Here is a 144179-nt window from a genome sequence, read left to right on the forward strand (position 1 = left end):
CATAACGTCATACTGTCAGAGAAAATGACGTAAATTTCCCTAACAATGTAATGACATTACAATGGATACCTACCCACAAGGGGGTTTGCAGTCCATCTTCAAGTACATGGTTTGTATTCTGTGTGAAGAGGGTTTTTTCATAACAAAGGCAAGAATTTATAAGGATATCAAAGGAAAATCAGTCGTCGCTCAACGTTTTAATTAATGACTATTAATGAGAATGTTCTGACTGTTCAATTTTTTTATTGAGTGTTTGGTAAAATTTGATTAGTGTTTATAATCCCCGTGTCATTAAAACCTTAATTCTTTTACGCTCCATTTGAAGTCTGACGACTGGTGTATATGAGCATGATGAAGTAACAATGCTTATTAATTACAAATTTAATAAATTTTCGAATATGAAATCTGTGTCAGAGAAGTTATGTTCGCTATTGTAGTAGAATAAATTGAATATACAGCATATCATATAGTATTTGGTTTGCATTTTAACCTTGCTCTTCTCTGGCGAAAATGTGAAGTGGCTAAAATTAAATAAAACTCAAAATGTATCATTTTTTCAGGTACAAATGCCAAATTTATGAATAGTGGGAAAAAACCCTAAAACGGTATTTAAAATTAGCCTTAGATTTAGACAATACTATTAAGTTGTTTTTGTTTAATTTCATAAAAAATATTTCAGATTATTTCATGATCCTAGAGTCATATGCTCCAGAGGAACGGTCTTCATCGACAACACCCGGCATATGGGGTAAGAATCATTGTGTAAACATATCCAACAGACTTGATGCTGTGTGTAAAATACTGTGGTAAAAAACGTGGTAAAAAATTAATACTAAAAATAATATGAAATAACTTATTTTTGTTTTCGGTGCATGAGCAATCAATACTTCATTCCACATAGGACATATTGCAACGGATTTTTTTCGGGATGCAATTAATTATTTTTAATATTTTTGTCTCTTTTGTAAAATTAGAAGCTGGCACTTTTCAATGGTGTAAAGTAAGTGACTTTTGTAATTGAAGAAAATAATAATTTTTCTGCTCCTGCTTTTGAGATCGAAAAAATGCCATTTGTCAGCGGTGGAGCATCTTTAAATGAAAACTGTTAGTGATACGGTAGTTATTAATGAAGTAGTCACGAAACTGATACCTTTTGTCAATATAAGTGACCTTATAGAAATTTAGAAATGAATGCTCGCTTCCATGGGCCCAGTTTCATGAACGTTCCATAAATTTAAGGAATCCCTTAATTTAAAATTCTCCATAGGAAAGCATAACATATTTTAAGGAAACGCTCTTTAACTTAAGATTTTTCCTTAAATTATATAATGCTTTTCTATTGGGAAATTTAAGTTAGGGAATTCCTTAAAGTTAAGGAATGTTCATGAAATTGGGCCCTGGGTTGCTCTTTTAACTTACCTGAATCCCTACGCCAAATTTCCTGAGATAAAATAATGAATGACATTTGTACATTTTGGTATAATTTACGTTTGATTTATTTCTTTTAGACAATGAAAGGGAAAAAAAGTTGTTGGCACGTCAACTTCACATTATGATATGATATTTTATTTAGAACTTGGTAAAAAAGAACCTCAATCGCAAATAATCTATTTTTGAAGTAACAGAGATATAAATCATTAAAGAGACAATTCACTCAGGCTAATTTCTTTTACATAACCAGAAGCAAAATATGGCATGTTTTAAAAAGTATTGTTCTAAACATTTCTTATGGGAACATATAACATAAAAATATGACAAAATCCACGTCAGTTGTTTAAGTATTGTTATATATTAATAGCGTTTGAAAATATCAAATTTTATTAATACGAATTAAGCAGGTACAACATGTACCGTGTGTACCTAAACCCGAGTCCAAAGGTCACCGCGTGTTACAAAATAAACTTCATAACCACTGAAAAGGTTATAAAATGAAATTTTAGGCAAGGACACAGATACACTAATAAAGTAAACACACTACCTCTTCAGTGAAGCGAATTTGAGGCAGTTTCAAGACAAAAGTGTGTGCATTACTCTACCGAGCAAGGGACAAGGGTTTTCGGCATACAAGATAGTTTCGACCACAATGTGTAATGGCGGACAGCGAGCGAGTTTGAACATCTACACACATGTCACAACTTATGTGCTTTTTCCAGGCATATTACAGTAAAACCGACTGATCTAATTTCCATTAGAACTGGATTTTTCCCGATATATATACAAATTTTAATGTTCTCTTAGACTGAATAGTCCCTTTAATTATTAGTTGGAGTGCATAATAGTGATTCTCTCTACTCTATATACCAAATGATGAGTTGATGGGCGAGAGAGATTGTGTTTGCTTTTGGTTTGCACAAGTATTACATGTTTATGTTTAATAAGCCAAATGACAAACCCTTATGCAATGAATATGAAACGAGGGATACTTAAAGAACATATAATATAACGAGTACTTAACTTAAGTAGATAGAACATGGAAAACATCATGAAGATTTGTACGAAGACCATTAAAAAGGTACGAGGTAGGAGTGGTGGATGAAAAGTCATTTGTACTTCTAATATGTAAGTTTACATCTCAACAAATCCCCTTTTATGACCATTCCAATTTACATATGTCAATAGGAACTTTGTTTGATGTATCATCAAATGACATTTACATAAAAACGACGATGTTCTAAACATCTGCTTTGTTAAAGCTATTCATATGCTTATCAGAACACATTTATGGTAAATTAAACATTATGTATTCTCATAGGCAAAATTAGTCCATGTTTTTCATTTGAAATGTACTTTTGGTATAAGTTAATTTAAATGTACTGCAGATTTAATGCCAACTAACATAAAACCGGAAAACCACAGCCTCCCAAAACTGACATTAACACACCACAACATATGCACATATGGAAAGCCATCTTTAAATGACTATAGCTGCTAAAGGGAGGTTAAATTTTGTAAATACGTTTAATTAATAATTAATAGATGGGGATAGACTGACATCAAACAAGAGCAAGTTAATAACATATGTTTCTAAAAAAAAAGTAATATACGTTAAAATAGAAAATATTAATTGCCATGACTAGAGGTAAAAACCGTTACAGAAAAATACAGGGATGTTGCCATCCATAAATGGAAAATAAACAATTTTGGAAATTTTGATCATACCATTTTTCATTCAGATCAGTGACATGCTGTCAGTATCTACTAGATTCATTGTAAATAAATGTTCGGGATAAACAGATTATTTTGTTCTACGTTCTTGCATTTCATGCGATACGTAATGTTTTTTATACGCCATTTTCATGGATATTATGCATTCGGTCTCTTTGCAAGGTTTCTTCATTTGATATAACATAATATCATGTGCTCATTTTACAAATTGTATAAGTTATTTTATATCCAAGATGTATAAAATGTATAACCTGATAAATTTCTTCGTTGAACTTCGTTTATCTGTTCCAATATATACCATTACACTCTATTAAATATCTTATATAAGTATATCAAGAAAGAGCAACATCCACAAATTATAAGTGAATTTTAGAAAGCATTTGAGCATAAAGAAAAATTCTAATCCGTTTAAATGTGAAAAAAATGCTGCCATTAATCTATTGTATATATTCAGGTGTCTCGGGTTTTTTAAACCGGACCTGATTATTTATATAATAATTCTGCATCTGTCGTGATGGGCGATGTGCTCTTAGGTCAATAGTTGAAGTTAGCGTGTGTGATCTGCATTTTAAGAAAAGTAAATTTACGCGATAAGTGTTCGCTAAATGTCTGTTAAAGATCATTGTACTGACAAACATGTATCACATTAAGATATTTCATTGTCAATATATCGGTATAAAAACGACCATATCACAATTTTTTGATTAGCTTTGTGAGTTAATATTCCTCTTAGTGTTCGATATTCTGCCTTCGTGTATGATGTCATATTTCCGCCGTTGTGTTATTTGAGGTAGCGTTATGGATGTCCCGACATACTTTCACAAGCCTTCCACCTCTGGGTCGCGAGTTCGAATCCCATGTGGCGCAGTTACCAGCTACTGAACTCTGGTTTTTCTCCGAGCACTCCGGCTTTCCTTCACTAACAAATCTGGCACGTTTTTAAATGACACTGGCTGTTAAAAGGACGTTTAACTAATAAAACCAAACTCGACAAAATTGCGATACCGTAACGCGACCTAAAATAACACGATGGCACAAATGTGCCACCAACTATACTAAAAACCGTATTATCAAGGATACACTCTCCTTAAATGTCAAAATTTTCTGTGATAAACTTTCCTCCTCTGTCTAGTCTTGGATGATCACACATTGATGGATTTTTTCTTTCTTATTTCACAAAAGACAACAGTCATGTTTTGTAGTTTTTGGGGTGAAATCAACAAACCCCTCAGTATCGTTTTCGTTCGAGAGTCTGAACTAGATATGCGATCTCCCAACCTGATGCACAAAGACGTGCGAGTTGTCCTTTGTTTTGTCTGTGTCTTTTTGTAGAATGTTCCTCATGCCTAAGTATTTATTTCTGCATCGTTGATTTTTAAAGAATATATTATCATTTTATTGTCGTTATTGTTCACATGTACCTAAGTGTTGAACAATATCAAACACATAATAGGGAAAAGGCGTTTGTACTATCATATTGCAAAAGGTGAAGAACTCCAAGGTGACACCATTGAGCCTTATTTCGTATGACATAACGTAGTGCAACAAATTGACATGTGTATTAACTAAAAGGGACCAGGTACAATATTGCGCGCGCACATTGGGTGGCCAGGAACAGACGAGGACCCAACTTATAGTACAATATACATGTAAATATTGATACAGCGTTAGATGATTGTCTCATTATGCACAACCAGCTCTCTTGGGCAATTAACATATATAGCATGTCTTAATCTACGTAAAGGGAGCACTAAGTACAGTTATTGGGCCATTTATTTACAAAATAATGTAACAAAGTAAAGATCACATCATCATTTACATATAATTGTGTATATCTACCAATATATTTGTATTTGGTTATAGTGTATAGTACTTAAATTATCGGATAATTTATTTATCAGAAAAAATAACGGATTTTTTTATCCGTCTGTGTATCGATACAAACAAAATTTTCTAATCCCCTTTAACTTGAGTCATTTTATAAGGATTCGATACATTTATTACTTTTGTGTTTCTATGTTAGAAATTTGTTTATATAGCATTTTTAACCCTCGTCCTTGTCCGTATTTGACGCCATTCGACGTCGCGCTAACGCATAACGTTTAAAAGTATCAACAGTACACTTGCTACATACATGTGCATAGATTCCTCTCTGAAAACTCACCACCTTTTAATCATCTGGTTTTACTCAGATTGTACCCTTTATTCAACTTTAATTAAAAAACAAACAGTTTAATTAGCGAGATTTTTCTTTTTTCTCTGTTTGAGCGCGACTTTTGTGTCATTGCCTAGAAAGAACAGTTTTATACGAGATATCAGTCAGTTTATTATAGTCCATCCTCGAAACTCCAGGGCTTCCGATCACTTACGATCTCTACACCCCTGGACTATCTCATAGTGAAATTGAAGGCAGCTCAGCGGAAAACATTTGACCAATCACAGGCTAGCAAAGATTTCCTTTGAAGACTACAGAGAGAGCGACGCCTAACATCTAAGCCACACATTCAACCACAGTGTACCGTTATACGGCTCTTTTGATGTACATCAAATGACTAAATTACCTGTTCTATTCTGTTGCCTCCAGTTTTACTATGAGATAGTCCAGGGGTGTAGAGATCGTAAGTGATCGTAAGCCCTGGAGTATCGAGGATGATTATAGTCTATACGACGAACATAGAAGGGTGCGTGTAGGGAAATGAAGCTACCGATAGTAAATATCAATGAAAGGGAAGACAAACAATGGTTTAAAATATCAAGAATTTTGTATTTGAACGGAATTAGGTTTTCGAAACATAGATAATCTATCTGTAATATTTATTTCATACAACTAATATTTTTGTATCAAAAGTGGGATTTCCCTGATAAAGAAGATAAGAAATATATATCACTTATGTCATCGATATTCCAGGGATTACTATCGCTGTCTTGATATCCACCCCTGGACTATATCATAGTAAAACTGGAGGCAGTTCAAGAAAAATACCTCATAATTCACAGGCCTACAAAGGCTTCCTTTGAGGATTACACAGAAAGTGACGCCCAACTTCAAATCCACACAGTCAATCAGTTTACCGTCATTCCATTATTTTATGTGCATCAAATGATCAAATTACCCGTGTCGACTCTTTTGCCTCCATGTTTACTATGAGATAGTCCAGGGATGGATAAAACGTCAGTGCTAGTAACCCCTGGAGTATCGAGGCTATCACTTGATACGATAACTAAGACATAATTATCTAATAATATCGAATACTTATTTGGAAAAGTAGAATAATATGGAACCAGACCTTCAGGAAAAATAAACGTTTTCAGTTTCGTAATTGATACATGGAATAATGGACGTAGGAAACGTTCATCGACTCTTTCGCATGTTGGTAAGTTTATCCATCTATTTTGGCATCCATTTGTGAAACTTCAATCGGTCAGATGTCAGCACATCCCGTTACTTCTCGTATATTGGATGAACTATCTAAAAACACAGAATTGTGAAATCGCTTTAATTATCACACATATAAAATGCATGCTGTCAAAGCACTAAGTATTATTAAAGTTAGGCGTCGGTTTTAAAAATAAGTCGAGAAACACAATTGCCGTATAATTTATGTGTATATTCGTGTGTATCGCCCCGTGTCAATTCTGCATCAATACTCCAGGGATAACTACCTGTCGGTATATAACTTATATCCATCCCAAGACTATGTCACATTAAAACTGAAGGCATTTCAGACGAATTGACCAGTAAAAGGGCTAAACAGAAATCTTAACAAAGTTTCAATGTCCAACTGCAAAGCCAATTCAACCGATTTCGCTTTATAAAACTATCCTAAAAGTTGTATTATATATTAGAAGGGAAATAACTCAGATAGAAAATAATGAAGATCAAAAACGACATCAAGGAATTGAAATTATATGAGAAACAAACACTATCAACGCATAGAAATACGTTCCAAACAATATCCAACATATCTACAATGCATATGTGGAATTGGATTGTCTTTTTTTCATTCTTATCATAACATGGATCTTATCTTCTGCTCATGTGTCTTCCTTTATCCATAGCAATCATACAGAAAATTGTATATTTCTCGAAATTTCCAATACTTACGTCTCTGTAGCGATAGAAAGTGTTTGGTGTTTCAATGGGAGACAACCTCAACGGAACATCTGGGCGAGTACCATACTAGTGCAAGGGATCTATGTATTTTGTTCTTTTTCACTGGATCTTTCTGAAGTAATTTTCGGTTTACATTGGGTTTGATTTAACAACGTCACAGTTCTATGCTTTTGTCTCGTGTTTTAATATCATTCTTTCAGTACAGGCATATATATATATATTATATATATCCATTCATATTTATGATAACGACGTCTGGTTTTCATGAATATCTTTTTTTTCCGATCAACTAAGACGTGATGAAATTGTAGTAGAATTGTTGTCATAGGCAACCATGTTTTCCTGTAGACTTAACACCCATTGCGGTTGAAGTAACGCAGAGTTTGCGGTTTATCACCGGAAGGTGATGGAAAATTGAGAGGGTAGGTCCACGAAATTGTCAAATAACGAAATTCTAGAGAATCTATCAAAAAACTGAGTCGCTCACGGATTGTAGCACACATTGAAGAATTCAAGGCATGTTTCGCATATTGTCGATGTTTTTTGTGGAGTTCAAACACTCCACGACAAAAATCGAAATCGGATTTTTTTGTAAACAAATCAAAATTTCATAATGTTTTAAGCCATATTATTTTATATAAACACTTTCCATTTGTGTGTTGATGTTCTAAAAACACCCCGACTGAATGACATTTGTTTTTGTCAAGAAATTTCCATGAAATACTGAATTGAATTTTTGAAGGATGAGGTTGCGGTTGCATAAAGTAAAAAAATGGGGGTTGCGGTTTTTGGTCATTCAATAGCTATAATGGGCGGATGATATTTGCCATTTTCCATGACCTCAGAGTGTTTCAGAGATGTTTGCGTTGAATGTTATTATCACTAAGACAATCAATTAAGTTTCCGTTCCGTATTGATCAGTTTTAATATTAGCAATGGTATGTATATGTAAGAATGGTATGTCAGCTTTAACTTTTCATTTGTTATTATAAAACTGTGTAGCAACAAACAGGAAAATTATACAAAATTATCATGAAGATCATGAAGCATTTTTCACCCCACGAAAACACACCCGTACCCGTTATAAAAATACATGATGTGTATTGTGTTACTCTGTAGTCTTCGTCACAGGGGGCCAACTCAATGAAAATGGATGTTGTCATACATTTTTTGTATTTGGAGGATGGACTGATGAGTATAAATGACAGTCATGTGATTTTTTCCCGAAAAATACGAGATTTGAAAAATTATTAAAAAATCGGGATATTTACTATAAAACAGTTTTATAGTAAATATCCCGATTTTTTTAATAATTTTTCAAATCTCGTATTTTCAGGAAAAAAATCACATGACTGTCATTTATATTCATCAGTCCATCCTCCCAAATACAAAAAATGTATGACAACATCCATTTTCATTAAGTTGGCCCCCTGTGGTCTTCGTAATAAGAGTAGGCCCTAGTAGCCGCTACAGAGACGCCTACTGCTACAGGCGCTTGATAACACAGTAAATAAATAAAAGTAAATAAAAAAAAATAAATAAAGATTGAATTGACCTTTGATAATTGAATGATTCTTATAGAGATTCATGTACCGTTCCCTTCCAACAACCTGATTTTATTTTTGAGTTGTGAATGGTCACTTTCATTGAACTCTCAACCATGCTACTTTTCAATTAGCAAAGAACAACAAAAAATCCTTCTCGAATCTCAAACTACCTAATTAGAGAAACAGGAGAGTTTATAAATGGGAAACAGAATGATCTATAACCTATGAACATGTGTCAAGCTTGTTACTGTTTGTCCCATTTAACTCAGAACATCTGTTTTCGGCAATATTTCGAAAAATAATCAACCGATTTTAATGCTCGATACATCGTTTTTTTTAGAATTCTGTTTGTCGTAACAGAATCAAGGTAATCAGACAAGAAACAAAAATGTTTCCTTCTTCGGCACTAGTAAAATTTTGTCCCACGACGACGTCCCTATTACGCTTTAAAAAATCTACGCGTTTTATATGCTAAATTCAGATTATGTGAACATGACTAAGAAATAGCAACTGGGCGAATGAAAAAAATCCCTATGAAATCATAGACTATGTAAAAAATATTTGGTGGTGGAAAATGAAGAGCACTTCTTTTTTCATTGTTCTTTAAATCAGCAAGCAAGAGTAAGATGTCTTGCCAACTATAATATAAATCAAAATCTCTCCGATAAAGAAAAATTAATTGATATTCTAAAATCCATATATTCATAGACTATGTAAAAAACACTTGAATCATTGCTAAAAAAACGATATAAAAAGATACACAGTTTACTGGCACCTAATTATAAATAATTTAGTAATCGATGCAGTAAGTCGAAAAGGGGGATAAGCTGCACCAGATGGTATCATTTCGTCCATTTAGGACTCATCTGACAATCCGCACTCATAAAACCTACTTTATCCCAACCGCAACAATCAATGACGTTACTTTTTTACTTTACATTTTCCGCAACCACGAAAAACTACTTTATGTCAACCGCAATAATGACGTTACTTTTACCGACACATTTTCAAAATCGTATCTCTCAATCATCCGGTATTAGATTTAGAAAATCTTTTGAGAGGCTGTTTACAAGGGTTCGAAATTATAATATAATCAGTTGATATTGGTCTAGACTAGATTTGTAAAGCAGCATGAGATCATGAACTTGACAATTGGCGAAAAGTGGCAAAAATTATGCACTGTACGTAGGTGTTTGAAATACTGGGGCCATACAGAAACAGGTTACCGCTTCCCGATTTTGGATATATCAACTCTGTTCTCCGTGCACACTTCAGATTTCTGAAAAAAGCTTCCTGATGAGAAATATGACATTTTCTCTTCCGACTTACCTCCGTTTTCCGGCTCATAACCGCAAACTCTGCGTTACTTCAACCGCAATCTCCAAAGTACGGTTGAAATTGTAGTAGAATTGTTGTCATAGGCAACCATGTTTTCCTGTAGACTTAACACCCATTGTCACTGTCCGTTGTTATAATAATTACACCACACAGTTATACGAGTCAAATAAGACTGAAGTCTTCTACCAAGTCTTCTACCATATCCCAGGTGATACACCTAACTGTCCTTCAGACAGAGGTTACTTTTGTATCTCAAAATGTGGTTTACTGTAGTCATGGTAACGCCGGCATTTCTAATTTGGCTATAAAGAACGCATCAACTAAAAGTAATTCATGCTTTGTTACCAAACTGTCCTATACGTAGTTGCTTGAATTTAAAGGCTGTATCGAAAATACGTTTCAAATACTGTACAGTAAAGCACAGGTATAACGAACGTATGGGGACCAGCTTAATCAATTCCTTATCAACAAAGTTAATTAAATATTACAGACATCTTATGGGAACCTTGACGGGAACAATGAATTAGCAGTAAGCATGCTCGTTATAAACGTGTTTTACTATATGCTATTAATGCTATGATGGCACGATGCTCTTTGCGTTCCATAAACATGTATTCTGTCAAAAAGTTCAACTATATCACTTTGTATCAAAATATCTTTTAATACCGAAATTGCTAAAGAATAATTTTGAAATATGTCACGAGTGAAATATATCATAAGTTACTTTTAAAATGAAGTTTAAGAAAGTCACAACAAAATCATCACACCTCAAAGGGGAATACGGGGGATCTCGAGATATCAAAGTGGCGTTAACTGGTACAATATTAGGTTCACATTCGGGCGATAGTGACGTCAATACTCACTTCAAAATATGACGTCACAATCATCGGAAGGTGAGACTAATCCAACGGTAATCGCCTTTCACAAACGTGGTTGTGATCTCTCGAAACCGACGTATTATAACAATTTATAAAATAAGATACTTCAAGTAATTGTTTTAAAATGTATTTTATTCATGATCAACAAAGTATAAAAACTTAAAGTTAGATTTTTTTATTTTTAAAAGTTTGTAAAAGAATAACATAAAAATTACATTGTAAAAGATACAATTTTATATCGTTTCCAAAAATAGATAGTGAAAACATTTCATAATGGTATATTTGTCATTTGAATTTAAAACTAAATAATATTGAAACCAATAATTTAGGACGAACAATAACATGATTACAATAATAGATACAGACAATGAGTTGTGAAGATATCTACCAGAAATAGTCCAAACTAAGGTAGACTTCTGCATAACAGCAATCATCTCCAAGTTAGATATAATTATCACATTCTAATTAACTGGCGAATGTAATTGTTCTATGTTCTGTGATTTCACTTACTGCAAAACAAGCATTTAACTGCAGTAAAAGAACTTTCTCTGCTTTCGAGATGTATGTGCGAGGTTTGCAAATATTTGGCATTAAAGTGATTGTCATTGAACCCTTTTTATTTTCAAAAACGCTCGCAACAATGGCGGTTTGTCTATTGTCCAACATTCGTTTTATTAATGCTTAAAAATTAATGCTATCTAGTATTCCTGATCCTTTTGAATTACATGAACTTTATATTATTGATGTTCCATTCAATTTCCAATTAAAATATATACTTTTGATTGATACATACCAGCGGGTGTATCACAGAAAACAACAAACGTCATAATCATCTCTACCTACGTCGTCAAGAGTAACCTTTTGATATTAGTTCTTTGGAAATACATATAAATAGCTTCCACATTTCTTGGTGGCTCGTCGCCATTGTTATGCCATGTCCGTAGTCTTTACCAGGTCCAGCCACCTCCAGATCCTCCCTCAAGGAATCCAGTCCGGCGTTGAGTGCCCTGTACAGCGTGACCCTGGGACGCGGCTATCTGGGCCTGGTTAGGAAGGTAACCCGGAGGGGCGGGCTGAAAAAGAAATGTTGAAAATAACATCATGTCTTACAAAAATCATACCGGTAAACAGATGTTAAATCTGACAGCAAAACCACCTTATACTCCAAGTGGAATCAAATAAATGTTCATATATGTAGCAATCGTAATAATCGTGATCAGTTCTCGGGTATTAATTTCTTAATTGTCAGTATTCTTTGATTGATCATCATAATCATAATGCTGTTCTGAACGTTCCACTCTGTTCCAGATGACAGAAAAAATATATATAATCCGCATTCCTTAAAAGTCTACTATATTTGATAAACATTTTGATTTTAACAGTACACACCTGTCACATTAACTTTCAACCACTAATATCATTAACTCCTACAAACCAACAAATTTTCGTGTAGATGTTCGCGGACTAGATATAGTATACATGTATATTCATTTTTCAATCACAGGTAAAGTAGACTCATATGACTCTGGATCGCCAAATTAAAACGCTGTGAAAAAGTATTTAGGTTTTAACACGTCTTGCGCAATAAATTAATGTCGTCTGAGGCTGTATTACATGCTATTCATGCAATAAACCTTGTTACGTCAAAGGTCACAATCAATGAGATTTCAGTTAAAATCATCCTAACAATTATTATTTTTGGAGAATTGGGTTGCAGTCGGGTTTCTAAGAATTTCTTATAACTAAAGGAAAAAATCAAAACGACGAGATATCTGTAATAATAGTATTGAGGTATAAGAGAAAATTCCGCTTTCATTCTACATTCAGGGTCACAAAAGTTGTAAAACCCTCTGCAAGCCTTGGGTATTAGTGCATTTTGTGACTATCGGGTAGAATAAACCGGACGAGAAATACATCACCCCATCTGTGAGAAATACATCCTAAGGTACGACAATCATATCACCCCATATGTGAGAAATAATAGAAAGACAATCATATCACCCAAGGATTCCCCATATGTGAGGAACGACACATATAACAATCATATCACCCCATATGTGAGGAACGACACATATAACAATCATATCACCCCATATGTGAGGAACGACAGTTATAACAATCATATCACCCCATATGTGAGGAACAACACATATAACAATCATATCACCCCATATGTGAGGAACGACACATATAACAATCATATCACCCCATATGTGAGGAACGACACATATAACAATCATATCACCCCATATGTGAGGAACGACACATATAACAATCATATCACCCCATATGTGAGGAACGACAGATATAACAATCATATCACCCCATATGTGAGGAACGACACATATAACAATCATATCACCCCATATGTGAGGAACGACACATATAACAATCATATCACCCCATATGTGAGGAACGACACATATAACAATCATATCACCCCATATGTGAGGAACGACAGTTATAACAATCATATCACCCCATATGTGAGGAACGACAGATATAACAATCATATCACCCCATATGTGAGGAACGACACATATAACAATCATATCACCCCATATGTGAGGAACGACACACATGACAATCATATGACCCCATATGTGAGGAACGACACACATACAATCATATCACCCCATATGTGAGGAACGACAGATATAACAATCATATCACCCCATATGTGAGGAACGACACATATAACAATCATATCACCCCATATGTGAGGAACGACACATATAACAATCATATCACCCCATATGTGAGGAACGACACATATAACAATCATATCACCCCATATGTGAGGAACGACACATATAACAATCATATCACCCCATATGTGAGGAACGACAGATATAACAATCATATCACCCCATATGTGAGGAACGACACACATACAATCATATCACCCCATATGTGAGGAACGACACATATAACAATCATATCACCCCATATGTGAGGAACGACAGATATAACAATCATATCACCCCATATGTGAGGAACGACACATATAACAATCATATCACCCCATATGTGAGGAACGACACATATAACAATCATATCACCCCATATGTGAGGAACGACACATATAACAATCATATCACCCCATATGTGAGGAACGACACACATGACAATCATATGACCCCATATTTGAAAGATACAGCCTGATTATATTATTAACTTACAGCAATTTAATCTTCAAGGAAAATAACAACAGCGACATAAGTTTATGGCTTTAGAAAACACATTTATTAATGATAAACAAAAATAATTAAATTTAACAATGACTCTAAAACAATGTCTGTATTACCTCATAAAGTTTAACAACTTAAAATGCCAAACATTGCTCCAAATAACATAAATATTAAGGACAAAATAACAGAAATTAACAAAGATTGGAAAAAATACAGAATTAATGAACTTCTATTGACTCCTTATGACATCAAATTGTTCAATGAATTTACATAATTTCAGTATAATTAATTTTTAATGGTTTTCATAGTAAATCAGACTTTCTGATCAGCAGATACTTTTTCTTCATACACTATGAAGCAATAATTTCGAATATGGCATGAAAACCCGACGTTATGACGTCACAATAGAGACATCGATGTTGCGTATTGATTAACAAAAAATAAACCATTGGAAAGTCAATGGAATCGTACATTTAAATGTACTTTATGTTATTAAGCAGTCTGAAAAATTAATTATAAGCATTGATGTCACTATTTTTGACTTCATCCAATTATGAAATAAATTTTGTTTGCAAACTTTTGGGAGAATCTGCTACGCGGATTCACAGAGTTTGCAAACAAAATTTCTTTCATACCCAGATGAAGTTAAAAAATAGTGACATCAATGCATAAGTAAACGTATATTCCCAAACAAACAGAATAGCAAAACAACAGTGAAATTTCACAAGCACTAATAGCGCTTAATATTCTGTTTCTCTTAAAGTCCATAAAAGTATCATATAAATGTACATAGTATGTTTATGATGCTTTAAACAATTAAAATGTAAGCATTAACTCAATATGATCATGATTATTTTGATATATAAAATAATGACAAATTTTAAGATCAATATGTCAATTACGATTTATCACAGTTTTATACGCTTGTAACAAGCATGATCGCATCTTCATTCACCAAACACGTCAAAATTATGTCTTCATATATTTAAGCAAAAGAACCCATTTCTTTATTTTTGTTTCAAATAATTACCTTTTAGTTTAAATTACATTTAAAAGTATATTATGAATCAATATTCACAAGACACAAACAACAAAAGTATGAATTTGCAACAATTTCCAAATAAATGACTCAACTTGACTGTTCTTATCTTTTACGAGTAAAATAGGAACATATGGCCTACATGTATTTAGTATTGAGGTGACCTTCAGATAAATATATAATAATGAGAAGTAACAAGAAAGTTGTAAAAATGATATTCTTTGGGTGAAAGAAACCGTTGATACACTTCATAACTTTTATTTGGTGTTTCATAAGGTTAAATTCTGAGATAAACATATTTTAAGTTATGTTTTTTGTCAATCTGATTGCTACATTATTATTATTACACGCATTTAGCATAACATATTTGAAAGAAAAATTTGTAGGAAGCCATTGTCCTCAACCTCCAACAATGCTAATATCCATAACTTTTGGTGTGCTCTTTTTACTTCCATACTGAGGTCAAGAATTTTGATGTGATCATTTTTTCCTTCATAACAAGTCCCTGATTTTGGTGTAGTCAAAGTTGCTCAATCACCAGGATGCAGTCCTTTGTCTCCTTATCATAATGTAAAACCGCCATCACACTCTGTATATCTCCGCTGTGTACCCATGACAACATGACCTTGAGCTGCAGCCATCTGGGCCTGATTTGGAAGATAACCCGGGGGTGGAGGCTGTAACAAATGTATATATAGAATTGAACATTTGTATTCTTTAACAAATGAAGGCGAAATTAAAATTTGTTTCTGTCTCCAAAACACTATTTAAAGTGAGATTCAACAATAATAAAACATTATGGTAATTTACACAATTTACATAAGACCTGGTATGGGACGGTTATAGCTCTGATAAGTTATTAATGTTAGATACCATTACTATTGTAAAATGTACAGTATACATATACAACTGTATATTAGTTCTATACAATTCATTATACATCGATTTCTGGAAAAAATATTGCAGAACACATTTGTTTAATTGGAGCAAAATAATTGAAAGTATAGAAACTTATGCTGGAGTTAAATACTGTATAACGCTTTAAATCCTATATATATATAATCGATCATATACTCAGAGGTTAAATTTTGAGGTTCACTAATTCTTTAAGCTATCTTAGACACACAAAACCATCCACACAATTCAACTGCTATACAGTTCCAAAAGAAATTATGATATAGCTATTCTACTGAATGTATGTATATATACTTACACTGGATTCATGACAGCAGACTTGTCTTTTGCATTTTGCCAATAAAAACTTGCGATAAACAATGTTATTTACGCATGTAAGCGACCGTTTTGTTTCAGTTAAATGGACAGAAAAACATAACTGTCCAAACTAACAAAATTGCAAGGCAACATGACTTAAAATCTTTTTCCGAGGGAATTTGCGTCAAGCATGTTCAAGAATTTAAGATGTTGTTATATATTAAATCAAATATTTCTATCACTGCAACTAGAATTGGCATACAAAAGACATTCTGACACTCTCAAATATGAGGCAAAATGTGTCATTTTCTTTCAGTTTTTTTTATGGCTAAGCAACTTCTCACATTGAAAACATATATTTGTATTGCTAACCAGCTAAAAGTGTATCACTTTAGAATTATTGGCTTTTGCATTTTAAAAAACATCCCCATTTACTGTTATTCAAACAAATCAAAAATTATCTAATAACCATAATCAAAATATCAATGCAAGTGATATAACTCTACAGATTATATAACTATGAATAGATTAAATAGATAAATTTTAAGACTTAACTGAATAGTAGACTAGATAATGTTGAGATTGCACAAAAAAATACCGTAGTGAAATGAACAGTAAAATTACCAGGAATGATACAACAAAAAGAAGGGTTGTACAGTTTCGATAGTCATACCATATATGAAACCACTATATCAGGTCCCAGAGAATTATGCTACATCATTCAAAATCTACAAATTCAATTTCAATAATTCTAAATCAGTGCATCCTTTGAAGTTAAATTTACACAAGATTGTCTCTTCAAATTTGAAATTGTACAACCCTGTCAAATTCCACTACTTACAAGGCATCAAGTGGAGTATTTCTACCAAGTTAATCTATAAATATTGTACTTACTGGGATTCTAGGCTGGGCTATTCCATCAAATCTACAGCCATTATCAAACGTTGCCCCTACGTTGACAGTCTGTTGTGGCTGCTGGTAGTACACAGCAGGGGGTGGTGCATTGCCCTGTGGAACTGGGTTCTGAAGAATAAACCAGAAATATGTTTATTTCCAAATAAATTCCAGATTAATTATTACTTTGTATGTCATTTTTTCCATGTAATACACATCGATCATTTGTGAAATTTCAAAGAACAAGAGATCCCAGAGGGATCTTGGCGCCCACCAGAGAATGATCTTTGTCTGACAAATGAGAGGTAATTTTCCCTGCTTTTCAAACTTCAACATTCAAAATCCATCTTGTTGACCGATCAGTCCCAAAATGCAATTATGCACAACTTGGGCTCTAGAGGAACCTACAGATGAAATTTGCGAAAAAATCTCTTCAGCACTTTCTGAGAATTAGTGTTAACAAACCTCAACTATCAAAATCCAAGATGGCAGCCTGTTGGCCATCTTGATGACCGATCGGTCCAAAATGCAATATGCACAAGTAGGGCACTAGAGGAACCTACCAATGAAATTTAAGACAGACCCCTTCAGTACTTGTTGAGAAATAGTGGTAAGAAACTTTAACTACAAAAATCCAAGATGGCAGCCAGTCGGCCATCTAGTTGACCGATCTATCATGAAATGCAATATGCACAACTAGCGCCCTTGAGGAACCTACAAATAAAATTTGAGAAAAATACCTCAGGTACTTATTGATTAATAGCGGTAACAAATCTTAATTATCACAAGAGATCCCAGAAGGATCTTGGCTCCCACCAAAGAATGATCTATATCTGACAAAGGAAAGATGGATCTTTTCTCTACTTTTTAAACTTTTTCAAACATACTACATAGAAAATTTGAGACAGATCGCTTCAGTACCTTTTGAGAAATAGCGGTAACAAACTTCAACTATCAAAATCCAAGATGACTCCTTGGCGGCCATCTTGTTGATCAATCGGTCCCAAATCACAATATGCACAACTAGGGCCCTAGGGGAACCTACATGTGAAATTTGAGAAAGATCCATTCAATACTTTCTGAGAAATAGCGATAACAAACTTTTAATATAAAAATCCAAGATGGCTGCCTGGCAGCAATTTTGTAGACCGATCGGTCCCAAATCACAATATGCACAACTAGGGCCCTAGGGGAACCTACATATGAATTTTGAGACAGATCCCTTCAGTACTGTCTGAGAAATAGCGATAACAAACTTTGAATAACAAAATCCAAGATGGCTGCCTGGCGGCCATCTTGTTAACCGATCGGTCCCAAAATGCAATATGCACAACAAGGTCCCTAGGGGAACCTACATATGAAATTTGAGACAGATCCCTTCAGTACTATCTAAGAAATAGCCATAACAAGGACATAGTCATTCAGATCCCCCGCCAATGGAGATATCAAAACTGAAGTAAGTTTGATTTTGGAGACTTACGTGTATGAAAAAAAACAGGAAAAAGGAAGTTGAGCTAAAGAAAGATGGAGTATAATTCAAGTAGAGCGGGGCTGCAATTGTTGAATCAGGTATACAGTCTTGACATTTATATTAGACTATATACACAAAGATGGGTGGAGTTTTGCAAAGTAACATTTACCATTTACCATGATATTTTCAGCAATGTTTCCAAGATGGGGGCCTGGCGGCCATCTTGTTCACCGATTTGTCCAAAAATGCAATATGCACAACAAGGGCCCTTGGGAAACCTACATATTAAATTTGAGAAAGATCCCCTCAGCACTTTTTGAGAAATGGGGATATCAAACCTTAACTATCAAAATCCAAGATGGCCGCCTGGCGGCCATCTTGTTTTTCCTATCAGCCTCAAAATCTGTATGGCATAAATAGGGACCAAGGGTAACCTTCATGTGAAGTTTGAACAAAATTCCTTCAGTAGTTCTCAAGAAATATCGATAACAAACTTCAACTGCCAAAATCAAAGATGGCTGCCTGGCGGCCATCTTGTTTTTCCTATCAGCCTCAAAATCTGTATGGCACAAATAGGGACCAAGGGTAACCTTCATGTGAAGTTTGAACAAAATTCCTTTAGTAGTTCTCAAGAAATATTGATAACAAACTTCAACTGCCAAAATCAAAGATGGCTGCCTGGCGGCCATCTTGTTTTTCCGATCAGCCTCAAAATCTGTATGGCACAACAAGGGACCAAGGGTAACCTCCATGTGAAGTTTGAACAAAATCCCTTCAGTAGTTCTCAAGAAATATCAATAACAAACTTCAACTGCCAAAATCAAAGATGGCTGCCTGGCAGCCATCTTGTTTTTCCGATCAGCCTCAAAATCTGTATGGCACAACTATGGACCAAGGGTAACCTCCATGTGAAGTTTGAACAAAATCCCTTCAGTAGTTCTCAAGAAATATCGATAACAAACTTCAACTGCCAAAATCAAAGATGGCTGCCTGGCGGCCATCTTGTTTTTCCGATCAGCCTCAAAATCTGTATGGCACAACTAGGGACCAAGGGTAACCTCCATGTGAAGTTTGAACAAAATCCCTTCAGTAGTTCTCAAGAAATATCGATAACAAACTTCAACTGCCAAAATCAAAGATGGCTGCCTGGCGGCCATCTTGTTTTTCCGATCAGCCTCAAAATCTGTATGGCACAACTAGGGACCAAGAGTAACCTTCATGTGAAGTTTGAACAAAATCCCTTCAGTAGTTCTCAAGAAATATCGATAACAAACTTCAACTGCCAAAATCAAAGATGGCTGCCTGGCGGCCATCTTGTTTTCCGATCAGCCTCAAAATCTGTATGGCACAACTAGGGACCAAGGGGACCCTCCATGTGAAGTTTGAACAAAATCCCTGCAGCAGTTTTTAAGAAATAGTGATAACAAGCATTGTTTACTGACGGACGACGGACGACGGACGGCGGACGACGGACCACGGACCACGGACGCAGGGCGATTTGAATAGCCCACCATCTGATGATGGTGGGCTAAAAATCCAAGATGGCTGTCTGTCAGCCATCTTGTTGACCTGTCGGTCCCAAAATGCAATATGCACAACTAGTGCTGTAGGAGAACCTAAATATAAAATTCGAGACAGATCCCTTCAGTACTTTCTGAGAAAAAGCGGCTACAAGAATTATTAATGGACGAAAGGCGATTTGAATAGCCAACCATCTGATAATGGTGGGCTAAAAACATATCGGTAATTTCCATCATTAGCAATTATATATATATGTATTAGATTTGAGGAACCAAAATACAGATAGGTAAGTTTACACATGACAGGCAGTGTTTCTTCAAAATTATCTTTACACTAATTCCGATTTATTTTTAATTTTGGGATCCTTGCCAAAAATCTTTTGAAAGCCTTTGCTTAGAGAATGAGACTTAGTCTATTCAGCATTTGGTCTATATTTGTACAGCCGCTGTTGTATTATTAAGACTATAATATTATTGATTAAATTGAGAACAAAACAACCATCATTTTAAAAAGGGCAGTAACTCAAATATTGTCATACACTAACCTGGGCCACTGGTGTGTAGGGTGGTGGTGGAGCAGAAGCATAAGCTGGAGGCTGCATCACTGAAAATACAACACTGATTTATTACACCTGATGTTGAAATCATTGAATAATTATAACTTTCCACATTTCAGATTTATTATGTAGTACATGAGCTATAAGTAGCTATATAGAAGCTGTAAGAGTTTGTATTATATATACTATACTTTGAAACTCTAACAAATATTGTTCATATGTTTGAAGCCATACTTTTTTCATTCCATTTGAACAAATTTTATTGACATGATGTTGCAATCAAAAGGATTGAATAGCAGGCATACTTTTGACAGAAAATAAACATTTTTTAAATGAATCATTAACACAAAGAGATTTACCAGAACAAATTTATATACCGGTTATGGACAATAACATAAGAGGTGAGTGAAAGAGTGAACCCTTTAGTATCAGTCTCATGTCCCTGAGAAAATCTTACTTGGTGCCTGTTGATATGGCCCCATACCATAGCCTTGCGGCATTTGCTGTTGGTAGTGTTGTGGGTATCCAGCAGGAGGTTGGCCTGGATAACTAGGCTGTGTCGGATAACTTGGTTGTGTCGGATAACTTGGTTGTGTCGGATAACTGGGCTGTGTTGGATACCCTTTTCCTAGAAAAAATAAAACAAGAATAGGTTACTGTATATGTGCAGTTTCAGAATCTGTGAGCAAAACTTTTGCAATAAGTTAACATATTGTTACATCACTACAAACTACTATATTAAAAGCCACATCTGAGACTTTACAGTTGACAACCAATCTGTAAGTGGAAATTATATTTATTGGGTATATGTATCAAAATTAATTTTCTACTTTGAATTGAAAGATTAGAAAATTAGTTTGAGGAAGGCATAGTCATAATTGTTTTGAAACAAAAGGATAAACTCTGAAAAGTTGGATGTTACGTGTATGGTATCTTGTTCCAATATATATAGATTATGCAAATCTACACAGACTACTAGGGGTGACTTGATTTACCTGATTTCGGTCTATATAGGCAACACAAGTGACTTTTGATATTCATGATATAGTATTCTGTATTTGCATATAACAGAGTATCTGTCCTTGCAAGTAAGTATGGATTGTGATGTCATGTGTTTGCGAGCATAACATACAAAAATTATTTGTGTTTTCGGTAACCATATTGAGTGCCGACCCTATAGTATAAAATCAGGGCCTACTAAAAAAAATTTTATCAGTTTTGTCATCAAGCAAACAAAGTACAAAGTGAAAGTATTAACAGAAAGCTTATCACTTTTGCAACTACAAAATTTTCTATCTTAATCAATTTACTTTTACACTCATTTCACTACGTCCTTAAACGCCTTTTCGGAAAGGTTACTCTTTATAGGACATTGGCCTCTAATCGCAATATTGTGATATTTATGGTCTTGAAAATATACAATCAAACTCCTGCTATCTAGAGCAAAACTATTGCAATAAGTTAACCTAGCAAAACTATCGCAATAAATTATCATATTGTTATATCACTACAAACTACTGTATCAAAAGCCACATTTTGTGTAAGTACATCAAGTAGTTTGGGAAGTAGTCGTGGTTGATCGTTATTTCTATCTATCAATCAATGGTCATGGGTTGAATCGTTGAAAACCAGTTCAAGCTGCTGGTGAAGATACATTGGAAGTTAATTAGTTCTTCAATGAGGATAGATAATTTCCTTTCCTGCTGCACACTTATCCTTAAAGGATTTGTGCAGTCAAAAATGATAATTTCAGTTTATGCTGGAAATGGCTTTATTAGCACGTGTAGAAACCTCTCCGTACTGCGCGCGATCGGAATAACCTGTAAGCCGCCGATATCGAGGTCAAATTTTTTGACCACTCGATTATGCATATTTTCTAGCTCTAAACCGTCTGACGTCATAATAGTCCGTGGCTTATATAGATGTACTATAACTGATGTGCTATCACTTACATCTATGGTCAGAGGAAAAGCCGATCCACGATTTTTTATGATTACTTTTGAGTGAAGTTAATCGTACAATAACTTTGGCTTGAATGAAAATAACTAAAAGAGTGAAATTTGATGTTTCAAATACTCTAATTTATGCTCTAATAGCAGGTATCTTCGTGTAACTATGAAAGAAATTCCATACAAAAATAAAAGTTTCGGATTTTATGTCGAGGAGTTCAGCAACGAATAAGCTTTAATTAGATAATATTTTCCTGTAGTCTGTATCTTTGATACATTGTGAATTGCAAAGTTTGTGACTGTAAAATGAAATTTTACGTAACAATTTAAGAAATCTTTGATTAAAGCATCAATGATATGATGCCTGACGTACGTACACACCGATGATTGATCATTACAAACATTGTGTTGTGTGTTGCTAACCGAATAAATTGAGATACATTTATTACAGTACCGTAAAACGTTTCAACATTTGGTAGAAAGAATTTATTTTTGATATTATAAAAGATCAAAATATTGAGATATTAAGCAAAATAAACTATATTTTTCAGACCGTGCGGTCGCGTTCAATTTTAAATCGATAAACGAGTAGATATAGATATATAATTAGCCATGCCTCTGGTTTGATGGTTATGTAATACCTGGACCAGGATGTTGTTTACCTGTACACAACGCCATTCATCGAACTCACCTGTAATTACCTGGCCTCGGGCAATTTGCTATTCGGAGGACAATATCGGGTATTTGCTATTGTCTTACTGACAACCAGGTTAGGACATCCGTTAATTGGATTGTGATTTGAATTATGGAAACCTCGTACATCTGTGCTCTAGGTTTTTTATTGTCACCTCCATTTTTAAAATGAAGATGTAAAAGCAAATGGAAATAAAATATCCTTGATCATACCAAGGAATATATATATATTACCGATATATATATGTCGTAAACAGGTAAAACAATAATGGAAGTTGACATATTCAGAAATAAAAATGGTTCTAAGAACTATTTCAGCAAAAGATTTAACCTTGAAAATTATTCCAGTCTAGTACGGAATCGTGGCATATAGCAATCTTCCGTAATTTCTAAGGTATTAGTAAAAATTCTAAGCATGTATTTTCACCGTTTCGAATCTACATGTACATGTATAGTCATACAAGTAGGGTTACAACATTACCAGACTAAATATACTTATTTAAATATCACAAAGTATATTTTTTAAAAGGTACAAGATATTATATCTATTTATAATGCCTGTATACATATATATATTTCATTTTTCATTTGAACACTATATGTTGTTACTTTTTGCATTATACGATAAATGTTCATATATCATTCTATTAAATCTCGGTATGATATACAAAAGGATCGACAATGAATATACTATTTTAAGGATTTAGTATAATTTTGAAATAATGAATTTAAATCTACGCTTATACTGTAATTTAGAAACATATATCAGAAATATCATTGACGTATTTCTGCTTTTTAGTAAACGTTATGGATAAAGTTTCAAAGGCAACAATATAGATATACATAATATTTTCGGTATAAGATTGGTACTGTTACTCCAATATCGCATAACTGATAACCATCCACATTTTATTTTTACTCAAAAACTGTGCCGTGTTTGCATCATTATAGAAGTTTGAAATAAAAACACAGATTCTAGATATATTCATACTAAATTTTGGGAATTTACTCGTAAAAAGATAGTGTTAGATTATACTGTTTTTTTATTACACAGAAATTTACATAATATGCTATCTAAATCTCAGTCCAGACTGATCCGAACATCATTTTGATATCGCTATCAAATTGGACTGATTATCTAATCTAAAGTTAGATATGATATATGCTTGTTTGAATGTTTGAAATGGTGTAAATGGAATGTTTTGAATATGAAAATATCTACATCATAAAGCTAGAATAACCATTTATGCGAGAAACTCAAATTGTAGATCTAACGTATACGTATATGTGTTGTATAGATGTATAATACTATGCTTACCCTGGGTAGCCCCGGACTACTGTGACATGGGGTATAGTTAACCCGTACCCATTCCAACTCGTACCCAACAACCCGTACCCAAAATTGGCGAAGTCGTACCCAAAATATTTGGCGAGCTCGTACCCATGATTGGCTAACCCGTACCCATCAAGTTTCGTTGTGTTTTTTTTTTGGGGATTTAATTACAGGTATTAATCTTAATTTCTTCTTTGTGTTTGATTCAATATATCACTGGCCTAAATAATGCATAATTGAGTCAACGTTGATATATTCCAATACCTGGTAAAATCAGAAAATATCTGGTAACATGCTATATACTTTTCAAGATTACAAATACACTACAATACATTAATCAGTAATGTTATATTTACATTCACATGTACTTTAGTATTTTTTACAAGATATAACATCTGTAATAATTTTGTGTAAAAGTACCCGTTGTGACTTCACACGGCAAATGTTCAATCATTTTAAAAGCTGATTTCCTTTTTGTTTAACTGTCTTGTAAAAAAAATCCAATGAAGCAAAATAGATAGTCGTTTTTAATCAAAGGAGGAAGTCAAATAAAAACCAATGCCTTATAAATCCTTGAATAAAGGAAAACAGAAATTCAATAGAGAAACGATAAAGATTGAGAAAAAACGGGTTGCGTCAAATTGTTGCTGCCGTATAAATAATGTATGTTTTTGTCAAGAAAACACAGTACGTTAATTTTTGTTATATCACAAATAAACCATATTTATAATCAAATATAACTAATGTATAGAATAAATCTTGGTTTAACAGCGCTGTTTATACATCGTTATTTTCTCTCTTTCCCTTCAAGGTTGCATTCACATGTATAAATTAAAAACATATTTGAAATTTACTGGCGCATATTTCAACTTGCGAGGTACTGTGGAAATGTCACCCTGAGAGGATGATATATTAATTCAACATATATATCTCGTTTTTCTGTGCAACGATACAAAAACATTTGTTAGTACAACACAGTTGAGTTGACGTCTACTGGCGTGCTCCCGTGGCTGTCCCTTTGATCAATCAGTCAGTCAGGTATAATTGACAGGCACGCGAAGCGTATGGCTCCTCCCCCGTTAAATATCATTGGCTGACGAGCTCTCACCACACGGGTCAGTCAATATAATTATACAGGTGATTGACAAGGCGGCCTTCCTCATTGGTTTCTGAACCGACCTGTGACCAAGCTATTTGGAATTTCTTTGACATGTTTCTTAAATAAATGCATTTTGTATGATTTTTTAAATCATGGTTCACCAGAAAATCTACGACTAGAATTTGTGTTAGACTAAAGATAGATATGGCATACAATATATGCTACTACCAAGTACTGACGGCCCGATGTCTGAAAAGCTAAATACTGTACGAAAAAGAAATTTTCCGTTGTTATTCATAGAATAATTGGAGAAAGTTATTCATTAAATGTTCTTAGAAGTTGAAATCATTTTCAATTTTATTCCTTATGCCATCTGCATCCAATTATTGCGATGTTGTGTGTCATTATTTGGTTTTGTATTGATATGTACAGTAGCAGAATACACTTTATACCATCTTGTAACATCGGAACGAATAGTTAAAAACACAATTTAGGCTATACTGAGCTATATATTACGATGTTTTTCATGCATTGACAAATTTTCTATTTCAATATTGTAATTTTCTCTAAATGTGCCATTCTCTCAAAAGGAATACAATTTGTTCAAAGAAAATTTCAGTTTATTTCTGGTGATGGTATCATCTAACTGTTACAATCTTCCTCAAGAAATGCCACCACACCTTTCTTAGATTTGGTACCAACGCAATTCCTCTTTCGTGCACGTTCATATGAAATCAATTGTGTTCTATTTTTGTTTGACTGTAGACGCGTCCTCGAAATTCCCAAAAGCGGGTGTAGAATATTTCAATAATCTGTATTTTTCAGTATTTAATCGGAAATCATTCTAGAAATCACTTGTTTTGACTTTTTTTTTCGGAATTGAACAACAAACCATGAGAACGACATATTTAGATATTTTATATGAGCATACATTTTCTAACGTAACTTACTTGTAGATTATATCGAGTAGATTATATACAGTAGAACGAATACCCGGCAGGACGACGACCATGCATCTGTCAGAAATCTTCCGTCCGTCGTTCAGAGCTACGTATGTTTTTTTTTTATTAAACATTTAAGTAAAATGTTATTAACAGAATTTGAGAACACATCTTACTGGGACATTATACCGTCATATATCATTTACAATGGAATTCTTTACCGTCATGCAATCAATTTTGCACATTATATATATATATATATATATTTGTGTGTCTATATTGCATTTATTTATTTTAAACGTGCCTATATACGAACTGTGATAGCTAAGAATTTCCTAGTATTTTAGAAAAACCAGATGCAGAGAAGGCTGGGGCAAAATGCGGGAAGGAAATCTTTGATATAGATCTATTGAGAAAATGGTCCAAATAATCTTCAAATATGTTTGTGAAATATTGCTCTTTTATTTATTTTTTATATGCATTGTAACAAAATTTGACATCAATTGGTTTTTACTTCATAAATCATTTTAAATAATAATAAGCTACGGGAAATACGCAAGAGGGGAAAAATGTAAAATTACTAATTAAAAATGAATAAATCTTGACTGAAATCTCTTGCGTACCGTTTTATGATCACTGACTAGAAGCATCTGATCGAACACAATATATTAAGTTTTATATAAATCACAAATAAATACGTGAAGTTTAACTTTTATGATGGGTACGAGTTCGCCAAATTCCATGGGTACGGGTTCGCCAAACTTGGGTACGGGTTCGCCATGCTTGGGTACAAGTTCGTCAAATGTGGGTACGAGTTTGTTTGGGTACGAGTTTGTTTGGGTACGAGACCGCCATAATTCCTGTGACCTCACAAGACCACGTGACCGCCTAGCTCATTATCTCTGAACCGTAATTGACACTATCCGTAAATCACGACCAAAACCAACTGATAGCACTAAAAGCTAGACGATTCGTTGGGTGGGACCTAATTTTTCATTCATCTAAAGCAATATCCTGATGTATTATCAAAAAAAATTTTTGGCTGCACAAATCCTTTAATAAGTTTTTCGAGAAGTAACATTACATAGTAACAATAATAATTCCCTTCATATAGGATAAAATGACTCATTATAATTGACAATGAGTGTATACAGTTAGTTCATCCAATATAAAGTAAAAAAAATATAAAAGGGAGGTACTGTAAGTACTAACTCCCTGTAGTGTATATATATGCTCCATAGTGAGTTGACAGTGTACACACACTAAAGATATGACGGGTGGAATTTCCTTGGAAGACCTTTCCAGAACTTATCCTTTTAATGTGTTGACAGATGGAGCACAGACACAGCCTTCTCAGACATAGCTAGAGAGTTCCGTCTACTACAGATAGAAGGACAACCTGAATCTAAAGGTGGTGAGGGGGTCTTTATAGAATAGAACAGCAAAAAGATCTTTTCATCTACAGTATAGATATTATTTTTACTCTAAACTCTATTTTGACCAATTGATTCAAATAGATCACATTCTGATGTGAAAAATTTACATTGTATCGGGTATATATGTGTGTGTGTGTGTGTATATATATGTAGCGGGATTGGCCTGGGTCGATCATCGGTGACCAGGCCTAGGATGCTCAGTCGGTAGAGCACTCGGCTAGTGTTCTGAGGGTTCCGGGTTCGAATCCCGGTCTGGCCGCTACATTTTCTCCTCTCCTGTTACATATATATATACGAAACCGTATATACTTACTTATTATCTTCTAAATGAGAGAGACATCAGCTCTTTATCATGATCTAACACGCACTTTGTCTTTCTGTTTGTTTACTTTTCTCATTCTACAGTATTTCTATCAAATACTGACTAACGAGGTCGGAAAGATCAACACGATAGAATTATGTTTGATTTGCACGATGGATAACAAGTTTACAAATGAATGATAACTTAGTTATTATAGAAAAACGTTACCTGACATTTTGAGACGAGTTGTTCCCTTCTCTCTTCCCTTCTTGTTATGGTCTGTATTACTCAATAAGGATAGGTGGCGCTGTGAGTAATGGTCAAGTGATTGAAGACTAAATAAGCGATAATGAAATATTCGAGTACATTAGATATCAAATTTCCATTTATAAAGATGTGTATTATATGGCATATTATTGGTAAATATCAGTTTGAATATATTTCTGTGACAAAAAAATGCAGTTTAAGGCTTAATGAACGAGGTGTGTGTCCTACTACTTTATTTTTATTTATCGATTATTTACTACATTCTACTCCACCTAGCGGTGAATATTTCCGTACAAGGGAAATAACTGGATTTAAAAAAGAGGGAAATGGTCCGACCGTGTGGGAAAACTAGGACATTCACAGCGGGACTAGAATAACATTTTATAGCGCTGAAATGGATTTCAAGGAGACGCTTTTGATTGTAAGATGATGGTTATTTTTATAAACTTCCAATATGTAAGTTGTATACAAAACGATAGATTGATATATGAAAATTACATTTGTGTTTCGAAATTCCTTTTTTGTTTGGTCGCCATATTGTTCACTGAAAATGCCAATATACAAACATTTGAGTGACTCAGCTTCCATTATAAATAGCTATTTTTCAATTTATCCCGAGTCATTCCTTGTCAAATATCGAAGTAATGTTTATTTTTAGACAAACATTTTTATATTAAGAGTTTGACACGATTTTCTGTGCCCAGCGAAAATCAATTACTATCGTGATCACCAAAATTTTCGATCCAATGCACCCCCCCACACCTTTCTCTGAAACCACAGTCAGCTATCGTTATTATTAAATGGGTCGTTCTTAATAATGGGCTAGTTCAATGGCCCCTCTTTGTTTTATATAGATTTCTGGATCCTTGAAATTTCATTTTATATTGAAATTTACATTAGTTGTGTCTTATTGATTAATGTGATCATGTAGGCCTACAGTCGTTTTCTTTTCATATTATTTTCCCGTAGTCCTTAAGTGAACAATACACGTACAAGAAAATGGAAGGATTTAAAATTTCGAGAAAATGAGGATGTTGTTGGTTAAGGTTTTTAATTATTTTAATAATTAGTATACATATGTTAATAGTATGTCAAGATTATGCATGATTGTCTGATATCAGCTAAATAACAATGTCAAAAATGTGTCAGTATTTAATTGTCAGATTATAATATCAGTAAAATTATGAGATGATATTTTATTTCAGACATCTCCAGTAAACCACGGATAGTCTATAATGGCAAAGTGTGGCTGAAGAAAAATCTTAACCCCTGGAAATTGTTTTGTTGGGACTACCAGTGGGATCAACAGAATTTTGTATCGCTGGTTGTTATTATTTTGTTGTGCTAGATTTATTAAATATAAGTTATTTTTTTTAATCATTGTGATAAACTTTCCAAATTAATATGTCTGGATCATCGAGAACACAAAACCCTCACGGGTTAAGGCAGATAGGATTGGATCAGATCTGGGATGATTTAAGAGGTGGCATTCAACATGTTTACAGACGTCAGAGTATGGCCAAGAACCGGTACATGGAACTGTATACGTATCCTTTTTACACATATGAATTATTTGAATTTCATGGTAAACAGCACACATCAGTAACTGACTTATTTTTGTCTTGGGTTAATGGATGCCCTGTGTACATGTGAAGCAATGAGTTCATACAGGCTGTGACGTTTTTACTTTTCACTGGTAGTCATTTGGACTAGTATTCCCAAAATTTCACTAGTTCGACTATTTAATCACTAGTCCAAATGAAATATACAGCAGTTTTACTTCAGTCATGATCAGTTTGAATTTTTTACCAAAATTAGTCTAGATGCGTTCTTGAATGCAAATTCTCACAAAATGATGCATCACTGGACAGAAAGAGTTGCATATAAGAATGCACTCAAAATGTGTCGAAAAATGCAATTGACTACCACTCTTATAAATATAGTATTTACCAATTTTAATCGGTTTAGGAGCGGCCACTAGTCCAATAGGACTAGTTCATTACAATTGGCACTAGTCCAGCCGTAAAACAACTAGTCATGGGCATCAGACTAGTGCTTAAAGTTGCAGAATGTTCATAGTGTCTTCATCAGGATGAATTAGTTAAGGTTAGGTTTAGCTTAAAAATTTTCTGAATCAAAATAACTTGAAAATTATCCAAACATTTTGGATGAATATGTTAGTTAAAGCTTTAAATATTTCTGTATTTAAGTTTTTCATCAGTCAGAGTACGATTTAATTAATATTTTATCATATTTACAAAATCAAAGCCTCTGTCCCCATTTCCAGAATAGTGTGTGTGTGGGAGATCCCAAAAATGATTGATGAATGCAGATCTATGATCTTTTGGAATGTTGGAGGCATTGGTCATCTGCCAGCTGCTACGTCAGTTATTGGATATACATTTTGTTTATGGTAGTTCAAAAGCTTACTAAATAGAACAATTATAGGAGATGCCAAAGAACTATACCACCATCGATATCAGCTACATATATAAACTAGTTACCTATTCTAGTTCAGTTTTGAAATGAATAAATGAATATGATATATTTTCTGAAATTGGCCATGTTTGTACTGAGATTTCTGGTTAACATGTATAATCCTTGACCTTGTCCAGACATGTCTATAATTATTGTACCAGTGTCCATAATCCTGGTCAAGGTGGTCAACAGCAAGCCAGAGGACCTGCTGGTCGGCGTCAAAAACCTCCTACAGGGGGAGCACAATTTGTTGGTCTGGAGTTATATAAAAGACTTCGGGAGTTTCTGAAGTCATACCTTGTCAACTTGTTAACAGTGAGTTTATATATACTGTAAACCAATTTTTATTTGCATTTATACTTTCAGGAATTTTTCGCGATCGAAGTTAGTCTCCGTGAATTATTATTGATATGACTTAATATGATCACAACTTTAGGTTTCTCTTATAAAAAATTGTTTATAACATGTTTTGATAGTCCTCCTTGTAACCTAAAGCTTCACTGCCTTCAGACCAGGATAAAGAAGAATTACTTGTGTTTACAGAATGGTCAAGATCTGCTGGATGAACAGGTGTTGTCATTTTACACAAAGCAATGGGAGGACTATCAGTTCTCAAGTAAAGTATTGAATGGTGTGTGTGCCTACCTAAATCGACACTGGGTTCGTCGGGAGTGTGATGAGGGCACCAAGGGCATCTATGAAATCTATTCAGTAGGTATCACAACGGGAATATAGCTCTAATTGGTTTAACTAAAGCATGTCTTGTTTCTTAGTTATTGAACAACGGTAATCCTTGGCAATAGGTGTATTAGTTAAGTTATATTTAAAATGGTGTTATATTTAAAATGGTTAAAATAACATGTATGTTAAAGAGACAATTCAATGAGGCTAATTCTGTAACATAACCATGAAGCAAAATATGACATAATTGTATTGTTCTATATTCCTAATGAAACACATAACAAGAAATATTGACAAATTCCACGATATTGTTACATATTTTGATTGATACTGTCGAAATTCCAAATCATTGATCAATAGGATTAAGCAGGTATAACATTTATACTGTACCCATACCTGATCTAAAGTTACGTACGAAAATGAAATGCAATATAACCACTGAGGAGTTGGTGAAATTATATTTAGAAAACATAAACGTAAACACGCTACTGAACAAGCAATTTGAGTAGTTCTTGACCAAAAATTCTTTACTACACTGGCAAGGGCCAGGGTTCCGCATACAAGACGTCCGACCACAATGTGCAATGGCGAGTTTGAACATTTCACATACATTTCCTTACAGTGGGCTTTTCTGGCATATCACAGTAAAACCAACTATTAAATCTTATTTCCATTAGAACTGGTTTGTTTCTGATATATATGCAAATTTTAATGTACTCTTAGACTGAATTGTCCCTTTAATTGTAATTTGAACTGTTGATGAAATGATGTAGTGGTTAATTTAAGCCATTAGCTTTTCACCTAGCTATATAAGCTTGCTGGGGTTTGGTCTATGTCACGGTCCCACGGACATGAAAAGGTCAAGGGTCACCTGCCCGGAAGAAAAATCCAGAAAAGTCATTGAAATATGAATTTCATTGGTCATCAATAGGTTTTGTGAAGAGATTTTCTATTTAATTGAAGCAAGTTTCTTCAGAACAATTAAAAGCTATTATTTTGGCTTTGATTATGACATTGATTATGACTTTAGACTAAGAATTTATGCAGAAATTGATATGTACAAAGGTAATATGAATTAGATTTGTTGTTTAGAGCTGAGCAATCAGATAATTTAAAAATTATGCCCAACATACAGTAAATTTGACAATTCATGTTAAACTTTGAACTGATATCCCATACGATACTAGTATAAAGGTAGCTACATCACATTGTGTAAAGGTTGATTTAAAACATTAAATTTTACAGCTTGCTCTTATTACTTGGAAGGACAACTTGTTCAAGCCACTAAACAAACAAGTAACTAATGCTGTGTTAAAGTTGATAGAGAAAGAACGAAATGGAGAAACTATCAAAACTGGGCTAGTGAGTGGAGTTATCAACTGCTATGGTGAGTACATTCTAAAAGTTATGATAAATAAGTTTTAATTCTCTGTTGTAATGTGAATAAGGGATCATAGTGTTGCAGCAGTTATTATTAAGGCGTTAAAACTGTATTCTAATTAGGCTAGATATTGGTATGGTCTATTTACCGGTATGTAATAGTTGATATCATTTCCCTGTTTTGAAACATGATGAATAAGGCATACCAATTACCAAATATCATTGCCCTAACAACAAATATGAAATGAAATTTTCTCTATTGTCAAAAAAAGAAAAAGAAAAAAAACTGTTTGGTACTGCAAAAATTGGAATATGCAAAACGGTTAAGAAAAAGTATGTGACAATACTTTGCTGTGAAAAATAATTAGATTTAGATGTTGCAAAAAATTATGAATTTATTTTTAAAAAAAAGATTGAATCTACATTATTTATGTTGCCATTATCAGTGGAACTTGGTCTCAATGAGGAAGACCCAACAGCAAAGGGTCCAACGTTAACTGTGTACAAAGAGAACTTTGAGTCGCCTTTCCTTGATGACACTGAAAGGTTCTTCACTCGAGAGAGCACAGAATTTCTACGTCAGAATCCTGTCACAGAATATATGAAAAAGGTGGGTTATTTAAGAATGCAAGTTATGTTTTATAAACTAGAAAGTTGTAGTTATACATTAAAAAGGTTTTGAAATATAAATAAAAAGCTTTGAAATATGAATAATTTTGCATAAAGTATGCATCTTTAGAGCAGAATTTTTATTTGAAGTTAAGCAAGGTCCTGAGTCATCAGAGTTCAGTACATAAATGGTTTCATGCAGTGATGTACAAAAAACACTAAAGTTAAATTTCATAACATTTTGATTTGAAAAAAAAGTTTTCATGTTAATATTTCTTGAAATTGTTCTCTGTTAAACTTAGGCGGAAGCTCGATTGATGGAAGAGCAAAAGCGGGTCCAGTTGTATCTTCATGAAAGCACACAGGACGTCTTAGCCCGAAAGTGTGAGAAGGTTCTTATAGAGAAACACCTGGAAATTTTCCATTATGAGTTCCAAAATCTGCTTGATGATGACAAAAATGATGGTAACATCTCTTTTTATTTTTTATTAATTTCAGTTGTACACTTTCTGTAGTTTGTCAATATATATTGCTCTAGTAGCAGTAAAGGTTCAGTATTTAATTAAGTTGTTTACTGGCACATAAAAACACCCAGAAGTATAACTTGATCTGCAAGTTTTATTACCAAAATAACTTCATAAGACTATTTATTTTTCTTGTTTGCAATGCGTTTGGTTGCTAATTTTTTTATTGCACACAGAAAAGATTCTTGGGTTAATTTTACTAAACGTACCCATATTTCCAAACTTGACCCAAGTAAAATGCTTGTGCTCCATCTTCTACTGTAACACTAAGCTGCTTTGAATTTAAAAAAAAAAAAAAAAAATCTTGAGTTGTAATTAGTTGAATTAATATGTTTTCTCATGTTGTCAACATAAACACACACAAAAACAATTAATTCTTTTAAAAGCTAAGTGTATAAAAGAAGCAATGTATTAAGATTCAAAAAAGATTTCAATAACATAAAAATTAATTATGGATGATGTTGATGTTTCAGACCTGGGTCGTATGTATCAGCTGGTTTCCAGAATTCAAGATGGCCTTGGGGAACTAAAATCTCTCCTGGAAACACACATTTATAACCAGGGTGTTGCGGCCATTGACAAGTGTGGCGAGTCAGCTCTCAATGTAAGTTTCTAGCGTTAAAGTGCCATATTACAGGGGAGCAAGCATCAAAATGTTGTATAATTTTCCAATAACATAACAGTTCCATATTGTCCATCATATCTATCCTTCCAATGTCTGCCGACACATTCTCCATGTGCCCTATGCCTTGTTGCTTCCCTAGGTATTTATGATTATGATTGTTTTGTTCCAGGACCCCAAGGTCTACGTTCAGACTATTCTGGATGTCCACAAGAAGTACCATGCTCTTGTAATGACGGCCTTTAGTAATGATGCTGGATTTGTTGCTGCCCTGGATAAGGTACTACTATGAAAAAGGATAGAAATGAATATTTTGTAAGCTCAGACACAACCTGCTATAATGATTTATATTGTTTTGACAATGATGTGTTTACATTTTCAGAATTTTGTCTTTGCATATACACTGCCCTTGAAAAGTTTTGATACACTTGCAGTTTTACCAATATGCAAAAAGCTCATAAATCGACTTATTTATCTTTTCTATACTCATGTTTTGGTTTTTTCGATAGTTTTCTCAGATATAAATTGCTTGAAAATTAATGCATATGTAACAAAACTTTTGGAGGGCAGTGTATATTACTTACTTATCTCCCTAACAGGGGTATTGATTGTGTCATCATTATTTTGTGAACAAATTTCATGTTTATTTTTCTGAAAAATATGAAAAAGGAATACCTGATATATAATTTCCTGGTAAGTAAATTTATAGCATTTGATTGAATTAAAAATGTATTTAAGACAGGCAGTCATTGTGATTACTTAGGTATGCATTATGATGTTTGTGAATCAGAAAGGGACCATTCTTAGCTTAATAGGAAAATCTCTGACTGAATCCTGTGTATGAAGTACGGACTGATGATCTACTACTAGGTTATATGTATGACATTTGATTGTTTATTTCAGGCATGTGGCAGGTTCATCAACAATAACTCAGTAACTAAGTTAGCCAACGCATCCAGTAAATCTCCAGAGCTGCTGGCTCGCTACTGTGATCTCCTGCTTAAAAAGAGGTACGCAAATAGATCAGTTAGCAGAATCATATTATAAAACTGACACCATATATATTTGGTAATTCTGGAAAGGACTATGTATGGTTTGGGCCGTTTTTGACCCCCAATTCCATCAAATTTTCAAAACTGTTATTAAGTGATTAATTTGTTGTATTTTACATATTTAGTACATCCCTGATTTAACCATAATAACTGTTTTATAATTTTGCAGCTGTAGTTGCCATGGTAACCATCCAAAATATGTATAAGTAATGAGAATGTGGAAATTTTGACAATTTTGGCCATTTTTGCTAAGTTTTTGTCTATGAAACTACAGAGAGCATCCTTTTACAAGCTTAATATTTACCGAGAATATGTATTCACTTCCATTACATCTTTAGGAGAAATATAAAGTTTGTTCAAGGATGTGCTCTATGATTTCTTCAACAGAAACTTAGCAAAAAATGGCCAAAATGTCAAAATTTCCACATTTCCATAATTTATTCATATTTCTTGTTGTTACCAGGGCAACTGAAGCTGAAAAATTAGAAAGCTATCATTACAATTAATTTAGGGATATACTAGAATATGTCAAATATAACAATTTAGATACTAAATTATAGTTTTTAAAATTTGATGAATTTGGGGGCCAAAAAATGGCCCAAACCATGCATAGTCATTTACTAAACCATGGGAATATTCTTCTAAAATAATCCTATGTGTATGAAGTGATATCTTAACTAACTATAAAGCAGATGTTTTTTCTCCTATCTGTTGTTACAGAAATCTCTACAATCCATGATTTGTTGTTTGATATTTGATTCCTGGTGAAACATTCAGGAAAATACTCATGATTTTTTTAAAGCAAATGATCAGCATATTACTATGTAGTTTCAGTTATCATTGAAAAGTTCTGTTTTGAATGTTTTCCTTCTTTTTCTTAATACATGGGTCCACTGTTGAAATATTTGATATTGGTTTGCCATTCTGGAAAAAAAACATCATATCGAAAATAAATCTGTAAAAATTTCAAATATGATAGATCTGGATTTGTGATGAATGCATTAGTACAAAAAATTAACAAATGAGTTTTAATTTCAGTTCAAAGAATCCAGAAGAAGCAGAACTTGAGGACACTTTAAATCAAGTGGTGAGTTTCATTCATATATAGATTAAAATGGGAATTTTCAGGATATTTAATTTTATACAAATTAATATTGAATCTTTCTCCTAAATATTCTTAATATAAACTTTCAACACTTTGTCAAAATTTTGAAGTACCGGGGTAAAATGTTTTTCACTTATTGTAAGAATCCAATTGCTAAAATCCTGGGTTTCATTGATTTCTATTAAGTTGGTGGTTTTTTTAATATTATACTTTGAAAGTTTTTAATTACTTTATGAACAATGTACACAAATCAGCATACTAGGTGAGATAAAAAGAAATGTAATGTTTGTCATTTAAAACTCTTTACATGAGGAATTTGTTGTATTTAGATGGTGGTTTTCAAGTACATTGAGGACAAAGATGTGTTCCAGAAGTTCTACAGCAAGATGTTAGCCAAGCGACTTGTACAGCACATGTCTGCTAGTGATGATGCTGAGGCTAGCATGATCTCTAAACTCAAGGTCAGTCACTTCTATCAGTTTATCCATCAATCATTACACATTTATTGTTGAAATATATTAAGTTACATGTAAAATACAAAATGCTGTTTTGTTTCACGTGCAGGGGTGTAAAAATCCACTAGCCCGACGCCCGGGGCTACCAAATTTTCAGCTTGGGCTAGTGGAAATTTTAGCCATACTAGCCCGGGGCTAGTGACTTTTTCAAAGATATTTCAAAATAAAAAACATCAAAAATTAAGTCAAAATAACACTTTAGAACATTGCAATTCTATGTAATATTCGTGTCTAACTTTAAATCTTAATCTGGAGTCATGTTGTCTAATTTATTGACGACTGTAGACAGGTAACTTACAGTAGACCTCCCGATCATCACAGTGACTAGTGATGCATAGCATTTCATGTGAAAGTTACGTAATTTGCAACACACGTTCTAGAAAAACAATATACAAACCATCAAATAAGTCATCTAAGCTATCAGATCAGTAAAATTTAATAGTTACAAAAACGATGTTAAAGAACTGGAATCTATTCCTCAAAAAGTCGGCAGCAAAGCCATGCTGCAACAGGCAGCCATATTTGTTATGGTTATTCTAATATCCGGGTCAAAGGTCGGGAATCCGGAATCCGGATTCAGGATTTAAAAAAAAAATCTGAAAATTGTCTTCTAGAAATAACACAGATTAAAGATTTTCTTAATGTTTATTTGAATTTAAATTAAAAAAAAAATGTAGATTCAAATAATAATAAAAAACTCACTCAATTAAAAATATTTGAATTTTATATAAAAAAAACAGGTACCAGTATTACAAATTTTCCATTTTTTTTTCTTCGCTGGGCTAGTAAATATTAAGGCCGGGCTAGTGAAATTTTGGTGTCTACTAGCCCTGGGCTAGTGCTTTGAAATAAATTTTTACACCCCTGACGTGTCATATTTTTGGGTAGCCAGAAAGCTTGTCGCCAACATTTTTTTTTACATAGATGGCTTGGATTGGGTAAAAACAGTCACCTGGCAAACCAACTTAGTTTTCTTTGGGTTTTCTGGTTTTCTCCCACACTAACACTTCCTGCATTCATTATTCGTGTCAGTGAGAGCGATGAATTACAATATATTTTAACCTTGACCTTGTACAGTAAAACCTACCTTTGTGACAATCTCTGTATAAGGACAACCTGCTTATTAAGACCACATTTCTAGGGTCCCAAATAACCAATTTCAAAACAATTCAACCTGTAAATAAAGAACAACTAGCTTTATCAAAACCATTTTTCCTTTGTGCCTTGGGTGTTCTTGATAAACATGTTTTGACTGTATTCAAACTCCATGCTTGATATAAAGTACTATGCTGGTCCTAATCTTTTAATAGGAAGATATGATAACTCAGTTTTAAGATAGGCTATCTGACGTTGAGTTAACGAGGTTTGATTGTAATTTTAATTCAGATGTAAATATCTTTTAAATAAGTTTATGAGTTTGTAATATTGATATTATTATTTGCATAACAGCAAGCTTGTGGGTTTGAGTACACATCCAAGTTGCAGCGCATGTTCCAAGACATCAGCGTAAGCAAGGAGCTTAATGATCAGTTCAAAGAACATCTTAAAAAATCATCGGAGGATGAACTGGACAGTGAGTACAATATAAAATTATAATTTGTTTCTTTTGAAATTAAATCTTGTATTGTTAAAATATAACATAAAAGATAATAGACACATTTTATTATGATATTCACTGAATTAAAGCAAATAAATGTATTTCACATACAGTTCTAATGAAATATTCCATATCCATTTTATAGTATACAGCAGATCTATAAACATTTATGCTATTTGACTAGCAGTTCATATATAACCAGATAATGGTAATTATAAGTAGTATACAGGTAATGCATCAAGGTTGTGTTACTTTCCAGTTGACTTCAGTATAGAAGTATTAAGTTCGGGATCCTGGCCATTCCAACAGTCTTCATCAGCGTTCTCCTTACCACAGGAGGTAAGCCATTAATAGTAACCTCTTTAGTTTAATATTCAGTCAAAGCTTGAAGTTATGTAGTTCATGGGACTAGCAGGAAAACATCAAATCATGGAATGATTTGTTAGAACTGTTATATTGTGAAGAAATAAGGGACCAAGCAAAAACTTATATATCCCAAAAAAGTTTGAAGTTTTGAGTGCACTAGGAGTACTTTAGTATGAGGTAGAAATCATATTTGGGATCCATCCACAACTACAAATCTCAGCTCCCACCACTGAATGTTCTCTTTACATATTGCTCAATTCAGGAAATAGGGATCTGGTTGATTGATAAATGTTACACCAACTAGTTCATGGATTTTTCAATGACTGCCATCTTTTTTCAACATGGTATTCTGGTTACTACACTATTTGAGTGACAACATAATGTTCTGAATATGTGATACCTCTTAAAAGCCGTCTTTACTAAGTTATCAAGAGAACAATGAAACGTTATGTATTTGACCAATGTGATGGATGGTGACATATTGTTGTGAAGATTTCAAAGCGATGGATATTAAATCTGAGAGAACATTTATATACAAGTATTCCTTCCCTAATTTGCTTTCAGATGGAAAGAAGCTTCCAAAGATTTACATGTTTCTACAGCAACCGACATAGTGGTCGGAAATTGAATTGGCTGTACCACATGTCCAAAGGAGAGCTGGTAACACACTGCTTCAAAAACCGCTATACTTTACAGGTGTGTAATGAGTTTGTAAAATCTGTTGCATTAATGATTTACAGTTATTTGGTAATCCACATTGCAATGTTATTCCAGTTTGTGGTAGTATAACCTGGGAAGAGTTGTCACTTATAACTTTCATGAAATGTTCCATAATAAGCACAAGGTAACTCACATTTACAAAAACAGGGTTCAAATATTCCAAAAATCCACATTTGAAAGTTTAAAAAAAAAAAAAAGAAAAAAAAAAAGAAGGGATATTTGCTAATTCAAATCAGCATGGACAAAATTCATGTTTGTTGATAACGAGAAGAAAAATGCCTTTGTAATTACAGCACAAAATTAATTTCTTGTTTCTCAGGCACATTTTTCCAAAAAAAGATGAGGGAGGGGAGGCTATTTTTTTTTTTTTTTTACTACCTAAAAATGTGATGAGGGAGGTTTTTTTTTTTTTTTCTCAGTCACATAATAATATACATGAATCATGTGATTTGAAATTGTGTCAATTGTTAAATGCATAAAATGAATAAAGAAATCTTAATATTAAACTATTGTCTTTATTTTCTGGTATTAAACTTACAATTTAAATTGAAAAACAATTGAAATACAACTTTATGTTCAATGTTAGCCAGATGTACATAAGCAAGTGATCAGGACTCCCTATGTTTTAAGATTTGGTCTTTTTGCTCCCCTTTCGTTCCTCCCACACATTTCTCTTTCTTTTAAGAGCTTGTTTGTCTATTTCAAAATTCACATAGGGCAATATATAAAGTTTACTGATAAGAAACCCCAGCTGGGCTTTCTGAAGTGTTGACACAAACTTGTTGAATTGGAGATGCTTACTATTTCGGATTTTGTTGTCTGTGTTGTACATATTCGGCAATGTGAGCTTTCTACCAGCATCTATGAGAACTTGGAAAGCATTCCGTTTTTTCTCACCTGTTTTATTCCGACATTCATTTTCATGATCAGTTTTGACATTGTTTTCAGATGTAGATGCCGATGACCGTTGCACCTCGTGCAACGTTATTCTGACATAATGTCCAAACAGTTTCGTTGCTTCATCATTTACCTTTGAAGACATCATAACTTTGTCAAAAACGTCAGTTTTCCGTTTGCCGATAGCAGCCGACACATGATGATCCGCGAATTTTGGCGGAAATGACCAGTCGTCGGGACCAAGCGATCCATCGCACAGACCTTTGTAGAGTTCGCCAAACGAACAAGTATCACTATAATTCGAAATGATTGTCCAGGGTAAAGTACCATGTGCAATCACAAGATATTTGAAGCGAAATCATTATTGCTGCCGTGTACCATGTGCAATCACAAGCTTCTAAAGGATAAACAAACGTTTCAATGATCTGATTTGGGAGATTCTAAAACACGGATCGGTCAAGTTCCGGATAATGCGGGAACCAACGTCGGATTTTTTTCCGGAATTTATTTTTCGGCGCGGACGTTTTTATTTTTTTGATTTCAATAAAAAGTGAGTGGTGCGGGGGGTTCATATTGGATGCGGGCGGGCCTGAGAAACAAGAAGAAAAATGCCTTTGTAATTACAGCATGATTATCCGTTATGTTTCAGGCATCAACTTTTCAAATTGCCGTCCTTCTACAGTTCAACAGTACAGACTCAATGTCTGTACAACAAGTACAAGAAAGTACACAAATCAAAATGGTATGTATAACGCCCAAATCAAAACATAAAACATCAAATATAAAACGACATTACCGACTATCAACAACTGCAACTGGTAGCTCGTATAAAGGGGTGTAATTACTGTTACCAACCTGTTCATTTTGACATCATTCCTGATCTTGCAATGCCACAATATTGTATATCATATCATATACAAAGAGATTAGAAAGTTATAGGAATATTTCAGAATCGAAAGTACATTTTTTTTTTTATTTAAACATATTTTATTTGCACATTTTATACAAATGGGATACGGCACAAGTGTAGTCCGTCTTCTCCCATTAGATAATAAAGATGATATATACATATGACATTTAATGTGTGTATGTACTCTTCATGTACAGGATATACTTGTACAAGTACTTCTATGTCTATAATGTGTATATAATAAAGTACAGTATACTTAGGACAAAGTGATTTTGTTGTCCCCCAGAGTTTTGTTATAACTGGTTTTACTGTTTATAGGACACTTGTACAAGTACTTCTATGTCTATAATGTGTATATAACAAACTACAGTATACTTATGACAAAGTGATTTTGTTGTCCCCCAGAGTTTTGTTATAACTGGTTTTACTGTTTATAGGACACTTGTACAAGTACTTCTATGTCTATAATGTGTTTATAACAAACTACAGTATACTTAGGACAAAGTGATTTTGTTGTCCCCCAGAGTTTTGTTATAACTGGTTTTACTGTTTATAGGACACTTGTACAAGTACTTATATGTCTATAATGTGTTTATAACAAACTACAGTATACTTAGGACAACGTGATTTTGTTGTCCCCCAGAATTTGTTATAACTGGTTTTACTGTTTATAGGACACTTCTACAAATATTTATATGTCTATAATGTGTTTATAACATAATGAGGTAAAAAGGATATAAAGCTAGTATATTAATAATCCGGGGGGAAAAGATCAAAATTAAATCAAAGTAAAATCAAAGACATTTCTATGGAATATATAATTAGCCACTATAGGACCTTCTTCAGTCCAAAATAACACTAAGTTACTAACACAATGTGTTTGTCTTTGTGTATATAACAAACTACAGCATACTTATGACAAAGTGATTTTGTTGTCCCCCAGAGTTTTGTTATAACTGGCTTTACTGTTTATAGGACACTTGTACAAGTACTTATATGTCTATAATGTGTTTATAACAAACTACAGCATACTTATGACAAAGTGATTTTGTTGTCCTCCAGAGTTTTGTTACAACTGGTTTTACTGTTTACAGGACACACTTGTGCAAGTACTGCAGATTCTGCTGAAATCCAAACTTCTGGTGACGGAAGAGGATGAGAACACTCTCATACCCTCCACACAACTCTCTCTATTTTTTGGTTATAAAAAGTAAGTAGTTTTTAACGAGAGTTTGGACAGTTTATCACTGATGGGAATTATAAAATCATGAAATGGATTGGTAAAATCTGTCGGACGTCATGATGTTACATATGGGAGATAGTCAGTGTTATCTGATCATATTAATAAGAGTAAATTTTTAGTAGAAATCTGTCAGCATCAGTCTGAAATTGTGTAAGAAAATCTAAGGCAAGGCACCTGTGCGGTCATCAACTTGGTGAAATATAATAAGTAATGTGAATTAACTTATTTTCACGGCAACTTAATTTGGTGGTTTTTTTACCAAAAGATGTGTTCGACTTAATAGTGCGATCTAGATTTCTGAGGTTCTACTTTTTACAGTTTTGCAGTGATTTATTTTCACATTTCATATCGTTCATAAAATCTGCAAAATTCAAAGTGTGGAAATAAGTTGGTTTACAGAACTTTTCTGTGTTTGAAATTCTGCAAGTGAGTACATACATTGGAAATAAACATAATTAATAAGAGTTAAACAAATATTTATAATACATGTAAACTGTTATATTTATGACTAAAATATATATTTATATTATTTATTATTCAAAATTTATAATAAAGAATCTGTCTGTCTGATACCACATAATGGTATTTATGAGAGTTTATATCACAATTTATATAAGTAGAAAAATAAGTAAAATATATAAGTGGAAAAAAGAAGAAAATTAAATTTTAGAAGTTTTATATTGTGGTAATTTGGCTATAACATTATGTATGAGTCACCAAAACGAACAATAATTGGCTTCGCTGGTATTGCCCAGACTCTTACTGGACTTGAGTGCTGACATTCATGGTTTTATTTCAGTAAAAAGCTCCGTGTGAATATCAATGTACCGATGAAATCTGAAGTGAAGACAGAACAGGAAGCTACACATAAACATATAGAGGAGGATAGGAAGCTCTTAATACAGGTCCGTACTTGTAGATCATTGACATGTGAAATTTACTGTTACCTGTTACCTGTTACCTCTTCTTAGACACCGTAGTTAGCTGGTTCCAGCTAGTTGTGGCGCGTTTTGTTCATTTACTAAATAGTTGTCCGGTTGTGCCATATAAAAACTGGGGTAAAACTTGCATGGTACTGAATTCCAATGATTGTTCAGTCGGTTTTTAAACGAGTTCAGAGTAGGGGCTTCTACTACGAAGTTGGGAAGGGAGTTCCATGAATCTACCACTCGCCGACTAAATATACTTTGTGTGACTTTAGTCCTGCTCTGTTTCTTAAAGAGTTTTAAACTATTACCTCTAGTATTAGCTGAAGACATTGTAAATAGCTTATCTTTATCTAGTTTATCTATACCATTCAGAATTTTATAGACTTCGATCACATCGTTCCTTTTACGTCTATATTCTAAGGTGGGAAGTCCCAACTTTTTAAGTCTTGAATGGTATGGTAAATTTTCAATAGAGTGAACTCTTTTAGTGGCTCTACGTTGGACGTTTTCGAGAGCGATCTGATCTTTTTTTAGCAGTGGAGACCAAACCTGGGTTGCATATTCTAAGTTAGGTCTAATTAGGCTTTTGTACAGGGTTAAGAACATAGTTATATCTATATAGACAAATGTCCTGAATATTAGACCCAGTATGCGATTTCCTTTATTAACTGCTTGACTAACATGCTGACTAAATTTAAGTTTGTTGTCGAAAAGTACACCTAAATCTTTCTCACACTGTACCTTCTCTATTTGTTCACTTTGTGGGAAGGAATAATGCGTGTCTTGTTCTAGATTGCCTATATTGAGGTGTTTGCATTTTTAGCTCACCTGGTCCAAAGGACCAAGGTGAGCTTATGCCATACCGTGGCGTCCGGCGTCCGTCGTCCGTCGTCCGTCGTCCGTCGTCCGTCGTCCGTCGTCCGTCGTCCGTCCGTCCGTCCGTCCGTCCGTCCGTCCGTCAACAATCGACTTCTTCTCCATAACCGCTGGTCGGATTTCAACAAAATTTGGCTGGTAGCATCCTTATGGGCTACTAACTGAAAATTGTACAAATGATGGGGCTGACCCCCCAGGGGCCTGAGGGGCGGGGCCAAAAGGGGTCAATTTGGCTATTTCCATATAAACGACTTCTTCTCTGAAACCAAGCATGGGATAGCACCCATAATGCAATAGTAGCATCCTTATAGGGTGGGGATTCAAAATTGTACAAATGATGGGGCTGACCCCCCGAGGGCCTGAGGGGCGGGGTCAAATGGGGTCCATTTGGCTATTTCCATATAAACGACTTCTTCTCTGAAACCAAGCATGGGATAGCACCCATAATGCAATGGTAGCATCCTTATAGGGTGGGGATTCAAAATTGTACAAATGATGGGGCTGACCCCCCGGGGGCCTGAGGGGCGGGGCCAAAAGGGGTCAATTTGGCTATTTCCATATAAACGACTTCTTCTCTGAAACCAAGCATGGGATAGCACCCATAATGCAATAGTAGCATCCTTATAGGGTGGGGATTCAAAATTGTACAAATGATGGGGCTGACCCCCCGAGGGCCTGAGGGGCGGGGTCAAATGGGGTCCATTTGGCTATTTCCATATAAACGACTTCTTCTCTGAAACCAAGCATGGGATAGCACCCATAATGCAATGGTAGCATCCTTATAGGGTGGGGATTCAAAATTGTACAAATGATGGGGCTGACCCCCCGGGGGCCTGAGGGGCGGGGTCAAAAGGGGTCAATTTGGCTATTTCCATATAAACGACTTCTTCTCTGAAACCAAGCATGGGATAGCACCCATAATGCAATGGTAGCATCCTTATAGGGTGGGGATTCAAAATTGTACAAATGATGGGGCTGACCCCCGGGGGCCTGAGGGGCGGGGTCAAATGGGGTCAATTTGGCTATTTCCATATAAACGACTTCTTCTCTGAAACTAAGCATGAGATAGCACTCATAATGCAATGGTAGTATCTTTATAGGTTGGGGATTCAAAATTGTACAAATGATGTGGCTGACCCCCGGGGGACCTGAGGGGTGGGGTCAAAATGGGCCAATTTGGCTATTTCCATATAAACGACTTCTTCTCTGAAACTAAGCATGGTATAGCACCCATAATGCAATGGTAGCATCTTTATAGGGTGGGGATTCAAAATTGTGCAAATGATGGGGCTGACCCCCAGGGGGCCTGAGGGGCGGGGTCGAAAGTGGCCAATTTGGCTATTTCCATATAAACGACTTCTTCTCTGAAACTAAGCACGGTATAGCACCCATAATACAATGGTAGTATCCTTATAGTGTGGGAATTCAAAATTGTGCAAATGATAGGGCTGACCCCCCGGGGGCCTGAGGGGCGGGGTCAAAAGTGGTCAATTTCCATATAAATGACTTTTTCTCTGCAACTTAACATGGGATTACGCTCATAATGCAATGGTTACATCCTTATAGGGTTTGGATTCAAAATTTTGCAAATGATGGGGCTGACCCCCCGGGGGTCTGAAGGGTGGGGTCAAAAGGGGTCAATTTAGCTATTTCCATATAAACGACTTCTTCTCTGCAACTAAGAATGGAAGAGCACTTATAATGCAATGGTAGCATCCTTATAGGGTTGGGATTTGAAATTGTACAAATGATAGGGCTGACCCCCTGGGCCTTAGACGGCAATAGATGCGAGGTCAAAAGGTCAATTAGGCTACTATTTTCATATAAATTACTTTGTCTCTGAACCTATGTATTGGATAGCATATTTGTATGGTATCAATAGCATCATTGTATGGTTGTGATTCAAAATTAAACTTTGGGAGTCAATTTTGCTTATTTTTCTAATTGTCTGAGTCTTGTGATAATTACTAACAAAAAACCAGGTGAGCGATACAGGCCCTCTGGGCCTCTTGTTTAGTGTTCAAGGCCATTTTCCAGTCTCTAGTCCAAATGACTACACTGTCTATGTCTGCTTGAAGTTCTTGAGACTTGGTGGGGTTGTTATTGTTTCTAAAAATTTTAGAGTCGTCAGCAAATAATTTTATGGTGCTATGTTGGACAACTTCGGGCAGGTCATTGATATATATCAGAAATAGAACAGGACCTAAGACACTACCTTGTGGTACACCACTGGTCACATCTACTAGTCCAGAAGTTTCACCATGAATAACAACTCGTTGCTGTAGATTGGATAGGAAGTCTTCTATCCACTTCAGTACTTTTCCAGTGATACCGTAACCCTTTAGTTTTTTAAGTAGATGTTTGTGAGGGACTTTATCAAAAGCTTTACTGAAGTCAATATAAATAGCGTCGACATTACTCCCTTTCTCTATGGCTTCTGCCCAATGTTCAAGGACCTCCAATAGGTTGGTAGTACACGATTTACCAGATCTAAAGCCATGTTGATGTTCTGTGAAGAGATGGTTCTCGTCCATATGAATTTACGAGTTTGTCCCTAATGATTCTTTGGAGAATTTTGCCTGGGATTGAAGTCAGACTTATTGGACGGTAGTTCTCCACTTTGTTGTGGTTTCCACTCTTGTATAAAGGAGTCACATTTGCAATTCGCCATTCGTCTGGAATTTTCCCTTCGTCTAAAGATTTCCTGAATATGATTTCCAAGGGTTGTGATATTTCATTTGAAGTTTCAACAAGAAGTTTAGGATGAAAGACGTCAGGCCCTGGAGATTTATTAGGGTTCAATTTCTTTATAGTTTTTTCAATTAAACTCCTGTCGAATTCGATATCATGAAGTTCTGTTTGATATGGTCTCATTTGGAAGTGTGGTGGATCTTCACTTTCTGGTGGGTTAAAGACTGATCCAAAGTAGTTATTCAGCTCATTGGCGGTTTCATAGTGGTTAGTGGTGTGTGTACCATCCGCTTTTACCACGTTGGTTATAGACATTCCTGTTCGTGTTTTTTCTCCGACATATTTCCAAAAGAGCTTGCTGTTATCTTTGATGTCTTGCACTAGTTTCTTTTCATAATGATAGTGTGAACGTCGGATCTGTCGTGTTGCAGTGTTCCTGGCTCTCTGATACACTTTAAAGTTACTTTCTGTTTTACAATGAAGGTATCGGACCCACTTCCGCCTTTTTTGTCGGATGGACTGCTTGGCTTCGTTGTCAAGATGGGGCTTCCAACGCTTCCTAACTGGGGATGTCTTGTTCACGGGTATTTTATCTTCAATTAGTTTAGTTATGGTTTCAACAAGAACATTCCATGCTTGGGTCGTTGACATGTCCTCAACTTGAATGATGTTTAGCCAGTTGACAGAGGTTAGTTCTTCGCGTATAGCGTCGTAATGCCCTTTGTGATAATTCCTCCTCTCCTGTTTAGTATGATTATCACTATGTGATACACTCAGTTTAAAAGACAATAAAATATGGTCACTCCTTCCGATACTTGGAAGATAGTTAACATCGTTGACAATCTGTTCATCGTTGCTAAAAACTAGATCCAGTATAGATGGATTTTGACCTTCCCTATATCTGGTAGGCTTATGGATATGTTGGTATAAAAAAGTGTCTCGAACACACTCCAAGAAACGAGTAGATATATGGTTTTCTGACGTACATGTTGTCCAGTCAGTCCAATTTATTTCAGGAAAGTTGAAATCTCCAGTGATCAGAATGTGTTTTGCGTTTCTAGTTGACATTTCTCTCATTAAGTTTGTTAGGTAGCTGAAATTCTCAGCTGTGCTGTTGGGGCTACGGTAGATATTCACAATAAGTAGCTTGTCACCATTACTCAACTTGAGTTCAACAGCTAGGTACTCTTCAAAGGTTGTTGTAAATTTTACTTGCTGGACAGTCATTTGTTCCGAGATATAAATGGCTACTCCACGTCCTTCACTGTTGTTGGTGAAGCATCTAAATCCAGGTATTTTATAAAAACTGTTGTCCAGAGGTAATATCTTATTTTTTTGGTGGATTTCAGTGAGTAGGATTATACTGGGTAATGATTTTTCTACAAGTTCCTGAAGTTCATCCATCTTGCTAGTAGATAAAATGTCTACATTTGAATAAAATATGAGAAGGTCGTTAAAAGAATCACTATGTACAGTGGTAAAACTATTCTCCTATTCTGCACTGCTAGGTTGCCCTGATGTAGCGAACAATTGCATGTTTGGAGCATTCCCAAGGATAGTCTGATCAGGGTCGATGTCATGACAGGTGTCAAGATTATAATAGTGAGACTCGGAATATAGATTGTTATCCTGAAGATGGTGATTTATCCCGATAGGACTGAAAATCGGGAGACTGTGCCTTGTTGAGGACAAGTCTGTTGTGCTTTCTGTGTCCAATTCTAAGTGGGTGTGATGAAGCACCTTTGGTATTGTTTGACTAGTGTTAGGAAGTGGAGTCTTCTTAGTCTTTTTTTCTTTGAATTCCTCTCGTTGTTGCCTAGTTTGGTCTCGTTTAATAGCAGCTTTTTTAAGGTGTGATGGACAGTTCTTAGAGATGTTCATAACGTTTTCTAGTATCTTTTTCCTCTGTTGCTTGTTCCCTAGAATTACTTTCAGTGGTCTGGTTTTAGTTTCATCATATTTACCGAGTCGAAAGTGTGTAATTAACTCTAAATCTGCTATACCTATTTTCGAAGTCAGAAGTCGGATGTCATCTTCATCTTCTTTTTTCTTCTGTTGACCATCTCCTCTGGTTTTCTCAGGGATGTTGAATATGATTATATTTGTATTCCTTCTCCTTCTGTCATCTAATTCTCTCACTCTGCCATCAATGACTTTTTCAATATCTGATGATATTTCATTAACAGCTGTTAGGCGTACCTGTTCTATATCCTTAGATAGCTGTGATATTTTGTCGTCATGCTCCATTTTTAGAGTGTGTACTTTGGTATTGAGCAAAGCGGTTTTGTTCTCTAAATTTGACAAGCGTCTGTTGTTTGTATCCTTGACTTCTGACAGAGTTCTGCTGATGTTGTTCAGAGTTGGTAGTGTGTTGGTGCATGCAAAGCATGACCATCTAAATCCTGGCATTTCTCCATCCGCGACTAAGTTCACAACGCTTTCTTTAACGTTAGCGCATATAGGACAGAAGTTCAAGTTGCAACCACTACAGACTATAAACATTCTGGTTAAAAGTTTCCCATCGCATCTTGCACACTCATCTCCTCCAGGAGAAGGGCAGGGTCTCTTCCTAGATTGGTCCATTGTTAGGTATAGAGTTAACAGTAGGTTGTATATGTGTTCACTCAACTAGCACGTTTCCATGCCGGTCAAGATAACGAACTTCTATAGACATACAACACAAACTGATGAATTAATGTTCCAGACTAAAAAGTATGTATTTTTAACTGGTTAGATGGCACGGATACCTTGGTGGTCCATGTGATGATGTAATGGTTGATAGTTTATACCACAGCACAGATTCGGTGAATATCAATCCGAGACCGGAAATCTTAAATCGACTAGCACGGTTCCATGCCGGTCAAATTGTAAGTAGTCGCGAAACAGTCCTATGCATGTAATTATCTGGACTATAGGTGTGACCAGTTGACTAAGACTAGCACGGATACCATGCCGGTCTGTATACCATAGATAGTAGATAGGTTTCACGTTAACTATGTATTATAGATGCAAGATTGATCTGATTCAACAAGTTAAAGTATGTTTCCCAACTAGCAAGATTCCGTGACTGTCAGTTAATGAGTAGTAACAAGTTATCATATATACAATATGAGCTGTTAGCTAGACTAGCACGGATATCATGTAGGCAGAATGTAATAACACAAGTCTACACCTTGACATATACATAGTAAATGTGATATCAAACAGATAGGTCTGTTGTCTATTTACATACTCGGTGAACAGAGCAGGACACAAGACATCATATTAAGTATTAAAATAGATTATGGGTAGCACAGTTACTATGCCGACCATTAAGCTTAAACCTAATAATATAAGTAAGGTCTTAATTAGACTACAAAATGTTCATACTCTAGTAACGGCTTTGTTTGCAATTTTGTGTATAATGAACACAGTTAATGTACCAATACAAAATACAAGATTAGCCAGGTGATATACCAGACGAATATATTAGTTAGATGTTCTCACTGTCATCATCTGTATCAAGTTGGAGAATATCCTGTTCTGGTACCTGACAGCTCTTGTTGATGTTTAGGCGAATAAGTTGTTTCCAGGATTCGGCTAACTTAGGGCCGGGGTGTACACCGTCTCTGTACAGAGAGAAATTGATCCTATAGAATGTTTTCTTTACACGTTTACCGCCTTTACTTTTCTTAGTAAGATTGTTGACTTTGACTGACGACTCTGCAAGTTTATCATTAAGTTCATTAATATGGTTATTCAGAAGGTCCACTTGTCGCCGAAGCTCAGCATCTTCTGTTTCATCGCTTTCTTTAGGTACTCCTTTACAGTCGTTCCATCTTTGGACGGAAATGTAAGGACAGTCGACGAATTTGATAAATGCCTTGGGTTGTTTATTAACAAAGTCTAAAGCGATATTGTACTGTCGCAAAATATCTTCTACTGTAGAATCATCTTTACTGCGTACAGATAGTTGTTTGCCGTACTTAGTTGTAAGGTCACATGTACCGCCCCAAAAATAGACTAACACACTGCCATCCTTCTCCACAGCTGGTCTCAGTTTCCTTTTTAGGATGTCTACTAATCTGGCAGAGTTCGCTCCCGCCTCACACCAATTTGTCAAGGGGAAATTGTTGACACCACAATTAGATAGACTATACCCTTTGCTATCCGTCAGAAGGATCGGAGCGCGCACTGTTCTAGGTGGTGGTGATTCCTCATCCTGGCGTGCCTTCTGAAGGAATTTGTCTAGTTTCTTATCGCTCATGTATGTCGATATATCACCAAGCTAGTCTATTGGTTTAAATCAATTTGTTTATTAATGAATTATTTCATGATATAGCCGTATGTTACTGAAGCATGATGATGTTTACTAATTACTAATATTCGGTAGGCCTATATCAAAAACTGTTTAACCCAAGCTATCTCAGACTAGCATGTTTACTAAATCTCCACATACACTAAATTTTATATTGTTCAACAATGGGGTCAAGTTACAGGTTACAGGCGAGTGGTGGGGCTCATACAGTACAGATATAACTCTTAGTTGACAGGCTCCACATAATTAATTACGTGGTATAAAACATGTATATCTATCCACTATATATGACTTGTAATATTGTATCACACGGCTTACTCAAACTAGCCTGTTTACTACATCTCCGTGTACTTTAACAATGGGGTCAAGTTACAACGGCGAGTGGTAGTCAGTACAAGGACAAGTATAAAATCTTAATTGACCGACTCAACATAGTTAGTTACACATTATACAACCTACATGTTTATCCACTATTTATGGCTTACGTATAATATTACAAGGTGAGGGAATTTACCACATGGCATTAGGCCGACTCGCAGCCGCAATGTAAACAATACGAAGTATCAAGATACAGAGTATGTGGTACTGGAGAAAGTCAATAAATCACCATTGGTACATTAGCCATGAGATGGGAATTAACGTATTTGTTGATTGATGAAGGGTATTAAATTGGTACTTATCTATTTCTGTGAAGGTCGAATCAACATGTTGGCTCGTTCAGTAGTACAGGCGTTACGATGACCGGCTATAGGAATCCATTATATTGAAACTGATAGCCAAAAATCCCGAGTACTGATACAAAGTGTGAGGTCAATACATTAGTGGCTAAACTAGCTAACTTATGGATAAAATTATTTGTCAAGAAAAGTTTGTAAAACTGATTTGAAACATGATGAGTAAATGTAAAATTGATTTAGGGAAAATAATGCACACTTTTTTTAAACTGAAATTTCTATGGTATACTCTAGAGATCCATAACTATTTCTGACATAGACATTTTTGATATATTCTAGAAATATTGCAGAATAAATTTTATAAACAGATTTTACATATCTGATTATGTTTTCTCTTTTGAAATTGATTACTGAATGTTGCACTTGTTTAGTCAAAACAAATTTGATTGACTCCTTTCGGTTTTTTTCCCATCTACAGGCGGCCATTGTTAGGATAATGAAGATGAGAAAGATGTTGAAACACCAGCAGTTACTGGCTGAAGTTCTGAACCAGCTATCTTCCCGATTCAAACCTCGTGTTCCTGTTATAAAGGTATTTGTCTTCTAGATATCCTTTACAGTGAAATTCTTTTCTGAAAGTCTTCCAGCTTTTAGATGGAAGAGATTCCAGAAGTAGAAGAGTTGTCCTTTTCTCCGACATTTTAAAATTTGATAACTCTTATTAAACATCTGTAGCTGAAACATAATTTAAACACAATTCTAAGGCTTTATTAGAATAAATTATTTCTTTATGAACCTTTAATTTTCAGTTGCGAAAATGTTATTTTAAACAAAAAATATTCCATATTATTAAGGCCCTACATCAGAAAGCCCTATAGTCACCGTATCCCTCTGTCTGTCCACATTCAGTCTTTGGAAACTTCCCCCAAACTTCCAAGATGTTTTGAAATTGCACATGACAATAGTATACATGTAGGTGATAGTATGTAGATTTGCAATAGAGGTTTTAATTTTCACCAGGAAATCGGACATCACCACCATTATGTGAATTTAGAAATCATCAAATTTCAATGAAAATTGTTATTAGAAGTTTTGGTAAACACTGAATATCACTGTTATTAGACGTCTGGGAATCCAAAATGGTTGTTATTAGTTGCCAGGGATCAAAAAAAAAAAATGTCCTCTGATTTCAATTATAATTGGTATTTAGCAATATTTAGGTCACTAGTATGATGTTAGAACCAAAAATGGATGCTTGAACCTATTTACTGGATTAAGATGATGGATGATAATTTCTTATTTGTTGAATGATATCATGATTTAAAATTCCTGTAATAAACTAACTTTGAATTTCTAACTTTTCCAGAAATGCATAGACATCCTTATAGAGAAAGAATACTTGGCTCGTGTGGAAGGACAGAAAGACACATACAGTTATCTAGCCTAACAATCTCCGGCTTCACTATGTCACTCGTGTGGAAGGACAGAAAGACGCATACAGTTCTCTAGCTTAATGATTCTCCGCCTGCACTATGTCACAGTCTCTCCTTGTGATGGACCGAGAAATGGACAGATTGATCTGTTATTCTCTTACTATTCTGAACGGTGTGGACACCTACCTGAGAATCCACGCTGTATTCTCAATCATCAACCAACAATAGCTAAAAGTTACCAGTAGGTGAAAGGTTCGTGTGTTGGGCGACGTAGAGATTTCTGTGGGGGAATTCTACAGAAGCATTGTTATCCTTCAGAATGATTGCTTTGAGTTATGAATAAAAGTACAAGGCACATATAATGCAGATTTACCTCCCATCTCTTAAAGGACTGTGCTGATTAAAATGCGGTATCATTTACATGTACCATGGTATCACATAATGACAATTATCTGGAACAAAATTATGAAAAGTGGAATAATTTTATAGATATGCTGAAAGATGTGAAAGATTGTAAGGAAAGCTTGTATTTTTTCTGTGGCTTGGAATATGTGCTTTAACAGGATTTCACAATGAGATGACGAACATCTCCATACACTGAAGATGTGACATTGCATAGTGGATTATCACATGCCAACCGCATGTATACAGACATTTTCACTACTGTACCATTTTTGGTACTTTTTCACGGTTCATGGGTCACAGCAATTGGTGGACTTGTGACGGGACTGGCTTCTAAAATTTGATTAATCATACGTTTAACGTAATATTGTAAACATTCGTAGACATTTGTGTTATTCAGTATAAAATATTGCAAAAGTCTCACATTTAGCAGATACTGACCTTATAACGGTACCAGTATTATTGGATTATGTACATTACAGTAGTATGCATTTTTTTCCATATTATTTATATATTTTGTCAGGAAACTCTGAGTTACAAGTGTAGGGACTACGGAAAAAAAACACCCCGGGATTTGTATATTAGCGCGAATTCCTATATATGAATGTGCGAAACATTAAGCTATTAATTTTTTAAGATGTTTTTATCTTGCATTAATAATTGTTTTCGACGTACTTAGAACGTCCCCATTGAAATAGGGCATGTGTATGTCCCGCGGATTAGAATTAGGTTGTGTGATGCGTGTTAATACAAAATACTGTACCATTGTAATCTACTTACAGTGAGTTACATAGTTTAACAAATGTTTAAATGTTTAAATGATTAACTTTCAAATGAAAAATAATAGAAAGATAACCATATTGACAAAAATCCCAGATATTTAAGTACTTTGAAATTGCCCTTTAACTTTTGAAAGAAACTACCTTGCTCTAATATATAGTTGGAGCTAGAAAATGTATTGTTTCATGTATGAATATATTGATTGGTTTCAAAATGACAACACATACTGAGCAATCAATACTATATTTCTAAATTGTTGTAATTAAACAGAGAAAATATTGCGCTAAAAATATCGGATTAAAATAAAAGTAAAGACATTATTCAGATTACAAATGTTTGAAATAACATTGAAATCATTGGTAAACGCAAATTCTCTTTTCAACATAGCATTTTCTTGCAGAAAGGAATGTTTAATACCGGAATGTGACTTTTTATTGCAATATTATGACCTGATAAATATAGTAAATGTATATATGAAGTTATTATAAAGGGTTGGGCTAGATCACCAAAACACATCTTGCATTTGATTTTTGAAGTAGCATGTAACATAAGATAGTTGATAAACATTTAGCCTATATGGTCTTATTAAAAAAAGAACAGAGGATAAAAACCAAAGAAAGGATTAATTCTAAAATGATAATAAAGAAGGTTTCCTAGCATTGGGGAACAACACCTGTGATAGCATAAAGGTTAGTATGAGTGTGATCAGTTGTATGAAAATTTCATAGATAAAGTAAAAATAGAAGGAGCATGCTAGAGTGAAAGGTCTTGAAGTAAAATTATTTGTTTTCCTTTTTTGTTAAATACCATTCTGACAGTAAACTTTTGTGTAATTAATGACATAACAGATTTTTATAACAAAATTGTCACCTGGTTTCGCGAGGTTATAGCTTGTGTTGTACAGTGACAAACGTGATAATAATATTATGGTATGTCTTCTCGTTATGTAGAATATTTCAGTATTAAAAGCAGGATTTGATGTTTTATGTCATTTGTTATTGGATGACATCAGAATTTGTTGTAACACCGCATAATTTTCCCTTACGAACTAAATATGTACCGTCAATTACTGCTTAAAGACTGTTACTTTACATAACGAAAACACTAGTAGTGAGTGTGGACTCTGATTTAGAGAAGTGAGTTATTTATTTGTCACAGACATAGTGCTGGGTGAGTGCTTTCTTGTTTCAGTCTGAACTTCATTGAAGGATTAACCGCTGTACACAGGTGTTTTCAATTCTCGGAGATATTCTCTGTATTAAATTCATCATGCATGTCTGAAAGCAGTGAATGAATTGAATTGATTGGCCTTAATTTTTATTTTGCAGCATCTTGAATTGCAAGATTTGTGATTAATTGGAAATTTCACTCCAAATCAATTCAGACGCTTTAAAATATCTTTTCTTTTTAGAGAAGTAGTTCATCTACATCCTTGAGATACTTAATCCAATTAAAACCTTTGTTTTGCTTTTGATTTTAATATAAATTCAAATGTTAAAACATGTACTGAAAGTCAGAAACATTCATAAATTTAAAACTGAAATATTTCTCAAGTTATAATGAGCATCAATTACACAACCATTGTCTTGTTTAAAACAAATTTTGTTGAATGTGTAACTTCAAGTTTAAGCAGCTACAAAAGTGACTGTTTATTTAAAATTATGTCTACCACTGGAAAGACTGTTTTCTTTGTTTTTGCTTCTAATAATATTCACATGTGTTTGAAAAAAGTATGATCGTAAAAGAGAAAAGAACATTTTATGATGTATATTTCAATAAATTTACAGTGATACATTGCATAATTTGCTTTGCTTATTCCTTGTCATTTGGTATCACTCGTCTCCTTTTCAAATCAATCAGTAGTCAAAAATCTTTTCATGAGGTTTTTGGACCAACCCTATGAACATTAGTGCGTTCAGTTCATCCTTGGAAAATAAGATGTATGCTTAAAAATGCCTTCGTCGTTTGTTTAATGTTTTCTATATAATTTGGACTGGACAATGTGAAAATCAATGTTTTTCTATATATAATATAAGGGTCACAGCCACAACCATCTAAATTTTATCCATTCTTTCTCATTGAAAATCGGCTCTCATCTCAAAAATACATCAGAATACATTAATAATATTACCGCTATTGTACCCTTAAAACAACGAATTTTAATCCATTATTTAAAAGCTCTATCAAAACTATCCTTCCTCTTTACTTTTCTCTAAGTCTACTTCGGAAAGGATGGGAAGAAAACTTTCCACTAATAATGAAAAATTGTAACCCTAACCTAATTAACCTAGCTTTCACCTTATTTTAAATAATTCAACGTTGCAACAGAAAAGATGACAAATATCGGATATCTTGTAAAGAAAGTTTTATAATGTAAATTGATATGCATCATGCTATACCATCTGGATTCTGAATCTTGGATAAATATAAACACGCTGAACAACTGCTGATAATGAATATCTTTATTTCTGGAGAAAGTCGTAACCACAAAGTGATAGAATGATAAAAACGCTGACCTTTTACACATTGTGTGCATTTTAAACGCTTTTGAACAGTTACTGAAGATGTGCACAGACAAGATAGAGGCACTGATTAAGTATACTATCTTTATCATATATCCACATTAGCATTAGCAAATATAATGTAATATAAAAGTTTAGGAATGTGTATTTTGGTCATATTTAAAACATAATCATTTGTCTCAACTGTTTTTGCGATGACAAGTTATATATTTAGATATGATTACATAACCATTTTGATATCACACCCCTTATCATCTCGATGGTCCAGATATCGGTCAGAGACCGACTTCAGGCCGGGCTGATAACAGGGAGTGATAAGGGGTGTGCTACCTAAATGTTCGTGTGATAAACTGTCTACAGTGTTTTTTATCGAAAATGTTTATCACTGTTTTGTCTGCATGTCACATTTAAATAATATCATAATTTAAAAGCAAACCATACCATTGACCGATACATGATCTATTAATAAAATGTTAGACTCATTTTTTAGAAAACCATATGAATGACAAGAAACGTTGAAGCAGTCATATTAAATGTAAAGTGTAAATGCAATATTTCTAAATCCCTCAAATTATTGTGTCATGTATTACAAATACCTAATATAACTGGGCCGCCTGGGCGTAGTTGTTACCGTCATAGGCTTTTTAGCGATCCAATTTAGCAGTCAAATCTTCTAATTTAAATGTTTGTTTATGATAATCGAGAAAATTTCATTCGAGGGATGTGATATCATCCGAGCTGATATCAATTTATGAGCATTTTGGTCATATCTCATATACATGCATTATTTAAATAAAAAATAAAAATATATATGATATCTTCTGTAAACATTTGATGACAAAATCACATTAAAATAAAAAAAGCAAGTGTGCCACATCATTGACTGATAATAAAAATATTACAAAAATGTACATTTTTAAAAAAAAAACCGTATCTAACAGTCCTAACTGAAATGTAAATGAAAAAATCCTAAAATCCAACTATATATATATGTGGAGGTTGGTAAAGGGGAGTTGTTCCTCTCATCATTGACATCATTGGCGTCAGCGTTCCAACTTAGCAGTCAAGTCTTCAACGTTTTGGGATTTGTCACATACAAAAATAGGGATATCAGTAGTAAACCTATGATAAATGCGTAATCACAAAGTGTTGTATGTCTATTAAAAGTTAGTATGACTGACGTCATCACAAAGTGTAAGTCTATTAAACGTTAGTATGACTGACGTCATCACAAAGTGTATGTCTATTAAAAGTTAGTATGACTGACATCATCACAAAGTGTATGTCTATTAAAAGTTATCATGACTGGAGTCATCACAAAGTGTAAATGTCTATTAAAAGTTAAAGTTAGCATGACTGACGTCATCACAAAGTGTATGTCTGTTAAAAGTTAGCATGACTGACTTCATCACAAAGTGTATGTCTATTAAAAGTTAGTATGACTGACGTCATCAAAAAGTGTATGTCTATTAAAAGTTAGTATGACTGACGTCATCACAAAGTGTATGTCTATTAAAAGTTAGTATGACTGACGTCATCACAAAGTGTATGTCTATTAAAAGTTATCATGACTGGAGTCATCACAAAGTGTATGTCTATTAAAAGTTAGCATGGCTGACGTCATCACAAAGTGTATGTCTGTTAAAAGTTAGCATGACTGACGTCATCACAAAGTGTATGTCTATTAAAAGTTAGTATGACTGTCGTCATCACAAAGTGTATGTCTATTAAAAGTTAGTATGACTGATGTCATCACAAAGTGTATATGTTTTTATTAAAAGTGGTTACAGAAGCTGACGTCATCGCAAAGTGTAGGTCTATTAAAAGGTTAGCATGACTGACGTCATTACAAAGTATATGTCTATTATAAGATTAGCATGACTGACGTCATTACAAAGTATATGTCTATTATAAGATTAACATGACTGACGTCATCACAAAGTATATGTCTATTATAAGATTAGAATGATCACAAACGACGATAGAATGTAACATATTCTGAGCTTATATCAAAGTGTGTAATATTTACATTAGCTGATTAGGTTATCACAAAGTTAACATTCATGAGCTGAATAATAACTGTCATAATTCATTTTCTATTCAGTTGCTTATTATTTGCATTAAAAATGAAAAAAAAAATGAAATTGTGAAAGATTGTGCAGACAACAAAAGCAAAACAAATCATTCCACATGTATTTTTCTGTTAAATAGACACACATAAATACACACTAAACATTAGGTATTGTAATGTCTAAATAATAACATTGGAGCATCTTTAAGTATATTGTGAGAATTGTTGAATTATTATGAAGCTGTCGTCCATGAAAAGGGTACAGAATCTTAACGGCAATAAATGGGCCTGCGAATCAGTAAGAAATGTATACAATGGCATTTGCACTTATGAACGATTACCAGAAATATGCACTTCAACTCAAATAATCTGAAAATTGAGAAATATGTATGAGAAATTTTCATAACTTCGGCGATAGCCATTTGCAATTTTATAATATGCGAGACCTCACCTAGCACCCAATTTTGGACAGATAGAAGGAAGGACAAACGGATACAATGACTATTAAGGAAGCTCAGATATTAAGAGGCGTGCTGCCAGAGTTAGCGTTAGTGGTGTATATGACAGGCAAATATCTGATAACAAACTTACAGTAAGTAAACCAAGCAATTTCATTTTATGATCTATGTAAAGATATTTTTATTCCTTAGCTATTCTATCATAGTTTGAACAAGTTGATGTGTTCTCAAGTTATCGTCCGGAAACTAAAATTTGTGTAAAATTTATTTTTTGTAACAGTGACCTTTGTAGTTGACCTTTTTACCTAATTCAATCCCAGGCCGTATTTTCTCATATGCTACCATTGTGTGAAGTTTGATCAAAACCAATAAGTTTGTTATCATCTGGAAACCAAATCTGAACAGACAGACCGACGGACAGACAGACAGTCAGACGGGGACATGTACACTAATAACCGACAGGGGACCAATAAACTGATTGCTTATAACAATTAATCCTGCACAAAGCATTGTGCTCAAAATGCACATAGCAACAGTCATACTAAAACGTGTAAATGCAAAAATTCCTAATTCCTTCAAAATAATGTGACCCAAAGTCAAGTCTTCGAATGTTTGTTTGCAACAAACTAAAAACAGAAAGAAACCAGCGAGACCGGCAAAATCTAGAACGCTATCACAAAATGCATGTCTATTTAATCGGCAGAGGACTAATAAACTGATTGCTTATAACAAAACATTTATAGGACGGGAACACACAATAATTCTACACAAAGTATTGTGTTTGGTTCTTTTTCTAAGATCGAATTTTAAATCGGAAAGTCTAATTCTAAATTTTTGTGCTCGAGGATTTCTAAAACCTCAATTGTGTTTAGTAATATGCATCGTTTTATGATTTGACTTGCTCATTTCCATTTGCATTTTAGTTTGGAGGGGATGATGATTTGGCATCGGACTGTAGTCAGGAAATGGCACACACCCTTCGATCTTGGTGCTAAAAGTTGGATGAATCATGTTGATTGAAACAGATGATCCTTGGCGTCTTAACGATTCACTTGAAGCAACACGCTTTCTGTAATATAAATCACTTCTTACTGACATTTGGAAGGAAAATCATTATAATAAAAAAAAAATTGTCTGATTCGATATGTTCGAAATGTACTGATATTAATAAATGGCATGTAAAAACGTATCTTTCTATACTATATTCAGTCATAAACAAGATATTCTATATGGTTGATTTTTGCAAAATTCTTCAAAATATTACTCTTTTTCGAGATTCAGTTTTTAAAATGTTGAATAATTAAAAGCATGTAAACAATAAAGTACAATCAATTATTTAAAGAACGGAATGCTAAATATGATATTTTACAGACAAATTTAGATAAAATTCTTGAAAATTTAATACTTGTATTATTGCTTCTCAGTAAAATTAGCATACATGTAATTGACATATCAATTAGAAACTGATGTCGTTAAAGGGATAAAGACTAAATAACTAGACGATGACCTACCTTACATATCTCCTAGTCTTGAAGTATACGACAACAGTAACAGATAATATAAGAACAGAGACCGCCGTCAATGATAAAACAATAGACAGAACGGTCATCGCCGACTCTGAAAAGCAAACATTAACATCAGGGACTGACTTAAAAAAATTCAAAACATATAAAAACTCTATGATAATTTCTTTTTGTTCCTGTGCTCAGGGACAATTTTTTCTGTGCTCAATGTCTATCAGTTTTAGGGACAATTTAAGTAACAATAGACGAGTATAGTAAGAATTTATCTGTATACTGTAGTCAATGGAAGAGAGTTCTGCTCGCATATAGTGTTGCATTGTTCCAAGGTTAATATTAACATTTATACACGGGTATATATACTATCTCATCATAATGCCTTAACCAGTTTACTGTGTTTAAAAAAAGAATTTGTTGAACTAAATACCTTCCGATTTCTTAGAGTTATTATTCTTTGTAGTAGCTGCTGTTGTTTCCACCTCAACAGACGTCCCGGTTCCGATTGATGGCGGATGAACATTTCCATTTGTTGTTCTTGTATATTTCGTAGTACTAGTCGACGTCGTTATATCTCCCGTAGTACTAGTCGACGTCGTTATATCTTCCGTAGCACTAGTCGACGTCGTTATATCTCCCGCAGTACTAGTCGACGTCGTTACATCTTCCGTAGCACTAGTCGACGTCGTTACATCTTCCGTAGTACTTGTCGACGTCGTTACATCTTCCGTAGTACTAGTCGACGTTGGTTCTACAGCATAGTAATTAACTATATTTCTATGACTTTATTTACAGTAATTGAGTCTCATCAGTCTAAACCCAATTATTGTTTCACATTCAGTTAGATGTATCGAAAAAGAGAAAACATTCGTAATTTACAAGAATTCCACGGAAGTGGATGTGTCGCCTGCATCGCAGTTTAAAACATCACAAAAATAGTTATTTACAGTTGAAAATATTGTTAATAATTACATCATAAAGGTGAAGTTATCAAGTCCCGCAACGCTTGCAAATACTGACGAATTTTGACCAGTTTCAAACCACTCACTCCGAGATCTCATTAGTATAAAGCAATATACCAAATTTGTTTGAAATGGGATAATAAATACTTAAGTTATCGAGCGAAAAACATGGACTTAACTGTTTGACGATTTTAAAGTCTCGTTACTCTTGTAAATATTGACGGATTTTGACCTTTATCGAACTCATCCGAGATCGCATTGATATAAAGCAATACACCAAATTTGGTTAAAATCGGACAATAAAGTTATCGCACTGAAACCTTTTCCCCAGACGCCGACGCCGACACCGACGCCGACGACGCCGACATAGTGATACCTAAGTGTCGCCCTTGCGTTGCAGGCGACACAAAACCCACTTAAAACCACAAATGAACTTAATACTTTAAGGGAATATTGTTTTTTGGATATAATTCTAAATGTTAAGAAGTCTTGGTTGTTTGATGATTTAACAAAACAAAAGTATGATCTTTTAATACAATTACCGGAACAGTTGGTGACGTCAATCATGCCCACAAACTGTGTAGTGTAACCTGTGGGACATGTTAGACACTCAGTCTGTCCTTCCTGGTCCTGGTAAGTTCCTAAATCACAGAAAACACACCATCCATTGTCTTCACTTGTTCCTACGGGGCACTCAACTGTAACAAAACACAACAGGTTATAAATAAGTCATGCATAACTTCATGTGATATAGTAAACACACCATCCGCTGTCTCCACATGTTCCTGTTAGGCACTCAGCTGTAACAGGACACAAGCTATAATTGATATTATAGATATATAAGTACTGTCGAATGAACATATGCGTTGTCTTCACTTTTTTTTGCTGGAATGAAACACAATAGGTAGCATGTGCAAATTGTAATTTGTGAACATCATTGCATTCGGAATCCATTGAAAAACTATAGGAAAAACTACATACCAATTTCCCTCGAAATAAAATATCAAACTTTCGACCAATCAGAAGCCTCCGTAACGCTGTTTTTGAAAGTGAAACAATTGTGAAGGTATCTTTCAAAATTGTCTCTCCTTATCATTACTGAACTCAATATCTAAATGTTGACCAACCAGACGCCGTTATTTCATTTCCACGGCAACGGAGGCTTCCGAAGATTGTGTTATTGTCGTTCAAACATATATATGCATTTTGCGCTGATATTAGACAATATCTATCGTACGACCATCGTATGAAGCCAGGAAATTGTTGTCATGTTGGATAACGATTACGAAAAATAAAGGTTGAATGCACACCTCTTGACCATGATTAATATTTGTGCCAAACATTAAGAAATGTGTCTGAAAGAAGAAGAAGAAGAAGAAGAAGAAGAAGAAGAAAAGAAGAAGAAGAAGAAGAAGAAGAGGAAGAAATAATAATAAGAATCTGGTTGTGTCACACATGAAGGACCTACCACACGCGCCGTCATTTGGAATGGAACCGTTAGGACACGTGATCACTCCAGACATAGCAAACGTTTCAGGGTCGATGTTGTATGTGACGTTGTTGATGTTAACAGCAAAGAAGTCGGAGACAGAGTTGTTGATTTCTTGTGCTGTCTGCTCTAATTCAGCGATGGCATTGATGTAAGTTTGGAGGTCAGCACTCACTGTTGAAAAAATCATGAATTAAATTCTTCGTCATTATTAAATGTTTACAAGTATTTTCATTAATATGCTTTTGTCAGAAAGACTAATTGATCAATAGAGCTATAAAAACATCATTTACACTGATAGTAATTCCTATTCATGAAGCGACCTAATTGACAAAAAATCTCTAAATTATGTTTTTGACCATCCGTTTCTAAACCGTCTTGAACAGCAAACTATATTCCACAATCCGGACCTTCACTGACACCATAACCAAGACCCCCATCCCACTACAATGCATACTTCCTGATACGTCACCTCTCTCTTCACGTCCAAACCCAAACTTCCATTCATGCATGACTCGCAATCGACACATTTCCCTTTGACTTTCACAATCGAACCACTAGTTTAACTCTTTTTCTAAATCAGCATCTTTATTGAAATCGCTCAAAATATATTTCGTTCATTTAGCGAAACGATTGATTTGTATATTCGTAATATTTTTCATATCGTACGACAAGACAAGATGCATTTGACACAATCATATTTTTGTACGACATGATATGCGCCGAAATATGGTAAGCAGCAGAACACAAACGCTTATATAGTTAAAATCTTACCGACATTGTGTTCTAACAGCGCAGTGAGGTTGAAATCCTGGAGGTCTTCCAAGTTGATGAAGAATGAGATTTCTGCCGTTGTATCTGTATCCCGTTTACGTCTTGACGAGCAGCCCGTGGTGGATACGGACGTTGTACAGGCATTGTTACGTATACATTGGGCTTCTCCTGCAGCTGACGCCAAGGCTAGATCTGTCTCTGTTCCACAGGGGAGAAGACTGGGATACGTAACGGATGTGCGAATGGTCAATCGTCTTCCAGGAATCGAAGCTGGTAAAACAATTCAGTATATATAAAACGTAAGTAAAATAATTCATAATTCGTTGTACGAGTAAAGTAATGCACGCAGGCAAACATATTGCCTCTGTATCTATATCTAAAATACGCGAAATTGATTTGTTACTGTAGTCTTAAACTAATTGAATTGACTTCATGCAAGTGACTTTATGTGAAGAGTTAGTCGTATTTCATTTAAAACGTTCCATAAATAGTGTGCACTATAAATCTTGACGGGAATGCACTTGAAATAACATTCTTGGAAAGGTGAACACTTTTGCCATTCCAGGGTGGTACATGGACTCTTTTTTCAGTTTTCTGTTTGTGTTGAATTTAATATTTCATTATTTTTTTTTTATTTTCTATAATTGAGATAATAAAAAAATAATCATTGAAGCACGTGATTAGATTTACCTGCACAGCTGGGAGGAATTCCGTTCCATTGGTATGAGGTGTTCGCCCCACACTCATAGAAATCTCTGGGTGCGTTAACAAAATCCAAACCAGTCTCACAGGTGATTTTACAGCGTGTATAGTCACCCTCATAATAACAAACATCCTTCTTTGTGTTTCGACTTTTTAACAAAAGAAGTCCGATCGGATCACATTCTAGAAATAAGATGAATATATGTAATTTGATAATGATATTGAATAACTTAGCAAAATGATTTCAAAAGACATCGATATATCAATCAGTGAAATTATTAGACAATACATTACCCTGACATGGTTCTGTATTACAGTCAGTCTGGTCCTGGCTATTCCCCGAACAGTCAACCCCATCTGGTCCCGGGGGCGGGTTTGAACACGTTCGTATTCTTGTCTTGGTTCCTCCGTTACAGGTCTGGCTGCATTCTGTATATATTCCCCATTCCGCCCAGTTTCCATCGACTGAAAAAGAAGTTAATGAAAATGGAAAAATGTGTTTAGTTTAATGATTGATAACTCAAAACAAAACGGTGTATACTTTTAAACATATAGTGATTGAGATGGTTGTGCTGGAGGTTGGTATGGTGATGGTGATGGTTGTACTGGAGGTTGGTATGGTGATGGTTATGCTAGAGGTTGGTATGGCGATGGTTATGCTGGAGGTTGGTATGGTGATGGTGATGGTGATGGTTGTGCTGGAGGTTGGTATGGTGATGGTGATGGTTGTGCTGGAGGTTGGTATGGTGATGGTGATGGTTAGCTGCGGAGGTTGCTATGGCGATGGTGATGGTGATGGTTGTGCTGGAGGTTGGTATGGTGATGGTTATGCTGGAGGTTGGTATGGTGATGGTGATGGTGATGGTTATGCTGGAGATGGTATGGTGATGGTGATGGTTGTGTGGTGGTGGTATGGTGATGGTGATGGTGATGGTTATGCTGGAGGTTGGTATGGTGATGGTTGTGCTGGAGGTTGGTATGGTGATGGTGATGGTTGTGCGGAGGTTGGTATGGTGATGGTTGTGCTGGAGGTTGGTATGGTGATGGTGTGCTAGAGGTTGGTATGGTGATGGTTGTGCTGGAGGTTGGTATGGTGATGGTGATGGTTGTGCTGGAGGTTGGTATGGTGATGGCGATGGCTGTGCTCGAGGTTGGTATGGTGATGGTGATGGTTGTGCTGGAGGTTGGTATGGTGCTGCTGATGGTTATGCTAGAGGTTGTATGGTGATGGTTATGCTGGAGGTTGGTATGGTGATGGTGATGATTGTGCTGGAGGTTGGTATGGTGATGGTGATGGTTGTGCTGGAGGTTGGTATGGTGATGGTGATGGTGATGGTGGAGGTTGGTATGGTGATGGTATGGTGATGGTGATGGTTATGCTGGAGGTTGGTATGGTGATGGTGATGGTTGTGCTAGAAGTTGGTATGGTGATGGTGATGGTTGTGCTGGAGGTTGGTATGGTGATGGTGATGGTGATGGTTATGCTGGAGATGGTATGGTGATGGTGATGGTTGTGCTGGAGGTTGGTATGGTGATGGTGATGGTTATGGTGGAGGTTGGTATGGTGATGGTGATGGTGATGGTTGTGCTGGAGGTTGGTATGGTGATGGTGATGGTTGTGCTGGAGGTTGGTATGGTGATGGTGATGGTTGTGCTGGAGGTTGGTATGGTGATGGTGATGGTTATGGTGGAGGTTAGTATGGTGATGGTGATGGTTATGGTGGAGGTTGGTATGGTGATGGTGATGGTTATGGTGGAGGTTGGTATGGTGATGGTGATGGTTATGCTGGAGATGGTATGGTGATGGTGATGGTGATGGTTGTGCTGGAGGTTGGTATGGTGATGGTGATGATTATGCTGGAAATTGGTGATGGTGATGGTTGTGCTGGAGGTTGGTATGGTGATGGTGATGGTTATGCTGGAGGTTGGTATGGTGATGGTGATGGTTGTGCTGGAGGTTGGTATGGTGATGGTGATGGTTATGCTGGAGGTTGGTATGGTGATGGTGATGGTTGTGCTGGAGGTTGGTATGGTGATGGTGATGGTTATGCTGGAGGTTGGTATGGTGATGGTGATGGTTGTGCTGGAGGTTGGTATGGTGATGGTGATGGTTATGCTGGAGATGGTATGGTGATGGTGATGGTTGTGCTGGAGGTTGGTATGGTGATGGTGATGGTTGTGCGGGAGGTTGGTATGGTGATGGTTGTGCTAGAGGCTGTATGGTGATGGTTGTGCTGGAGGTTGGTATGGTGATGGTGATGGTTATGCTAGAGGTTGGTATGGTGATGGTGATGGTTGTGCTGGAGGTTGGTATGGTGATGGTGATGGTTATGATGGCGGTTAGTTTGGTGATGGTGATGGTTGTGCTGGAGGTTGGTATGGTGATGGTGATGGTTGTGCGGAGGTTGGTATGGTGATGGTGATGGTTGTGCTGGAGGTTGGTATGGTGATGGTGATGGTTGTGCTAGAAGTTGTATGGTGATGGTTGTGCTAGAGGTTGGTATTGTGATGGTGATGGTTATGCTGGAGATGGTATGGTGATGGTGATGGTTTGATGGAGGTTGGTATGGTGATGGTGATGGTTATGATGGAGGTTGGTATGGTGATGGTGATGGTTGTGCTGGAGGTTGGTATGGTGATGGTGATGGTTATGGTGGAGGTTGGTATGGTGATGGTGATGGTTATGCTGGAGGTTGGTATGGTGATGGTGATGGTTATGCTGGAGGTTGGTATGGTGATGGTGATGGTTATGCTGGAGATGGTATGGTGGTGGTGATGGTTGTGCTGGAGGTTGGTATGGTGATGGTGATGGTTGTGCTGGAGGTTGGTATGGTGATGGTGATGGTTATGCTGGAGGTTGGTATGGTGATGGTGATGGTTATGCGGGAGGTTGGTATGGTGATGGTGATGGTTGTGCTGGAGGTTGGTATGGTGATGGTGATGGTTGTGCTAGAAGTTGTATGGTGATGGTTGTGCTAGAGGTTGGTATTGTGATGGTGATGGTTATGCTGGAGATGGTATGGTGATGGTGATGGTTGTGCTGGAGGTTGGTATGGTGATGGTGATGGTTATGCTGGAGGTTGGTATGGTGATGGTGATGGTGATGGTTATGCTGGAGGATGGTATGGTGATGGTGATGGTTGTGCTGGAGGTTGGTATGGTGATGGTGATGGTTATGCTGGAGGTTGGTATGGTGATGGTGATGGTGATGGTTGTGCGGGAGGTTGGTATGATGATGGTGATGGTTGTGCTAGAGGTTGTATGGTGATGGTTGTGCTGGAGGTTGGTATGGTGATGGTGATGGTTGTGCTAGAGGTTGGTATGGTGATGGTGATGGTTGTGCTGGAGGTTGGTATGGTGATGGTGATGGTTGTGCTGGAGGTTGGTATGGTGATGGTGATGGTTATGCTGGAGGTTGGTATGGTGATGGTGATGGTTGTGCTGGAGGTTGGTATGGTGAGGTGATGTTGCGGGAGGTTGGTATGGTGATGGTGATGGTTGTGCTAGAGATTGTATGGTGATGGTTGTGCTAGAGGTTGGTATGGTGATGGTGATGGTTATGCTGGAGATGGTATGGTGATGGTGATGGTGATGGTTGTGCGGGAGGTTGGTATGGTGATGGTGATGGTTATGCTAGAGGTTGTATGGTGATGGTTGTGCTGGAGGTTGGTATGGTGATGGTGATGGTTATGCTAGAGGTTGGTATGGTGATGGTGATGGTTTTGCGGGAGGTTGGTATGGTGATGGTGATGGTTGTGCTAGAGGTTGTATGGTGATGGTTGTGCTGGAGGTTGGTATGGTGATGGTTATGCTGGAGGTTGGTATGGTGATGGTTGTGCTGGAGGTTGGTATGGTGATGGTGATGGTTATGCTAGAGGTTGGGATGGTGATGGTTGTGCGGGAGGTTGGTATGGTGATGGTGATGGTTGTGCTAGAGGTTGTATGGTGATGGTTGTGCTGAGGTTGTATGGTGATGGTTGTGCGGAGGTTGGTATGGTGATGGTTGTGATGAATTGTTGATATTTTGAGACTGAGGTATCGTTCATATTATTTTTGTTTCCCCTGCGTATAACTTATGCTATCACAATAGTTACATTATTTTAGATGGTATTTTTTCGATCAAATTTTCGCTTCGTTTCCCCGTTATTGATGCAAAGGCCTTTTTATTGCCATAAAATATGTAATACATACCGATATTGTCCTCACACAGCGTACCCTTAAAACCAACGGAGCACGTGCACGTATAATTCCATTCACCACTAATACAGGTCGCTCCGTTCTCACACTGGTGATTTACACAGTAGTCTGGGGCAATCTCACAGTTGTCTCCCATGTATCCGCCCGTACACTCACATCGGTATCCATTCAACAGGTTCTCACAAAAATGGACTCCACATGGACTCGAGTCACACTCGTCTATTTCTAAATAGTAAGTCATAGAAATTTCATTGTTTTAGTTTATTAATAATGCTTTCTTTTAAGTGTTATTGTGTCTTAAAATATTATCAGCACATATCAATATATTTATACACTTTACATAATAAATATAGACAAATATTATACTAATATAGAATAATCGTGTTGCCTTTCGTGATCTTACCGTCACACTTGGAAGGTGTGTCAATTTCAATCCCTTTTGTATTTTTGAAGTTGTCCATGGTGTAAATGGCGTCCTCGACGTTGGGTGTACATGTTGTAATATCAGTTTGTAGGTCAGCGGCACTTTTGCTAGTATTTGTCATTTTTAATCCTGATATACGACAGTCTAAACCAAGAAATAAAATACAGTTACACAGTTACACAAAATACTACGAGAATAAATATGTTCAATGTATCAGCAAAATACCTGATGTTGGTGATGGTGAAAACAAATGAACACAATATGTGCAATATCATACAAAAAATGCAATATGATAAAACAAACTACGGTATTTCAGTGTGTAGGCTACTTTCAAATAGAATGTGATGAACATCTATATTGTGGCTTACATTCTATATCCATTATGAAGTATGACTTGCTCATGCTTCTACTTACAAAATTATACTTCGATTGGAAGATGGTCAATGTGAATATTGTACATATGTTGTTTTGGAAATCGCCATTCAACTTCTATCCTGTCGTCACATTATCGATCGATTTCGATAGCTGTTTCGAGGATGGTTCGCCTCGTGTGTTTTGGGGTGTAATTGTTAGGGGAGATCTCAAATGACATTTGGTTCACAGTATGTTGTAGTTCCCTCAGTGAGCCACGCGGGTATGTCTTTCACAGTATGTTCTATTTATACTATGGTTAGTACGAATTTGCTAAGTACAAAACCATCCATTTTGTTTAGTTCTTGAATGTTTGACCAAGGTGATGCTTTCAGTACTGTTACTTTATTATTTCAGTGAGTACATTTTCACGAGGAGTTTTTTTTCGTTTAAGGGAAATACTTTCCCTTTCGTATTATGTGCTCCATTATTTCGTACATTTTTGTACCTTGTACTTTGCAAAATTAAAACTATTGTGCCTCGGTATTTTGTACACTTAAGTCCATTGTGCTTATACCTCTCTTTTCTACTTTTAACATAAACATCTTACGGATTGAGATACAGACTACTTTAATAATTTCCTGATGTAGTTCATATTGTGGAATGTGTGACTTACTACTATTGTTTCCATGGATCTGTCCCATTACGAGATAAGAACCAGAGACTGCAATGTTCTCCATATCAATAGTAGCATTCCAAACGCTGTTTCCATTTATCATTAGTTCAGCTTGCTTTGAAGCCTTTGACAACACCACTGCTATATGCTTCCAGCCGTTGATAAATGTAACATCAACCATGGTCCTGCTGCATATCAAAACAACATACGTAATGGTAAGTCAGTATTTACGTTGTATGACAATATAAATTGTTGTACGACTGTGAGATTTGCCGTTTTCTGATTGGTCTAGACCGCTCGGACAGGTCTTAACAAAAGTGACAGCAGTGAGGTAGGATTAGGAAAGATGTTTTTACACATTTTAAATGTAGCTATATGTTAGAAAGTTATATTGTGAAGAATTACAGCAGAAGTACTACTAAAGGTACGTGGATGGAGATTTTCTTGATTTTTTATTTAATTAGCCATTGCGCTGTCCTTGCTTCAAAATTGTTCCAAGTAGAAAAACTTGTTTCATTGTCTCATTTCATGTAACATAACAAATATTGACTTTTTGCAGGTTAATACGAGGAATTGTTAAACCCTTGAGAGGTGATATTTCCCTCGGCCTTCGGCCTCGGTGAATATCACCTTTCACATATTTAACAATTTCTCGTATTAACCTACAAAAAGTCAATATTTGTATAATGGAGTTACAATTCCTTTATGAAGTTCTAATGACAATATATACCTTTGGCAATGGCAAAAGGACCCCTAATTACTAAATTACTAATGGAAGATTGGTAGACTTATTTCCAACCTTCATGATGATTCTTGCGTACCAGTAGACTGACAATAACAAAAAAACTGCATTATATACAACACTGCCTGTCTTTCACATACAATCCTGACAACCACGGATCCTTATAATCATTAACTCACTTCAACAATTTCAAAGTTTCTCCATCAACGGCCCGCAAAATTTCCATGAAGGTGTCTTCATTGACGAATCCAAATGTTGGTCGGGTAGAATTTCCGAAGGGACACATCAGCCAGAACATCAGGGTAACAGCTTCATGGGTTGTCGCCGCTAGATTCGGGAAAGATAAGTCATATCCTGGCGAGCTTAGGACTACATCGTAGGCTAAAAGGAGAAGACATTAATTGAAATGTAAATTTTTAACGCGATGTGGTAAGCACCAAGGCAATATCCTGGCCCCAACATATTTTCATACCATCACAATAAAACACTGAATAACAGATTTCTCCGAATAAGTAGCTTTAAGGAATCAGTTACTTCAAAATCGTTAGTTTTATTAACTAATATTCAACATTGCATTTTCTTTTTCAATTACACAAACCAGTCTATTAGAAATCAATACAATATCATCCGTTATAAGAATGGATTTAAGTCTTCATTTATTGCTTAGTAGTGCAAGACAAATACAATCAGGAAAAATAGGAGCTCATCCGGAACCAACGCCATATTACTTTGCAAATTGAAAACGATATCCACGATACTATTGCAATAAGTTCCATTGGTGGGGCTTGGTGACAGAATAAAACATATTTGAAGTGATTTATATATACATGTATATTGAAATGAGAAAAAAACGACATTTGTATTTACGTGCATAGGTTGATGTAAATTTACCCTCCGTTAAATCTGCAGGATGAAGCAGACCTTTACCATTTACTTACATGTACATGTCGAATCAGAAATTTGTCCTCTTCCAATCGTAGTTTTTCCGACATCGCATTTATGGCAGCTTTTGCTGTTCTCCTTCGGTTGATATTCGCCGACATTGCATTCCGTACAGGGGATAACGCCAGATGCTGAGTAGCTCCCAGCAGGACACATAGCTGTAATAAATTGATATATTAGTTCTGACAAATGTAGAGCTAAACGAAATTATTTAAGCATTGAACGTCTTTCAATTAGCATTCATAGCCAATATGAATGCCAACTGGACAGAGGCAAATTCAGCATGAAGCGCTAGCACGCTTCATGACTGAAAGAAGTTCGATGCTAATATTTACATTGGATAAAAATTTGATGATGAATTCAAAGAAATTTTGCATCTTTACTTGATAAAGAATTCATTGTCGTCAAAGAAAAAATATCCATTTTAATAACATCTTTGATGAGCGGAGCAATTGTGACGTCACAATGATAATGAGGTCATAATAAATGGATGGCCGTTCATAGACTGATGAATGTCAACTGCGCTTGGTTAAGTTACATAGTAGGACTGCAGTGAAAATGTAAATATAGCTGTATTAAGTAACGGTGGCCAATATACTTACGGAAACATTCCGAGACGTTTTTCCTGCCTGTTTCTTTAGTAGACATATCTACGGGACATGATTTACATGTCGTTTGGTAAGACTCATCCTGGTAGGTTCCTACTGGACACTTAGCGCAATCGGAAATAGTGGCTTCATAATACTTCCCAGTAGCACAGCCCTCTAAAATCACAATCTCTCTCTAAACTCTTATCAATAATTGTAAATAAAGCTTAAAAGGCTCTTTTAATAGGTCGAGTTTGGATGAACAAGTATAAGATGTTAAATGAGTGTTTCATTATATATGAGATTTTATGAAACGAGCAAACATTAAATCTTCGAGAAGAGTTTCATCAAATCTCATATGAAATGAACGTAAATTTGCGATATTTTTTATCACATAGCTACAACAACCTACATTCCGAAGAATTCCAACGTCAAAATGCATTACACAAATCCAGCGAAGGCTGTCATTTTGTCACGAATCCTGACATCGCAACATTGTTTATTAACATAAAATCATGACGTAACAATGAATTTTCAGCCAATGGAAAACGCTCCAGGTTCTATTACACTAATAATATATACTAAAATTTCATTTGGACAAAATCACTGGGTATCGGGTGAATTATTTAACAAACTCTATATCATGGCGATCTTGAAGAGTCAGATTTGGCGCAAATCTCTCTTGCAAAGACGGTAAGAGAATAACTTTTGAGCCTAAAAAACATTAAAGAATTCAAATGAAACTTACCACAGTTAGGAATATCTCCGTCGTAGAATGCCGTCTGCCCGAATGGACATTCCATCATCGGCCATCTATCAGCAGTTATCTGTTCAGGAGTTACTCCATTATACGATATATTACCTCCTCCGCTGGCTATCTCATTTTCAATTGCAGTAACGATATCATAAAGCTCTTGGTCATTTTGTTGCAAGTCGTCTGCCGTCGTACCGCCTACCCAAGATATCTCAATGGTAAAGGACAACGTTAATACATGGCTAACAGTACGCTTGACACGGCTAGAAAAATCCTTGTTCTGGATAGAAGGTCGCCATCTACCGGTATATTGAACCATTGTATCCCGCTTCCGTCTAGAGGTTACAGGCCCACAGGTCACTCCAATAGTATCACGTATACAGCCTGGGAAAACCAAAAAAATCTCTATGCCATATTTATAAGAATTATCACGTACGTTTAACACATCAAAGCATTATATACTATTCAAATACTTCTGGCCATTAATATCTATAATTTGTGACTTTCTTCAAATCACATCGAACAAAATCCATAATGATCTTGCATTATTGTTATTCTTCTATATTATCAATGTATAGGCCTATCAATAGTTGTATTCATTGTTTTCTTTTCTAAGAGCAAACATGTTTCAAGTTAGTATTTCAAATGTTATTTCATAGAAACTTGAAAAAACAGCATATCAAACTTTCAAACTAGTGTTTGGTGACAGAAAGAAGTTATTTGTTTTACCAGAATCAATTGGACACCTATTGCTCCAGCCGATCTCAACCAGCTCAACCATGAAGGCAAGAAATTTGTCTTTGAGGTTTTCCTGTACACTAGCATCATTGCAATCCCCAACAAAATAATGCAGATCAGCACCAATAAGATTTGCATCAGGAGGTCTGCGTTCTGTAAGAGTTACATTACAACATCACACATGGTATATGAAATGGGAGTTCAAATTTAACAGCTGTCGTGTATCTGGTTATTTTATTACATAATTTGTTTATACCAATCTATATATGAAGAAATATAATATTTTTCAACTATTACACCGACCGTTCAATAAAACCTTGTTATATTGCACGGTTCGAAGTTATATTGCACGCTTCCATGGAAACGTTATATTGCACGGTTCGAGATGTTATATTGCACGGCTTTAGGAACACCTCACTGTTGTTGTCTAGTTTTGTAGAAAACTTCCGAGGAATTGCGAGTAACAGTGAGTTACGTTATTATGACGTCACAAAGGTTCACGCTCAATTTCGCGCTGGATTTATAGATCTCGAATCAAGCACGTCATGTAGACGTTTACTGTACCGAGTAAAGGACGGACACGATGAATGTATTAGATCAAAAGGCTGCAAGCAGGTCTAATAATGTGAAAACAGACAATAAGACATCCAAACCGGAGTTACAACGTGACGTACGTGGGCTATACGTCAATCTTCAATAGGATATTAAGTGGGTTTTTTCCGTACGACCCCGGTACGGTGTTGATGATTTTGTTAAGTGATTGTCGTATTCGTTTTATAAAAAAAATATTCAACTGAAAAACTGGTGATTATGTAATAAAACAAATATTCCATGGTTACTGTGCTCTAGTTCATAATATTTACCCCTCGGTGATGGTAATCAACAAATGTTATATTGCACTCGGCCTTTGGCCTCGTGCAATATAACATTTGTTGATTACCATCACCTCGGGTTAAATATTATGAACTAGAGCACAGTAACCCATGAAATATTTGTATAATATACAATGATTCGTACAACATAGAATCTAAAGTCGTGGATTGGACTGCAACGTAACCAAAACCTGGTTAAAAAGTGCGTAACATCAGACTAGATCTAGACAAACTTACTTTTGAACATTTTGAATGTAAGTTCCCCAAGTTTGTAAAATGGTTCATTGAAAGGGGTCTGTCAAAATAAATATTCTTATAAAATATTGAAAGTAGACGAGCCTTCTGAGAGAAAAGATCTCGGAAACATGTTTATTTTAAAGTTATACAGTAAAAGGATTACACAGGACAGCTCTTCAGCATGGATGTTATTGATGATATTTAATAAGGAGTAAAAATGTTACTTAATTATAAACAGATATACAAATACAGTCGTTCGTTTCTGGCAAGTCTCTCAGTTGCTCAGTAAATTATACAAACTCACCTGTACAATCGTCCGCCTCCGGTGGATCCCATAATTGTTGATTATTACAGATGAATATTTGGTTTTTACTTCCTGACGGATACCCAAACTCAACATTACATGATAATCTACAGTACTGGTTAGCAGCCGTCGCACAAACAAAAGCACCATTGGCTGGTGGCTGAAGAGGTGGACATTCATCTAAAATAGGATATTCCATCTTTACAAATTACAGAGTTAGTTTCCTGGTTGATAGGTATCGAACGTAACGTCATTTTTTGTGAGTGCAATTCACGTCATTTTCTCCGAAAAGTAAGGGGTTACGATCGCAAACACATGATGTCACAATCAACACCTACCCGCAAGGGTTGATAACTATAAAATGCAAATACAGAATTAAATAAGGATAAACATTTCTGGGAGGCTGAAGTTGGTTCCGAGTTCCGAGTTCCGAGTTCCGTTTAAGCTAAACGGAACTCGGAACCAGTTCCGAGTTCCGTTTAAGTAAAACGGAACTCGGAACCGTTTAAGGATTTTGTTTTTTTAAACAAAATTTTAAAAAAATTCAATTTTATGTAATTTGAACATATTACAAATGTTTTCTGTTGTGTTTTTTCATGGATAATTTGTGATAGAGCTAGTTTAAATACGTTTTCAAATAACATCTATTTCCGTTTAAGTAAAACGGAACTCGGAACCAGTTCCGAGTTCCGTTTAAGGAAATTCTCTATCTTTTTAGATAAAAGTTGTTCAATGTGCTTTGGACATATTAGAAATGTTGCCTGTTGGCTTTTTTAATGGATTAATATTGGTAAATCCTCTTTAATTTAGTTTTTGATCAACTCTCATTTCCGAATTCCGTTTAATTAAAACGGAACTCGGAACCAGTTCCGAGTTCCGTTTAAGGAAATTTTCTATCATTTTGGATAAAATCATTCTATATGCCTAACACATATGAGAAATGTTGCCAGTTGTCTTTTTTCATAGGTTACTAGTGATGGATCTACTTTAATTCAGTTTTTTATCAACTCCTATCTCCCAGTTCCGTTTAAGTAAAACGGAACTCAGAACCAGTTCCGAGTTCCGTTTAAGGAAATTTTCTATCTATTTAGTTAAAATCATTCTATATGCCTAAGACATATGAGAAATGTTGCCAGTTGTCTTTTTTCATGGGTTACTAGTGATGGATCTACTTTGATTCAGTTTTTTATCAACTCCTATCTCCCAGTTTCGTTTAAGTAAAACGGAACTCGGAACCAGTTCCGAGTTCCGTTTAAGGAAATTTTCTATTTATTTAGATAAAATCATTCTATATGCCTAAGACATATGAGAAATGTTGCCAGTTGTCTTTTTTCATGGGTTACTAGTGATGAATCTACTTTAATTCAGTTTTTGATCAACTCCTATCTCCCAGTTTCGTTTAAGTAAAACGGAACTCGGAACCAGTTCCGAGTTCCGTTTAAGGAAATTTTCTATCTATTAAGATAAAATCATTCTACATTTGTATATACCTAAGACACATGAGAAATGTTGCCAGTTGTCTTTTTTCATGGGTTACTAGTGATGAATCCACTTTAATTCAGTTTTCGATCAACTCCCATTTCCGAGTTCCGTTTAAGTAAAACGGAACTCGGAACCAGTTCCGAGTTCCGTTTAAGGAAATTTTCTATCATTTTAGATAAAATCATTCAATATGCCTAAGACATATGAATAATGTTGCCTGTTGTCATTTTTCATGGGTTACTAGTGGCAAATCCACTTTAATTTAGTTTTCGATCGACTTCCATTTCCCAGTTCCGTTTAAGTAAAACGGAACTCGGAACCAGTTCCGAGTTCCGTTTAAGGAAATTTTCTATCATTTTAGATAAAATCATTCAATATGCCTAAGACATATGAATAATGTTGCCAGTTGTCATTTTTCATGGGTTACTAGTGGCAAATCCACTTTAATTTAGTTTTCGATCGACTTCCATTTCCGAGTTCCGTTTAAGTAAAACGGAACTCGGAACCAGTTCCGAGTTCCGTTTAAGGAAATTTTCTATCATTTTAGATAAAATCATTCAATATGCCTAAGACATATGAATAATGTTTTCATGGGTTACTAGTGGCAAATCCACTTTAATTTAGTTTTCGATCGACTTCCATTTCCGAGTTCCGTTTAAGTAAAACGGAACTCGGAACCAGTTCCGAGTTCCGTTTAAGGAAATTTTCTATTATTTTTGATAAAATCATTCTATATGCCTAAGACATATGAGAAATGTTGCCTGTTGTCTTTTTTCATGGGTTACTAGTGATGAAGCCACTTTAATTTAGTTTTCGATCAATACCTATTTCCCAGTTCCGTTTAAGTAAAACGGAACTCGGAACCAGTTCCGAGTTCCGTTTAAGGAAATTTTCTATCATTTTAGATAAAATCATTCAATATGCCTAAGACATATGAATAATGTTGATTGTTGTCATTTTTACTGGGTTACTAGTGGCAAATCCACTTTAATTTAGTTTTCGATCGACTTCCATTTCCGAGTTCCGTTTAAGTAAAACGGAACTCGGAACCAGTTCCGAGTTCCGTTTAAGGAAATTTTTCTATTATTTTTGATAAAATCATTCTATATGCCTAAGACATATGAAAATGTTGCCTGTTGTCTTTTTTCATGGGTTACTAGTGATGAAGCCACTTTAATTTAGTTTTCGATCAATACCTATTTCCCAGTTCCGTTTAAGTAAAACGGAACTCGGAACTGGTTCCGAGTTCCGTTTTACTTAAACGGAACTGGGAAATAGGATTGATCGAAAACTAAATTAAAGTGGATTCATCACTAGTAACCCATGAAAAAAGACAACAGGCAACATTTCTCATATGTCTTAGGCATATAGAATGATTTCATCTAAATAGATGGAAAATTTCCTTAAACGGAACTGGTTCCGAGTTCCGTTTTACTTAAACGGAACTGGGAGATAGGAGTTGATCAAAAACTGAATTAAAGTAGATCCATCACTAGTAACCCATGAAAAAAGACAACTGGCAACATTTCGCATATGTGTTAGGCATATAGAATGATTTTATCCAAAATGATAGAAAATTTCCTTAAACGGAACTCGGAACTGGTTCCGAGTTCCGTTTTACTTAAACGGAACTCGGAAATGGGAGTTGATCGAAAACTAAATTAAAGAGGATTTACCAATATTAATCCATTAAAAAAGCCAACAGGCAACATTTCTAATATGTCCAAAGCACATTGACAACTTTTATCTAAAAAGATAGAGAATTTCCTTAAACGGAACTCGGAACTGGTTCCGAGTTCCGTTTTACTTAAACGGAAATAGATGTTATTTGAAAACGTATTTAAACTAGCTCTATCACAAATTATCCATGAAAAAACACAACAGAAAACATTTGTAATATGTTTAAATTACATAAATTGAATTTTTTTTAATTTTGTTTAAAAAACAAAATCCTTAAACGGAACTCGGAACTGGTTCCGAGTTCCGTTTTACTTAAACGGAACTCGGAACTGGTTCCGAGTTCCGTTTAGCTTAAACGGAACTCGGAACTCGGAACTCGGAACCAACTTCAGCCTCCCAACATTTCTTTGCTATTATCTTTTATATTCTGGAATGACGGTTTATTTTTGTTCTGCTTTATTTTAAAATATATATATCTTTTTATCGTGCTCCCGTTTAAACATTTTACATTATGATTTATTACAGAAAATACTTGCTGTCACACGTTGGTTGACTGCCTCCTCCCCAGTCCCAGATCATTTTAGTAGACTCAGGACTTTCTCGTTCACATGTGATGGTAGTGTTACCGATGATGTCATAGTTCCGTATACATGATACATTACAAGTCGTTCCGTATGTGTACACTGTTCCGGGGCAGTCAGCCAAGATAAGCTCATCGTCGAATTTTCCGTCAGGCGAGTCACATTGTAGATCTAAAAGAGAAGAAGGTTTCAAAACATATACAGTCAAACCTGTGTATAAAGGACACCCAGGGGAAAAGGCTAAAGGGTCCTTTATAGACAGGTGTCCTTTATATAGAGGTCAGTGTTTTGCCGAATAATGTCCCCTGAGCGGTTCAACCTAAGCAATCTTTCCATACACAAATACATGTATTTGTCTCATTTTATTTTCATTTTGTTCATTTTGGAATAAATGAATAGTAACATAATTATTATTTAAAGGAATTTGTACAGTATATTATATTTTTCATTTCAATCAAATCAGAAAAAAAGATCTGAAACAATTATTTAATAAATTGTATATACAATGTATATATGTATCTGTGTTTTTCTTATATACTTTCAGCTACATACTGCATATGAAATAATAAAAAAAAACCAAGGTTATTCACGACAAATAATTTATTAACATCTTCAGATAAATAAAACAACCATTTAGTAATTAATAAGTTAACATCAAAAATATTTATCAAAATTTAATTTGGGCTGATTAGCCTCATGATTAATTGATATATTCTCATAAAACAGAGAACACAAATTTCAATTTATTTATTTCGTGACTTGGCCAATTATTTTTAATGGTTTGATTTGTTTAATTTAACATTATTTCCGCACTTTAATTAAGACTGATTAACCTATGATCAATATCCGCAAACCTACCTAATAACGTCTACACGTTATTCTAAGGAAATAGCTTTTCGTCAAAGTTTTGAACAAGCCATTATATTGTCTGTGTATGTAAAATCCCAAAATAAAAAGTGGCACAAAATGAGAAAATCGATTTTTGGCCTCATTCAATAATTTCCGAAATTGGGGGTTGACAATATCTTGGAAGATTCCATCTTTTCGCCACTCAGTGGTCCGTACATTTAATTGTTCTAAACACATTGTTAATGAGCCGAGTAAAGTGTCCACAATGCACAAATATTCCTGTACGTAAACAAGGATCAATCTCATATGATTTCAAGCAATCAAGTAAATAAAAAACATAACAGATTTATTTGAAAACAGGGAATCTGTCAAGCACTGTTTGTGCTATCATTATCATTGGTTTGGGAGCACAGACAATCAATTAGATATATGCTGATGTGTTATCGTGTTTAATGTAGAGAACAGAAGAATTATGTACAGGTAATGTATACTATTATAGTTCTTGGAGTACAAACAGCAATATTGCAAAAGTATCTATATTTTCAAATTTTGATTTAGTGTTTAATTGTATTCTCTAATATTAAGTTACCGTGCGTTCCTTTTGCGAATCCGTGCAGTTTAGTTTAAAACAAGACCTAATATTCATATTCATAAGATTTATTTTTTTATTTCAATCATTTGTTTAGGTATTGCTTTCACCTTTAATGCTCTTAAGATAGAACATATGTAGTTTAAATTTGAAGTGTATCTTTGGTATGGGTGCCAAAATCCAAACACGTTTCGTTCGGCGGTGTATCAATTCAGAACGCACGGTTGGTCAAGAATTTTTGCCTATCTTGGTAACCGACCCTATTTCCTTAATTTAAGTTAATGCCCGGCCAATTTGGTTACATTAGGTAAGTACCAGATTTATTTCCCGACTTCAACCTTTCGACCTTGAGCTTAGTACCCGGCCCTTAAAGTACTGCCAAAAATCATTTTCAGCTCTTACTTGTACATGTAAAATTAAAACCTATGCATTGAAAGTACTGTAATTTTCAAAAAGTTGGTAATTTTTGGTGATGAATAACATATTGAATGCTCATCTTGATTCGTGAGTATGAAAAATACGGCACATATAACTTTAAGAAAACCCTTATATCATTGTTGATTTCACACTGAAACCAAATGTTAAGTTTATTTCTCTCTTCGATAAAAAACCCAAGTTTTCAACTGTGAATAAATATCACTAGTTCATTTTGTGTTATTGATCTTGTAAAGAAAATAATTGTTAATGTCTTATGTTCTTAAAATTATTTCAGTATATTTACATATCTATTTTGTAATCTTTTCATGTTAACGAAAAATACTTACGTTCTACTACAACATCGAATCTACAAGATTCCGGAGAGTCATTTCCACTGGGGTCACGGGCCATGTAGGAAATTAAATGAGTTCCAACAGTAAACGTACTTCCAGGTTCCTGTCCTAATGTTTTTGTTATAGTGACGTTACCGGAATTATCGGTTGCTGTTGGTGACTCCCAACTCACTGTGGCAGACGATTTACCTTTGTCAGCGTAAACTCTGACAGGATTTACAGGACAAAAGGTGAAATGTGGTGCGCGGTAATCTGAAATGATTAAAGAATATATATATATATATATATGTATATATATAACATCCATTGCGGGCTATAAATAAACTTTATTAGATTCGAGAAAGAAAAGGACACTTATATTTATCCTACTTGATAATAATAAATATAAGCCCTTGCATATTGGGTTCATTTTAGATACAAATATAAAACAAAGCTTGTGCGTTGCATGGTAACGAGTACCAACTTACAAAGCGGCAGGGCAGAGATGTCTTTTATAAACTAGGCCTATAACTTTTCTTGAAATAGCTTTCCCTCAAACTATAGTTGGGAAGTGATATCTTTTTCGCATCTATTATTTCTTGGAACGAGGACAGAAAATATTTCTTTAGCTTTAGCCTAGCTTGTGTGGAAGGAATTTCTTTGTAAACTCCCACTGGGAACAAGGATGAGGATTTTATTTTTGTGTTTACCTTGACAGGTGGGAAGGGGCGCTGTCCAATGTCCATCACTTTGACAACGAGTAAAATTGCCATCGGTGTCATACCCATCGTCGGAACAAATTGATGAGCAAACAGAATTGTAGAATGCTCCGTTGGTGCAATGCTTCTCTCCGTTTTCTGGGTCGCCAAGGTCAGCACATTCAATTTCTGTAAGCATGCCACGTTAGAAGTCATAAATGTAATAGAAAGAACAATATTTAGTGCATACAAGGTATATTACTTTGCTGTTGATACCTACTAGAACAAATGGCCTCCTCGCCATCAAAAAGTCCGTTTTCCTGACACGTCCGTAGACTTGATGAACTGTTACTCAGTTGATACCCTTCTTTACATGTAAATGTACATGTCGTTCCTAACACCGGGTCATTTTGATAAGGAGTGCACACCATGTATCCATTCAGGGGATGATTTGGGAAGTTGGTTTTACATCGGTTTACTGAAATACAAATGTACCATTATGGAAGCGTCTCATCTAAATTTTGTACAATTCAAAAAAAAATTATAGTAAATATATTCTTATATTAATTTTTAAATATAAATTGATAATATATGCACTTCAGATAAATCAAATCTAGCTGTAATCTTACATTTGAATCCTAACATGCACGACTCAAAAAAACATAAATTTCCCCGCCAAATGACCATGAGAGAAAGATGGTACCTTTATGTACCTATGCGACAAATCATTGACACCAATGGATGGAGGTTCTATCTTACCAACAACATTGATTTTGATATAACATGTGTCTGTAGCACCGTGTGTGTCTGTGACTCGATAATACGATGGCGGAGTAGACTTTTCGAAAGAAGAACCACTTGGGAATCCAGAGACGAGTTTTGGTCTATGTCAAATGAAAATTAAATTGTTATATTAACTGAATGAACAATATTTTATTAAACATAATGCAAATGAAAATCCGAATGAACATGTCTTAAATCGGTGTTCAATTTATGTGAAATCTTATGAAACGAGTCGTTTAAGAAGTTTTTATGTTTGCGAGCCTTGGGAAAAAAACTAAAATTTCATACTTTTTTATCATATAACTACAACAACCTACATTTTGGAGAATCTCAACGCCGTTTTAAAAGAACAGCAAAATACAAAACATGAAGGAAGAAGAGATTATAGCGGACATTTAAAGTAAAGTAATTTTATATTTTTATTTCTTATTATTTTTGAATTTTTGTTTTTTCTTTAAATTTTCATTTATTTATTTCATTATTATTATATTTTTTTTTTTTTTTTTTTATTTTTTTGCTGACAATGCATTAAACAGAGATATTTAATTCAAGACTATTTCATTCGATTAATCACGGAATTGTCGGTAGGATTCGTATAAGTAATACAAAAAAAAAACTGATTTTTTACTCTAAGGACTTGTTTTTCCTTTCTTCTCTGGATATCCTTCCTTCCGTACATTTCCATAATGTGTTGTATTTTTGAATTTATGCATTGGTTGTCATATCTTTAACATGCATTGATGTGTAACATACATTGTCTGTTCTAGTATATCCAGAGGTGTGCATTAGAAATGGAATAACTAATGATTTCATGACGATTATGATAAATAGTATTTGGAATATGTCTGCTTACTGATAGTCGATAGTCTTTGTGAATTTAGACATGTATATAAAGATATATGTATATGCTCCTAAATGTTATCGATATTATGCTTTATACACTTATTTGTCTCAATAATGGCTCTGAAGAGCTAATGTTACTTATACCTGATATGCCACTTTAAATAGATATTATGGTATTGTATTTTATTGTTAAAATTCATATTCACATATTATATATTTATATTGAGATACTAGTCAGTAACTTAATTGAAATATTAAATACCGAATATGTCATTATTTTTATAACGGGTTTTCGGAACAAAGTTCTTGAATGATCCTCTTTTCTAGTGAAACAGTTTTTTTATGTTTCTACAATTATCATGTAATTTTTGAAAAGCTACTTGAAATCGAGAATAGTTTTAAGACGTAACAGTACATGAATTTTAGTGTTTCTTTCATGCTATTGGATTAGACCTTATGTATTGCCCAATATTTTGAGTAATATCATGACATCCTCGACATTTGCTTCACTTTCGAAAATCGCAAAAACTCGACTTCAATAAAAATTCTCCTTCAAATAGCAATATTTCAATCTATTAAAAAATCAAGTCATCGGATTTCTTAAACATCCTTCTACATTTTATTTGTATTTACTTATTTATTTATTTTGTAGTTTTCACTATGGTTTTCAATTAAAATGATACGTTTTCATGGCATTCATGTAATACATCGATAATGTGAATGGCGAAATGAAAAGAAAAAATAGCGTATTCCATTTATTAAAATCATCCTAAAAACGTATCGACATCATCGCCGTCATCGTAATTATTGTATATTTAGCTGTAATGTATATATTTAAGCATGAACTCACGTCAGACTATGCTTATCTTCGTCATCATAAGCAGTTGGGAACGGCCAAGAGACAACAACAGATGTTTCCCGTGGTGGAGCAAAGTAGACCGGTTCTACTTCCGGACAGGTTATAGTGGGGGCATTGTTGTGGTATAATGCCTGTCCTCCTCCTCCTCCTCCTCCTCCTCCTCCTCCTCCTCCCTGCAAAGAATCGCCTGTGGAACAATTTAATACATAAATGAATGATAAAAATTGAGGTTATCGTGCTAGATGACCGTTTAACGAACTTCGGAATTTGAATCACGTGGTATGTCACAAAAGCTAATACTAGGCGACAAGCTAAAGGGTAGACATGGAAGGGACATATCAGTATTGCAGTACTGGTACCGAAGTATCATTTTCTACTTTGTGTCTTCGTGTGTGCATATCTTAACTGACTTTGGATTCTTTTATTTTCTTTTTGGAAATTGCACTTTTGACATTATTTGTTTATCCTACACCAAAATCAATTATTTTTAATAACGACTTACTTATTATTATGCTTCCTGCTATGATGACAGCCACCGCAACAGTCACCACCACGGCCGCAATAATTAGCCCCCAAAATCGTTTATGCCTGTGTACATGTACATCTGTGAAAAAATAATATTCTGAAAATGCTTATTTGTTGACTTGTTTACCATTTAATCGTGTTTATGAGTGTTTGGTTGTACACAGAGTCTTTTGGACCATCTACACGACCTGAAAGCACTAGAGGTAATTTAAGTATTGAACCCATTTTGATGGCATCATAGCCAATATGAATGCTTACTAGACCGAGACAAATGCCATGAAGCGCGCTAGGGCTTCACGTTGAGTTTGCCTCTGTCCAGTTGGCATTCATATCGGCTACGAATGCCAACTGAAAGACGTCAATGCTTATAATTACATTTTATAACGATTTTATGATGAAATCCTGAGAGATTTTGCATCTATAACAAACAAAGAATTCATTATTGTCGAAAATGGAACAGTAATTTGAACTGCCATTATCTGTCATCGTTGGCACGGGATTTGTGACAACACAATGATAATGACCTTATGATAAGCGGATGGCAGTTCAAAACTGATGAATCACAACTGCGATTGATTAGGTTACATGAGGGACTGCAATGAAAATGTAAATACAAGTATATTAAAAAGAAATCTTAACTTATTTTCAGAAGACGTTACTATTTAAGCATTGAACGTCCTTCGGTTGGCATTCATAGCCAATCTGGTTGCCAACTAGACAGTGGCAAATTACATGAAGCGTGTTGAATTTGCCTCTGTTCAGTTGGCATTCATATTGTCTATGAATGCCATCTGAAAGACGTTCAATGCTTATATTTTCATTTGGTTAAATTTTATGCTGAACCCAAAAGGTATATTACATATATAATGGATTAATCATTCGTTATCGTCAGGAATGGAACAGCCATTTGAATAGCCATTTTCTGTGAAACATGGCAATTGTGACCTCACAATGAGAATTGCGTCATAATAAGCGGTAAAGGTCATATACTATATGAATGCCAATTGCGCTTGGTAAGATTACATAGTGGGACAGCATTGAAAATTTGAAAATATTAAATGTGCATTAATTCAGTTAGTTTGTAAAACATTCTCTAAACAACAAGCTAATCCTACCAATTTAAGTCCCTACCTTGTCTTATAGATAGAAATCAGATGATTATCTGTCGGCCATCTTATTGACTGATCGGTCCCAAAATGCAATATCCACATGATTTGAGACAGAACCCTTTAATACGTTCTGACAAAATCCAAGTTGGCAGACTGTTGGCCATCATGTTGACCAATCAGTCCAAAAATGCAATATGCACAACGATGGTGGAAGCATCATCGATGCTCCAGGGATTACTATTACTGACGTTTTATTTTATTTTTCGCAGTAAAAGATAAGGTTTTACGGTGACCGTAAAAGCGATATACGTCATTCTACTGAAAAATATCACTCACTTTTGACCAATCGGAATGCAGCATTCATAGTGATAATATCATTTTGATTGTTACGTCGTTAGTTTGTGCGCGAAAACGACATCATATTTTTTTGTTGAAATATGACGTTTTGCTCACAAAAATACGACGTAATAATCGGACGGGCAAATAAAATGGTGAAATAACCTTTGACGGGACTAGTAGTGTTGGTATTCTATAAATGGAAGCGAGAACACAAATGTAATAAATATATATATAACTGGTATTCATCAAGAAACAAGGAATATCCTGTATATATCAACCCATGGACTATCTCATAGTAAAACTGAAGGCAGTCCAGATGGAAAAATAGACCAATCAAAGGCCTGCAAAGACTTCCTTTGAAGACTACAGTGAGAGCGACGCCCAACTTCAAAGCCACAGTCAACCAAACTGTACCGTTATACGTTTATACTAAATTACCTGTTCTGTTGCCTCCAGGTTTACTATGAGATTGTCCGGGAGTGGATATAACGACAGTAATAATAACCCCTCGAGTATCAAGGATGTGATGCAAGGAGAACCAACATACGCAATTCCAGACATCTCTTGAGTACTTCTGAGAAATAGCGTTAAGAAACTTCAGCGATCAAATTTCAAAATGTCTCCCTGTCGGCCATCTTGTTGACCGATCGACCCAAAAATACAAAATGCCGAGCAATAAATAAATAAAATATCACATTTTAACAATATTTTACATAAGAAGTTGGGGTATCACTTTAGGCCGTTTTACGGCCACTCAATGATAAGCAAACTATTTTGCACGGAGATACCTTAGGGTCAGCTGCACATTGTATACTATTCAGAATTACTTTTTTTTTTCTTGGCTCAAGGTAATTTCAGGGTCAAAGGTCAAAGGATGAAAATTCACACATTCATTGTTTTAGTCCGAATTAGTTAAATATTAGAAAAGATATAACATTTTTTGAAGTGTTTTGGGTTTGTGAAGTTCAGTTAAGAAAACTGATGACAAATTAAAGAAATAGGTCACAGTTACCTAGTTTTGGGTTTGTGAAGTTCAGTTAAGAAAACTGATGACAAATTAAAGAAATAGGTCACAGTTACCTAGTTAAGCATTTATTTCATTTTAGCATTAAAACTTTTATACTTTTTCTTAAAATCAAGATTTTTTTAACGATTTGATAACTAGAGATTGATGTCAACAGTAGTAACTGAGGTACCCTTTTACTTTGCCAAAACATTTTCACATGAGCTTATTTTCTTGATTTGAAACATATTATCAAACAAATAATATGCAAATGATACCTTTACATATATATTTGAATAAACCTATGACCCCTAGATAAAAGCACTATAACATAAAGACTTACGTGCTATCTATGTACTCCACATATATTACAATCTGCCGTTGCGAGCTATCTGGAATTTATTTTGCAAAATCATAGAAAATACCATATTTTGATTCTCGTGCGCTTTACACAGGAAATTACGGAATAAATGCATGTTCACCTCCATAATCATGCCAAACACCATCTCGACAGAAGAATCTCTGACTTGTGTGGCTAAATGAGACATCACAGACAGTACCAGACTGTGAAGCCTCCCCGACGAGGATGGCTGTACCGGTACTATTGGTGTAACATTCAAGCTCACCGCCCTGCTTTATCTCCTCCGTGGCACAAGAGGTGGTTTTCTACAAAGGTAAAAGATATCATATATGTAAATCAATCAATAGTATACAAATATCGACCTGTTTTCATGTGGATACGGTGATTTATCAACTCGAGGAAGTGATATTACCCGAGGCCGTAACACTTCTCGAGTTGATAAATCACCGTATCGACCTGAAAACAGGTCGATATATGTTTTATTATATGATATTTATATGGTGTAAACCATTTGACTACATGTATATGTACATGTATTTCCTCTTCATAATGTAATAGCCCCTCTCAATACTCAGTACTTATAGGCCGGGATCTAGGGGGGGGGGGGTCCACGTGCACCCCCCCCCCCCCCCCCCCCCCCACACACAACTTAACGAATGAAAAAATCGGATTTTAAGCTCAAAAATGATAATTTTTTAGCAAATTTTTCATATTTGGCTTGACTCAGCAAAAATGTTTACCAACAGCAAACTATTATTCGTAAACAATTACTGTAGCTGGCCTTGGATTTTCTCAGCACGTCGCGACAACAAATTGTCCGGATTATTGCGGGAATTTATTAACGAAAATTACATTCCGTTCCCAAAATGGAGTTCCGGATTCGGAATACGAATTTCCGGACTAGTGAGTATAAATACCGTTACGGAAATCCGTTCCCTGACATTTCCGTCCGGATTGTGAGTTTTCCGGACTATCGGCGTCCGGATTATCGCGGGTCCACTGTATTTGTTGATCTAATCACTCAGTAAAACAATAAAATATATAGAGATACAAAAAAGAATTATTGTTATACCATCATTAAGTTTACAAAACATCACCGGGTGCGTATACTGGGTATATGCTATTTTTCTAACTCCAAACCGCTGACACTACAGTTTCCTGGTGTATTATAAGTTCCTTAAATAAGTTTGACTATTGGCGATTTATAAGTAGGAAACATGAATGTAAAGTTGACAGAATATCTAGGTAGGACAAGTCACAGTTTCGTTTATTTCCTATGCATAGTATAAGCAAAATGTCAGATGGTTACCACAATGTCACATATTTCTTTCACTGGTTCTCAATTATAACCATTATCATTGTGCGTGCTTTCCCACCTCACTGAACTATCCTCTGACGTGACTCGGCATGTCTGGTAGCTGGTACATGCAGTCCGAATCAGAGTAATCGAGATATCAGTATCCAATTCGTCGAAAGCCAGAGCGTCGTTTCGATGTCGATGAGCTGATGTGACACTACATTACCAGTGGTGTTCTAGCCTGTCATCTTTCATGACCCATCCATGGCCAGAGTTTATATCAGGAACAACAGGTTCAGGGATGTGGGATCTCCTTCAGATTCTAACATATCATATATGCTGTTTGCAGACTCCTCAGGAAATTACACCAGATCCAATTTCTTCGAATGGTGGAATGATTCAAGCACCATTCATCAACCTTGTGGACACTCGTGCGACTATAGATGGCACAGGTGATATCCTAGAGGTCTAAATGAGGTCACAAATTTTAAATGTTTTTCATTGGTCAAACTTTTCCATGTCCCTTGAAGGTACTGGTTGTGTCGCATCTGGTGTATGCGAGGATACACCATTGAAGACTCTTCAGAAAAAGTTTTCTACAGTGCTCTCCAGACCTGGCAAAGAGAGGAACTTCACTGTAGACCTCATTTATGACCTCAACGAGTTCACCTGTGCCATCTATGGTAACTGAGGGTTCACAAGAATGAGGAATTGTGCTTCATACGAATTAAGGAGAAGCAACTCAACCCTTCGCAGAATGTGGCTCTGGTGTCTTTTCCATCCTACCGGAGAGGTCTGGAACATCATATACGATATGTGAATCACTAGGTTGAAAACAGGATGAGCTCCCACATCCGCGAACCCGATGTTCTTGATGTTACCTCTGGCCATGGACGGTTGACAAGTTAGAACCACGATGGTAAACCGGTAATGTAATGTCACATCAGCTCATCAGCTCATCGACACTCTGGCGAGAAAGCACGCACAACGATAATGCTTATCATTAAGAACTATTGAAAGAAAAAGAAAAGTTAACAGTGGATGCGCTATTTCTAAAAGAAACAAATTTCGGAAAGTGTCGTGGTATAAACGGAAACAAATGCTTTCTTCAGTTTTAATTTGATACCCTATTAGTTGGCGTTGTGCTGTAAAAATTCATTTTGAGACGCTACTAGTCTACAAACTTTCGAACATGAAAATGGATTATGTTAGGAAATTGTCAAGTCCCACTTAGATATTAAGCCAACTTAAAATTCAAATGTGTTAAGATATGAATCGTCAATTGCCAATGTTATCTTCAGGAAATTCTAAGACATCCGGAAACTGTAGTGTCAGCGGTTTGGAAAAAACAGCAATCATATACCCTGTATACGCACCCGGTGATGTTTTGTAAACCAAATGATGGTATAACAATAATTCTCTTTTGCATTTCTATATATTTTTGTTGTTGTTGTTTTTACTAATTGATAAGAGGTCAAATAACTGATTACGAATAATAGTTTCTTGTTGGGAAACAATTATAGCTGCGTCAAGCCAAATATGAAAAATTTGCTAAAATATTACCATTTTTGAGCTTAAAATCTTATTTTTTCATTTCCTGCGTACACATCACTATTTATATAGGATTATTTGGTCCTTATATGTATTTGTTGTTCGATTGTGGTAATTTTGATACCTCATTTGTCTACTTCGGTTGAAAAATGTCTATGACTATTTTTAACTTTTCCGTGAAATTCGAGATAGCGGCCATCTTGATGACGTCATAACCGGAGCTTATACAATGTTAACATTGTTTTTTTTGTTGGTGTTGTTTTTACTGATTGATAAGAGGTCAAATAACTGATTAGAAATAATAGTTTGCTGTTGGCAAACATTTTTGCTGCGTCAAGCCAAATATGAAAAATTTGCTAAAAAATTACCATTTTTGAGCTTAAAATCCGATTTTTTCATTTCCTGCGTAGAAATAACTACATATATTGGAATATATGGTCCTGATATGTATTTGTTGTTCTATTGTGGTCATTTTGATGCCTCATTTGTCTTCTTCGGTTGAAAAATGTCAATGGTATGACTATTTTTCAATCTTTAGTGAAATTCGAGATGGCGGCCATCTTGATGACGTCATAACCATAATCCCAGTTTATACAATGTTACCTCTCGATTTCGTTAAATTATCAGTGGGTCATAAGGCTTCAGAAAAAACATTGGTTCGTTAAGTTGTGGGTGGGATGCACGTGGACACCCCCCCCCCCTAGATCCCGGCCTATTAATAGTCCTGTTGAATTATTTCGAAGAGAGAAAACAAACAATAGATTGTTGACGTCACGGAAATTCCCTTTACGCTATATTTGGGTACGACCTTGACCCATTGGAATCTTATCTCAACCTGTGAAGTGATTGTGACAATGCCAGATTTCTATATTTGGGTACGACCTGGGGTTTCGGAGTCTTATATCAACCTGGGATGACGTCACAATGCATAGTTCGGAATTTTCTGATGGATATCGTATTTTATTATATGACCTGTGTTTTTGCTGTATTTTGATTGGCCTATACGTTTCTCAGAGGCATTCATCAACTGCGATATCAACCCCGAAATCGGCGGCGAAAAGCACGCGAGGTTTTTGGACTCAGTCCAGATACCTCTCGCGAGTCCAGTAACCTGTGTCAAAAATAGATCGAATGAAACACCCTTTAGATAGACGTCATAATCACTTTTGACGTCGAGTCGTACCCAAATATAGCGTAACGCAGGTTTCTTAATCCAATGACATCGGGATAATCTATTGTGACGTCATTATTGTAGTCTGCAACATACTCGTAGATGGCGAAAGGCAGTAAGTTTACTGCGATCAACGGTGATCAACTGCAATTTTATGGAAAACGTTCAAGAATGATAGACGAGCAGTTGATGCATCGATAAAATATTGCGGTTCTACCAGTCTAAAACATTAGCAAAAAGTATTTGGATTTTTATATGGAACCATATACTACATGAAATGGATGAACTACTTTTGTAAAAAAAAAAAAAAAAAAAAACATTTGAAAATATCATCCTGTTTATTGTAGTAAAGTCTTTTTGAAGAGCCAGGATAATATCTCGTAATTGACAAATAATAAAACAGTAATTTACCTATTTCCAGGTGGATACGGTGAGTTATCAACCCTCGAAAATTATATAACCATCGGCCTCCGGCCTCGGGATATATCACTTACTCGGGTTGATTACTCACCCTATCCACCTAAAAATAGGTCGATAATTGTATAGTATCGGGGCGGGAAAATGTAGTTTCAGCCAATCGGGAGGGAGCAAAACACACAGCCATATAATAAATGAAAATATGAAGCATCTTAGACTATAGAAAGTTCAAATAAATTAATTGATAAATGATGGTGATGGTGATTATTTTTAATGTTGAATTAACTTCCTAAAGTCAGTAAACATTTTTAAGCATTACAATTGATTGTAAAAACAATAATGATGAAGTTACCAAGCTCACAAATTAATGAAATTTCTTAATAGGTTTCTAACAAAACACCAGTGTACATCAGATTATTTTAATGGCAAAAGCATGACCAGTGTTTCATCTAACATAACGTTTGTTTTGATAAGTATGTGGGCTGCCTCAGAAATCCAAATAACCGATAGGGTTTTATGCGAATTAAAGAAAGCCGGTATTGATTTCAAGTTACATGTACCATATGATAAATGATACTAAACCAATGCCATGCTTCCATCTGTAATGTCACAGTACTAGACTCGCTTCCCTTTAATTCAAAAATACGATTAATGGCGAGTTAAAAACGGATAAATTATCAGCTTTTAGAAGTTGGATAAATTAGACCAATCAAACAGTTAATCTTTTAATGAGTAAATAGCAATCATATTTTGCCAGCTTATGAAACACTAAAATCTCCGTAACTACCTACATTGTATCTATTTACTAATTAAAGTATATATTTACCTACAGTGTAGTTATTATAAAGATTACAAATATGAGGTTTAGATAAAGCTCGCATATAATAGACTTTCACATATATTTGTTAGTTTGTTTGATTAATTAACGTCCTATTAACAGCCAGGGTCATGTAAGGACGACCTCCCATGTATGCAGTGTGTTGCGTGTATGTAGTGTGCGTTGCGAGTTTTGTGAGACTGAGATATGTTCGTGTTGTGCCTTCTTGTATAGTAGAACTGTTGCCCTTTTTACAGTGCTATATAACTGAAGCATGCCACCGAAGACACCATGCAACACACCCCACCAGATCACATTATACTGACAACAGGCCACTTTTATAAGACGGCCAGGGGACAGAACCCAGATTCTACCTCACAGGGACGAGCGCTCAACAGAAGGCAAACAAGGGTTGTTGTGGAGGGAGATGTTTGGAAGAATAGAGTCTGTGTGAGAGAAGAGAAAAGTTATTATCCTTATTTTAGTCGCCTTTAACGGTCATGCAAATGGGGCAGCAATAAAATTATTACGCATTATAATAGATAATACTTACAATATCCAACGAAAATTAATAGCAAAAATATTTATATGGACAAGTCAAACAAATACTTAATAGGAAATTCCGGATATACATTTAAAGTTTTAATGACTCATTGGTTGGACATACTAGTATTACAAACAATGCCCGCATTGCGAAAATTATTTATAAACATCTCTCCTGAGCTAAAAGGTATCCTTAAAACCAGACATAACTTTAGCTTTGCAGACATGAAATTGTGAATTGACTAACAGCTATTTCATTTCAATTCAAAATACACAAGAAGAACAAATAACAGAACATCTTAAGGACGGTCACAAATTAAATGTCCACACTAACACAAATAAAGCCACATCATATTATTATTATGACGATATACGATGAAAAAAAGTAAGACACAGCAGGACAATGTGGACAAAACCAGATCACAAAGAGGTAAATACTAGTTTATGATAGATACTACTTAGAAAGGTTTCGGGCCAAAGAAGTAATACCAACAGGTCAAATGTTCTGTCCACACTGTTAGAATTACTTCTTTGCCCCATATTTACTACTTTAAGTAATTCGTATCCAACAGATACATGTTTATAAAGGTCCAGTGATATTTGGAATGCAACCTTTAACCTTTAATCTTAAACCCAAAATCAAAATTATTCGTTATTAGCAAGACAGACCAGAGTCATACTCATAGCTAAAACAAGCAAGTCAACATACAATAAAGGGTTACAAAAGAAAAGAACGTATCTTTTGTTGTTGGAGAAAGCAAATTAAATGTCTGACTGGTAAAATTAAAAGACAGGAGGTAATTAACTACAGATTGATCAACACCAGGTATGCATTTATTTTCAGAAATTATGATAGTTTTCAGTCCTAATTATATAATTTGAGGGACTGCTACATACCTGGGCGTCTTTCACCCCCTCTATCGGATATAAGAAAACACGGCCTGATAAGGGTTGTTATATCAAAATGGCATTGTAATAATTCTAATAATTAATAACAATAGCAATATCTACATTTAACCAGAGATTTAGATACTGTTTAAATCTCTGATATAACCTTAGCATGTAATATCACTAATGTACATTATCCTAGTAATGCTGAATAGCATTGTTAAAGTTATATGCGCCGTATTTCTATACTGATTAATCAAGAAGAGCTTTTGATATTGTATTGGACACCAAAAGTACCAACATTTTGATAATCATAATACTTAAAATGCATATTTTTTTTAATTTCACAAGTACAAATAAGAGCCGAAAATGCAGTTCTGCCAAATATAAGTATAATTATAAGGCATCATACACGTTTATTTGTCCATTTGACTTATTTTCATAGCTTAATTCATTAAACCTGATGGTTGTCAATAGATTACTATGATATATATACATTGTATATAATAAATTTGAAGAAAAAGTCTGAAGAGCTCCCTTGAATAGGGCGAAAGCGCTCACTAGTCAGTCGTTATTGTTTTTATTTCTTATATATATATTATATGCATTTTCCTAGAAATCTTTCACTAAAAATCATTGCTAATTATCATAAACGTAATCATCTTTCACCAGAAATACGAACCAACTTAGATCATAACTAATAACTATATCTTCAAAACACTTACCCAATACTGCTGAATAGCATCAGAAAACGAAGCATATGACACCGAAGATAGAGCAAAGCCGGCCAGCCCAATGAAAAGAAACTTATTTAAGTTCATCTTCAAAACCTCCCATCAGCGGTGGTACAACCGGTCGGCTCAAGTTCGAAATATGGTTATAAGGGTATTACAATTATGCAATTGTTATATATGTTGAGGATTTCCATATTCCTGGTATCATTTATGTATAAGTAATTACGTTCCGTTTACCAAGTAATGAGGTGTCTCTATACATATCTACTTCTAATATACCGGTAAACAACTGTAACTTTATACTTCGCGCCTGACTCATTGTTCAGTTATAAATTCCCTACTGAACTTCATGTAATGATGCACGTGTCTGATAATACTTTGGTTTACATAGTCAACATATATCTCGCTCCCATACAATCAAACAAAACATCAACATTCAAGTTACTTAAATTTTCACATTAGAGAATTTTGCTATTTACATGATAATTAACGTTACTTTGAAAGAGTTTAAAAAAATGATAGCCACTATCACAACTATTAAATAAGCTACAATTTGAACTGTTGATGAAAGGTGGTGGTCAAACTTATGTTAAAATTACAAAGAGACTGCCCACAACCATTGTTTTGTCTTTCAACTTTGCATATCAAAAGTACCACTAGTTGTCACTCTGCTTCGTCTTCTTGTGAATGTAAAAAGGTCCATAGGGCCTAAAATCTTCATATTCATTAAAACTATACATGCACCAACATGCCAAAATGGGACATCCTTTGTTTAGATATTATACTTTTTTTTTCATTCATAATTCATTTGAATAGATCGTATACTTTATATCGTATCTGTTCCATTTCTTTTAATTGTTTAACAATAAAATTTGTTTGAAATAATCATTTTTTAGAGTAACTCTAAGGGCGAAAACGAAATATTGCCCTCTGTCATCTTATTTCACCCTGTTAAAATTGTGTCCGTGATTTTAACTTGCACTGAAAATACTCTCAGACCATTTTCTGTCAATTCGTAAATCAGTTTCAGAATTAAAAATTTTGGAAAACAGTTTTTGGGTGACTGGTAATCAGATCACTTAATATACCTAGCTATACATTTCAATTTAAAGATAACAGAGTCCGACTCAAGTGAAAATGGATTTACAATTATAATACTAGATGCTGAACATAATGGTACAACCTAGAAAAATATTTGGTCGCCATTGTAACAAAATGGACGTCTCTGATTGGTTGAAATTTATAGATAATATCAGATTTAAGTGAAAATCGGTATATATGGGTTATGAGGTATGAATATCATGGTATTACTTTCAAAACGATTGGTTGTCATGGTTAATAAAATAGAGACCACTGATTGGTTAAAATTTAGATATTGTCATATTTAAGTTGGTATACATATATAAGAGTTATTAGTATACATTTTTTATTCGGACCAATAATCAATATCACTGTCGGTTCTTTGAAAATGCTTGAATTTAATTTTTTCTCGAAAAAAGGACTTAGCACAGCCATTGGTCTATCTAAAAAACATTTTGGTTGACCTCCAAATAAAGAAATAAACATGTGTTCACAAAACAAAATCTAAAATCCCAATTGCATATTTTTAACCGTCACACGAGCCAACTCTTTGATGAATGTGCATATGTCCATATAACATTGATTTGAAAGAGTGCCGTTCAATAAGGAAGTAAGACTATTGTCAAGGTCTGGAAACACCATTTTTGCAGACAGATTGAGATTTTTGCAGAGTATCAGGTATGACTAATAAACCAATCTTCCAAGTAATCTATATTGTAATTATAGTTGAATTAGAATACTGTTGTTTAGAAATGTATGACTAGTTCAATAGAATGTATATCGTCAATACAAAATATGATTGTCAATGCACAACAAAAAAACTAATTCGCATTACAACATGTTGTGGCGCCCTGCCAGGTGGTATCTAATGGATCACATCATGCACACACAGATGTATGTTTAAACATGCATCTATATTTCCTATCGGTATTTTGGGTTTTCCAAATATGATTTACCAACACAGGAAAACAAAACATGATTCAATAAAAAAAATATCAAATAATTTCCGGAGGCGACGAATTTTAACTTGTATTTCAAATAACATCTCCCCTATAAAACACTGCTTCTGTGGTTAACTAAAATTTTACACATTTACTAGTTTTTAGTCCCCTGCCAATGGAACCGGAGGGGATCATAGTGTTTGCCCCGTCCGACCGTCTGCACTTCCGTCCATCCGCTGTCTGTTTGTCCGGATTTGAAGAACGAATTTATGGACTTTGATCAACTTCATAAAATGTTAACATATGAGTAAATACAGCTAGGGTTGAATTAGGGTCAAAAGGTCAACTTCAAACGTCTTTGTTATTATAAATAAATTATTTCACAAATTTAGTTTCCGGACGATAACTTCAGAATATATTAACAGAATTTGTTCAATGTTCATACAATGATATCATATGAGGTGACATGTGAAATTGAATTTTGGGTCAGAAGGTCAACTACAATGGTCACTGCGACTAAAATTTTCACAAAATATTAGTTTCCATACGATAGCTTGAGACACATAAACGGAATTTGCTCAAACTTCATACAAATTTTAGTTTTCAGACCATAACTAGAGAACACATCAACATAGTTTGTTTCACTTTATATAATGATAGCATAACTAAGCAATAATAATAACTTCCCATAGATTAGAAAATAAAATTTGCGGTAGGGGACGTGTGTTGCTTGCAACAGAATAATGTATATAGATAAGACCGAACACGAACAAATCCGAGATAGATCTCGAAGAGTTTCTGTCTATTCCTTCTTTGACCGAAGCCAAATCCATCTGTCACTTTTTCCATTGTTTGATTCCTGTTCTGACACTAATAAAACCAAATGCATCTCGCTTATATTTTCCTATTTGATACGCTCTTTGACCTTGGGGAAGCAACATCCAATCGGTTCACGTTTCCTTGTCTGATCCTGTATCATGGTTTCTTGTTTGTTTCTCCTGATCTGAACAACAGTTTTCATAAAGGAGGGGTATCATTTTGGCCGTTTTACGGCCACTCAGTGATAGGCAAAACCAAGAATTGTGTGACTTTATTTCGGTATGGCTTACTTTCATATATCTATATTTTTTATTGGATAACTCCTTCAGGAGAGAGAAAACCGAACTACGTCACGCAAAAAAATCCCCAAAAAACTTCAGTTTTGATATGACATAATCCAGCGGTAGATATAACGACAGTGATAGTAACCTATGCAGTATTGAGGATGATAAGTCTGGGGATGGCCAGACGAACACAGCTCGTGACTAAAGACAGGAAAATATGGCTTTATAAAGTAATGATAAAACAATGCATTGTCTTCCCTGATGTTCATTCTCGAAAAGATTTACATAATATTGGTATATGTTAATTCAAACTCAAACCCAGACCACTGAAACACTCAGCGTAGGTTTTATAAACTACATTTTAATATGAGGCAGATCTCCTACTGAATTTCGCTCTGTTAACTAAATATCTTATCGTCTAGAAATACAGTGTGCTTGTGTATCGACTCAAACAAAAGGTTGTCACAGCTATCTATTAAAAAATTATTCTGAAACCACTTTTGTTAAACAAAAATCATGTTTGTTTCCAAATATTTTTCAAGCGTCCCATTTGGCACGCTGTATGTGAAACTATATATATGTGGTTAAAATTGATGTAATAGCCCATCGCTACGAATAACTTTGTCGGTGTGGTGTCTTATTAATTATAAAGATACTCCAACCGCCGAGAGAACATAAACGAAACTAAGTATTTGAACAATAAATGGTATTCAATCGTGTATATATGTGTCTAATTAACATACAAAATATACGAAATAATTTATTTTACTTTTGGTGGGAGTGCAATCAGTACTTCATTCCGTGCCGTGTAGGGCATAGTATCGTCGATTTTTTCCAGGACGAAGCTAATTATTTTCAATATTTCTTTCTTTTGAAGTTAAATAAGAAACTCAAACTCTTCAATGGTGGTATTGGTGTAAAATAAGTAACTTTTGTAACTGAAGAAAAAAAACTAATTCGTCTACTCATGTTTTTGATAGAGAGAATATATCATTCGTCAGAGGTGTAGCAACTGTAATGGTTGTCTGTCTTAGCGGTAACACACCACCACCACGCATAAAAAAAATCATTATTACTAAGTACTTAAAAAATATTAGAAACTTTCTCCACCTTATTTTATTTGACTGAACTTGCTGTGCCTTTTTTGGTCTCGGGGTTAAAGTCCAAAAATTGCCGAAATGCTAGAAATAAACTGGATAATAATAGATAATGTACTACATAGCCTGTTTAGTCATGCACTTTATTAATTATTAAATGGCTGTACTTCGGCTAATTGCCAGAACGATAAGGAAGTTAAAGCTGTATTTACCGATTTGTAATTTTAACGGAATACCATTATAGTAAGTTCCTGCATGGTAATCAGTTAAAGATTCCATCATGACATTAGAGGTATTTTTATATTCTTTTGTAATACAATTCTGTGAAATACTTAAAGATAAATAGAAATACCTTTTATAGTGCAAACTTGTCTTTAAGTACTGAGACGGAAGCTCGAGCTGCTAGTATGTGGAACATATCTCTCCAGAAAGATTCTATAGATCTTTACATAACTACACCACTCTGATTTACTGTTTGATATTCAATAAGCCTAGAATTGAATTTTTCTTTAAATATTTTGACTTTTAAAGAAAACCTGTCCGATTAAGAATCTCTCTGGTAAAGTCATAATGGAATGTTATATCTATAGTGCAGCTCTTAATTGGGTTTTTTTTTCGCTCAGTATTCGCTCAGTTGACATCGTTGGTAAGCTAAGGCTAGCTTGTGGAGATGTATTAAAGTTTCTTCAAACAATGACATAGTGTACTCCTACGCGTACTATGGACTTCCGGTTGCTTAAAATAATGTATATACAGTCATTTCATTAATGTTGAAATCCTTTTTCCGTTGCTAAGGAAACAGGATATATATATATATACACAATGTTACTTAATCTCATAGTATGATATACCGACACATATATAAGTGCCAGACACTGATAAAAACACAGGTTAAAAAGATTCCATGGATTTAGAATATCACAGGGTTTGCTGTCCATTCCTGTGTGTAATTTGTTTTTACTTTTTTTCACCCCGATTTGTACAAATTTTGTCAAAAAGATGGTTGAAATTTTGCTGGGTAGTTTTTCCAGTACTTATTGAGTCTTGACTTGAAGGTGTTAAGAGATGGTGAACACACCACTTCCTCTGGTAGAGAATTCCAGATGTTGATAACTCTGTTGCTGAAGAAGTGGCCTGATTATCCCAGTCTAAATTGCCTTTTATATAGTTTTCTGGAGTGCCCCCTCGTTGAAGTTCGTCCAATTTCATTGAATAGTGAGTCGACGTTCAGTATGTCCAAATGATTTAGAATTTTGTAGGTTTGAATGATATCTGCTCGTTCTCTACGATATTGAAGTGTAGGTAGACTCAGACTCTTTAAGCAATCTTGGTAAGGTAGATGTTTTAAATTCATTTTTAAATTTCATTCTGTTTTATTAACGTGTCTAAATAAATGAAGCGTATATGTGGAGCGACATAGAAGATCTAATCTGGATGTGTTATGTTGTGCTTTACCATAATACATTAAAAAGATAAACCTCGATACCTCGCATGATGAATCCGGAATTGAGCAGGACACAAAGAATGTATAACGTACTTTACAGAGTACATGTTCAGTATAGAGAACTGCGATCTGCTCAGTATATGTTCAGTGTAGGAAAGGAATGCCAGTCCATTAGAGACTACACTGGTAATCTCACTGAACAAATATTGATGATTTGAAAATTGTATAGCTATCCATTTTTCTATAGAGACACGCACTCAAAATCATTATGTATTTGTTCGCACAAATTATATCAATATTCATAAAAAATACCAAAATTATCACTTTTCACCACAATTTCGAAATCGACAGTACGAAGACATTAACTCCATCTTGATTTTGATACATGGTTTTGAATATTTCCCCTAAAATTTAGCCTTGGTTACGTAGCCATTAATTCCCTTTACAGCTGCGTTACGATGCTACGCTGGCAATATTTCTTAAAAAAAAAAAAAAAAAAAAACAACAGTGAATTTCACATGAATTTTTTCGCTTGCATTTTTTTTACACATATAATTCGTGTGAAATCACGTGAAGACATATTGCCTGTGTGCGTATATATAAACCTCTGTGGTGTCGTTATTATGCCGTTATGATTACGAGGTAATTTTTCAAGTAATTACGATATAAGTGTCTCGTTGGTTTGAGATAGCTTATCCCGTTATTAACCCGATAGTTTACTCGAAATTACGAGATATCACGATATATTACCTTGCTATGATAATATAAGTGGTAAGAAATAATCCAGTGCCTTAGAGATATCTACCAAATAATCGACCTACTTCATCATATTGAAGATCATGTCGATATTGTTGAAGGTGTGGCTATGAACAGGGGAAGAGAAGAAAATAATTAAATTAGAGATGAAAGACGAGTTTTGAAGGAGTCAAGCGACTTTGAGATTACAAGATCTTGCGGAAGAGAGTTCCAGTCTTGAATAGTGCGGGGAAAGAAGGAATGTTTGCGAGAATCAGTTCTACAGTAATGTATTTGGTATGCAAGTGTATAGGAGTGTCTGGTAGGGCGTAACTATGAGGTCAAGTATTGGTCTTATTTAATAGCTACTATGCCGTGAGTGATTTTGAAAAGCATAGTAAGCCGTGCATTTTTTCTTCTTACCCCTAAGCAAGGCCACTCTAGGTGTTCAAGCATGTCATTAACGCTTGAGGTGTTATAGAATCTGTTAGTGACATATCGAGCAGTTCTGCGTTGGACCATTTCTAGCTTATTTATGTCTCCCTTCTGGTATGGGTCCCACACTGTACAGGCATATTCAAGTGTGGGACGTACTAAAGATTTGTATGCTTGTTCTTTAATCTTTTTTGAATTAATTTTGGCTTAGAGATATTCGTGTGCATTTTCTGAAGAAAGTAAGAGATTATATACAAAATCTTATACATATAAAACATAATAAAAACATAATAAGCCAATAAAAGTGGTCATGTTTTGGGGTTGTCCTTTTCCTTAGGACATCAATTGTTTGTACTATGACGTTGCTGTTATTATCAGATAATTTTCTCGTAAAATTTACGAGAAAAACAAAGTTTAGAGTCTTACGTAGCTACCACGCAAGGGGGAATATATAGGAACTGCATAGATTCACAAGAGTTATCTCTCTTGTCATTTAAAGTAAAGTCCGGCATACAGTAGTCTTCATCTGATAACATGATTTTGCCATAAAGGATTACATTAGGAGGTAAAATGGATATTTCATGATCATCTCACATTTTCGCTTAGTGAATTAACAAAATCAACAGATGGAAAATTTAGACTCATTGCAAATTGAATCTGCATTCCCCATTCTGCAAAAGTGGTATGGACATGCTTCGCTTAGTGGATCATGAACAGTGACTTTGGAAGATCCATCAAATGTGACAATGGGTAGTGGCAACCAAACATAGCGACAGTTCGAAGTGGGATCATTTCAAGATAATATGTTAAAAATAACTTTGTCGCAGTCTATTCAGTTTGTATGCCGGATGCGGCATGTGTGGCGAGCAGGCATAATTTGGTTATAAATTTGTCTTTTGATTTGTGTATATTATAGATTGTAAGGGTATACGTACTGGCTCGCTATGGATTTACCCTAGGAGTCGGGGATACCCCAAAATATTGTGTGGTAACCAGTTTTTCAATAGACTCCTCCTCTCACTTGCCTAGTGAATCCCAGGGGGTTGAGATGTAGGAGATACATGTACAGTAACTGTATAATGGATACAGATTTTGGTTTTTGGTTTCTCCGTGGTGGAGAATATGGATATTACTCGCCAAGGATTTACCCTGGGAGTACGATGGAGCCTCGCAGATCTGGGTAGGTCAGCAGGCTATTCGGGTCAGGTACATACAAACTTTGCCAAGGTTAACCCTGGGGAGGTTGAGTAGCTGATTAGAACGAATATACGTATGGTAGTGGAGCACTGCCTCCGAAAATCACTCGGGCACAGTTTTCTATACTTTTTGTCGGTTTTCGATTATCTTATGCGTATACATGCATTTACATATTATTTTTGTCCAAACCAAACATAACTACCATTCTTTATATCTACCGTACCGCTCACAAGACGTCAAATTCACAATTTGTGGACTTGCCGTATAAATTCCCTTCAAAAAGACCTTCATATGTATTTTGTAAAAAAAATAATGCCTCGATGAGAATTTAATATTTTATGTGGTTCAGTTATATTGCCGAGTAGTTAAGCAATATCAAACAAGTACGATATAATGCAAACAGACGTTTTATAATGGTTTGCATAATCATTACTTTGCTCCATTAGCAGTAATAGGCACCAATTGTAGCTCTAAAGACGACATCATTTTCTGTCCAAAAGTCTTTTGAGCTACAATATTGCAGCTAAAAATTTTCTAGAATGAAGTACGAAAAATGTGCAGGAGGACCCTTTTTTCTTTCAAATAAACATTTTTAGAAAATTTCAGTCGGCGAAATAGGGGGGGGGGGGGCAAAAAGACATGTTTGCCCCCCCCCCCCCCCCGTCCTGGGGAACGGGGGGGGGGGGCTATTGCCCCCCCCCCCCTGCCCCCCGCTTCCTACGCCCCTGAAAATAATTGGAAACCTACAAAAAAATATAGAAAATTGTGCCCGGGTGATTTTCGGAGACACATAGGGACCGATTCGTACCCGGCCGAAAGGTGTAGAAGGCCGGGTACGTATATATTCGTTCTACGTATATAGCATGGTTACAGTCAGGGATGTAAGTTATATACGTTCTATAACACGGGTACAGTCATGGATGTTAGTTATATATGTTGTATAACACGGGTACCGTCAGGAATATTAGTTATATAGTTCTATAACACGGGTACAGTCATGGATGTAAGTTATATACGTTCTATAACACGGGTACAGTCAGTGATGTAAGTTATATTTGTGGTATAACACGGGTACAGTCATGGATGTAAGTTATATACGTTCTTTAACACGGGTACAGTCAGTGATGTAAGTTATATTTGTGGTATAACACGGGTACAGTCATGGATGTAAGTTATATACGTTCTATAACACGGGTACAGTCAGTGATGTAAGTTATATATGTTGTATAGCACGGGCACAGTCAGGGATGTAAGTTATAATTGTGGTATAGCACGGGTACAGTCACGGATGTAAGTTATATATGTTGTATAGCACGGGCACAGTCAGAAATGTAAGTTATATTTGTGGTATAGCACGGGTACAGTCAGGGATGTAAGTTATACATGCTATATTTGACGGGTACAGTCAGGGATATCAGTTGTATAATTATATTTGATGTGACGGATACAGCCAGGATTGTTTTGGCTAAAAAAGTATATATATTTCCTCCGACTGATACAGACAATGATGAAAAAATTATAAGACTCTTCTACTTGCTAGGTATATATTTTTTCATCGTACATGTAGTACAGGTATGTCAGATTCGCGTGAAAGTAGATGAAAGATTAAGTGATAGGCGTTTTATTACATTCTATAATAGCTAACCCCTTTCTAGAAGCTTTATTTTGAAACAGGATCAACGGAATGGGCCTAATTAGAGACAGATAATACATCAAATACATTTACTGGGGTCCTGGAATTCCCTCCCTGCTGAAGTAGTCAATGCTGTGAACTTGGAACATTTTAAAAAATAGATTAAATAAGCACTGGAAAAAACCTAGGAATAACAGTATATTATACACAAACCTAGGATGTACTATTAAGGATTTTAAGCAATCACTTTAGATATTTTACCATTGTTGTAAATATCACTATATATCTCTACGAGCCTTTTTGGCTTTCAAATGATGTTGGACTGACGAGCCACTGATGGGAGTAGGCCTATGTGCAACAGTGTCAGAACGGGCCGAAACATTTATGATAACAGACTATATGACATACATCCGGTACGATTACAGCCTTCCGGTACGTACGTGGACGGGTACAGTCAGGGATGTAGCTGACAGCCCCTGTTTGATACACGGAACGTTATAACGTTTACGCACTTCATTTCAAGCATGCAAAGTGCAAGTTGCGACAAAACGCAAGGGTTCTTCAGTGTGAAATGTTGGAAATCCCCAGAGAAATTCTGGAAATCCTCAGAATGACGAATATTCTACGAAGACCGTCGAGAAGATTACAGTCAAGAAGAGACAAGCGGAACATATAATGGCAGTTAGAAAGTACGTTGTGTGTACATACTATCTTATGATTATTGTTGATTTATATTATCTTTCAGATTTTCTAGAAAACCGATACAATGAACATTGTCCCGTCGTGCTAAGCTTAGAGGCCTACATGTACGTAGGCCTATACACGTACTGCTAACATGACGTTACGCTTAATAAACATTTCATATTGTCATTGATCACTTTGTAACAGGCCATGGGTCAGAAATCAAGCTGAGTCGATATTATAACGGTCTTCGCAGTGATGATACTATTTGACCAAATTTTTGTTAGTTACAATATCTCACTAACTGCTAATTTTTTAGTCGGTACAAATCTTGGTTGTCAAACCGAAAGTAGAAATTTACGGTAGGCCATACTGTATCGTCTACCTCAATCAGAGATGTAAATAACCAATTATTATTATTTATAATGGTATTTTAAAAAGGGGCTGCTTCATTATGAGGATAAGAAGAGACACATGCTTGAAAAGTAGAATATTTACTGTACTGTGTGCAAATTACACTGTACATGTAGCTGAGTCAACTTTTGGTACCAATCCTCTCTATTTTCATGCATTAGGCCTATATACTTTAACCAATTTTATATTATTCTATAACTTTCTGTATATTGTCTTATATGATACATGACTTTCCATTAAAAAAATGACTTGAGAAAGGATTTATTTGTTGGGGGATGGATGTTCATGGCATACATGTAATTGTTTTCAAAAAGACATTTAACCCAGATTCATGTGATAATCATATGGGCAAAGATGACAGCACATTCAGGGTCAATATGGCAGTTGATCAGAACATTCAGGGATAAAGATGAAAGCTGATCAGCATATTCAGGGGTAAAGATGACTCATTCGGGGGTAAAGGTGACACATTCAGGGGTAAAGATGACAAATTAAAGTGTAAAGTTGACACATTCAGGGATAAAGATGACTCATTCAGAAGTAAAGATGACACATTCAGGGGTAATGATGATCGACTCATTCAGGGATAAAGATGACTCATTCAGGGGTAAAGATGACATATTCAGGGGTAGAGATGACAGCTGATCAGCACATTCAGGGGTAATGATGGCTCATTCAAAGATAAAAATGACTTACACTGTATAGGTTCCTGTGACAAAACCTTCTTTAATACTGTATTTTACCTGTATTTAAGTGTTACTAAATGTGATTGGTAGAAAAGTGGATACCAGAATACGTGTATACCAGAATACGTGTTTAACATGGTCACACACCTATGTAGGCTTATTTAGTTTTTGGGCAATCTGATTAAAGCTTTCAAATCATTCCATGGATAGAAACATCCATGCTGGTGTATATTCAATATTAAAGTTTAATTTTTGTTCTATGACTTACAAACAAAAATTGTGATTCTATATGTTTTTATTTTTTACAGGGTACATGATACAGCAGTTATAGAATGCTGTTAGAGATGATGTCCACATGAAAAAGTCAGTCAGTGTGTTTTGTTTCATCTAGACAATCAACTATATCAGAAATTCTTACCTGGTAACTATGGGAACTTGTTTCAGTAAGTGTCTTTATGATCACAAAAAAACTGAACATAAAAAGGATTTTACTGATGTTGTTCAGGAGGAAACAACTTCCTCAGAAAAGATGGTGGTCACTTCCAAATCTGGGGATACATTTAAAGGCGAAAGTGGAGACAGAGGTTCAGGTATGAAGTCTTCTTTTACTATTTAAAGGCCCAGTACCTTTCTGGAGCAAAACATAAAGGTTTCTTAAAGACATAAATACCATCAGAAAATATACACCAATAGCCTAAGATGAGGCTACAACACCAAACACATATGCAAGATTTCCTACATAAGCTATGTTAACAGTGGAGAGTCCTTTCATTGTTTTGCTGTCTGGCGCAGTGATAATCAACTACCGTGCAGTATTTAGGATGACGGCAAAAAACATAAGACAACCCGCTTTATGAAAATTAACATATTATCAATTTAAATCAAATTGTTCAGAAGGCAAAGATACATGTAGTATTAAGGGTAGGTTTAAGTTAATAACTTTTGTGTTACTACAAAATTTTCGATCTTGATTTATGTTTCCAATTCAAATATCAAAAGCCGCTTTGGAAAGGTAGTGGGCCTTTAATTCTGTCCTAAGAGCTATCATGTCCACTTTATTTGATCCTGTCCTTAGAGTATCAGTCTGTTGTATTTATCTACTCTTGACACTGCCTAAGAGCTATCATGTCTGTTGTATTTTATCTACTCTATTTGACACTGACCTAAGAGCTATCATGTCTGTTGTATTTTATCTACTTTATTTGACACTGACCTAAGAACTGATGTGTCTGTTCTAGACCATTAAATTTATGAAGTTTTATAAATGAATGAAATTTAAATCATGTTTGATAACTTTTTCACTATTAAACTAGATAAATTAATGTTATTTCTTTATTTGAATAGGGCCTACAGCACCAATTGTTATTGACCAACTGGGACAGCTGAATATTGCATGTACTGGCAATATAAGCTCTAAGACTAATTACTACATTCAGCAAAAGGCACCAGAAAAAGAGAAAATGCCCAAGTATCCATCCAATAATAAGGAGAAGAAGACGAGCGCAGGTACTAAAATAAATTGACACTTTCTACTTATTCTTTCTAAATGGCAGCTGCTGACCATAATATCAGCCTGTATGGAGACTTACTAATAGGCTCCAGTGACAGTTTAAACCAGGCTACTGAGATACTAGACAGTCAGTGGCATAAACCAGGCTACTGAGATACTAGACAGTGAGTGGCATAAACCAGGCTTCACAGATATACTAGGCAGTGAGTGGCATAAACCAGGATACACCTATACACTAGGCAGTGAGTGGTATATACAGATATATTAGGCAGTGAGTGGCATAAAACAGGCTACATAGATATACTAGGCAGTGAGTGGCATAAATCAGGCTACACAGATATACTAGATAGTGAGTGGCATAATCCAGACTACACAGATAAACTAGGCAGTGAGTGGCATAAACCAGGCTACACAGATATACTAGGCAGTGAGTGGCATAAACCAGGCTACACAGATATACTAGGCAGTGAGTGGCATAAATCAGGCTACACAGATATACTAGGCAGTGAGTGGCATAAACCAGGCTACACAGATATACTAGGCAGTGAGTGGCATAAACCAGGCTACACAGATATACTAGGCAGTGAGTTCATAAACCAGGCTACTCAGATATACTAGACAGTGAGTGGCATAAACCAGGCTACTCAGATATACTATGTAGTGAGTGGCATAAACCAGGCTACACAGATATAATAGGCAGTGAGTGGTATAAACCAGACTACTCAGATATACTAGGCAGTGAGTGGCATATACCAGGTTATATAGATTTACTAGGCAGTGAGTGGCATAAACCAGGCTACTCAGATAAACTAGGCAGTGAGTGGCATAAACCAGGCTTCACAGATATACTAGGCAGTGAGTGGCATAAACCAGGATACACCTATACACTAGGCAGTGAGTGGTATATACAGATATATTAGGCAGTGAGTGGCATAAAACAGGCTACATAGATATACTAGGCAGTGAGTGGCATAAATCAGGCTACACAGATATACTAGATAGTGAGTGGCATAATCCAGACTACACAGATAAACTAGGCAGTGAGTGGCATAAACCAGGCTACACAGATATACTAGGCAGTGAGTGGCATAAACCAGGCTACACAGATATAATAGGCAGTGAGTGGTATAAACCAGACTACTCAGATATACTAGGCAGTGAGTGGCATAAACCAGGCTACACAGATATACTAGGCAGTGAGTGGCATAAACCAGGCTACACAGATATACTAGGCAGTGAGTGGTATAAACCTAGAACGAATATACGTACCCGACCTACTATACCTTTCGGCCGGGTACGAATTGGTCCCTATGTGTCGTAGTGGAGCACTGCCTCCGAAAATCACTCGGGCACAGTTTTCTATACTTTTTGTCGGTTTTCGATTATCTTATGCGTATACATGCATTTACATATTATTTTTGTCCAAACCAAACATAACTACCATTCTTTATATCTACCGACCGCTCATAAGACGTCAAATTCACAATTTGTGGACTTGCCGTATAAATTCCCTTCAGAAAGACCTTCATATGTATTTTGTAAAAAAAAATAATGCCTCGATGAGAATTTGATATTTTATGTGGTTCAGTTATATTGCCGAGTAGTTAAGCAATATCAAAACATGTACGATATAATGCAAACAGACGTTTTATAATGGTTTGCATAATCGTTACGTTGCTCCATTAGCAGTAATATGCACCAATTGTAGCTCTAAAGACGACAGCATTTTCTGTCCAAAAGTCTTTTGAGCTACAATATTGCAGCTAGTATAAACCAGACTACTCAGATATACTAGGCAGTGAGTGGTATAAACCAGGCTATACAGATATACTAGGCAGTGAGTGGCATATACCAGGTTATATAGATTTACTAGGCAGTGAGTGGCATAAACCAGGCTACTCAGATAAACTAGGCAGTGAGTGGCATAAACCAGGCTCACAGATATACTAGGCAGTGAGTGGCATATACCAGGCTATATAGATTTACTAGGTAGTGAGTGGCATAAACCAGGCTACTCAGATAAACTAGGCAGTGAGTGGCATAAACCAGGCTCACAGATATACTAGGCAGTGAGTGGCATAAACCAGGATACACCTATACACTAGGCAGTGAGTGGTATATACAGATATATTAGGCAGTGAGTGGCATAAAACAGGCTACATAGATATACTAGGCAGTGAGTGGCATAAACCAGACTACACAGATATACTAGGCAGTGAGTGGCATAAATCAGGCTACACAGATATACTAGGCAGTGAGTGGCATAAACCAGGCTACACAGATATATTAGACAGTGAGTGGCATAAATCAGGCTACACAGATATACTAGGCAGTGAGTGGCATAAATGAGGCTTCTCAGATATACTAGGCAGTAATTGGCAAACACAAGGCTTCTCAGATATACTAGGCATTTAGTGGCATAAACCAGGCTACTCAGATATACTAGGCAGTGAGTGGCATAAACCAGGCTACTCAGATATACTAGGCAGTGAGTGGCATAAACCAGGCTACACAGATATACTAGGCAGTGAGTGGCATAAACCAGGCTACACAGATATACTAGGCAGTGAGTGGTATAAACCAGGCTATACAGATATACTAGGCAGTGAGTGGTATAAACCAGGCTATACAGATATACTAGGCAGTGAGTGGCATAAACCAGGCTTCTCAGATATACTAGGCAGTGAGTGGCATAAACCAGGCTACACAGATATACTAGGCAGTGAGTGGTATAAACCAGGCTATACAGATATACTAGGCAGTGAGTGGTATAAACCAGGCTATACAGATATACTAGGCAGTGAGTGGCATAAACCAGGCTATACAGATATACTAGGCAGTGAGTGGCATAAACCAGACTTCTCAGATATACTAGGCAGTGAGTGGCATAAACCAGGCTACACAGATATACTAGGCAGTGAGTGGTATAAACCAGGCTATTCAGATATACTAGGCAGTGAGTGGCATAAACCAGGCTACACAGATATGATAGGCAGTGAGTGGTATAAACCAGGCTATACAGATATACTAGGCAGTGAGTGGTATAAACCAGGCTTCTGAGTACCATAACCCAGGCTTGTAGCATGCTGTTTGTTCAAATGAATGATCTTGGACTTCATTCAAGGAAGATCACAAGGGTCAAACAGGCTTAAATCTTTAAAAGAACTTCTAGTCAATAACTAAGAGGCACACAGACCTGATATTGGCCTGTAGAATGATGTTATGAAGTACTACCAAGTTATTCAAATGAATAACCTCGACATTTATTGAAGGTCACATGGATGAAATTACATATTGTATCAAATAGTTAATATCTTTGATTCACAATAGCTCAAAATCAAGCATGGATTTTTCTTTTCTTTTCTCCCATTGTATGAACTGTTCGTTCCAAAAATTTATATTAGAAAATAAAATAGTCATAAGATCCTTACGTAGCATACAATTATACATGTATATGTAAAACAGTACAGTTTTTTTTTAAAATTCATGCAGTTATTGGTGATTTCTAGGTCCCTGGTGACGGTTTTCAATTTTTACAGGTGATAAGTTGACTAAAAAGAACAAAGATGACAAGCCTACTCGGACTAATATAATGTTGACTGAGTTTGCTAAGTCTGTTGGTATAATCCGAGGACCTGGGGAATGCCAAGGAACTGGATTTCTGCTTAACGACGGCAAGGTTATGACAGCCGCTCATGTAATTAAAGATATTAGTAAGTATCTTTGATCTCTTTGTTTTCTTCTAATATGACAATTACTGTTGCTATTTAAATGGCCATAACAGCTACTGTTGTTATTTGTTGCCATAACAGCAACGGTTGTTTTTTGGTCAGTCTGATTTAAATACATATTCTTATTCATCTCCAGTTTCATAAAGGATCTGACAACACACCATTAGGCATTTGGAAACAAAAACAAAACTTCATAACCTGATTAAATTGAAAAATAGCGGCATCAATGCTCATAATTTTTCATGACGACTTGACAAAATGAAATATGTTTTATGTGATGCCGTTGTTTTATCGAGGAAATAGTATACCAAATTAATGGACAATGTTCATATCTTTATTGTGATGTTCATTTTCGTGACATTCTCTAAATTCTTTTTCACTTAAGTATTGAACTGCTTTTTGTTGGCAATTATGGGAGTATGAATGCCAACTGAACAGTGGCAAATTTATTGAAGCGTGCTAGAGCTTCATGTTGAATTTGCCGCTGTCCAGTTGGCTTTCATACCCATACTTACCAACTGAATGCGGTTCAATGCTTATATTCACATTTGATAACAATTCTATGATACAATCTCAACAGATTTTGCATCTATGATAAATAAAGAATCCATTAGTGTCAAAAATGGAATAGCCATTTGAATAGCCATTTTCTATGATAGCTCACACGACAATGGTAACAGCACTATGATAATGACTGCAAAATAAGCAGATGGCAGTTCATGGAATGCCAGCTGCGTTTGCGTCATGGGGTTGCAATGAAAATATAAATGTAGAGGTATGAATAAAAGAATAGGGCAATCAGAAAGTCAGATTTAGTATGAAGACGAAGACAAATTACTCATTCCTATTGAAATCAAAAGCACTGATATAAATTATCAGTTTTGAGGTTTCATCACAATTTTGTATATTTATCATTTAATTAATGCTTTATTCATAGAACATTATTTGTAATGTAAACTTTTTAAAACTAATATTATGTTTGATTTTCAGTGGATTCAACGGGAAACCTGAAAAGTGACTTTATAGAGCAAAAGAAAATATCGATTCAATTTGACTTTTATGAACAAGTGGATTCTCAAAAGAAGCCCGCATTTTACTTCAGTGCAGAAATTCCATATATAAATCAAGACATAGATGTTGTTGTTCTACAGCTTCGACAAGATGATTGGGAGAAACTACGTGACCGGGCTATAGATAGGTTCAGTGCAATACAACAGACCCAGAAAGGGTTCATCATAGGTCATCCAAGTGGGGATCCACAGAGAACTGATCCTGATATTGAAAAATTTGAACTGACAAATGAGATGTATCAAGCAGCAAAGGCATGGAGTCAGGAAGTGCATGGAGAAAATGGATATCATGGAATTCTGGACAAGAACAAGATTTTGTTTCATTGTGGTTTTTCTCATGGTGCATCAGGTAGCCCTGGCGTTTACGCTGATGGAACAAAGGACAAATGCCAAGTAGCCTGGATGTTGCTGGAAGGCTATCCAGGCTTTTATTACAAAAGACTTACTGCTGTTGAAAGGTCCAGAATTCCAACAGAATACCTCATTGAGCAGGGGATAATGATGGAAGCCATCTGGAGGGATATGAAGCACAAAAAGCCAGAGCTTTGTGAAAATATATTCGGACAGCGTGATGAATGTTTCCAACTAATATCAACATCACAAAATTTAAGTTTAGCTGGGATATCGGAGTCAGGATAAACTAGCCTGTAAAATTTTAAAGTTCGAGTTCAAAGTTCAGCTAATCTAGAGAGAAATATGTCTGAATCAAATTCATTTTTGCATTAAAAGTATCAAGTTCTAATGAAGTTTGACTAGAAAACGGATTCATGTTCTATTAAGAGGTTTTTTATAGGTTCCATGAAGTTGTCATCAAGTTCAAGACAGTCAAATTATTAGAACCAGCAGGTTATATTTACACTAATCTTAGAATCAATCAACCAATCAATTAACCCGAGTCATTTTTCAATGAACTAATATATCAAGTCAGCATGTAAATACAATTGACAATTACCAATCCACTTGTTTTAAGTACTATTTCAATAAAATCTCATATATGATATGTGATTTTCCGTAAAAGTTTAACATTTTAAATAAGAGGCCCAGAGGGCCTGTATAGCTCACCTGGTTTGTAATGCGAAGTAATGTTCTGAAAACAGGATCATTGTTTCTTTCCTGAAAGATTTTAAAGCTCTGTAGGATCAGAACCATGATTTATACAAATTCTGTTTCCCTTCCCTAGAGGATGTCTCTGACCATATTGTGTTACAATCCATGTATAATTTGACTGCCATGGTAGCGATTTTAAAGATTTACCTCTATTTCCCCTATTGGGGCCTGCCTCTCCCGCCACCGGGGTGCCAGAGCCAGAATTTATACAACCTCTGTTCCCCTTCCCCCAAGGATGTTTCTGATGAAATTTCATTACAATCCATGAAGAACTCTATGACTACTAGTATTAGCAATTTAGAGGATTTATCTCTATTTCCCCTATTGGGTCCCACCCCTCCTGCCACAGGGGGGTCATAGCCAAAATTTAAACAAACTCTGTTCCTCTTCCCCAGAGCATGTTTCTGACCAAATTTTGATACAATCCATGCATAACTCTATGACTAATAGCGATTTAAAAGATTTACTTCTATTTCCCCTGTTGAGCCCTGCTTGTCCTGCCCCCTTGGTGTCAGAGCCAAGATTTATACAAACTCTGTTCCTCTTCCCCAGAGAATTTTTCTGACTAAAGTTACTTACAACTCTATGACTCGTAGCAATTTAACGGATTTAGAGCCTGCCCCTAGAGGGCCAGAGCTTCGCTAGAGGATGTTTCTTTTTAAATTTCGTTACAGTACATGCTGAACTCTATGACTAGTAGAAGTGATTTGTAGGAAATGTTGACGGACAGATGTATTATGGACGACGGATGCTGCACTATTACATCAGTTCTCTAAAAATGTGATTTAGATATTTTTATGTATTTGCATATATCAGTTTCGAGTTCTTTGGTAGACTCACACAAGGTTTTTTTGTCCAGAGCATACATAACATAGTGATAAAAAAGGATTGAATACATTCATATATTTATAGGTTGATGGGGATAGAAACCTGTAAGTCTACTAGACAGAATGAACTGCTTAGCAGTTTGCAGTTAATTAATTTTGTCTTAAGACCTATTAAGTTTTCCATGGCCAGTTCAATGAATTTTTTTCAAGTTTATAATCCCATATACCAATATATCAAGAGTTTGTTCACCTCTTTAACAAAACATGTGACCATGTGTGTTGGTACTAGTTTTTGGCAACATCACAACTTAAAATAACAGCTGAAGTTACCCCATGGGAGAGTAGATAAATTAACAATACACACAACAACATCATAACTAAAAGTGACGGGTTAACTTGTCTCACCCCAAAGGGGGTGAAAGATTAACCTCATCCGAGAGTAGTTAAATTTACATGGTCCAGAATACACAAAACATCATAGTCTGATGATGGTGAGCAAAAGGTGCATATGTGCAGTATAGTAGTTCAAATTTACATTAAAAATATAGCTTTTCATTGGAATTTTTTTTATAGTAAATATAGCTGAAAGGAATTGTTGCTGCTAATCGCTCACAGTCACTATCCAGGTACGTCTGCCATCAAGTGTCACTATCTTAATGATTGTCACTATCCTGAGATGCTAACCAAGTGGGATTAACAACAAGAGTCTCCAAACTGAAACATCCTTTTCTTGGAGTTGAAAGACAATGAGACGAATCAGCTGGAGCTGCCATTCGAGGAGAAATTGAAATCATACAGTATGGTGGAAAACGTTATATTTTAAACCAATCTTTGTTTATTTTTATAGTTTTCATCAAAGATTGTTGTAACAAACATCAACTATTAAAAATTCAAGCTGCCGGTTAGCCATCTTGATGACAAATCAGTCCCAAAATGCAATATGCTTAACTATGGAAACCTATACATTGTATATGAAATTTGAGACAAATCCCTTTAATGCAATTTGAGAAACAATAATTGTAAATGGACAAATGGACGAACGGACACTGGACCAGAGATAAAAGACGATTTGGACAGTCCACAATTCTGTGATGAAAGTCAGCAACAAATGCAAGCGGACAATAAAACTGCAGTTCAATTTTATTGTAAATGTACATGGCTGGATCTTAGTGATAAACTTCACAGACTCATGATTTGCAGGCAAAAACTGCCAAAAATATTTCCATTCTAATATTTCATTAGATTGGACTTAAACAATGAAAATGTTAATTTTCACCCTTTGACCTCTGAAATAACCGTGAGCCCAGAAAAAAAATTGAATGTTCTGAATATCGTACAATATGCAGCTGACCCTAAGGTATCTTCATGCAAAATACTTTACTTATCCCTGAGTGGCTGTAAAACGACTCTAAGTGATACCTCTCCTTTGACTGTTATCATCCGTATGGGGTGGTGACAAATGATGAGGCTGACTCTCTGGGGCCCTCATGACCGGGCCAAAAATGTCAATTTGACTATTTCCATATAAACAACTTCTTTTCTGAAACCAAACATCTGATATCACTCGTATTACACTGTTAGCATCCTTATGGGGGCGAGGATTAAAATTTGTACAAATGGTAAGGCTGAGCCCAATGGGGCCCTGAGGGGCAGGGTCAAAAGTGGCCATTTGGTTATTTCAATATAAACTAGCTGCTACTTCTCTGAAACTAAGCACTGAATAGCACTTATTATCATACTGAATTCATAGATTCCTGAAATGGTAAGTATTCAAAATTATACAAATCATAGAACTGATCCCCCCCCCTTCCTGTAGCCAGAGTGAGGGGCCAAAAAGGGTAAATTGTAATAGGTTTTTCTTGTGACAATTGAAGTTTGTTATCTCTATTCCTAAATAAAAAAGAAAACATGTTGGCCAAATCTGGTTTTTAGTTTCACCTGGCCCAAAGGGCGGTTGAGCTTATGTCATGGCGCGGCCGGTCCGTCGTCCGTCCGTGTCCGTCGGTCGTCGTCCCCGTCGTCATCGTCCGTCCCTCAGTCGTCCGTCTGTCACGTACGACAATTCCTTTTAATCATACTAGTAAGAGTTCAGCATGGATTGTACAACCATTTTTGGTGTGCCACATAACCAATCTCCTGCGGGAGGGAGAAGGGGGGATCCAGTAACTTAATATAAATTTGGCTGGTCTGACCCCATAGGGGCAGGAGTGGCGGGGACCCTCAATGGGCAGATTTTCTTAGATTAAATCCTTTTAAATCGCTACTCCTCCTTCATAGAGTTCTGCATGAATTGTAACCCATCGTTTGGTGTGGAACATCTTTGGGAAAGGGGGAACGAGACCTTGTATTATATAATATGAGGTCTGATCGCCTCAGGCAGGACGGGGCGGGGCCCAATAGGGCTATATAGAGGTTAATCTATTATCCTTTAATTCGCTACTAGTCATAGAGTTCCTTCATTCCTTGTAATGGATTTCATCTATATTTGCCACAAATATATCCTTGGGGATGGAACAAACAGAACTTTCTTTATCTATGAAGATCTGACCTGACCCCCCGGAAGCAGTAGGTGGGGCGGGGACCCAAAAAAAAGGGGGAAAAATTTTCTTAGAGTAGATTCTTGTAATCGCTACTCCACTTAGAGTTTCTGCATGGAATTGTCATCTCAAATTTGGGCCACAAACATCCTTGCGGGAGAAGGGGAATCAGAGCTTGTATAAATGAGTTTGGCTCTGACCCCCCGGGGGAGTGGAAGGTGCGGGGCCCAAGAAGGGCAATATTCTTAATTTTAGCTTTAAAATCCTACTCCTCCTTCATCCTTGAATGGATTTCATCCATATTTGGTGTGAAACATCATTGGGGAAGGACAATCATATTTTATATAAATGAGCCTGGTCCGACCCCCTAGGGGCTGAGGGGTGGAGCCCCAAAAGGCAAATTTTCTTAATTTTAGCTTTAAAATCCTACTCCTCCTTCATCCTTGAATGGATTTCATCCATTTTTGGTGTGAAACATCATTGGAGATGGACAATCATATTTTATATAAATGAGCCTGGTCCGACCCCTAGGGGCTGAGGGGGTGGGGCCCAAAAGGGCAAATTTTCTTAATTTTAGATTTTAAATCCTACTCCTCCTTCATCCTTAGATGAATTTCATCCATGTTTGGTTGTGGAACATCATTGGGGAAGGACAATCATATTTTATATAAATGAGCCTGGTCCGACCCCTAGGGGCTGAGGGGATGGGGCCCCAAATGGGGCAAATTTTCTTAATTTTAGCTTTAAAATCCTACTCCTCCTTCATCCTTGAATGGATTTCATCCATATTTGGTGTGAAACATCATTGGGGAAGGACAATCATATTTTATATAAATGAGCCTGGTCCGACCCCTAGGGGCTGAGGGGTGGGGCCCCAAAAGGGCAAATTTTCTTAATTTAAGCTTTTAAATCCTACTCCTCCTTCATCCTTGGATGGATTTCATCCATTTTTGGTGTGAAAACATCATTGGAGATGGACAATCATATTTTATATAAATGAGCCTGGTCCGACCCCTAGGGGCTGAGGGGGTGGGGCCCCAAAAGGGCAAATTTTCTTAATTTAAGATTTTAAATCCTACTCCTCCTTCATCCTTGGATGAATTTCATCCATGTTTGGTGTGGAACATCATTGGGGAAGGACAATCATATTTTATATAAATGAGTCTGGTCCGACCCCTAGGGGCTGAGGGGTGGGGCCCCCAAAGGGCAATTTTTCTTTATTTTAGCTGGCCCACTTCCTGTTTTCAGGTTTCGGTCTCCGATCTCAATGAAAATTAGTCTATAGGGGTTTAAATTGATGCCGAACAACATGCAAACATTTTCGTAACGATTTTGGTATTCCAAGATGGCCGCTGACCCACTTCCTGTTTTCAGGTTTCAGTCTCCGATCTCAAGGAAAATTGGTCTATAGGGGTTTTAATTGATTCAGAAGGGGAACTTCAGGTGAGGACAATCATATTTTATAAAGGACGGAGCTAAGACCCTTGGGAATAGTACAGCGGATGTCCAAAATGGAAGCTTTGCTGAAATTTGGCTTTAAAATCTGACTCCTCCTTATATTAATCCAATGAATGGGTTACAACCATATATGAATGAAGGGCTACCAAGTTTGTTCAACAAATGACATTTACCTATTTCAGAAACTTACATATTCAACTAAGGAGTTCCTCATATTGTTTATATTAATCTTTAACCAATACTTTATACTGTGACTTTGTTGTTTTGAGCCATGAGTCAGATGACCGTTAAGGCCCATGGGCCTCTTGTTTAGATGAGTTCTAAAATGCAATATTGCATATCTAGGCATTACAGGCTGTAAGGGGACCTACAAATTAAATTGAGAAATATAGCATAAAAAATTGTTGTAATAATCCATGATGGCTGTCTTTCTCTAATTTCATTTGTCAGATCGGTCCCAAAATGCAATATGCATAACTGAAGGCATCCAGAACATAACAGATGAAATTTGGGAAAGACTTCTTTAGAACTTTCTGGGAAATAGCAATATTAACAAGAACTGATTACGGATAGAGGGATAGACCATCGACAAAAGGTGATTAATTATATAATGTGATGATGGTCTAAAAAAAATGAAAGAACACGAGAAACATTCAGCATATCACTTTTATTTAGTAGCACACGTAGATACCGGAACAGCTGAATTATGTAAATTACATTCAATTTTGCTTGAGTGGTTTTATCGGCAGAATCTATTCTATAATATAATTATCCTCTTTGGGGGCTCTCTTGAATAGACTAATCTTAGTCTTATTTCAATCGATTTGGCCTTATAATTCAACATATTTGAATTTTATCCCCCAATTCGGACGTACATATTTTTAGAATTAACAACCCCACATCTAATGGAATTCCCCTGGTGCATTGGGGTACTCAAATCTATTTTAATTGCTAAAGTGATTCTTTATATCCTAAATAACTAACAGAGTAGCCCCTAAGAAATGCCAAAATTTATAATGTGAAATTAATAAACTTCCATGAAATCAGTTTAATTTGTCTTGTGTGTTTGCGTTATTGTATAAACTATAATATAATTCAAAAAGTCTAAATGGCTGCTGCTAAATCAACAGTGTACATTAGTACATCATTCCATATTCACAACACTAATTCCTGGCTATTTACGTACTTAACGGCCCCAAAACAAACTTGGCTTTAAAATCCTACTCCTCCTTCATCCATGGATCATCCATGAAACATCATTGGATGGACAATCATATTTTATATAAATGAGCCTGGTCCGACCCCCAGGGCTGAGGGGTGGGCCCCAAAAGGCAAATTTTTTAATTTTAGCTTTTAAAATCATAAAAGTACTGTATTTGGTGTAAAATATCATTGGGGAAGGACAATCATATTTTATATAAATGAGTCTGGTGACCCCTAGGGCTATCCTAGAGGGGTGGGGCCCCAAAAGGGGAAATTTTCTTAATTTAAGCTTTTAAATCCTACTCCTCCTTCATCCCTTCCAATATTTGGTGTGAAACATTATTGGGGAAGGACAATCATATTTTATATAAATTCTGGTCCGACCCTAGGGGCTGAGGGGTGGGGCCCCAAAAGGGCAAATTTTCTTAATTTTAGCTGGCCCACTTCCTGTTTTCAGGTTTTCGGTCTCTGTTCTCAATGAAAATTTCTATAGGGGTTTAAATTGATGCCGAACAACATGCAAACATTTTCGTAACGATTTTGGTATTCCAAGATGGCCGCTGACCCACTTCCTGTTTTCAGGTTTCAGTCTCCGATCTCAAGGAAAATTGGTCTATAGGGGTTTTAATTGATTCAGAAGGGGGAACTTCAGGTGAGGAAAATCATATTTTATAAAGGACGGAGCTAAGACCCTTGGGGAATAGTACGGCGGATGTCCAAACTGGAAGCTTTGCTGAAATTTGGCTTTAAAATCTGACTCCTCTTATATTAATCCAATGAATGGGTTACAACCATTTATGGATGAAGGGCTACCAAGTTTGTTCAACAAATGACATTTACCTATTTCAGAACTTTACATATTCAACTAAGGAGTTCCTCGTATTGTTTTATATTAATCTTTAACCAATACTTTATACTGTGACTTTGTTGTTTTGTGCCATGAGTCAGATGACCGTTAAGGCCCATGGGCCTCTTGTTTAGATGAGTTCTAAAATGCAATATTGCATATCTAGGCATTACAGGCTGTAAGGGGACCTACAAATTAAATTGAGAAATATAGCATAAAAAATCGTTGTAATAATCCATGATGGCTGTCTTTCTCTAATTTCATTTGTCAGATCGGTCCCAAAATGCAATATGCATAACTGAAGGCATCCAGAACATAACAGATGAAATTTGGGAAAGACTTCTTTAGAACTTTCTGGGTAATAGCAATATTAACAAGAACTGATTACGGATAGAGGGATAGACCATCGACAAAAGGTGATTAATTATATAATGTGATGATGGTCTAAAAAAAATGAAAGAACACGAGAAACATTCAGCATATCACTTTTATTTAGTAGCACACGTAGATACCGGAACAGCTGAATTATGTAAATTACATTCAATTTTGCTTGAGTGGTTTTATCGGCAGAATCTATTCTATAATATAATTATCCTCTTTGGGGGCTCTCTTGAATAGACTAATCTTAGTCTTATTTCAATCGATTTGGCCTTATAATTCAACATATTTGAATTTTATCCCCCAATTCGGACGTACATATTTTTAGAATTAACAACCCCACATCTAAGGGAATTCCCCTGGTGCATTGGGGTATTCAGATCTATTTTAATTGCTAAAGTGATTCTTTATATCCTAAATAACTAACAGAGTAGCCCCTAAGAAATGCCAAAATTTATAATGTGAAATTAATAAACTTCCATGAAATCAGTTTAATTTGTCTTGTGTGTTTGCGTTATTGTATAAACTATAATATAATTCAAAAAGTCTAAATGGCTGCTGCTAAATCAACAGTGTACATTAGTACATCATTCCATATTCACAACATTAATTCCTGGCTATTTACGTCTTAACGCTCATTGTAAAACACTTGGAAATTATCAACAGATAACTATTGGTTCATCTTCATCAGTTTCAATCAAAAAGTAAGTCTTGAACATATTTTGTGCTATGTATATTTTTTTTTAAAAATAAATATTATATGGATGGTATTTACATTCAATGAAAATAATAGACACTAACAAAAATGTTATGACTGAAATACTTTGGCATGAACAGCATTATATGTATACATATGAAAGTTTAAATGTAATCAATTGACTAGCAGCAAAAATATTATTTTACCTTTCCACACATATTGATAGTGCCCGCTTGTTCAAAAGGTGATTTAACAGACTCAAAGTACACATTTTAAGAACATTCTGTTAATACTCTGATTATCCCATCAGTTGTTTTTATAAAATTTAACACTAACATTCTAGAAAACTCTATCATTATTTATCATTTATATTGTAATCATTAATATATCTATAATTCTTGTATTGTCAATGAAATATTTTGAAATGAAATATTTCTTAAAATAGTACCTAAATACTAGATCTAGTACTCCTTCAACTATTCTTGTGAACAGGCATGGAACATTTCAGCAACATCTCCCACAACATCTAATTCAACCTGTACCAATAGAAAATACACATATATTGTACCAGAACAACTTCAGCTGTCAAGGTCACTAAATATAATGATATACATGTATATGAATATCAAGAAAGCTCTTGTCGGTGCATCAAAGATGATGAAAGCAGTTGTTGGAATCACTTGCTTTTCTTTTGAACTTATCCAGTACAGAATTTGTATTTTAATAACATACAAATAATCAACCATATTTGTTATACTTATAGCAAAACTCACTTGCTTTTCTCAGGAACTTCTTCAATTATAGAACCTGTATTTGAATATCATACAGAGCCATTGTTATACCTAGCAAAATTGACAAAGGACATGATTAAGTCTACCACCTTTTGAATAAATCGACTGTAGCTATAGCGTGAATATTTAAACACCTTTTACAACAATGAAAATGTGCCATCCTTAATATCCCAAGGGTTGCTATCACTGTTATATAGACATTATTAGTCATCCGATATCACACAAAATACATACACAATCACCATACATTAATACCTCATCCTCGATACTCCAGCTGTTAAAGGGGTGATTAATTTATTGGCTTGATAACTGTAACTTTCATTTCTGATTTGCTGTAAGAAATGTGATTATATCTTCAATTAAAATAAGTAAGTAGATTAAGAATAGAGTTCTTGAAAATCTTGTTTTGCTATATGATACAGTCCAGTGGTGGAAATAACAACTGTGATAGTAACCCCTGGAGTATGAAAAACCCCATACTAAATGTAAATAGGAATTACTATCATATATAAATCATTTTTTTATTTGAAGTGTTAGATTTCATTTTCACAATATATATACTAACATGTGGCTTGTGTTTACAATTTGGTACGATCTTCCTCAGAACTGTATAACACAAATATGATAAATACTGAATACATTCTAAGTAGATTTACCACTGAAACATTACAAAGTTGAATAGGTGCATGGATGTTAGCAAAACATATTTTTACAAAGCATGCAATACCTTGGAAGCACTATCACAAATGACACACACTCAAATTTAAACATCAGGTTTTAGATTTGATATTGAGTCACCTGATTGTTGCATCACATACAACGTATATGGAGAACATGTATTTGATATACATGTATATGCATTTACCACAAAAATGAATCAATCTATTAATAATGATATCATAAGTATATTTACAGATACATATATGATGTAATAAATTAATATAAATGATATTTTGATAACAAAGTTGATAGAAGGATGGGATGGAAATCTTAATGTGATAGCTAAAACCGACTTTAATCTTCACTGAAGAGATGATAAATTACTGACAGGAAAAGTGTCACTGCAGATTAATGTGTCAAATTATTGGCAGGCAAATGAGTAAACGAATTGTGATGGGGACAAATATCCATAGGAAAACTGATCCAAGGAAACAGATATGTCAATGAATCAATGAAGAAAAGAACATAAAAATTCAAAATCAAAACAGACTGTCTTATTCATTATTGAAAGAGTCATACCCGTGAAGTAGAATGTTTTAAAACTAACTTTCTCAATTAATATCAAAGATGCCATTTCTAATGACACACAGGTTTATTGGGCTTATACAAATTATAAATGACATATCAGATCTATGAGAAAGACATTGCACAATACCAGAACCATCTTCTAAGGAGACTTCCTTCAGTAAGCAAAACAAGCCAATGGTATCTGGCAATGAATTTTGATTTCATTAAAAAACCTATAACAAAAGGAAAACGCCCTTGGTATGAAATCAAATGTAAACTGTATCAAACAATATAAATGAGTAATATTTGCAGAAATAACATGTAAAATGTAAAAAAAAAATTAATAAAATAAAACATGGAATAAAGTACATAGAATTGGAATAACCCTCACATTAGACCTAAAAACTAAGCATATTAATAAGTGCATCATTATAAATGCTTCGTCCCTGCCCCTCCAAGATCTTTTTAAAATGTTGAACTGATTACCCTTACAAGAGATCACAGAGACATCTTGGCACACACCACCAGGATCTGTCAGTTAATTTGAATGAAGATTTATTCTATGCCTTTCCTTTCTTTCATTCTTCATTTAAAATGGGAAAATTTATAAAAATTCTGCATAGCAGCAGCACTTTAATTGTCATATTCAATATGACCTCTCATAGTTTGAATTGGTTCCAAATTGATTTGCAGAACTGAAGATTAAGCAGACTTTACACATTTTTTAGCACATAGAATAGAAAATTATTTCAATCAATCAGTCAAATACATCTGTAACAGATCCTAAACATTTAATTTGAGAAGGCCTCTTCATTACTTTTTGAGAAAGTGTCAAAATCAAAAATGCCTACCGGAACTTAAATATCAGTCATGTTGTTTTCTAAATATTCATAATATTGCAATTGATGCCAGAATTATAGGGATCAAGAGGAACCTACATAATCATTATGAATTTCAGAGATCTTTTCACAATATATTTGAGTAATAGCGATTACAAACTTTTGAAATATAAGATGGCTGCTTGTCTGCTCAGTCCTTCAATGCTTCCAAATGGAGACGGAGAACCATTTAACACTTTCTGTGGAGAAATAGCAGATGCAAACTTGGACTCAAATCTAATATTGGCTCTCTTGCTTTCTAATCAGTCCCAAATGTAATATACACAACAAGGACCCAAGAGGAGCATGTAAATGATATTATTTTACACAGCTCCCTGATAAATGGCAGTAACAAACTTCAATTGTCAAAGTCAAAAATGGCTGCCTGTTGGCCATTTTGTTTTTGGATCAGTCTCAAAATACAATATGCACAAATAAGGCTGACTTTTTTTACAGAAAGATTGAATGATGACAGATCACAGACGAAAAGTGATTTAAATAACCATCATCAGCAGTGGCGTAGGAAGATGAAACGTAATGGGGGGGCAACGGTCCTCAATATTTTGTAACAACACCCCCCCCCTCGCGCGCCCGCACCCACAGGAGATACTTGATAAACTTATTACACATAATCCTCGTACACGTCTATATACAGTGGCGTCGCTAACAGGAAATTAATGAATACGCAAATTAGCATGCGAGTATGGGGGGTCCGAGGTATCCCCTGGAAAAATATTAGAATTTAGAATGACTGAGGTTAGCTTTACAATCTATTTTGATGATTTTTCGAGCGCCGAAGTCTCGAGATTTTGGTGTTAAGGGGATCCGGGGGTCTCCCCGGGGAAAAAATTATACGATTTAGAGTGGCAGAGATGAGTTTTACGATACATTTTGTTGAATTTGCAAGAGTTGAAGGAGCCAAATTTTAGTGTTTGGGGGGCCAGGGGTCTCCCCCGGGAAAATTTTTTACGATTTTGAATGGCTGAGATGAGTTTTACGATGTACTTTGATGAATTTGCGAGCACCGAAGGCGTGAAATTTTGTTGTTTTGGAGGTCCTGGGTACTACCCCGGGATAAAAATTTACGATTCAGAATGACTGAGATGAGATTTACGATGCATTTTTTGGAATTAGTGAGCGCCGTAGGCGCGAGATTTTGTTTGTTTTTTTGGGGAGGGGGGTATCCCCCCTTGAAAAATATTACGATTTTGTATTTTGATGAATTTTAAGAGTTCTTAACATGGTATTTTTTTAATTTAAAGTTACCTGCTATGAAATGATAATTGTGAGTGTCGGCATATACCATTATGCAACCCAGCTCGATCTGAACATGCCAGATTCACACCATCGGCACTCAAAATAATAATGAATTGATTGTCTTGCTAAGACATATAAACAAATTAATCTTTTAAGAAACATTTTTTGAAATAGTATAATCCCTTGATAGATATTTTTAGTCTAGTTAATGTGTATTGAATTTTCATTATTAAAGGTTTGAACATTACTTTCTTGAACGTTTTAGGAAACGCGCCGCGCAGCGGAAAATTTTCTAAAATTAAGTACAAAAATGTGCAAGATGACCCTTTTTTGTTTCAAATGTCCATTTTTAGAACATTTCACTCGACGAAAATGGGGGGGGGGGGGAGGGAAAGACATGTTTGCCCCCCTTGCCCCCCCGCTTCCTATGCCCCTGATCAGATAGTACAAAAATATAACAGAAATGTATAAAAAGGGCAAATCTGACATGAATATTTATCCCAGATCATGTGAATAAACCTACCTTATGTAAGACAATGCGTCATGTATAATACAGCACCATTGAATTGGCAATGGAAAATTACTTTGTCAATCAGGAACATGGGGATTGGTCCTGATCTGTCTGAGCAATGTCATCAGAAGACTTACATGGACCCAATGATAATAGACTGACAGAACAATTCACCATAAGTAAGACTGAACCTGTTCACTTTGTAGTGTATTAACTGTTATCTTGACATACACATATGACAAAGCTGATGTGACACTTTGGAATGTTACTGTCATGATGCCAACAAAGTATATTGCCATCAAGTCATTTCATTGTATAATTTACATGCCATTACATAACTGTTGTTAATTGTGTGGAGAATTTGTGCATATATGTGATTTTTATAAAAAAAATATTTCAACAGTAATGTTTATTCTATGTGGATCAGGATTACTTGAGTCTAATAGTCACGTTCGGACACCATTTTAACATTAAAGTTTTGTCTATGTGAGACAAGCTTTGATACAATAGTGTAATACTTCTAGCCACCAATGTAACAAAACCAAATATTTTATATAACCAATGTACCAATAAAATTTTGTCTATGCATGCAATACAGTTTTTATACAACAACTAAATATTTCTATAACCATGGTAACAATAAGTTTTGACTATGTAGGTAATGGTTTTATGCAATAGTCAAATACTTTTTGTCACCATGATTACCTTAAAATGTTTATACAACTGTAAAAATCTTTTTGTCACTGTGATAGCGCTAATGGTTTTTTCTATGTGATTTAATTTTTGACACATGAACAGTCCAATACTTTCTGTCACTGCGGTGACAGCAATGTTTGTTGTACAATGTATATGATTTATCAGGTATGGTTGTTTTTTTACACAAAAGTCCATACTTTTTGTTACTATGGTAACAAGAATGTTTTGGCTATGTGAGCCAGGGTTTGATACAGCAGTCAAATACTTTCTGATCCCTGTACCACATTACATGTTCAATGCCTGGTATAGTGTATGTGTGGATTGCCTTCCTCTGGTCCAATGTCCTCAATCCAAATGAATCCTGTAAATAAAACTGGAAAAGAAAATATTCAATTATTAGAACTTACATTTCTGTTTTGATTTTCTGACCAAAACCTGGCTTATATTCATTAACCACATCCTGTTTCCTGGTTATAAATAGTTAATTTTATTGGACTTATTATATCAAATTGAATGTAAATGAGCAATAAATGTTGATAATAGTATATATCTTTTAAAGGGACAATTCACTCAGGCTAATTCTTTTACATAACCAAAAAGTAAAATATGGCATAAATGTATTGTTCTATATTTCTTATGAAACATACAACATAAAATATTGACAAATTCCACGTCATTGATTAATATTTTAATTGATACCGTTGTAATTACAAATCGTTGATCAATACGATTAAGCGGGTACAATATGTACGCTGTACCCATATACTAGCCATAGTCACGCACGTTAAACAAATGAACTACATTACCACTGAGGAGGTGATAAATGATTTTTTGGCAAGACAATTCAACTAATAAAGTAAACACACTGCTGTCAGAGCGATTTGAGCAGTTCTAGACAAAAGTTTCATTACTTTACGAGCAAGGGACAGGGTTCGGCATACAAGATGTTCGACCACAATGTGTAATGGCGGACAGCGAGCGGGTTTGAACATTTCACACGCATTTCACCACCATGGGCTTTTCTGGCATATCAGAGCAAAACCGACTGATCTAATTTCTATTAGAACTGGGTTTTTCCGATATATGTACACATTTTAATGTTCTCTTAGACTGAATTGTCCCTTTAATATACTGTTCATTTTATAGGTTAAATACATGTTAATAATAGTCGATATCTTTTAATATAATGTTCATTTTATAGGTAACATACTCTTTGTTGGCGCATTTCTAGGATACCTTCTGAACCATTGTAGAATCCAAATTGACTAAAAGAAAAAAAGAAAAGCTAAGACTTTTATGAAAAGTTAGTTATTATCACATAAAATATCTTATAACAAGTGTTTACTAATAAAGGTCAAAGCAGAATACAACATAAACTATGGATAGAGTCAGGTAGCTTAGTTACATAGTGTAACTGTTAACTGTCTGTATTGAGTATGGAGGTCACAGAAGGTCAGGTAGCTTAGTTAACTGTCTAACTACAGAATAGAGGTCACAGAAGGTCGAGTAGCTTAGTTAACTGTCTAGCTACAGTATAGAGGTCACAGAAGGTCAAGTAGCTAAGTTAACTGTCTATCTTCAGTATAGAGGTCACAGAAGGTCAGGTAGCTTAGTTAACTGTCTATCTACAGTACAGAGGTCACAGAAGGTCAGGTAGCTTAGTTAACTGTCTATCTACAGTATAGAGGTCACAGAAGGTCAGGTAGCTTAGTTAACTGTCTATCTACAGTATAGAGGTCACAGAAGGTCAGGTAGCTTAGTTAACTGTCTATCTACAGTACAGAGGTCACAGAAGGTCAGGTAGCTTAGTTAACTGTCTAACTAAAGGATGGAGGTCACAGACTGTCAGGTAGCTTAGTTAACTGTCTAACTAAAGGATGGAGGTCACAGACTGTCAGGTAGCTTAGTTAACTGTCTACCTACAGAATAGAGGTCACAGAAGGTCGAGTAGCTTAGTTAAGTGTCTATCTAGAGTATGGAGGTCACAGGTCAGGTAGCTTAGTTTACTGCCTATCTAGAGGATGGAGGTCACAGAAGGTCAAGTAGCTTAGTTAACTGTCTACCTACAGAATAGAGGTCACAGGTCAGGTAGCTAGTTAAGTGTCTATCTAGAGAATAGAGGTCACAGTAGGTCAGGTAGTTTAGTTAAGTGTCTATCTACAGTACAGAGGTCATAGAAGGTCAGGTAGCTTAGTTAACTGTCTATCTACAGTACAGAGGTCACAGAAGGTCGGGTAGCTTAGTTAAGTGTCTATCTAGAGGATGGAGGTCACAGAAGGACGGGTAGCTTAGTTAACTGTCCATCTACAGTATAGAAGTCACAGAAGGTCAGGTAGCTTAGTTTACTGTCTATCTAGAGGATGGAGGTCATAGATGGTCAGGTAGCTTAGTTAACTGTCTACCTACAGAATAGAGGTCACAGAAGGTCGAGTAGCTTAGTTAAGTGTCTATCTAGAGTATGGAGGTCACAGGTCAGGTAGCTTAGTTTACTGCCTATCTAGAGGATGGAGGTCACAGAAGGTCAAGTAGCTTAGTTAACTGTCTACCTACAGAATAGAGGTCACAGGTCAGGTAGCTAGTTAAGTGTCTATCTAGAGAATAGAGGTCACAGTAGGTCAGGTAGTTTAGTTAAGTGTCTATCTACAGTACAGAGGTCATAGAAGGTCAGGTAGCTTAGTTAACTGTCTATCTACAGTACAGAGGTCACAGAAGGTCGGGTAGCTTAGTTAAGTGTCTATCTAGAGGATGGAGGTCACAGAAGGACGGGTAGCTTAGTTAACTGTCCATCTACAGTATAGAAGTCACAGAAGGTCAGGTAGCTTAGTTTACTGTCTATCTAGAGGATGGAGGTCATAGATGGTCAGGTAGCTTAGTTAACTGTCTACCTACAGAATAGAGGTCACAGAAGGTCGAGTAGCTTAGTTAAGTGTCTATCTAGAGTATGGAGGTCACAGGTCAGGTAGCTTAGTTTACTGCCTATCTAGAGGATGGAGGTCACAGAAGGTCAGGTAGCTTAGTTAACTGTCTACCTACAGTATAGAGGTCACAGGTCAGGTAGCTAGTTAAGTGTCTATCTAGAGAATAGAGGTCACAGTAGGTCAAGTAGCTTAGTTAAGTGTCTATCTACAGTACAGAGGTCATAGAAGGTCAAGTAGCTTAGTTAACTGTCTATCTACAGTATAGAGGTCACAGGTCAGGTAGCTTAGTTAAGTGTATATCTAGAGTATAGAGGTCATAGAAGGTCAGTTAGCTTAGTAAAGTTAGCACATTGAGAGATTTCTTATTAAATCTATTTTCACAATACAGAGTTTTCACAGATATAGCACCGTGATTGCTGGAGAGTTTATCATTACATTGCTAGGAAGTTTATTTATTTATCTACATAGTCAATTAGCCTTATATTAATAATTCATTCTTTTTTTACCTTGACTGCCATGGAGTTATCACCTGGTCATGAGGTCCTCCAATTAACACCAGATTCTTCAGACGCAGGAAATTCTTCTTGTACTCTGAAAATTTAATTTTGATTATTTTAATTCGATTTTACTCTTTTTTAAAACATCACTTGTATAAACAAAATACCCCCTAAAATGAGGTTACTTGTACTCAAATTAAAATAAAAGTATTTACTTGCAAGCACCACTCCTTAACCATAAAGGTTTACTTAATTTTTAATAAACTTAGAATACTTAAAATTTCACTCATTATAAACATACATTTTGACGAATTTCTATGCTACCTATAAAACAGGTTAAATGTTACCTGCTTTTTTGTGCTGAGTTTGTATGTTACTTGAATTTTGTGCTGAAGTTGTGCATTACCTGTTTTTTGTGCTGATTTTGTGTGTTACCCGTTTTTTGTGCTGAGGTTGTGCATTACCCGTTTTTTGTGCTGATTTTGTGTGTTACCCGTTTTTTGTGTGTTACCCGTTTTTTGTGCTGAAGTTGTGCATTACCCGTTTTTTGTGCTGATTTTGTGTGTTACCCGTTTTTTGTGCTGAAGTTGTGCATTACCTGTTTTTTGTGCTGATTTTGTGTGTTACCCGTTTTTTGTGCTGAAGTTGTGCATTACCCGTTTTTTGTGCTGATTTTGTGTGTTACCCGTTTTTTGTGCTGAGGTTGTATGTTACTTATATATAAAGTGTTCATGTTATCAGAATTTTGTGTGGTACCTGTATTTTTTAATAAGTTTTTACCTGTGTTCTGTGCAGAGTTGGTATCGTTGTCCAGCAGCGCTAAGAACACAGACTGGTTTCTGTATAGTTCTTCATGGTGTGGATCTATAAATAAAACAATAATTTTGACATGTCCCATGCTGACAGTTATTACAGTGACCATAACCTTGACCTTTTGTGAAGAAAGAAAGCAACTTGAGTCCATATTTTTAAAAGATAGCATTGATGTCCTTCACCTGACAATCATGAAACTCACATTTTTCTTTATCCTACATTAATTTTGATTCTTTAAAATATGTGCAATATAGTAGAAATCAATAAACAAATGAAGCTGGCAAAGTGCTGACAATGATGTTCTATAGATAGCAACAATGACCTTGACCTTAATTGACCTAACAACCCTGAAATATATATGATATTTTGTAATTCATATGCATTACAAGTGTAAGATGTTTTATTAAAATCAATCAATCTTTTCATAAAAAATATCTTATTATCAGTACCTTTGTATTTGATCTTTTGACCCACACTTAACCCTAGACTATGTTTATTGCCTAACATTGTATTAATTTACTTTAAACAAAATCTATCAATCTTAAATAATCATCTCAAAACAAAAACTTTGCAAAACACAATCCATTTTCAGTAACAATGACCTTTGTAGTTGATTGTTTAACCTCTAATTCAATTCAAGGCTGTATTAACCCTATGAACTTATGACCTTCATACATGTCCCTCTATTTTCATAAGTCAAAGACTAAAATATAAGTAAAGTAACAGTTAATGCAAGAAGGAGTCCTTGCATATATCTTAATGTAGAGCCTTTGTATGTTTCACAGAAGCCTTTCCAAAGAGAAATTGGTAATGTCCTAGGTTAGATAAGAATATGTTTCCATGGTAACATAGAAAATACAACAAACTAGTTAGATATCAGGAAGTGCCCCATGAAATCACTAATAAATGACTGACCCACCAGTTGGTTATCAGACTCTACCACAAGTCCCCTTCAATATGAAACATTTATCAGTTAGGTACAAAACTTTATTTATTTGTCATTGTTCAAATCCAAGATGGCCACTAAACTGAATCTGGTTAGCCAAAAAAGTTACATAGTAGATCTAAATGGCAGAAGACCAAGCTACTTTTGAGAACAATACTCCACTTCCTTCTATCATAAATGGTAATTTATGATGACACTGAAATTTTGTGTTTTTAATTCATTTCCATGGTAACCAAGAAAATATCAAAAATATATAGCCTTACCGTGCCAGTAGTTTGCCACAGACCAATGTTGTCCAGAACTAGTGTAGAAATACCTAAAATGTCAAAATAAAATTAATTTGGAAGACATTTTAAATAGTAAGACAGACAAGAAAAGTTTGAATAGAAACTGTTTCTTATTCAATTTCTTGTGAAAAAACAACAAAATTATAACACAGAATTAGATATACTGAGTAGTAATATTTAATAAGAAAGTAATTCCAGGGAGACATTATCGGAAAGCAAATGTATCAAATCAAATTCATATTTTTACTTGAAACTTTTTCAAACTTTGAAACCTCTAAAGTGTATGATCACAGCAGAGAGATATGATTAAATTTCTACGTGCAATCCAGAAGTGAATTATATCAAAATGATAAGTTCATCTGTCATATCAAACCAATTTGATTTAAATGATCATCTTCTTTTTGATAATACCTGTCTCTTCACATTTCATAGCTTTATTTAAAGATTCTCCACTGGTCACAGAGCATAAAAAATACTCAGCATTTGAACAATAATTCATGGGTGTTTAATCGTGTACATTTATGACTATCTAAAACAACAAATAATATCAAATAATTCATTTTGCCTTTGGTGCATGAGCAGAACTTCATTTCATATAGGACAAAGTGCCTTGGATTTTCTTATGGATTTAATTATTTATTTTTAATATTTTTATCTTTAAATGAAATAAGAAGCCCAAACTTTTCAATGGGGGTAATGGTGTAATGTAGGTAACTTTTGTAACTGAAGAAAAATACCAATTTGACTGCTCATGTTTTTGATAGAGAGAAAAAATACCATTTGCCAGATGTGGAGCATCTTTAACATCTTTTTAACAGTTATGACTTACCTGTAAAGTTCTTCTTTAATGAAATGTGGAAACAAATACCTGAGATAGGCAGTGTCTGAAAAAAGAAACAACAAAGAGTTGTAAATTGTTTGTTTACCAAAGTTATATTAATCATATCAATAACATTCTTTTTCATTATCTGAGGATAAAAGACATATCGTCAGCTGTCTATCAAACCATCCAAGTACCATAGGCATTTGGCTATATACCTAGACATTTTCCCCCATATATATGTAATACAGTGTGATTGGGTGGTGTAGTGGTTAAACCACTTGCCTTTCACATAGCCGGACGTGGTTTGATCCCAGACACAAATGTGAAAAGGTCAGGGGTCACCTGCCTGGCAATATAGGTTTTCTCCGGGCATTCCGGTTTCCTCCCAATCTAAGACCCCTCGCACGATCTCATCCGAGCCATCAAAAGTGATTTGTATAAGTTAAAAGGTCAAGGGTCACCTGCCTGGCAATATGGGTTTTCTCCGGGCACTCCAGTTTCCTACCAATCTAAGACCCCTCGCACGATATCATCCGAGCCATCGAAAGTGATTTGTATAAGTTGTATAACTTGTTTCATAATCGATGTAAAATAAGTTTATATAATACTGTGTCAAGGTCTACAACTCAATTGGCTACACACATGAGTGCTATTTGCAATAGTGCCCAAGCAAGCGGACACTATTGAACTGGCGCGAAATTGAACGTGAATGTATTGTGATGTCACCATTACATAACGTCATTATAACGTTGCGCTTCGACCAAGACCTCAAGAAGGCGGAGAGGCTGTTGTGTGCGGGGATGGAAGCAAATGTTGCTTTTCTACAGAAGACAGTTCACTAATGTTCTTTAGTACATCACGTAACAGAATTCTGGATTCTGATTGGCTACACAGATGGATTCTGTTTGCAATAGTGCCCGGGCAAGCGGGCACTATTGAAGTGGCGCAAACTTGAACGTGAATGTATTGTGACGTCACCATTACATGACGTCATTATAACGTTGCGCTTCGACCAAGACGTCAAAATGGCGGACAGGCTGTTGTGTGCGGGGATGAAAGCAAATGTTGCTTTTCTACAGAAGACAGTTCACTCATGTTCAATATTAATCTACTTTTAATCTTTATGAAGCTGAATCCCATTTTATAGAAACACAGATTTCTGCAACAATTCATATGTTGTACTTTTAAAGTAACAACGTGGTGTGGAAATGGAGATAGTGTTGCGAGGTGTCGCTTGACGTGCTTCTGTTACGATGACATGAAAACGGATCTAATGTGAGAGTGATGTACTAAACCCATTATGGCCTGTTTGAGAGGGCACTATTGCCTCATAGTATTGTCTCGTGATAGGATAGTGCCCTCGCCTTCGGCTCGGGCACTATTCCATCCCTCGACAATACTATAAGGCAATAGTGCCCTCTCAACCAGGCCATAATAGATAAATATTGATCTACTTTAAAACTTCATGAAGCTGAATCCCGTTTTTATAGAATCCCATATTTCTGCAACAATTCATATGTTGTACTTTTAATGTAACAACGTGGTGTGGAAATGAAGATAGCGTTGCGAGGTATCGCTTGACGTACTTCTTTTATGATGACATGAAAAACAGTCTCATGTCAGGGTGATGTACTAAACCCATTATGACATTGTTGAGAGGGCACTATTGCCTCATAGTATTGTCTCATGATGGGATAGTGCCCTCGCCTTCGGCCCGGGCACTACTTCATCCCTCAACAATAATATGAGGCAATAGTGCCCTCTAAACCAGGCCATAATAGATAAATAGTGTCCTCTCAACTAGGCAATCATAGATTAATATATATTGTGAAGTAGAAATACCATTAGGTATCCTGAAACATCAGAAAATAGCCAGATTTCAACACCTCTGACACTGTGATGTCCTCTGATAAACACGCCAGAACTTTAATGGGTAGCTCAAAAACCACCGCATGTCAACACTTCAGCTTCATAAGAATGTCATTTATGTAGAAAACAAACTTTCCGTTATGTTAATTTATATCTGAATACCATCCATTTCCTCTACACAGCCCTTAGAAATTTCTGATTGAAAAATTTGTCTCAAGCCACCATGCTAATATGTGTGTAGCACATTTTTTTCAGCGTTGATTGGCTCTTGAAAATAAATTGACCAAGCAACATCAAGAAAACAAATGTACTAAACACATACTAACATGGTGTTTTGTACTAAAAAAGTATCTTTCTTACTCATCTCGTTGAAGTTTCCGTAATGGATATTTGTTTGGTTAATTATCCTATGGAAAAGTCAGCCATCTCCCGTCTTTTCCTGCATGTGAAAAACTCTTAGATATAAATATGATGTATATGCAAACCTCCATATTGGGCCACCTGTGGAGAGCTCAGAAATATAAATGTGATATATATACATGTATTTTTATATTTTCATGTTTTGTCTTTTATTTAATCCGACATTGTATTTTTTGTATTCTTCCTCGTTGATTATTTATATCTTGTCTCTTAGCAAATGACGTCATGAATTATGACGTCATAATACGTCTTCAATAAACAGTCTGAAGAGCTCCCTTGAATGGGGCGAAAGCGCTCACTAGTCAGTCGTTATTGTTTTTATTTCTTATAGATTTCGTCCGTAAGGACTTTTCTTTAAATTTATCACATGTATATATATATATATATAAATACAAACCTCCATATTGGCCTGCCTGTGAAGAACTCAGAGATATAAATGTGATGTATATGCAAACCTCCATATTGGCCCACCTGTGGAGGGCTCAGAGATATAAATGTGATGTACATATATATATACAAACCTTCATATTGGCCCATCTGTGGAAGGCACAGAGATATAAATGTGATGTATATATATATATATACAAACCTTCATATTGGCCCACCTGTGGAGGGCTCAGAGATATAAATGTGATGTATATATATATATACAAACCTTCATATTGGCCCACCTGTGGAGGGCACAGAGATATAAATGTGATGTATATATATACAAACCTCCATATTGGCCCACCTGTGGAGGGCACAGAGATATAAATGTGATGTATATATATATACAAACCTCCATATTGGCCCACCTGTGGAGGGCTCAGAGATATAAATGTGATGTATATATATATATACAAACCTCCATATTGGCCCGCCTGTGGAGGGCACAGAGATATAAATGTGATGTATATATATATACAAACCTCCATATTGGCCCACCTGTGGAGGGCTCAGAGATATAAATGTGATGTATATATATATACAAACCTCCATATTGGCCCACCTGTGGAGAGCTCAGAGATATAAATGTGATGTATATATATATATACAAACCTCCATATTGGCCCACCTGTGGAGGGCTCAGAGATAAAAATATGATGTATATATATATACAAACCTCCATATTGGCCCACCTGTGGAGGGCTAAGAGATATAAATGTGATGTATATATATATATACAAACCTCCATATTGGCCCACCAGTGGAGCTGATGTATATATATATATACAAACCTCCATATTGGCCCACCAGTGGAGAGCTCAGAGATATAAATATGATGTATATATATATATATACAAACCTCTATATTGGCCCACCTGTGGAGAACTCAAAGATATAAATGTGATGTACAAACCTTCATATTGGCCCACCTGTACTGTGGAGAACTCAGAGATATAAATGTGATGTACAAACCTTCATATTGGCCCACCTGTACTGTGGAGAGCTCAGAGAAATAAATGTGATGTACATGTATATACAAACCTCTATATTGACCTGCATGTGGAGACCTCAGAGATATAAATGTGATATATATATATATACAAACCTCCATATTGGCCCGCCTGTGGGGAACTCAGAGATATAAATGTATCCACATTGTGTCTGGTCACTGAGAGGAGACCCCGACAAATTATTCCACCTGAAACAAATTATTCCAATGTCAATAACATTTCTATTAAAGTTAATAAAACTTTCCTGGGGTCATTCAAATACTAGTTAAGTAAGTCAACTGGGGTTTAATGACAGATACAGTATTGGGATTTGCAGACTTAATGTAAGGTTAAAGGTCAAAGTGTTTACAATTATAAATTATTAATATTTCTAACATTTTAATAACACACCATAAAAGAATAATTAATTGGCCAAAAAATGTCTTTCTTTCTGTAAAATAACAAAATTTCTATTAATATGAACATTGACCATGACTTTCAGACAGGTGAGTAAATGTGATCTTCAAATGCAAAAAGAAGACTGAGTTTTATGGCCATATAATGCTTCTGACAGGATTGAAATATTATAATGAAAGTGACTGTCCTTTTTAATGACCTTTAGCTTATACTCTTTAGATCTGAAAGGTAATACCAGCTAGCACCTTTAGTCAGACAATTTGTATGAACTTTCAGTTTGATTAAAACAAGAGGACACTCAGGGGGAGGGTGTCAGAGACAAACAATAGAAAAAGTGACATTTGGACCTGATAAATAGTCCTAATCAAGCACTGTTCATAGAAAGATCTCTGATTTTTAAGATTGGGTTGACCCAAGAAATGAATTTCCATTTTTTATTTCAATTACCATGACCTTGACCATTGACCTTTGAATTTTGAAAGCAAGAATAGAATGATTATATCTGAGTTACATACTAACCTTGTGAAAAACATATTAAATGAACTCCTTTTGGATGATCCTTCATAATCTCCAAAACCATGCCCTGGATTTTATACACTTGGGTCCATAATGGTTGCAAGCTCTGGTATCCATTAAACGCATCAATGGTGGTTACATTGGTCCCAGGATGGAACTGTGATAGACAAATATAGACATCAATAGTGGTTACATTAGTCCCAGGATGGACCTGTGATAGACAAATATATACATCAATAGTGGTTACATTGGTCCCAGGATGGAACTGTGATAGACAAATATATACATCAATAGTGGTTACATTGGTCCCAGGATGGAACTGTGATAGACAAATATAGACATCAATAGTTGTTACATTAATCCCAGGATGGATCTGTGTTAGACAAATATAGACATCAATAGTGGTTACATTAGTCCCAGGATGGACCTGTGATAGACAAATATATACATCAATAGTTGTTACATTAATCCCATGATGGATCTGTGATAGACAAATATAGACATCAATAGTGGTTACATTAGTCCCAGGATGGACCTGTGATAGACAAATATAGACATCAATAGTGGTTACATTGGTCCCAAGATGGAACTGTGATAGACAAATATAGACATCAATAGTGGTTACATTAGTCCCAGGATGGACCTGTGATAGACAAATATAGACATCAATAGTGGTTACATTAGTCCCAGGATGGACTTGTGATAGACAAATATATACATCAATAGTGGTTACATTAGTCCCAGGATGGACCTGTGATAGACAAATATAGACATCAATAGTTGTTGCATTGGTCCCAGGATGGACCTGTGATAGACAAATATAGACATCAATAGTGGTTACATTAGTCCCAGGATGGACCTGTGATAGACAAATATAGACATCAATAGTTGTTGCATTGGTCCCAGGATGGACGTGTGATTAACAAATACAGACACTAGATGGTCCAAGTTAATCAGAAACTACTGTCGAGTGAGTATTCCATGAAGAAATTGTATCAAACTAATGTGAAATTATGTTTTTAAACAAACACTACAATCAGATCAAAAGAAACAAGAGGCCTAGAGGGCCTGTATCGCTCACCTGTTTTTTTTTGTTTTTTTTGTAATTATCACAAAGACTCTTACAATTAGAACAAGAGGCCCAGAGGGCCTGTATCGCTCACCTGGTTTGTAAAGCCAAGTGATGTTCTGAATACAGGTTCAATGCTTCTTTTCTGAAGGAATTTTAATATTAACCTCTATTTCCCCTATTGGGCCACGCCCCTCCTGTCCCCGGGGTGTCAGAGCCAAAATTTATACAAGTTCTGTTCCCCTTACCCCAAGGATGTTTGTGGCCAAATTTGGTTACAATCCATGTAGAACTTTATGACTAGTAGCGATTTAAAGGATTTACCTCTATTTCCCCTATTGGGCCCCGCCCCTCCTGCCCCCGGGGGATCAGAGCCAAAATTTATACAAGTTCTGTTCCCCTTCCCCCAAGGATGTTTCTGGCCAAATTTGGTTACGATCCATGCAGAACTCTAGGACAAGTAGCGATTTAAAGAATTTACCTCTATTTCCCCTATTGGGCCCCCCCACCTGCCCCCGGAGGGTCAGAGCCAAATCTTATACAAGTTCTCTTCTCCTACTCCCAAGGATGTTTGTGGCCAAATTCAGTTACAATCCATGTAGAACTCTATGACTAGTAGCGATTTAAAGAATTTACCTCTATTTCCCCTAATGGGCCCCACCCCTCCTGCCCCCGGGGGACCAGAGCCAAAATTTATACAAGTTCTGTTCCCCTTCCCCCAAGGATGTTTGTGGCCAAATTTGGTTACATTCCATTCAGAGCTCTATGACTAGTAGCGACTTATAGGATTTACCTCTATTTCCCCTATTGGGCCCCACCCCTCCTGCCCCCGGGGGGTCAGAGCCAAAATTTTTACAAGTTCTGTTCCCCTTCCCCCAAGGATGTTTGTGGCCAAATTTGGTTACAATCCATGTCGAACTCTAGGACAAGTAGAGTTAAAGTAAATTGACCCCTTTTGACCTCGCCCCTCAGGCCCCTAGGGGGTCAGCCCCATCATTTGTACAATTTTGAATCCCCACCCTATAACTATGCTACCATTGCATTATGAGTGCTATCCCATGCTTAGTTTCAGAGAAGAAATCGTTTATATGGAAAAGCCAAATTGACCCCGCCCCTCAGGCCCCCGGGGGGTCAGCCCCATCATTTGTACAATTTTGAATCCCCACCCTATGAAGATGCTATAATTGCATTATGGATGCTATTCCATGCTTAGTTTCAGAGAAGAAGTCGTTTATATGGAAATAGCCAAATTGACCCCTTTTGACCCCACCCCTCAGGCCCCCAGGGGGTCAGCCCCATCATTTGTACAATTTTGAATCCCCACCCTATAAGAATGCTACAATTGCATTATGGATGCTATTCCATGCTTAGTTTCAGAGAAGAAGTCGTTTAAATGGAAATAGCCAAATTGACCCCTTTTGACCCTGCCCCTCAGGCCCCCAGGGGGTCAGCCCCATCATTTGTACAATTTTGAATCATCACCCTATATGCTACCATTGCAATTTGGGTGCTATCCCATGCTTAGTGCCAGAGAAGAAGTCGTTTAAATGGAAATAGCCAAATTGACCCCTTTTGGCCCTGCCCCTCAGGCCCCTGGGGGGTCAGTCCCATCATTTGTACAATTTTCAGTAAGTAGCTATAAGGATGCTACCAGTCAAATTTTGTTGAAATCCGACCAGCGGTTATGGAGAAGAAGTCGATTGTTGACGGACGGACGGACAACGGACGCCAGATGCCGGACGACGGACGCCGGGGTATGGCATAATCCTTTGGACCAGGTGAGCTAAAAAAGCATTATGTGATATGCATACTATGTTTTCTTGCAAGGTCAATTTTAAGAAATATTTTCTGGCTATATGAGATTCAGAGTGACTGTTGTTTAAGCAATGGGAACTCGATGGTATCTCCATATAAAATGGTTTTTGATGTCACAAGCAATGTCATGTGATGCAACATAATACAATTGATGCCCCCCTGATGGAGCGTCATGACGATTTGACCACCCGAGAGTCGTCATATCACCGGTGGGCTACGCCCTCGGGTGACATGACGACTGGAGGGTGGGCAAATCGACATGTTGCTCCATCACGGGGGCATCAATTGTTTTATTATACAAATATTACTGTTTGTATCCAAATAGGCTAGGAAGGGGACATTGTGGGTAATAACAATGTAGATTTCAATAATCTGTTTATCATTAAAAATGTTGAAAATGTCGAGCAGGAATCTACTGTGTTAATTGTAAGCCTTAGGCCTAATGCACCAGAGAATATACCGTTACCTTAGTCATGCCCCGGAGTCTAAACAACTGTCAGACACGTCTCCCTATAGATTTTACACAAGAAACAGAGATGAAGTGATGTTAAAGAATACTAATTAACATTCAATTATTGCTGGTTTACCTTTTATCAAATGTTAATCTGTTATAAATGTTACATAAACCAGAGCAAACCACCATATCCCTTTTACCTGGAACCTCTCTAGAAACATCAACAGTGGTACGTTACATCTAGAGACTATATATATAGTATATATACCCAGATGAAGCTCATGCGAGGGTGACATAATGAGGGCGACATAGCGATTCGAGGGTGACATAAGGTTTACCTTTAATCATATGTTAATCTGTTATAAATGTTACCTAAACCAGAGCAAACGATTCGTCCTGAAGCGGCCATATCCCTTTTACCCGGAACCTCTCTAGAAACATCATCAGTGGTATGTTATAGAGACTAGAGACTACCCAGATGAAGCTCATGCGAGGGTGACATAATGAGGGCGACATAGCGATTCGGGGGTGACATAACGGAATTTCAATCAATGCTGCGCGATTACAGATGACATGAGATGGTTTTTAATCATGTGATACTGTAACAAGTTGCGATAAAACACTAGAAAAGTCATGACTGTAATACAGTATAACCTCTCTAACTCAAACCCCCATTCCTCGAATACCCCCCATTCGTCAAACCGATTGAATGGTCCCGAAGGTGTACCTATATATTTCATGTAACAAAACCCTGGATTACTATTAAGTTAATTAAAAAATATCAGCAATTTGTAGAATACCCCTTATTCGTTACAGAAATATATCATCATTTC

General features: G+C 35.6%; 5 protein-coding genes across 8 annotated transcripts in view; 2 read left to right on the top strand and 3 right to left on the bottom strand.

Annotated features, from left to right (window-relative positions):
• Positions 1-11156: 11156 nt before the first annotated feature.
• Positions 11157-29064, bottom strand: LOC138320823 (DAZ-associated protein 2-like). 2 transcript variants are annotated; one of them, XM_069264074.1, is made up of 5 exons: positions 28907-29064; positions 21384-21554; positions 20915-20973; positions 17379-17507; positions 11157-12115 (listed from the first exon to the last, which is right to left on the bottom strand). In XM_069264074.1, the coding sequence occupies exons 1-5, from the start codon at positions 28911-28913 to the stop codon at positions 11990-11992; spliced, it is 492 nt and encodes a 163-aa protein (XP_069120175.1). In that variant the 5' UTR covers positions 28914-29064; the 3' UTR covers positions 11157-11989. The 2 variants fall into 2 exon arrangements, with proteins under 2 accessions (XP_069120175.1, XP_069120176.1); XM_069264075.1 differs by lacking the exon at positions 11157-12115 and adding an exon at positions 14266-15949.
• A 176-nt stretch (positions 29065-29240) lies between these two features.
• Positions 29241-55158, top strand: LOC138320822 (cullin-1-like). 2 transcript variants are annotated; one of them, XM_069264072.1, is made up of 20 exons: positions 29241-29366; positions 30151-30492; positions 31561-31738; positions 31967-32134; positions 33350-33491; positions 33931-34094; positions 34396-34558; positions 35091-35221; positions 35412-35519; positions 36143-36249; positions 37330-37378; positions 37726-37857; positions 39361-39484; positions 39768-39847; positions 40439-40570; positions 42141-42233; positions 43496-43611; positions 44444-44549; positions 53590-53703; positions 54478-55158. In XM_069264072.1, exons 2-20 carry the CDS (start codon positions 30350-30352, stop codon positions 54556-54558), a joined length of 2331 nt encoding a protein of 776 aa, XP_069120173.1. In that variant the 5' UTR covers positions 29241-29366; positions 30151-30349; the 3' UTR covers positions 54559-55158. The 2 variants fall into 2 exon arrangements, with proteins under 2 accessions (XP_069120173.1, XP_069120174.1); XM_069264073.1 differs by having other exon boundaries at positions 29258-29401.
• A 5042-nt stretch (positions 55159-60200) lies between these two features.
• On the bottom strand, positions 60201-97133 carry LOC138320824 (sushi, von Willebrand factor type A, EGF and pentraxin domain-containing protein 1-like). The gene is made up of 26 exons (XM_069264076.1): positions 96905-97133; positions 89617-89800; positions 86661-86762; positions 86150-86345; positions 84433-84557; positions 83954-84151; positions 83686-83862; positions 82991-83248; positions 80744-80959; positions 77046-77225; positions 75624-75785; positions 74889-75278; positions 74156-74317; positions 73550-73711; positions 72791-72992; positions 71870-72057; positions 70822-70986; positions 70413-70643; positions 66516-66686; positions 66210-66404; positions 65520-65789; positions 64725-64919; positions 63799-63954; positions 62725-63045; positions 62289-62394; positions 60201-61846 (listed from the first exon to the last, which is right to left on the bottom strand). Exons 1-26 carry the CDS (start codon positions 96998-97000, stop codon positions 61636-61638), a joined length of 5019 nt encoding a protein of 1672 aa, XP_069120177.1. The 5' UTR covers positions 97001-97133; the 3' UTR covers positions 60201-61635.
• A 9927-nt stretch (positions 97134-107060) lies between these two features.
• On the top strand, positions 107061-115668 carry LOC138320825 (uncharacterized). 2 transcript variants are annotated; one of them, XM_069264078.1, is made up of 5 exons: positions 107061-107266; positions 108668-108949; positions 109704-109865; positions 113409-113582; positions 114591-115668. In XM_069264078.1, exons 2-5 carry the CDS (start codon positions 108787-108789, stop codon positions 115307-115309), a joined length of 1218 nt encoding a protein of 405 aa, XP_069120179.1. In that variant the 5' UTR covers positions 107061-107266; positions 108668-108786; the 3' UTR covers positions 115310-115668. The 2 variants fall into 2 exon arrangements, with proteins under 2 accessions (XP_069120179.1, XP_069120178.1); XM_069264077.1 differs by lacking the exon at positions 107061-107266 and having other exon boundaries at positions 108638-108949.
• A 7450-nt stretch (positions 115669-123118) lies between these two features.
• The window catches only part of LOC138320826 (lysosomal thioesterase PPT2-A-like), a 22777-nt gene continuing 1716 nt past the window's right edge, over positions 123119-144179 (bottom strand). The window contains exons 2-9 of the mRNA XM_069264079.1: positions 140012-140165; positions 139192-139284; positions 135375-135429; positions 134522-134574; positions 133280-133363; positions 132509-132593; positions 130295-130349; positions 123119-129457 (exon numbers count right to left, since the gene is read on the bottom strand). Of these exons, the coding sequence (XP_069120180.1) occupies positions 129314-129457; positions 130295-130349; positions 132509-132593; positions 133280-133363; positions 134522-134574; positions 135375-135429; positions 139192-139284; positions 140012-140165 (723 nt within the window). The 3' untranslated portion in view covers positions 123119-129313. The remainder of the gene's footprint in view (positions 129458-130294; positions 130350-132508; positions 132594-133279; positions 133364-134521; positions 134575-135374; positions 135430-139191; positions 139285-140011; positions 140166-144179) is intronic.

This window comes from Argopecten irradians, chromosome 4, assembly GCF_041381155.1.
Source record: "Argopecten irradians isolate NY chromosome 4, Ai_NY, whole genome shotgun sequence".
Lineage (NCBI taxonomy): Eukaryota > Metazoa > Mollusca > Bivalvia > Pectinida > Pectinidae > Argopecten > Argopecten irradians.

Coding starts and splice junctions, on each gene's coding strand:
- LOC138320824 (XM_069264076.1), bottom strand. CDS start 97,000: ATGAACTTAAATAAGTTTCTTTTCATTGGGCTGGCCGGCTTTGCTCTA. Junction 75,786..77,045: donor GGAGGCGGACGATTGTACAG/GTGAGTTTGTAT, acceptor TAACTCTTACAG/AACGCAGACCTCCTGATGCA. Junction 66,405..66,515: donor TAATACAGAACCATGTCAGG/GTAATGTATTGT, acceptor TCTTATTTCTAG/AATGTGATCCGATCGGACTT.
- LOC138320823 (XM_069264074.1), bottom strand. Junction 20,974..21,383: donor GCCATATCAACAGGCACCAA/GTAAGATTTTCT, acceptor TTGTATTTTCAG/TGATGCAGCCTCCAGCTTAT. Junction 17,508..20,914: donor CCTACACACCAGTGGCCCAG/GTTAGTGTATGA, acceptor TTTATTCTTCAG/AACCCAGTTCCACAGGGCAA.
- LOC138320822 (XM_069264072.1), top strand. CDS start 30,350: ATGTCTGGATCATCGAGAACACAAAACCCTCACGGGTTAAGGCAGATA. Junction 33,492..33,930: donor TGGAGTTATCAACTGCTATG/GTGAGTACATTC, acceptor TGCCATTATCAG/TGGAACTTGGTCTCAATGAG. Junction 35,520..36,142: donor TTGTTGCTGCCCTGGATAAG/GTACTACTATGA, acceptor TGTTTATTTCAG/GCATGTGGCAGGTTCATCAA.
- LOC138320825 (XM_069264078.1), top strand. CDS start 108,787: ATGGGAACTTGTTTCAGTAAGTGTCTTTATGATCACAAAAAAACTGAA. Junction 108,950..109,703: donor AAGTGGAGACAGAGGTTCAG/GTATGAAGTCTT, acceptor TTATTTGAATAG/GGCCTACAGCACCAATTGTT. Junction 113,583..114,590: donor TCATGTAATTAAAGATATTA/GTAAGTATCTTT, acceptor TTTGATTTTCAG/TGGATTCAACGGGAAACCTG.